We start from the raw sequence: 144,179 nt of genomic DNA, 5'->3' as shown, positions 1-144,179 counted from the left end.
AGGTGGAGTATGCACCCATTGTAGTTTAATTGTGTCATGACATAGGTTTCTAAAGCACAAATGTGCAACAAACATTTTTTAACTTAAATGATGTCATTCCTGGTTCACTTCACCATGAACTCTCATAGTCATTTTCATCCTCGCTTCCCAGAGCCACTTGTATGGTGCTCACTGTGCTCACATTCTTGCTGGCCTGTGGCCTCAGCTTGGCCCCTGCTGCTCCTCCTTGTCTCTGGGACAAGGGAGCTTGCCATGCTGCTCCTGCTTGTGCTCTCCTCACTCACAGGCACATCCAGAGCAGCTGTTTGTGCAGTTTGGGCATTTAACAACGCCTCAAGAGCACTGGTCATGCTGCCCATGCCCCTAGTGACCTCATTGCTGTTTTGGGTCATTGCCTCCTGCATGTTACTGCTTCTCCTGCATAGCAGGGATGTGGCAGTGGCCAGGTGGTTCATTGCTTTATTTTGGCCATGAGCACGCTGCCTTTCCTTGCGCCTTGACTCAAAATCAGTGTCTAGTTTGGTGAGTAGCAACTGCACCGATTGGCTCATTTTGCGCATCCCTGCTGTCATCTCTTTGTTCACTTCTACAAGCTTCCTGATGCCCTTTCCTATGTATCCTATGTTATTGTTCAGGGACCTCATTTGGCGTTGGCATGACTGGATGGCTCTTCCCTGCATCCTCTGGATTCTCACCATGGACCCCTTCAGGCCACGGAACACACTTTGACCCTCCAAAGTTGCATCTGCATGCCTTTCTAGGACTCTGCGGCGTCTTCCACCAGTATGGCTCACCTCTACACTGGAGTGCAGTGTGCCAGGACTATCATCCACAGGCAAGTTGTGCGTTTCTTTCCCGCCATGTCAGCTGTTGACTCCAAGGATGATGGTAGGGGGGGAATGCTGTGCATGTGTCTTACTTTTTATGCTTGCAGCTCTGGCAGAGCTGTCTACTTCTCCCAGTCCGCAGACGCTGTCTGGTTCAATGGTTGAGGCCACCATCTCCTCCAGGTCAGTAAGAGGGGGTGCTGGGTTCTTGCCTCCGCCAGTTTTTGTTGCCTGCTTGTGGTGTTCAGCCAATTTTTTCTTAGTTTGGCTCCTGAGGTCGTAGAATCGCTTTTTCAGGTCCTCTGCGTCTCTGGTAGTCACCCCAACTGCATTAACTTTGTCAGGTATGTCCAGCCAGAGTTTCCTTTTGGCAGATTCTGCCACAGTGAGGGACTGCCTGCCAAACAGTTTGTGGTGCACCTTCACCACCTCCTCAACAAGGACCTGCAGCTCCATGCTGCTGAATTTGAGTTTTCTCCTCCTCTCTGTGTGCTCTTTTTCTTTGCTGCTTGCCATTTTGCAGTTTTATAAGTGCTCAAAACCTTTTCTGCTGCTCAGGGACTCAGCTCAGCTCCAACTGCCTTTCCAGAAGCTTCTAATTAGTTGCAGCTGCCTGTGTATTCACTTCCTGGTAGGGAGGGGGAGGGTGATAGCACCTGATTGGCTGCCTACTTATGTTTCACTTTTGTTTGCTTTCTGATTCGGAAATTACCGAATCGGTATTTACTGATTCGGTATTTACCTATTTGGTATTTCCCATTTATTCCTATGGGCCAAAAGGCCCATAGGAATGAATGGGGAATACCGATTCGGTAAATACCGATTCGGTAAATACCGATTCGGTAATTTCCGTATGTCCGATTCAAAATTTTACTGATTCGGTATTTTTTACAGATTTATTTTCTACATACAATTTACCAATTCTAAAATTCCGATTCGGTAAAATTCGGTATTTTAGAATCGATAAAATCGGATTACCTACATCTGGCTCTTGGTGCCTAGCACAGCCCACATGGATGTCTCTAATGCTCACCGGTTATTATGGGGGAGTAGTCTCTAAGCAAGTTGAGCTCAGTTCCAATGGAAATAAATAATGAATTAACTTAAATGGAGGGTTAATGGAGACATTCTCTTCGACTTCCTTTCATCATGTAAACATAAAAGATCCCAGCGGCTCCTAGAACATTCGGACGTGGTTTCCTCACCGCCATCCACAAAGTCTCCTTTGTAAGTCTCCACCTTAATAAACACGGGCTTCCACCGTTACCTCACCGCCGCTCGGAAGGTTTCTATGGTCTAAGTTCAATATTCATTGGGAATTCCGCTGTGTCAAACTGCCACCCTGACATGAAGATGTGAAAACGGAAAGCAATAGGTGAGCACGGTTCAAAACACTGCCCCCGCTCAAGATCAATGTCCTCCTCTCTTGTAAGGCTCACACGGTTACCTTACCCCCTTCCGCCTTCTCCAATATCAGCCATAACTCACCATCGGCTAACTCAGACCTGCCACCAGGAAGAGAACACACGAATCAGGATGTGCTCATCAGAGCACCAGGAACCTCTGCAGAATTCCTCCAGCAGCGGAAACCAGAACTTCCGAACACCAAACAGAATTACGCACGCTTGACGAGCGTGTGTCGCGTCTTCTTGTAGATGCAAGCTCATCCTCTCTTTGCCTTCTGGGATACATAGTTTAAAGAGCTAGGCAGGTGCTTGCGCATCACAAATCCTGACACCTCTGGCATAAGAGGAGAAATTAGGGACAACAACCTGGCTATCGCTGTATCTTGGAGGCTTTGGCTTGTGATAAGTGTGTTTCTTGTAGAAGAAAATGTGTCATATGGCGAGTGTTTGACAAAAGAACAGACAATTGTCAACTGTTGGTAGGGGATGGCTTGCAGCGCAGCAGAGTGCCGTGTGGCAGCGGAGAGCGGAAAGGTGATAAAGGGGGGTGGAATGTTACGCATATTCAAAATCAACTGTGAATACCAAACTACCCAACAACATTCTAGGTAAAGGTTATATAGCTTAACAAGGGGAGAAGCTAGGAGGGGATGACACAACAACCAAGAAGTTACATTCCCGCCTCAAAAAGGAGGAATGTGTGCGAGCTAGCCAGTTGCTTCCCTTGGTCATGTGAGTGGGCTTGGTGGTTTGTTGGAGTTTCATTATGTTATGTTATGTTATGTTAATGAGTATTTGTAAAAGCGCACTATCACCATGAGTTTCCTGGCGCTGGTAGGAACACTGAAACTGAACAGAGGGATTTTAATGGGGGTGTGAAAACAACAGAGTTTGTAGGGGCTTCCTAAATGATAGAAGAGAATGTGAGGATTTGAGTGAGAGCGGGAGGGAATTCCATAATTTGGGGGCCAGATGGGAAAAGCTGCGGCCACCCAATTTGGTGAGTTCGAACCGGGGAGTGACTAAGAGCTGGATATGAGTAGACCTCAGAGTTCGGGAAGGGCAGTATGGAGTAACCAGGGACTTTATAGCATGTCAACTGAAAAGTGGACACTTATAATAAACTTCCCCCGCAAGGGCAAATTGGTTGGGTAATCAACAGTGATTAGCAGTGCGTAAGTGGGTGATTACAAGACAAAATATGAACCAGAACACAACAGGTTAATATTTCAAATAACATCGTCAGCAGTCTGTGGTGTCATTTTGGGAAGAATAAACAATGCGGCAGGTGAAGGAGGATCCATCATTGCTGAGAGATTAAGCAGAATCTTCTTCAGGTTTATTTATTTATTTATTTATTTATAATTACATTTGTTAAGCGCGCAGCTACCCGGAGGTTTCCCGGCGCTAAGGCAAACTGAACGCTATAGAGGGTGGGGAGGAACATCAGAACAGACGTCTAGGTGTTGAAAAGCCAAGTTTTAATTCTTTTACGGAATGTCAAAAAGCACAATTCAGAACGCAAAGATTGGGGTAGGGAGTTCCATAAGGAGGGTGCCAGCAGGGAAAACGAACGTCCTCCCATTTTGGCTCTGTTGACGCGAGGAGTCCTGCACTTGTTCTGAGGTCCTTGTGGCTTCTCGCAGCTTAGCAGCTATCTATAAGGTTCGCAACCTCTCTTGTATGACCTGGTCTAGGTCAGGAGTGGTTTTCAGTTGCGACCAGCTGACGGAGCGAGGCTAGTGTCAGCAGCGGTAACCCATGACAGGATCTCGGGCAATCGTGGTGCGGGTGCGGGATGCGAGCAGATGTGAGGCCTTTGGATTCCAGCAATGTGTGTTTCCTTCTAAGACCACTAGTAAACATTCCGGAAAAAGGAGCAAATAGGGGATGTTAAGGGCATGCAAGTGACTTTTGACTACTAAGAAGGTAGCACACTGACACAATAAAGTCCAGGAAAAACATTATTCGGGCATTTCTACCATCACATCCTTAACTTTTCATTTTTCCCATAGAATGGAGTCCCTGTTTCAATAGTGGAGTAGCCAAAAGAGGAATGGATGGTGACCTGCGCCCGGAGGCGGTCTTCGTGATGGGACTCTAGGGACACCTTCCACAGAGTAAAACTGGGATAGCGCTGTGGAAGGTAGTAAGTCTTGCATAAACTGTTCAGTGAATGTCACTGCGTCCTTGCCTTCAATCCCCGCCAGAAGGCTGGCCACTATAACATTGTTAGTCCATGGGCAGCGTTCAGCATCTTCAACATTGCTCTCCAAGACGCGAACACGAGTTGTTAGTGATTGTATTGAAGAATCCTGTTCATGAGTTTTAGGCTGAAGTTTGACAAGGTATTCCTGACTTTGTCTGCTAGTTTGCGATGATTCGCGTGGAGCAGCGCGTGGTCTGATGCCACATTGTCGATTTTACTCTCTAGGGACCTGCAAGTGTTTGCCAGTTAAGATCCCAGTCTTTCAAATGCTGCCAACACTGAGTCTAGGGGGTACAGATGATTCTGTGTGTCGGAGGCTCCATTTTGGTGAACGGAGGGAGCAGGAGGGTGCACCCTGAGTGCTGGTTCGTGGACAACCCATTGAGTTTTATGGTTTTATGGGTGTCAGGAATATCCCACAAGGCCTGCTTGCCTACACCTGTAGGAGTTATGGTTGCAGCAGCATGGGCATCGCCTAATGGTCGACAGAGGAGAGGCCAAGACACATCCAACTGGGCAAAGCACGACAGGGAGGGGCAGCTGGGGAAATTGCCAAATGCTGTAGCTTCGGGTTGTGTCTTGGTGAGGTGAGCAGATGGCCACACTGCCAAATATAACCAGATAGCTGACTGTGGTGGTTAAAAAATAACTGCAAGCAGGCTGCCTAGGATCACAGGGCATAGATAGGGTTAACTGTCTGTTTGCTGATGCCATCCAAAGAGGGTTGGGTGCAGGTGGCATGATAGGCACAGTTCTACTTTGAAATAGAATGCTACTTGTAGATACTGTGGGTGAGGGAGACAATAACACAGGGGTCTGGTCAATAATAGCCAGCCGTGTATCCTTTCATATGGCAGGGATGCAGGAGTAGGTTCATAGCCTTGCTGCTATTGTTTTGGGAGCCCTGCAAGGATCTCAGTCATCAAATGCCCCTAAGGTATGGCCCAGAACCACAGCTTCTCATGCAGCCGGCAGCAGTCACAGGAGGTGTCATCCAGGAATATGTCCATCAAACAATCTCTCCCCTTGAAAGTGTCAGGGTTAGGAGAGCGCCCCCAGTGCCTCCAGTGAGGCCCCGGTGTCAGCGACGTAGTGGCGGTGCAGCGCGGATAACCTAGGACACAAGCCAAGGGGAGAGGTACAGGGGAGGGTGAGAACAGAGAATAACGGGGGCTGGTGCGTGGTCAACTCGGCACATACCACTGGATGGCCCCCCTCCATGGTCAAACAAGCATCCCTGGCATGGCGCAGGACTCAATCGTAACCAATTTGGCCACCGGTGTCAGCAGGTGTAGTGAATGGAATTCAGCACATCGTTGATTAAAATCAAAAGATTTATTTCTCTCTTACATCACCCACAGCATGAAGCGTCCATCTGGTTCAGAGGTCGAACAGCAAATGACTCTTGCCATTCTAATACTTGCCAGTGTCCACTCCATGCACGAGTCCACATAAAATGTACATGAGAATCATACAAAATACATTACCAACATTACATCCCTTTCCCCATTGAAACAAACAAAAAAAAGAAATCAAACCAAATAAACCTTACTTGTGTGCTATTTAATACCTAATAAAGTCATCTAATTTATTTAGATCCTTCTTGATTCGCAAACTATTCACACTTCCATTACCATTATGCCTAAGGTCACCACAACCAGAACCTGAACCCACACCTGTTTACTACCCATATCTGCACTTCCCGAAACAGTCTTATCATTCACATCAGATTGCAACCAATGCACCCAATCTTGGTCATGCCATGTACACCTCTTCTGCTGCATGATGCTGGCTTGGTCAGATATAACCTTCACTAATTGTCTCTTGGTCCACCAGCCTCTCCCTACAATAAATGCTGCACCTTTGCCAAATTTGTTGACTTGCATCAGCGTTGAAAACTTAAGACTTCCCTTTCCTTACTTTGAGGGGTTTCTCAATTAAAACCCAATCACCACTCGACAAGTCCATGCCACTAAGACCACACTTCATGTCAAAATTATTTTTCGTAGCAATCTGTGTTAAGGCAACCATAGAATATATTTTTCTGTACCGTACATATTACTGTGGTCAAATCTTTCTTCTCAGTCAACCATGTCGGGAATAGAAACATGTGTTCTTCCCTGCCCCTTAACAGAGAAAATGGAGTAACCACCATGGGGCAGTGTAGCGAAGTATTATAATTACACACCTTCTGTTCAATAAAATCACTTATATCCAATCCTGAAGCAGTGGCGGTCTGTATATCGTGTAAATATTTATCAAGGACCCCCTGAGTACACGGAAATAGAGTTCCTAGACCAGGGAAAAGCAAATAATTTGATATGTATCAATCTAGGCAACAGAACGTAATAAGTGGTCGAAATGAACTGAGCTAAAACATTGGTTTTTTGTAAAAAGGGGAAGTTCAATTTTATTCACAAATTTTTTAAAACACATTAAAATAATAATACACATTCACAAATTATAATTAACGTATGTGACTTAATAGATCAAAATTACACAACAACACAGTTAAAAAGGGGGGGGCAAAATGATCCAACAAATAAAGGTTACATGAAATAAACACAATTTTTAAGAGAGAAAAATGTGGCTAAATTAATCTCTATGCGCGTTTCGGCGAGCCAGCGCCTTCTTCTGGAGCAGCCACGATAGTATCTAAAAGAGGAAAATTCCATAAACAAAAATATTATGTACAATAATGCATCACTCTTTATTATGTAACACAGAGACACTTTAAAACAATCCAATGTTATTCTAATAGTCTCAGACTTTCCATTGTATATCTTCATTCATAACTTTGGTACCACGCTCCAGTAGACCATTTGAATTGGACAAGAATAGTGCAACTTTGAGATGTGTTATGTCTTGCGTGAGCATGAATTTACACATTCGTTCAAAAGCAAAATGTGTGCCATTGTCCATGACAGTGACTCTGGGAATTCCTTCAATTAAAAATATTTTACTCGGAAACTCAATGGTCTTATCCGTGTCTGGTGTTTCAACAAGCCTGTAGTACATCCATTTAGAGTAATAGTCACCACCTACAATTAAATACATCGGGCGGATTCACAGAACTAACTTAAGACAAAATCATGAACTTACTACTTTTGGTATTCACAGAAGGCATTTAGTAGTCTTAATTAGGATTTTGTCTTAAAGTAGGATTTTGTCTTAAGTTAGGATTTTGTCTTAAATCAGGATTTTGTCTTAAGTTAGGATTTTGTCTTAAATCAGGATTTTGTCTTAAGTTAAAGTTAAGACAAACTTAAGTTAAATTCCATGCGGAAAACCACATTAAATCATAAAAAACATAGGGGCAGATTTACAAGGAACTGATGATTCTGCAAAGATGCAACAGTTTCCTTGCACCAGTGCCAAATGTCCTTGCGCCACCATGGATGCGCTGTGTTTACAATACAGTGCTCCATGGCGCAAGGAATAACAGATGCGTCAGAAATACTGACGCATCTGTTGGCACAAAAGTGACTCATTGCTGGAGTTGCTCATGAAAGTGTTGCAACTCCAGCAATGCGCCACAACAGATAGGTAAGTCCTATACAAAAATCCCTGTGTTATTCCTTACGCCTGGTCTGAGCAGGCGAAGGGTTTTGACGCAGTGGCGCAGTGAAATCTTGTAGATTTCACGGTGTTATTTCTACAAGGCTTTCCTGCGTGGTAACGCCCACCCTGCATACATTATACCCGGCACAGGTATAATGTGATGCAGGGCTTTTTAGGATGTATGATGTTACAACGCAGGCTATTACAACGCCTGCCTTTACAACGCGATTTTTACATCGCATACCTTTACAACGCTTAGAGGTGCTGGATAGTGAAAAGTTTAATTTTCTATTCCAACTCCAGTCCCTGTGGACTCTAGGGAAGGTGTTGGATAGAAAATTAAACGTATTCCCTATCCTAGAGCGCCCCCAGCGCAATGCGTTGTAATGGTTTGCGTTGTAATGACCGCGTTGTAATGGTAGTGCATTGTAAAAGTTTTGTTGTAAAGGTTGTTCACCGGCTTTTTAACGTGACGCATCTCCCTAGATGCGTCATGTTGTAAATTGCCCACATTATTTGCCCCGCCGTTGCGTAAAAAAATGTGATGCAATGGCGGCGCGAGAGACGCAAGGGGCTTGTAAATCTGCCCCATAGAATACAATTAACAAGCTTAACAGCACATTGAAATGCACGCAAGAAGACTACAAAATAAATTACCAACATTACAGCAGGGCTTCAGGGCTCACAGCAGCACCTAGGTCGCGTGTGTCACCAGTTGCCAGTTCCAGCCCCAGTACCAGCAATAGGGACGAGGCAACGCAGGTCTGGAAAAATGTTCCGGGCAAGTCCTGGGTGCATACGTTTCTCCCAGGTTCCTCGACGGATCTCTCGCAGCTCACATCTAGCCAGCAGACCACACCAGGCCCGATGGGTCTCAATGCTGGGTGGCATGCGAGTAAATTGGAACATATACCTTCAGGTGTGATAAAGGCAGTCAGAAATTTAGAATATTCATGTAAAACCACTTGATGATATGCACTAGCAAGGTCGATCGTGGAGAATACACATGCACCAGAAAGTGTTAAAATTAGCTCATGTATGTGAGGTAAGGGATGTCTATCAATCCATATTTCCTTATTTAAGCTACGAAGATCCACACATAAGCGAAGATCGCCGTTACTTTTAAGGGATAAAACCACTGGAGAAACCCCGGGAGAGGATTCTATAGGCTCAGTGATTTTTTTTAAAACTAGGTCAAACAAAGTTTCCTTCAATTTATCTCGGTACGCTAAAGGTACATTTCTTACCCTATGCCTGACAGGGATAGCCCCATCCTTGAGAATTATTTTATGTTTGAAATTCACAAATTCACCTAGGTCATTTGAAAAAATAGAAGAACATCTGTTTTTTAATTCATTAGCAAGCTCCCCACTGTCAGGAGGAACAACATAAACAGGTGACAGAGCATTGGGGTCTAATTTTATACCCATCTCCTGTTGGTGAGGCCAACCAAGGATTGATACCCCTTTAGTAGCTACATATACCTTCCCTCTAGTTCTTCTGTTTTTAAAGATCTGCCCACATATATCCATCAAGATCAATCTTGTGGCCAGAATAGCCACCTGGTTCAATGTCAGGTGATAGTAATTTTTAGTTTTCCAACATTCGTCAAAGACATCTCTGCCAATGATGCTATACCAAGCACAAGAATATATTAACATGGAAATGTCAATACTATTTACCAAACTTTTACCACTAGGAAAACCTTTGCAATTGGTGTTACCCACGCACAAGAGACTATTGATATCTGGAGTACATTCACCCTCATCATGTGACATGAAATTAATTTTTTGAGATTTGCAAACCTTCCTAAAATGTCCCGATTTCTTACATTTAATACATATCTTGTTCCATGCAGGGCACCCTTTGTAATTCCCAACATGGTCAAAACCACCACATCTATAGCAAACGACTTGAGGTTGTTTTCCCCACAATTTGTTGTCTTTTCCTATAACATCTTTCTTAGGAGGAAAAGGAACACATTTTTTTAAATTAGATTGGTCTTTTACTATAGATACTTCTGGAACAATTTCCTTGATTTTAACAGCTTGACCCCTAATTTCTCAGATTGTCCAATTCCTTTTGCAATGTTCACAACAGCATTAAGAGAAGGTTCAGTGCCCATCCATAAACGTTTTTGAATTTTCTTGCTCTTAGTTTTCATCATTATTTGGTCCCTTAACACTTGTTCAAAATTGATAGTCTCAAAAGCACAAGCACTTGCTAATGTGCATAGAACAGCCACATAGTCTTCTATGAACTCATCTTCTTTTTGGGCACGAGAATACAATTTAAACCTTTCCATAACAGTATTAATTTTCCTACCAAATCTAATGCTCATTTGTTGAATGGTAACTTCAAAAACATTGGTATCCCCAGATCCTTCTATAGGTGGTAAATTTGCTAATTCTTTTAAACCTGCTCCCCCTAAACAGTTCCTCAAAAGCAAGTTTCCTTTTAGGAGAACACCCATCCTCTTCTAATACATCAACATAAGCTAAAAACATGGGGTACCATAAATCCCATTCCTGTTTGAGTTCACCAGCTACTGGTAGAAAATGTGGAGGTACTAAAATATTAGACATATTAAAGCTAGAAGGAAACAAGAATGATACGAGTATACATGTAATGGATGAGAAAGAGACCTGAAAAGAAAAAAAGAATTTGTAAAACAATGTGACTAAAATAATAAAAGTAGTCACCGATGTCGGGATGCAGAGGAATAAAATACTGACGAAGATTTTGTAGTGAAGACATCACTGTATAAAGTACCTTGTAAAACCCTACTGATCGTGATGTGCTGAAAAGTTTTGTAGAAAAACACCTACGATGCTCCGTTTCTTCTTGTTGCTAAGCAACCACAATGACAACAAATTGGCGGCCGTAACCTGAGTTGCGCATTGAATAACGCAATGATGTTACATATGTCAGTGCGTGGTTGGAATCTTAAAAAGACGCAATAACGGAGAATTCAGCGAGTGCGCATAAGAATCCGAGGTGAGAATGCGCGACAAAGCTGGTAAGTGTATTCCACAATTCAGTTTCAAAAAATGCAGAAGCTTAAATAATGCTTGTAACTGACCGGACTGTTGCTCGATTATAGCAACCGATAACTCACACACCACCGCTCGATTCAGCAGTCGAGTAAATCCTTAATTAATACCCAAATGTAAGCTTTCAATACAAGCATATCAGTAACTTTTTCCATGTTCCAGTATACTTCTGCGCATTGATTTCAAACCTGCATGTAAAAATTGAAAACAACGCACTCTTCTGAAGTGTATATCTAAATAAATATGCTCCACTTGTACAGAAAAATAGTACCTTTACAAAAACAAAAGAACAGATCTGCAAGAAATAATTTAAGTAGACTTTTCTTGTCTTTGCCACTAGACTGTAGATAAAATATTCTACTTGCTTAAAGTTATTGTGTTACTCATTTGTCAAAAATATAGACAAATTGAAGATTAGCACGGTACACAAAAGTCCATAAACCAGCCGCTGGTGCTATCAAAACACATTAATTACGAGTCAGCCGCAGGTGCAAGAAAAACACAAAATAAAATGAAACACGGTACCTGAATAGATAAAAGTGAACGCTGTCTGTTCAAAATCCCAAACGTCGCCAAATTATGATGTAGCTTGAAGACACAGGTTCATAGAAGAAATGTAGTTTATTCTTCACAGACAGCTTATACATCCACACTTGGAGAAATCTATCTCTTCAATCCCAACTCCCACTCAAAAGAATGTACAGTGAGGAAAGAATAATAACATTCTAAGAAGGAACATTATTGGTACAGGACTACCACACGGAGGACGTTGGTTCACATAAGTTTTATTTATAATATTTGCCCCAACCATGGATGCCAGCCTGCCACTGAGTCTGACTACTTAGTTTGAGTGGGAAAGAGTTCCAAGCTTCAACTACCTTGTAGGCAAACGTTTTTCAACCTTGGCAAGCTTTATTTATCTTTAGAATTTGTAAAAGAAAGCCGCAAGAGTAAAGTAATATTCTATGAGGGTAGTACCTAAGTAAAACATGAGGAAAAAATAATTGTCTAACATTATGCAGCACTTTGAAACAGATACAGAGGTTTTTGAACAAAATTTGCTTTTTTTATCAGGAGGCAGTGTAAGGCCCAAAAGTGATGTGTAATCAAGGCATCGCATGGCAGCTCAGAAACAACCAAACAGCTTTATTTTAGACCAGTTAAACAGTTCTGTTAAGCAAGAAGGAACCCAAGATAGGGAGCATTATAATAGTTAGGTTGAGCTCCTATCGTGGGTTGTCTTGTGGTATAGTAACTAGACATAAGGAGAAAAGTAAGAGTTTTACTTAAGGTCTTCAATGTAAAAAACAAGAAGATGTAACTTTTCAGGCTGAGTATGGAAACAAAGGCCTTATCAAACACAGCCCCAACATTCTTCACAGACTCAACAGAAAGAGGGTGTTGGCCCTTGGCCTACGGCCACCAAGTTGGAGCTCAGAGGGAGGGGACCCCCCCACCCCCGCAACCACCTTTGCTTTCTCTGAATTTGGCTTTAGACTGTTGACAGACAGTCTGCTACCTACTTAAGCTCAAAACATCCAAACAAACATTGTTACAGGCCGCATTATCTTCACCCATCAAGTCCTAAAAATAATCTTTGTGTCATCAGCATAAAACATGCCAACAAGTTATAATCCTCGATTAAAGGGACTATTGGGGCCACAAAAAGAGTAAATTAACTAGGACTAAGAAATCTCCCCTGAAGTAGTCCAGATTGCAAAGATGGGGCTGTAGATTTAAAAAGGGGCATATAAACCATCTGACTGTGACCCATTAGAAGACATTAAAATCGGTTCACAACTACTGTCTCCAGTCAATTTAGAAAATGCGTCTTTAATGTCTGCTTTGAAAAGGCTCCTTCAATGTTTGCAAACAGTCAAACACTTGACAATTAATTAGCTGTGTGCAAACACAGTGGAGTGGCATTGTACTCCAGGGGTTTGCAGCACTTTGGATAAAATAGCAAGTAAAAGGCAATAAGCTGACTTAACAATTTTTACTGCAGCTGTTAGTCACTGTATGCATTCTTTTATAGGTATTTTATTCTTTGTAAATCATAAGTATGTATTTATATTGGTGTTTTCTGAACAACTTCCCTTAATAAACTGTATATTCATTGATGCATAATGCCACAGAAATAAGGCTAAGTCTGTATGCTATTAAATTTTATAAATGTATTATTTGGTTTACAATAAAATAACATCTAGTCATAGATAGCACTCCATTTACAAGTCATACTGCATACAAAATTAATAAGGAATCATGAAAGACATCAAAAGAATTAGTGAAAGGATCTATTTTGTTTAAAGCAGTTTTAAGAATTTAGAGATATTAGCATGTTTGTCATAATTTTATCCTACTAATATTCAGAATAAAAATATTCTCATTGCGCATGGAATACATGATTGAATTGAGATATTTAAATCTTTCAGTTGTAATTTCATGATCCGTAATCAAACTAAATGTTACTTCAATGGTATCTGGTGCAACTATACAATAAAATGTAAAGGCAGCTGCATCAAACGTAACCACATGAAAGTTCATCTTATGTCTGAACCTGAATCTAAAAGAGAAAAACAGGCATGGGCATATTATCAAGGCAGGCAAAATTAAATTATTGTTGCTTTTGCGGCCGTTTTCGGCCGCAAAGTGGCGATAATTTCATCGCCCTATTAGCAAGCTGTCGCTAACATCAGTTAGCGACAACTTTTAGGTGATAGCGAGCGGTTTGAGGCCCGCTTTGCATGTCAGCGATATTTATCGCTAATGACATGCAACTAGTTAGCGACTGAAAGCAGTCGCTAACGTCGCTATCATCTATTAGCAAGGCAGGCATAGCGATAAAAAAATTTGCGCTAAGCGGGAACATCGCTGAAAACTAACGCCTGCTCAGACCAGTTCTTAACCTGTATATCCAATGAGAGGTGGATATTCAGGTTAAGACCTTATTAGCGATAATGCCTGAATATCGCTGAATTTCCAGCGATATTCACACATTTCCGCCGTTATAGCCGGATATTTTATCGCATTGGAGATAAACGTTGCTAATAGCACGTTATCTCTGTGATAAAATCCGGCGATGCTTGGCGATAAAAAAAATGTCGCTAAGCTTCTTTAGCGATAAATATCGCTAGTTGTTGATAATATGCGCCACAGTTCTTTAAAGTGAAATGTCTCTCGAAAAACTATATATGAGCTCTTTATCATCAGGTATTCTTTGTAACAATTGAGTGACGGTTGGACCTGACCAACTTGGCGTGGGTTCTCCCAACTTTCTGCCTTCCATACCCTTGTTTTTGCTGACTTAGCGTTTGCTGCCTTTAGGACTTTGCACACTTCACCACTGCTAACCAGTGCTAAAGGGTGTGTGTTCTCTCCTTTAAAGACGGAAACCTTAGCTTACGCCCAATTGGTACATTTAATTTACTTGTAAGCAGAAGTGGATCCCCCCTAGTGGGGTTTGGAGCACCGCTATGTCCTTTTCTGCCCGAAATTATAAAAACGTAATAGAGATAAAAAAAGATACATAAACACACACAAACAGTGGACACACACACACATGCACACACAAATGCGTGCACACACGCACGCACACACCCACCCCCCCAAACACACACCCAGCAGCTTTCACCTGCTACTGTCACTAAACTCAGTTGAATTCCGTGGATTACACGCAGGTGCACTTTGCACAGCCTGGCTGCAATCAATGACATTGCCGGGCTGGCAGTCTCACATCCCTGAGGCCTGTGAGATCATCAGCCATGCAGAGCTCCTCGGATGAGTTCCTTCCCTTGTTGACATTTTACTAAAGTTAGTCCCTAGTTTCTTCAACCTGAAGCCTTGCTGCAACAGGGGTTCACGTCAGTCAAGGAGTGAGGACTTGCCACACTCTACCCTGCCCTAAATTGTCAAAGGGCGTGGTGGGGTTAGGGAGCCTGGCGTATCCCACCCCTCTCTGTGACAAAAAAGGAGGAGTGGGTTTAGAGGCTTCAGCTAGGAATCTGAGAACTGGATTCTGCACAGTGCATCAGCTCAAGTTTCATTGGCTAATTGCGCAGAATACAATGCACAACTTCCTGAGCTGATGTTCCAAGTTCTCCAACAGAATTCAGCTGGACAGACTCTGCAAAGCTTTTAGCTTTGCAGAGCAGTTTGCAAAGTTTTTTTGGTTTCCTGTGATCCTTCCCAGGCTATGGGAAAAGAATGAGGAAAGACGTGCTGTATTGAGATGTGTGAGCCATCAAACTGGCACGGAGATCCAAATGTCAGCAATGGCTCTAAATACCAGTGTAAGTCCTGAGTTTTGATGATATTTGTCAAGAAAAGAATCAAACAAATATGATACTGTATTCAGTAAGTGTTTTCAGAATTCAGAAACATGTATTTTTTTAACATGCATAAACATTTCAGCTTACTGCATCCATTATTTGGCATGATTGTGCTGGCATGTATGGGAATCAGGCAGTGGTCTGAAAGATCAGTGGGAGGGCCGTTTTTAGGTCTCGCCTAGGCAGCGCTTGCTTCGAGACATGCTGTATCTAGGATATGGGCTTGAAAAAACACCTTCTTTTTGATTGGTTCCTCCTGCTGTCCTTTTGAAATGATGGCTTTTTATTGATGAATACACTTAGTAGCCCCTCCTTTTGAAATTGTGTACCCTCACATGAAGACTAGCCCTCTTACATGTGTTCTTACTGTTCAGGTTATTTATACTTAGAGAGAACTCTTTTTTTTAATTGGCCTGCATCTTTGCTCGTTAACTGTTCTGTTTACTTGTTTGCGACTGAAGAAATGCCTCCCTCTCACCCCTCCCACAACCCAGCTCACAGGCCCCCACCACACCTCGAGGCCACTGCTGTTTTGCTTGTTGTTTTGTTTGGTTACTTTAGGCATAATTTGTAGTGCAGTGCCCTCTTTTAATATCCCTTTGCCGTCTACCCCCACGCCACCCCCCTGCAAGCCCTGAGATCGCTGCATTAAATTCTTATTCTTATGTTATATTACATTAGTTGCTTTTATTTATGTACCATACCTAGCCATGGGCTTGGGGGAAATTAAACAATCAGCCCATTATCACAGGATTTTGAGCTGACACCAGACTCGAACACTGATTCCCCAGCGCTCCAGTCTGCAGCTCTCACCGCTGTGCTATATTTTATACCTAGCCATATTCCAGGGTGCAGTACCATATATCCCCAAAAGAGGTCCCAAGGAACACTTAGTGATAGTCTGTGGTACTGCACCCTCACAGGGAGAGTTTTCCAAAGCGCCAAACGGACCTTGGGGGCAGCGCTACTCACCGCGAGCCCAGCAGACATCCCTGGGGAGACCACGCTGTTGTTCTCCCCTGCCGCAGTTGTCCATTACATCTGAGGATGCCGCGGGGGAACTACAGATCCCAGGCTGCTCGTCGAGCACTTCCGCCTGCTAGCGCGCCCAGATTCGCTTGAAAAGGAGCAGGCAGCCTCGGTGGAGCGTGGAGAGTTTTCCAAAGCACCAAACGGACCTTGGGGGCAGCGCTACTCACCTCCAGGCCAGCAGACATCCATGGGGAGCCCACGCTGTTGTTCTCCCCTGCCGCAGTTGTCAATTACATCTGAGGACGCCGCGGGGGGAACTACAGCTTCCAGGCTGCTCGGTGAGCACTTGCGCCTGCCAGAAAAGGAGCAGGCAGCCCCCGCGTCGTAGGAGCGCACGGGCAGCGCCGGGCTAAGCCCGGGCAAAGGGCGGGCCCTCTGTGGTCCTCCGTGGTCAACAGTGGTCGGGCGGGCCTCCCCTCTAAACTACAGCTGTCAGTAAAGTGAGCCCAAAATATATCATGGGGAAACGAAATATTAGCACTGTTACACAGGCCTCTAAAGGTCCTACTGTTCTCCCGCCTACCTTTGAAAGTATGCTGGAAAATGCCTTCAATTTGGTCACTACTGAAATTGCCAATACTGAAAGGAGAATGTCAATGGGTCTTACGAGCTCGTACTTAGAGCCCGAGCAAGTTATTCCAAGCAATGCCTTGCCGCTTTTCCCTGTGGTGACAATCATAAAACCCACTTCGTTGGACAACGTACCTGTAGCTCAATCTGGGGGCAGTAGCTCTACAATCATTATTGACTCACAGCAAGATCCTGTCGTTTTAGCTGCTACCCCTTCTTCGACCCCGAGTAATAAGACCGTTGGAGAAAAAAGGAAAAGAGGCCCCTTGAAACAAACATTAAACAAGAGGAAACAACCCCCACGCAATAAGGGTCAACCTACTCCTCAGAGCATGTGGACTAGAGGGAAAACATCATCTGGAGGCGGAACTGATAATGAGTCTCTGCATTTAGCTGATGGTAACATTGCTATAGTCCTCACCAAAGAAGGTCAAAACTCGGCTTGTACACAGACTGAGCCCATAACTGAGAGCGTCACTCACGACAATCGGAATGGGAACTTTATTGAGACTATTGTCGACACAATTTTTAAACAAATAAAAAGTCAAATGGATAAACAGTTTAATTTAATTTTTAAAAGACTTAATAGACTGGAAAACCTGGTAAAAACGGAAGATGTAAAAAGGAAAGGGGTGATTAGTCTCGACCAGTTGAAGGGAGAACGACTCTTGAAAGATATGGAGGCTGTTAATAAGTGTATTATGGAGGGCAGACCCAATATTATTAATAGTACATTAGGAACCAACACTGCACCCAAGGATGTTATTGCTGGAAACACCCAACCTGTTACACTGTTGCAGCCAACTTTGCCCGTAGCAGTTGGACCGCCCTGTCCCACCACCATGATTGTGGGTCCAGAAGAGGGCGGCTCTGGCCCAGTCACCAGGAAGCTAGTGAAACCAGCTGATGTAGAGAATGCTCAAGCTGCTGCTACAAGGCCTTCAAAACAATTAGGGCCAGTTCTCCATTTACCCCCCCCGATGCCTGTCCTTACGTTTTAATTTTAGCAGGTGTACCACCACTTAAAGAGGGACAGTGGGAATCCTGGGTACAGCTGAATAACAAGTGTATTGATTGGCTGACCAAGCACAAAGGGGTTGGGCCAAAAATTTTGAGTGAAATCCTGACAGTACGCCGAGTGAGTTGGGTTGGTCCCTCTTTTAAGAATATCATTGGAGATTGTATCGTAATTAATTTTAGGCACCCCTCAACTGTAAAATTTGTACTAAATAGTAACAACAGTCATTTCAGCCCCTCAACTGTTGTAACTCCATTACCGTTGGGATACTTCTACAGGCCCCCACAGAGACCATTTAGGTCTGCCCCCCCACCCTACCCGCTGTATAATAGGTACAGTGCACTATCCGAGTTGGAGAGCCAGGGCTGACCATTAGCCATCCTTTCGGATACTGCAGATAGTGATCACCTGAACATAAATAATCCTTTGGGAGCATTGTTAACTGATCCCTTTAAAGAGGTGTTGATCGTTAACACTGAGGCAGCATTGCGACCTGACCCTAAGATAACTGTTCACACAACCTCCACCCCTATATCATCTGATAAATTAACAATCTTGAGCTGGAACATTGCTGGTTTAAAGCAACAATGGAATCTAGGGACTGGACCGATTGGGTCAGTAACTTTGATATCCTAATGTTCCAGGAAACATGGTGTATTAGTTCTCTGCTCCTAGAGGGTTTACAGTTGTGAAAATTATATGGTATCTATCCTGGTTGTGGGTCGACCGAGTGGGGGTTTATCTATCTGGGTAAAGATTGTTGCAGGAACCAAAATTGAAACCTTGAAGACCAACGATATGAATTTCCAGGCCTTAATTTATACTAGCAGGTTAAAGCTATGTTTAATTAATTTTTATAATAATGACTTTACATCACACCCAAATACAAATTTTATAAGATTGTTTGATTTTATTGACGGAATTATGGATGGTCAAAAGTATGGTAAACTTGATGGTATTTGTTTAGTAGGAGATTTTTATGCTCACATTTATCCCAGAACGCCACCCTGCAAAAGAGGGAAAGAACTGCTTGATCATTTAGCCACACGGGATCTAATCAATGTTATGGAGAAGGCAAAAATCGCCACAGACAAAGGACCATTGGCCACTTATGTTGGGCACGGATGTTCCACCCCAATAGACTATGTATTTATATCCTCCTTGCTTGGGGACGGTTTATTAGAGGCTGATGTGGTTAGTACCGTATACAGTGACCACAACCTAATCCTGTCCACTTTTAAATCTATTAGAAAATTGGCTAATCGGAAAGAAATTGGGGCAAAAAACTTGGTGGTGTCATCAGACAACCTTAAGGTAGTCTGGAAAGGGATAGATAGTAAGGGGGTTCTAGCACGTGCCATTAAAATGAACCCTTCGCTTGTGTCCACCTGTCTATCTATGACATTCCTGGGCACAACATTATCAAGGCTTTTACAGGGTTATGTTTGGCCATTAAAAAGGAAATTTCTAAACCACCCTTAGGCCACAACAATAAAAATCCCAGATGGTTTGACACTTCCTGTTCCAAAGCAAACCGTGCATTATGGGCTGCTCTCGTGGCGGAACCACAGGACCAGTCTCTGGTTAAGAGACTGAGGTCAAGCTACAAACGCACCCTAAAAACACGAACAGAAGAGTTATTAAAAGATCAGTGGGAATCCCTTGCGCGTACAGCTGCATTGGGAGATGTTGCTGGGTTCTGGGGTGAGGTAAAGAATCTGAGATCAATAGGATCCAACATCACCCCCATAAACTGTAATATAACAGGGGATATGTGGGTGAACCATTTTTCAAATATATTATGCTGCACCACACCTAACAACTGAGACTTCGTACCCCTCTATGGTAATTAACATCTCAATAACGGAGGTGGAAGATGCAATCTCCCAAAGCGCGGGCAATAAAGCTCCAGGAGCCGATGGATTATCCATCGACCAAATTAAATCTGAGCCTGACTTTTGGTCACCATTACTGTGTAACATTTTTAATAATCTATCCCACACCCCGGCCCCAGTGACCTGGTCTGATAGTATAATTGTGCCAATCTTTAAGAAAGGTGACAGACTCCAACCTAGTTGTTATGGTCCTATATCTCTAATAGATAACACTCTGAAGATTCTAGGAAGAGTCATTTTTAACAAGATCAGGATCTGGGCAGAAGAAAATATGATTTACATCCATGCCAGCTTGGTTTTAGAAGTAATGTGGGAACCGTGGAGCAATGCTTGAATCTAAATTTAATATTGGCCAAATACACCATTGCCAAAAAAGCCCCATTGTATTTGGGGTTTATGGATTTAAGCACTGCTTTTGATTTTGTTAATCGTTCCCGTTTATGGACAGTTTTGTTAAATTATGAGTTAGATAATTCACTTGTTTATTTTTTGGCCCACTTACACAGGGACCTGAAAGCCCGTGTGAGAATAAATAATGACGGTGAAGTCTCAGGGGACATTTTAATTGACAGGGGGGTTAGACAAGGTTGTGTCTTGGCCCCCCTGCTTTTTATTTTGTATATAAATGAATTAAGTAATTCCTTGTGTAAATTAACAGGTGATGTCCCCAACATCAATGGTAAATCACTTCCCGCACTTTTCTACGCGGACGATGCGGTTCTTATGGGCCGCACACCCAATGCACTTCGTATTTTAATAACAGGTTTTGTTTCATATATGGCTGACGTGGGGTTATGTACTAATTTTAACAAATCTTTTATAATGTCTTGTGGCCCCAAAAAGCATAACATTAGTCAAATTGTGTCTGGGAATAATGTTTTAAAAAGCACCAGCAGTTTTCCTTATCTAGGTTTGTTGTTCTCTGATTCCGGATCCTGGCAGCCCCATGTGGCCCAGGGAAGGAATAAAATGGGCAAAGCCATTAGTTCTATTATTAGTCCTCGTTAACCCAAACGCGCCGAGGTAATAATGCCATTGCTACAAATATATAGAACTCAATGTTTGCCAACTGGAACCTATGGCGCAGAGGTTTGGGGATACTCAAATAGTACTAATATACAGATCAAAGAGAACAGATTTTGTAGGAAGGCCCTGGGGGCGGTTATTTCAACCCCAACTTACATTTGTCATAGGGAATTGAATCTTCCATATACAGAGGATTTCATAAGATCCAGGCCTGCCCTATTTTGGCTGAAAATATGGCGGAACCCTGCGGCCTCCCTGACCCGAGACATCATCACGGACTGTTTAAAATGTGAGCGGGCTAACCATATACCCTGGCTTAGGGCAGTAGAGAGAAGTTTGGCAAGTGTGGAAAAGGGACATTTATTTTCTTTGCCCCTAACCATTGACTGTACCCACAAGAACTCAGTAAAAAGGGCTCTGTACGACCTATACCGAAAAGATAGAGAAAGGACTGAGCACCTTAAGCCATCTATTATGAAATATATGCCCCTACTGGAACCATGTGGCAGGCCCAATAACACGCCTCAGGGTTACCTTTCGGAAAAAACTGGGCAGATGGAATAGGAGCCTGCTGTTTCGTTTTAGGGATGGAAGCATCAAACATCTACTTTGCTTTCCATTAGGCTTTAACAAAAACCTGGGGAACTTACACTGTCCTTGTAATTTAGGTTGTAAACAAAGCCTTTTACATTTTATGTTTTTTTGTGGCTTTTATGTAAAATATACCAAACTTTATTTAATTCCGTATTTCAGAGAACACGCTCTGATGGATTTTAACTTAGCATTCAGAGATCTATTGATGCTAGGCTCTGATGATGTAATCCTTAGAGTAAGTTGCTTCCTTCAGTCTGCAATTCGCTCCCGTGTTTCAATGAACATGGTCTGAAAAAGGAATTTACTGTTATATCTTTGCAGTTTGCACTCCAGCTTAAAAGTTTACATATTGCACATTTGCACTTTCAATGAACATATCTGACAAAGGGATTTACTGTTACATCTTTGCAGTTGCACTATTGCTTAAAAGTTTACATATTGTACATTCGCTCTAGTAATCTTATTCCACTTTTTAAAGAATTGTTTTATTGATGAATTGCTGTGATGTATATGTACTTTTATGGATGTTTTTATATCCGAATAAAGATCCTTTGACTTGACTGCACCCACACTGCTTGTTATTTCTTCATCGGAACACCCAGTTTCTATTGCGTACGTGATGACACATCATTTAGTTATTCACCGACCATTATTTGTGTTCTAGTTACATCTTGCTGCATGCACTGCAAAATAAAGTGATGGCAATATTCCAATCAGAAAATGTCATACATCTCCCTGGGGGAAGGCACATAAGGCCCTAATGAAGCAAATATTTATGATTTTAATCGGTGTCCATTCTTGCATTGGCATTTATTTGTGTGTATGCGGTGTAGAACCTGACATTCTTAAAGCCTAAACGCATCCCTTTAATATTAAAAGAAAATTTCCATCCTGAAGGTTTACATAAATGTGTGATGAGTAAATGGAAAGGGCGCCAAAAGAGTAGAACGTGTTTCACTTGAAATTGCAATCGCCTTTCCTCAGGGCAAAACTTGTTAATAATTGTAAGTGCTTTTATCCATGTGAACATGTCACTTGAAACGAGGCATAAATCCATAAAGTGCTGCTTCAGTTCTGCTGGTGATCGAGAAGGCTTTAAAAGGTCCGCTGTTTCTGTAGATTGAGAGATACTTGCTTTTATGTCTGGATTTTACTTGGTGCCTTGATGCATGGAGAGTGTCGAGTATTTTGCCACTATCGTGTTTGCGCTTCCTGCCTAACTTATATGTTGCTTCTCAATTGTTGTCTCCAATATGAATTCCCTAATTCTGTGTGTCTTATCTCCTGATTACAAAGCCAAGCGCCACTTACACATAGTGGTAATTGATGGTAAACGTAAAGCAGTGCCTTCCATTTACATTGGTTTCGCATCCACCTGCCCCCAGTTAAAAAGAAATGTGGAATTGGAAATGCATGCTCAGCTGCAATTTTTCTGTTTATAATTGCATGAAGGGTGCAGTACCTAATGTGGCTAATAGAGGTCCCTTTACATCTCCACAGGGACTCCTAGTAACAGCCTATGTTACTACACCCTTTCCTTTCTTCATAGATTTGTATTTATTACTTATGCTACTGCTGAGATATTTAAAAAATAAAATAAATAGCAATCATCATTTGCAACGCCAAAAGCTCTAACTTTCACTAATGCAAGACCTATTGCATTGCAAATGCTTGTTTTAGCAAAGTATGGGTCTGTTTCATTGCCAGATGGGAGGATGTTACTGTTGATTTCCTTGATATTACCACGAGCCTTGACATAGAGTGGCTTTACACGCTCAAAACTGGCCTGATTTACAAATGTGGGCCTCTTTTTTACATATCTGGCTCCCTAATATGGGCCAATTTTATTTTGGTGCCCGGGCCAAATTTGTGTCCCCAGTCTAACTCTCTTGGGAATTATTAAGTAAAAGCGAGTGTTTAAAAGTGAACTGAGAAACATTCCTGCACCTGCCCTGATGGCAAAGCAATTACTGAACTAAGAGGTACCTTAAGTAAGTTGTCATCGCTAGCGACAGGTCAGTCAGTGTAGTAGCTGATCATACTAACTGACATCAGTAAGTCACCGATGGTCAGGTCTGGGAGTAGTAAAAATGTGTTGTTTTTCGCTTTAAAGTCTATTCCAAAAGCACAGCCAAGAAGATGGGGATGCTTTGTCCTATTTCTCAATTGTTCTTGCAGTTTTATATAGCACAAACTCAGCCCCTGGGTAATAGAGCACTTTACATGAGAACCAGACATTTTTCATCATTTAAGTTCAGGGGCTCAAAAACTTGGGATAACAAAATCAGCTGCAGGTATTTTACTCTGTGGTTATGCGCTTGGGAGGTAGAAAGATTTCCCTTTCCACAGCACAAATGCACTTCTGGCTTTCATTAAAAATATGTGCATTACGGTTTTAATGTTATCAGTAGTTTATTGTGAAAAAAGTGAAGCAACTGAAAGGAAATCCATAAACCATTTTACATTTTCAGACACAAACACTGTATATGTAAGCGTTCAGCCATTAGAGGGCCACCCTAAGCACACAGGTTAACGCCGTCCCAAAAGTTTATAGGCAGACTGTAAAGTACTCCTCCTGAATGTAACTCCCTACTTCCCACACTTGACTTAATTATTTTAATATGTCACTCCTTGTCCCAGAGCACCAGTACTCTCCCATTCAGAGCCCTGGAGCACTGCTGAGAAGTACAAGAACGATCCCTTCCAAATAATGCTTGCTACGTAAAATTCATCCCCGACTTTTATGCCACTCGACTTTTGAATATTACCAGCTGTCACTGCTGGTATGTCCCTATTATAGTAAAGACATCCAACCAAGGCCAGTAAATTAAATTCTACTAGTAGCCTGCAACCCTTATTTGCCACCCTCTTAAGTAGCCCTTTTAAACATGTCTCAGCCCTGCCTGAGACATGTGCCTATGTGCACAGTCTAATACTGCCATTTCAACACGGCAAGATACAATTCTTGCCAGATCCAAACCTCCCTTTTTTATGCATATAAGTTAGGGTCGGCCCTAGACAGCCCTGAGGGCAGGGTGCAGTGTATTTATAAAGTTCGACATGTACATTTTAGTTTTACATTTCCTGGTAGTGAAAACCTCCTACATTAGTTTTTCACTAATATAAAGCCTACCTCTCACCATAGGATAACATTGGGTTAATTTATTACATTTAATAGGTCCTAACTTTCAACTGGGAGCAGATGGCAATGTCGAGTTTGGTGTCTAATGAATTGTAATTTAAAACTCTCTTTAATGGTAAAGTCTTTTAGAAAGTTGGCATTTTATTGTCCTAATCATTTGGTGCCTGTATCTTGGGTCACATAACTAGGTGTAGCTGGCAGTTGGTCTTTGAGAATTGCTTTCAGAAAGTGAGACAAAAGGGGAATGGGTGTTGGCAGGATGGGCCATCTCTGACTTGATGCGGGAGAGGGGCTGTCACCTACCACACTTGCACATCACAAGGCCTCTGCCTGAGCACATCACAAAGGGTTTGACACTAGTCTTTAGAGACTCTAGAGTAGCTGAGATCATAAAATTTCGAGCAACTCTGGGGTGGAAACCTCCAGAATCTTCTCCTACTTCAAAGTGGGCACTAGGTATAAATAATGGAGCCTCAGACCCAAATCTGGATCTGTGGAAGACTCAGAAGGACCCCGATGCTCCTCTGCAAGAAGGACTGCTAGTCTGCTTCCCTGCTACCTGACTGTAAAGGACTGGACTTACATTTTCAACCCAGAACACATAGAGTGACTCTAAGTGCTAATAGGCTGGACTCCTGATCATAGTCTCATGGACAGAAAAAGCTCCAACCACTTTGAACACAGCAGCTGGACTATGCCTATCCCACCCTTCCCCAAGTGGGCCTGAAGGTGCTCTGCCAATTCAGCTGTGATCCTGTGGACAGAACAGACTCAGAGGGACGCATCTCCTCACAGCTCTGCTTCGTAACCACCGCTGGGTGACACAAGATCTCTCATTGCAAACCACAGCCTCCTAGGAACCACCGCACGGTGACGTATCTTTGATGCATGACTTCACATCGCAAGCCCCTTATTGACGGCATCCTTGAAGATGACACAGTACTTCAAACCACAGTCTCCTCTGAACCACAGCTGTGCGACACATCTTTGACGCGGGATCTCACAACCAGGATTTAAGGTATTTTGTTCGTCAGGCCTAACTTAGTTCCTATATCTGGCCCCACACTCCACCCCATTTTAGCTTTTTGCCCCCTGTGGTTGGAACCAAAGCCCCTACCATGGTGGTTTTCACATAATTGTGCGGCGACAATTAACTAAGCCTGAAGGATAAACATGCGGTCTGTGTGAGGTGGCAAATCTATCCACTGGCAAAGCATCCATGATGGCTATAAAAAATGCAAATTGCAAAGATACAAGGACCCATGCAGTATTAGTCATTAGTCAAAGTCCGTAGTATGTTTCATAAAAAAGGACTTTGCGCTTGTCGTGCAAAAATTGAAGGCTTCAGTGGGAGCTCGATGACAGTGTTTCTGCTTTGAGGGACCCTCACTGGCTTCAGCACCCTGCCTTGTCTTGCTGGAACAAGAAGTGAAAAAGTCCTAAGGTGAAATCTTTGACCAAAGTAAACAGCTTGCCTTACCAAATCCTTACTCTCTTGAGCTCAATCAGAAAACATGCATTTTTTCCTGGTCTACCAAAAACATTGCCAGCTGCTCCGCTGTTTGCGTGCACTCCGCCTCTGTTCTCCTGATGTGTTGTGCACCTCCACCTCAGAGATTCGAGGCTGCCCAATTCTGATTTTGTGCCCCCTTTGCACTTGCTTCTGGTGTGTTTTTTCCTGTTTGGTCATTTAATTCTTGTCTTGGAATTTTTGTCTAATCTAGTTTTCCTGTTGGTGTATTGTAATTGTTTTGCCGTATTGCAATTGTTTTGTCTCATGTTTTCGCCCGCCGCTGCTTCCCCTGTGGCTCCTCCCCCTTGCCAGTTCCGACTCCTGACTCCCTGCTGCACGTCCCGCCCCCTTCCCCATCTAATGGCGGCCGCTGCATGGCAAGCCCACCTGTGCCAGTCTGCGCCCTGACCACAACCAGTGCCAGGGACCTTGGATCTTCGACCATCCTCTGCTACAACTCAGCTGCCCTCCTCGCACTCAACCCCGGAAGAAACAATAACTTCCAGATGTCCGCGCCAAACACCACCTGTTAGATTTGGGGGTCTCTAGTTGGCAGAGGTAGGTACCTTTGACAAATAGGGACCCTTGCGTCTAATAATAATAATAATAATAATAGTAGGGACATTAATAGAGCGCCTGGTTACGCACACCGGCGTGTCCCCGCGCTTTAGTGAATATGAGCAACAGAATCACAGCAACCAACCCTGGCATCAGTCTGCCGGCCAAAAAAGTGGGTTTCGAGTTTACCTCTAAATCTAGGCTCTGACGCCTCAAAGCGCAGTTCTAACGGGAGTTTGTTCCAACTTTTGGCTGCCAGGAACCTGAAGGACCTACCCCCCATGCGTACCTTTTTTACTTTGGGGATCTTCAAAAGCCCCGAACCAGAGGATCTCAAGTCTCGAGGTGGCTCATAACGGGTAATCAGGTCTTGAAACGGTAGTGGTGCCTTACCGCCAATGATGCGATGGCACGTGCACAGAGCCTTAAACTCGATTCTGCTCCTGACTGGGAGCCAGTGAAGCGCCTGAAGCGCTGCCTTTGAGGCCGATTTCCTGGGTAGCCTCAAGACCAGGCGTGCCGCGGCGTTTTGTAACACCTGGAGGCGGTCAAGGCTCTTTCCTGTGGCGCCCAGGTAGAGGAGGTTGCCATTAAGCATGTGCGGGAAATCCGTTCCGCTCGCAGATTTCGCGGATTTTCGGTAACTCCGCGATCCGCGAACTCCCGCGAATTTACTGAAAATCCACGAAACCCGCGAGCGGCGGATTTGGGGGGCAAAAGTTCAAGCCTGTTGAACTTTTAACTATGTTAGGATGGCGCCGGCAAGCTCCCAGCGCCATCCTAAAATAGTTACTAAGTTAGCTTCAACAGGAAGCACTAATAGATAAAATAAAGCAGGTGCTCGAGCACCTGCTTTATTTTATCTATTAGTGCTTCCTGATGAAGCTAATTTAGTAACTATTTTAGGATGGCGCTGGCAGCTTGCCGGCGCCATCCTAAAATAGTTACAGCAGCCCGTGCTCTTCGGTGTGATGGCAAAGTTAATCAGCCCCCCCAAAAATGTGAGTTTTGTCGAGGCTGGGCAGGTGTGCGTTCTCCCCATATCTATCGTCGAAAATTACCTATGATGCTTGATGGAGGCCTTTGCATTATTGACTTTCAGGAGCTCAATCCCTGTGCAGTTCCTGTGACCACGAGCTTCTCTGATCCGTGCCTGTCCTTTTATGCACACAAGAGGCATGTGAACTCGAGGGACCCCGGTGCTCTTAGGTGTGATGGTAAAGTTAATCAGCCCCCCCCAAAAATGTGAGTTTTGTCGAGGCTGGGCAGGTGTGCGTTCTCCCCATATCTATCGTCGAAAAATAGCTATGATGCTTGATGGAGGCCTTTGCATTATTGACTTTCACGAGCTCAATCCCTCTGCAGTTCCTGTGACCACGAGCTTCTCTGATCCGTGCCTGTCCTTTTATACACACAAGAGGCATGTGAACTCGCATATAAGCCTCGCCCGTTTGGCCCTGCCCCTCACACTAGCGATGTGCACCGTTTTCCCGCCCGGCCTTTACCCACACAATCCGCAAAATCCGCGAATCCGCAAATTCGTGGATTTTGCGGATCGTGAATTCGCAAATTCGCAAATTCGCAAATTGCGAATTCGCAAAATTCGCCCATGCTTAGTTGCCATAGTCCAGTCGTGCTGTTACGAGGGCATGCACCAGTGTCTTTCGGTCCTCCATGGGAAGATGCTCGAGAACCTTCCGTAGGCTTTTCAGGACACCAAAGCAAACCCCCACCACCCGGCTTATCTGGAGCCCAAATGTTATGTCAGCATCGAGCCATACACCCAAGTTTTTAGCTTCCTGACATGGTATGGGTGCAGACCCCAAACAGGATGGCCACCATGCCGATGACCACACCGACGGGCCCCCCCCACCACGAGCACCTCCGTCTTGCTGCCATTCAGCCTCAGGCAGTTGGTCGACATCCAGGGTAAGGGGGTACACTCCTAAAATAACCCCTGCTCACCCCCTCGGTAGCTTGGCACGAGCAGGCAGGCTTATCTCAGAGGCAGTGTGTAAAGCATTTGTGAACACATACAGTAACCCAGTGACAACACTACAGATGGACACCACACAAGTTGTAGTATAAAAATAAGTATTTTTATAGAGACTTAGCACAAGACCATAAACGACAAAAAGCCACAATACTGTACTTTAAAAATGGCTTACTTCTCTTTAGATGGTAAATGCAACACTTTCAGTTCAATGTACCTTTGGATGCATAACGCTTTACAATGAAAGTGTTGCAGGGAAGGTTATGCGTCGGTTCCTTACAAGCAAGAACGGTGATGCATCGGGTCCCTACTGATGCGTAGTGGATGCGTCGGTTCTTCTCAGCGTGGGGAGGTGATGCGTCGGTTTCCTACTGCGCTTTCGTGGCGATACGACCAGCAGCGTGGTGATGCGATGAAGATCCGGTGCAATAAAACAAAATGGCGTCTTCTTCTTGATGCGACACGATGTGTGCACACCCGACGCCGTGCAGCGACTCAACAATTCTTCTGAGCCGCGACAAGCCCTGCGACATGCTTCTCTGGTGATGCGGTGGCATCTGAATCTACAGCAACACTCTTCTCCGGTGATGCAATGCAACAGCTGCAGCGGCGACACTCTTCTTCAGTGTTGCGATGACAGCGGCGGCGACACGCTTCCTGAAGATGTGACGGCATCTGATGCGACGGCGACACTCTTCTCTGGCGATGCGGGGCACTTCTGCCAGGCAAAGCGACAGCGGCGACACCCTTCTTCAGTGATGCAAGGACAGCGGTGGCGGCACGCATTTTCTTCATGAGTCACGCTTCCAGCTCCTTGTGACACGCAGTCTCTCAGAAAGCCCAACACAACTGCAGACACTTGCAAAGAACTCTTGGGGAACTGGTGAGGAAAGTCTGTTGTTCCTGAGACTTCAGCAGAAGGCGAGCTCTATCTCAAGCCCTTGGAGATCCTTCACAAGTTGAATGAAAGTAGCACAAAGTCCTTTCTCCTTTCTTTGGAAGTCAGGCAACCACTGCAGGCCAATCCCCCATATAGCACTCAGCTTAGGGATAGTCTCTTCTTCAGTTCCTCTGGTACCTCTTCTCAGCAAAGGTTTCTTCTGGTTTCCCAAAAGTGATCTAAAGTTCTTGGGTCTGGGTCCCAATATTTATACTAGTAAATCCTTTGTCTCTGGAGGCAGATATTGTCTGTGCCTAGTTCAAACCAGTTCTGTGCAGTCCTGGAGCACTTTGTTGACAAGAATCCTTCTTTCCTTTGACAGTGTAGGTCAGGGACATCAGACGCACCACAGGAGGTGGAGCCATCATTGTGGAAGGCAGGCACAGCCCCATTCAGGTCCCAGGTGCACCCCTCCCATCCATCTACATATAGATAGCTCTAGTCGGCCCTGTGCTGACTCACCATGTCTCCTGGAATCCCCCAGCCCCTGTCACTCAAACTTCAGGCAAGAAATACACAACCTAGCAAAGGAAGACTTGGCAGTTAGGTAAGAAAATACCTACTTTCTAAAAGTGGTATTTTCAAACATAGAATGTTAAAACCAACTTCACTAAAAGATGCATTTTATCATTTGGAGTTCAGGCATACTAAACTCGAATTTCTACCTAGTTCCCTGAGTCAGTTAGGATTACAAGATGTAATATTCAAATGGCCTATGGGGAACAGGTAGCCTTGCAATAGTGAAAAACAAAAATGGCTGTAATTCACTATCAGGACATGCCACATACATCAGGGCATGTCCTACCTTTTACCTACAATGCACCCTGCTGTTGGGCCTACCATAGGGGTGGCTAATGTACAGAAAACGGAAGGTTTAGAGACTGGCAAGTCGGTGCACATGCCCAGCCAACATGGCAGTACCAGACTGCACACAGGCTCTGCAATGGCAGACCTGAGATACACTTTACAGGCTGCTTCTGTGGGTTTCACAACCGGTGCTGCAAGCCCACCAGCAGCATTTGATTTACAAGCCCTGGTCACACGCAGTGCTCTGTACTAGGGTCTGACAAGTAAACCAAACCAGCCAACCATGGAGTCACTAATGCATACATCAATTTATAATAGGGAGAGCATATGCACTTTAGCACTGATCAGCAGTGGTAATGTGCCCAGAGTCATAAAACCAACAAAAACAGGTCAGGCAAAATACAAGAGGAAGGCAAACAATTCAGGGATGACCCTGCAAAAAGGGCCAAGTCCAACACTTCCCAAGGACAGTTCTCCTGCTGTCACTGCCACCAAAGCTTTCACCACCCTCTGCACCCCCGGGACACTGCCCCAAGCTGGACAACAACACCACAGAAGCCCTGAAGTGCATCCTCCTCAACATACGCTCCTTGCACAGACACTCCATTGAGATCTGGGACCTCCTCGACACCTTCTAACCAGACGTGGTCTTCATCATCGCCACCGCCATCCCCGACAGATACAAGATCCAGAGGAAAGCCCACCCCAACCGCCCACGAGGAGGTCTCTCCATCAAGCACATGAGCTCCCTCCGACTCTCCACCTCCACCACAAATGACCCCCTCTCCACCACTGAACACCTTCACATCCCAGATCCAGACTAGCCCGAGAACGACACTTTGCAGCACCCTCACTTACAGAGCCTCCGGACCTCGCACCTTGTTCGCCACGACCATCGCCTAACTCATCGCAACTCTGGCAGACAGAGCCCCAGGAAGGCCACCTGGTTCACCACCGATCTCCTAGGATCCTGCACCTGCAGGCATCTCGAGAAGAAATGGAGAAACAGAAAACTTCAGATCACACCAACTACAAGAACGTCATGACGGAATACCACCAATGCATCAGAACCACCAAAAGGACCTTCATCCAAAACAAGATCCTCGCCAACTCCAGCAACTCCAAGGAACTCTTCCGTATCATCCAAGAATTCACCAAGCCCCTCAGTGAAACCACGGACATCATCACCCCCTCTGAGGACCTCTGCGACAAGCTCAGATCCTACTTCCATCTGAAAATCAAGGACCTCTACGACCACTTCAGCAAACAGACACCAGACTCCGAAACCACCTCTGCCTCCAGCAATGCCAACCAGCTCACCATCTCCTCCTGAACCTCAATCACCACTTCGACCATGAAAGGCATCCACTCAAGGTCCTCTACGGATCCCTGCCTGCTGCACATCCACCAGAGAGCCGGCACCATCATCACTCCAGAAATATGATGCACCATCAACACCACTTTCAAGACCGGCATCTTTCCTGACAACTGGAAACACACAGAAGTCAGACCCCTGCTCAAGAAGCCCTCAGCACACCTCAAGAATTACCAACTCATCTCCCTCCTCCCCTTCGCAGCAAAAGTCCCCAAGAAAATCTTCAAAACCCAGCTAACAACATTCATCAAAGAGAACTCCATCCTCGACCTCTCCCAATCCGGTTTCCGAGCAACCACAGCACAAAGACCGCTTTACTTGCTGCCATAGACGACATCCGTACCCTCCTCGACCAAGGACACACTGCAGCACTGATCCTACTCAACCTTTGTGCTGCGTTCGACACTGTCTCCCACAACACACTCACGGCCAAACTCAATGACGCCGGTAAACAGGGAACAGCCCTCGACTGGGTCAGCTCCTTCCTCACCAGCAGAACCCAAAGAATCAGGATACCACCCTTCCTCTCCAAACCCATGGTAATCAACAGCGGAGTATCCCAGGGATCCAGTGGCATAGCTAGAGGGTCCGGGGGGGGCGGTCAACCCCAGGCAGCACCATTTTTGAGGCAGCCCCGGCCGCGCGGGCCGGCACTGTTTGGAGGCCCGTTGCGGCCGTGGCGGCCTAGAAGTTCTGTGACGTGATCAGATCGGGTAACCTGCTTTAGCTTCGGTAACTGCAGGCTGCCGCTGCATGCACAGTGCACACAAACGCGGGACTTCGTTTTGGCAATTTAATTGAAAGTCCAGCGTTTGCACTGTGCGGCTGTGCCTGCCTGCTGCAGTTACCGCAGGTCTGGAGTGCAGGCTGCAGTGCAGCGCAGCCTAAGTCCCACCGCGTTAGTGACGTCCTGCTCGGAGTCCAGTCGCTCCGACCGTTGTTGGCCATCCCATCCTCACTCAGACTAGTCCTCCAGTGCTGTCAATCAGTTGTAGCATGCACGGCGCGCACGAGGGCAAGCAATGACGGCCCTATAAGGACATTTTTGGCCAGCCATCGCCTTGCGACGGTAGCAGTGAAGCGTTACGCGCTCACCGCCGCTACGCTCGCCTCTCGTCTTGTCGACTGTCGAGGAGTCCATTCTGGCCTATACACTTGCAGGCACCTTTCACTCAGACTATAATTCATAAAGAGGTGAGAGAGAGAATTTAGAAACCGTCCTACCTGTATTGTATTAGGTGGTTTAGAATGATTGCACGACTGCACCATGAAATATTGATGATGCAGCTTAGTTTTGTTTTTTTATTTATTTACAAAGAGATGCAGTGCCAGCCCAGACTGCAGTGCGTCAAGTTGTACTGAGAGGATCGAGCGTGCAGCATTGATTACAGAAAATATGTATATGCATTGTGACCATACAGCCAGGAATGTAGGTGTTCCAGCACAGCCTGGGGTATATTCCCTCTCAGGTCAGGTGCACTGCACACACTACCTCATGCCAAGCAATGTATTAGTAACAGCACACACTCTTTGCTTTTGCTGTCTGCCGCTTCAGAGTTTGCTTTTTATTTACTATGTAGCCAGCAACAGAAGGAAAGACCCGACGCCCCCCAGGCCCGCAGGGTCCCACTGTCTCAGAGTGTCTCCTCTTCCAGTTCCTTTTGAACCGGCCGAGCCCCGGAGCAGTGCCCAGCTGCCTTCCCATTGGTTGCCCTGACACCGCCTATGGATGCCATGATGCTGCACACAAGGACATCATGACTCCGTAGATTAATACCACAAGACCACAGATAGACACAGTGACACTGCAGATGGTCACTGTGGGTCTTTAAGGGTTTCCATCCTCTTTGCGAATTCATGCATCATTTGTCCTGGACTGGCTGTTGCCTTGCTTGCTTTGCTATGAGTGTACCTTTCATAGTGCATATTGGTTGTCAGATCGAACTTGTTGGGGAGTGCGTCATTTACCATCTAGTATGTGGCAACTCCCTCCTTTGGGAACTTCTTGAATGCCCCTTTGATCCCATCTCCTGCTAGGTATTATAGATATTTGATTATCTTTGTGTCATTTCTTACAGTGCGTCGATGAAGTAATCAAATGTTTGTTTCGATGATCGAGTCGGATTACCTGGTGCTAATGTTTTGCTTCTTTGTCATGCTTAAGGATGGGGAGGATGGCCTTCCTGTCTTGTCATGTAATGTTTGCTGGGGCGGGCCTGTTGGTTTGCATATCTTGATCATCTTTACATGTGTGCTTTTATTCCCCTGGCCTTTCTCAATTTTGCTGCGTGGGGTTTTGTGGTTACTCGCCCTGGCTGTTCTGCCTAGTGTGCCTTTTGTACTGCCAGTCACCGGTGTATTCAACTGTGTAGCCTTTGACCGTGTAATGTATGTGCATGTAACTTGCATGATCGAGGTAACTATTAGCAGCAATACTACGTGTCTCTCAGACATCTTTCAAGGGCTCACCGTCTTTTTTCCCCAGCACCCCCCCCCCACCAAAAGGTGCGGCAATCTGAGGGATAGCCCCGGGCGCCACTAGCTCTAGCTACGCCCCTGCAGGGATCATTACTCTGACCCACGCTCTTCAACATCTAAATGGCCTCCCTGGCTGCTATCATCAGACAGCACAGACTCAGCATAGTGTCCTAGGCCAAGGGCCCCGTCACCACCAGACTCAACTTCCAGGAAGGAATGAAGGACGTCGCTTTCTGGATGAGCAGCAGCTGCCTGAAGCTCAACTTGGAGAAGACAGAGGTCCAGAGGTCCTCATCCTCAGACCCTCGTTCTCTGCTTGGGACAACACCTGGTGGCCTACCGCCCTCAGAAGCCCTCCCACACCCACGGACCACGGCCAAAAAATCTGAATAGTACTCGATTCCTCCCTCTGATGACCCGACAGGTCAACGTCGTCGCCTCCAGCTGTTTTCTCACATTCTGCATCCTCCGAAAGACGTTCAAATGGACCCCCCCTGACTCAAGGAAAACCATCACCTATGCACTCATAACCAGCAGACCAAACTATGGAAACGCCCTCTACGCTGGGATCAACAAATCCCTGCTCCACAAACTCCAGACCATACAGAACACCGCAGCCATTCTCATCCTCTGCATCCCTCTGCATGAACACATCACCCAACACCTGCGCAACCTCCACTGGCCCCCCATCAATCAATCAATCATTTGTAGAGCGGACTACATACCGCGAAGGTCTCAAGGCACTGGGGGGTGTGCTACTGATTGAACAGCCAGGTCTTGAGTATCCTCCTGAAGGTCAGCAGGTCTTGGGTCTGTCGTAGGCTCAGTGGGAGGGTGTTCCATGTCTTGGCGGCGAGGTGGGAGAAGGATCTCGCACCGGTGGTTGTTCTTCGGATGCGCGGGACGGTGGCGAGTGAGAGATCGGCGGAGAGTAGCTGGCAGTTGGGGATGCAGGAGAGCCGTCTGTTGAAGTAGGCTGGGCGGGTCTTGTAGAGATTATTTTGTGTCCGTGGGTGAGGAGCTTGAAGGATATCCTCTTGTTGACGGGGAGCCAATGCAAGTTTCTCAGGTGGGGGGTGATGTGGCCGTGGCGTGGTACGTCGAGGATCAGTCGTGCTGAGGTGTTTTGGATGCGTTGTAGTCGTTTGATGAGCTTGGTTGGGGCTCCCCCGTAGAGGGCGTTTCCATAGTCAAGTCTGCTGCTGACGAGGGACTGGGTGACTGTCTTTATTGTATTTGTCGGGATCCATCTGTAGATCTTGCGGAGCTTGCAGGGTGTGTTGAAGCAGGAGGAGGGGACGGCGTTGACTTGCTTGGTCATTGAGAGCATTGAGTCAAGGATGATTCCCAGGTTGCGTACGATGAGGGCAGTCTCGGTGCTGTGGTTGCTGCGGAACCCTTACTGGGAAGGGTCCAGGATTCTGTTTTCTTCGAGGTATCGGGTTAGCTGTCTGTTGACAGTTTTCTCGATGACCTTGGCCGGGAAGGGGAGCAGAGAGATGGGCCGGAAGTTCTTGAGGTCTCTTGGGTCTGCCTTAGGTTTTTTGAGTAGGGAGTTGATCTCGGTGTGTTTCCAGATCTCTGGGAAGGTGGACGGGCCTTCTACATCACGGCCAAGACTTGGAACAAGCTCCCAATCTACATCAAATGTGACCCCTCCCTGAACATCTTCAGGAAGACGCTAAATACCTGGCTCTTCGACTGTACGGAGCTGCTCTAACCCCTCCCCCACAGCACCTTCAGACCCTCACGGGTGAGTAGCGCACCTACAATCCCCATTGATTGAAAGAAACTTTAAAATAAATACAGTTCAAATCAACACTTTCTAATGGCTCAAAAGGTGGAACTTGAAGAGCCCTGAGAACCAAAGGAAGGTCCCAGAAATTAACCAAAGGACGTGTCAGAGGTATAGACATGGACAGACTCTGAAACGAATGAGAAACAAGAAGATGAGCATCAGTAGAGGCGGTGACAGTCCCTAAAAGTTTTAATAAGAGCCCATTGGCTTTTTAAGGTGGAAAGAGCATACCCCTCCTTAGAACCACCCAAGTAGAAGTGAAGAAATAAAGAAGTAGAATATGTGACAGAAGAGATGTTTGGAGAAACACGCCACTTGTCAAAATTAGCCCAGTAAGGTAGAACGTTTTCTTGTCCCCTGGACCACAGCAACCACTTGGGAGGCCAAAATCTTGCCTCAGTAATGTTCACTGATCAACCTCCAGACCACTAGGATTAGCGGAACTAGTAAAGGAAGACACTGCGCCTTCAAAGGAAACAGCACCTTTCGCAATATCCAAGGAGGACGTTTCACCGGCTTCTTCAACAGAAGAAACCATGGCCTCCATGGCAAAAACCGAATGACAGCCACCACTTGTTCCTTCTCCTCTTGAGCCTTCCAGATAAACGCTTGAATCAATGGGAAAAGAGGGAAGGCATACAAAAGCCATGGAGGCAATGACAGGGTACAAGCATCCTCTCCACAGGCACCCACTTCACTCACTCTCGAGCGAATATAGGTCATTACAACGCATGCGATTTGATCGCATTCCATTACAACACAGTTGTTACAACGACTTGCAGTAGGGGGCCCGCTGGATTTAGGAATAGAGGGCCCGATTCACAGAACTAATTTAGGAAAAAATCCTAAAATTACTACCATTTTCGTATTCACAGAAGGCACTTACTCATTTTGGTATTTCAGAAGACACTTACTCATTTCGGTATACATAGAAGTTAGGAATCCTAACTTTAGGACTCCTAAATGCCTTCTGTGAATACCGAAAGTCCTTAAGTTAGGATTTTTCTCAGTTTAGGAGTAGTAAGGTTAGAACTCCTAACTTTAGGACTCCTAAATGCCTTCTTTGAATACCGAAAGTCTTAAAATTAGGATTTTTCTCAATTTAGTAGTAGTAAAGTTAGGACTCCTAACTTTAGGACTCCTAAATGCCTTCTGTGAATACCGAACGTCTTAAAATTTGGATTTTTCTCAGTTTAGTAGTAGTAAAGTTGAGAAAAATCCTAATTTTAAGACTTTCGGTATTCACAGAAGGCATTTAGGAGTCCGAAAGTTAGGAGTCCTAACTTTACTACTACTAAATTGAGAAAAATCCTAATTTTAAGACTTTCGTTATTCACAGAAGGCATTTAGGAGTTCTAAAGTTAGTAGTCCTAACTTTACTACTACTAAACTGAGAAAAAATCCTAATTTTAAGACTTTTGATATTCACAGAAGGCATTTAGGAGTCCTAAAGTTAGGAGTTCTAACCTTACTACTCCTAAACTGAGAAAAATCCTAACTTAAGGACTCCTAAATGCCTTCTTTGAATACCGAAAGTCTTAAAATTAGGATTTTTCTCAATTTAGTAGTAGTAAAGTTAGGACTCCTAACTTTAGGACTCCTAAATGCCTTCTGTGAATACCGAACGTCTTAAAATTTGGATTTTTCTCAGTTTAGTAGTAGTAAAGTTGAGAAAAATCCTAATTTTAAGACTTTCGTTATTCACAGAAGGCATTTAGGAGTTCTAAAGTTAGTAGTCCTAACTTTACTACTACTAAATTGAGAAAAATCCTAATTTTAAGACTTTCGGTATTCACAGAAGGCATTTAGGAGTTCTAACGTTAGGAGTCCTAACTTTACTACTACAAAATTGAGAAAAATCCTAATTTTAAGACTTTCGGTATTCACAGAAGGCATTTAGGAGTCCTAAAGTTAGGACTCCTAACTTCTGTGAATACCGAAATGAGTAGGTGCCTTCTGTGAATACCAAAATGAGTAAGTGCCTTCTGTGAATACCGAAATGGTAGTAAGTTTAGGATTTTGTCTTAAGTTAGTTCTGTGAATCGGGCCCAGTATTATTTACTATTCCCACTCCAATTTGCGCAACAGCAGGGAAGGTGTTGGATTATAAATCAAATACCAATCCACGCCCTACTGCAAGTCGCTGTAATTGCTTGCGATGTAATGGTATTGTGTACTAACAATGCAGTTGTTGTAACGACTGCGTTGTAATTGCATTGCGTTGTGGAGACAGCGTTGTAAATACTGTTTCCCTTTCGAGTAGAACAGCGGGAGTAGATCATACTCCCTAGATGGAAAGAAGTGCATGAGTAGAAGACCGAACCTCCTGCAGAGTAAAATAAATGTTCTCTTCTACATCTGGAGATAGAGAGATGAGGTGAACCTGCGGTTGGCGGTGTCCACTCCCCTAATGTGAACTTCAGAAAGTGAAAGGAGATGCATCCCATGAACTGAGTCGAACATTGCTCCGATGAATTGAATTGGGTGGAAGGAAAAAGTTGACACTGTGGAAATGTAGAATAAATCCATGGTCATTTAGCGCAGATATGCCACACCCTGGATCGATGGAGTCTGAAGCAACCAATCATCCGGGTATGGAAACAGGAACGCACCTTGAAGATGGCGATAGTAAACCAATATCGCCACTACTTTGGTAAATACTTGTGGTGAGGATCGGAGGCCCAAGGGAAGCGAGCAGTACTGCCAGTGGTGACCCTCCACATAAAACCGCAGACAATGCAGTGACCTGGATGCCGTGGGGATGTGGAGATAGATGGCCCAATGGAATCATTGAGAACTCAATCTGGTACCTGTTTCCAATTATCACAGGGGCCCATCTGTTGGCTGTCGTGCATTGCCACAAATCGCTGACTTGAAACATTAGGTTCCTGCCTCAGCTTCTTCTGGAATCTACACAGGAAGGGGTTTCCCCGAAACTTCTGACCCCCTTCCATATTCTGCTGTCATCTGGATGGTTGCCGAATTGGCTTGAATGGAAAGAAGGAAGGCTGCTGCTTCCAGAAAGAAAAATAATGTTTCCGTTCTTTAAGGATCTTATGTAAATCATTCTCTAGTTATTTACCTAAAAATTGGGTTCCTAGAAGAGGCATCTTGAGGGCCGCTGGCCGTAGGGCTACATCAGAATTCCATCCTTTTATATATAAATTCCTGCAAGCTGCAACAAAAGCACCACAAGATAAGGCTGAAGCATTAAGAGTCAGAAGAAATGTCGGTTAAAAACTCTGCTTGTTTCTCCATAAATTCCAGGAGGTCGGGGCACTGACCACCCTCTTGCATTGTGCGAAAGTGGTCTTTAAAATCTGTGAGGAAGGACTGAGCCACATATGCAAAGTATATACCACATCTAAAAGCCAAATAAGAAATAGAATATACTTATTTTTTAAGAGGTATGATTCTTTTTCTCAGCGGCATCCTTCAGGATATTATCCTTGGTAATAGATGAACTTGCGACCACCGAATCCACGTAAACAGTCAGCCATCAACTCCCCATTTTATCTAGTGGACATCATTTTCTCATAAAACGTAGTATAGAAATCCTCTCTGGATATTTCCATTCATTCAGAATAACCTGTTGAACATACTGATGAATGGGTAGACAAGCACAACAAGGTTGTTTAAATTGAGGCACTTCAGCGTCTTGGGAAGATGAAGGAACATTATCTGGAAGAAACCCCATATTCTGCCTAACATGGGTCAAAATTTCAGGCAGAATGTCTTTTACAATATATTTACCTTTATGTTCCACTTTCCCATGTGCTGAAACATCTGAACCTTCACAATCAAAAATGTTGGAGGGAAGGTTCTCTTGGTCAGCTGCAGGAAGAGAGCTAGCTTTCTTTTTCTTTAAAGAACTCTAAGGGGCATATGTACAAGGAGTTAACGCCCCATTAGTGGCACTTTTACAACGGTTTTGATGCGAGATTTTTATCGCCTTATGTGCAAGCTGCCACAAATCTCTGTTAGCTGTAGTTTTCCGGCAAAAACGTCCATTATAAAGATCACCACTTCTGTTAGCAATAATGACATGCAAGGCAGGCGTTCCCATGCAAAAACGGCCGCTAACCACACTTTGCGATATTTACAAGGGGATTCCTTAAGTTTGGAGGACCAAAAAGACTGCCTCTAACTGCAGTTAGAGGCAGTTTTTTAAGACCAGAAAATAGCTGGTCTTAAAAATGGAGATAACACTTTGGGCCTAATTTCAGTAGGTTTTGTTGCTGGATCGCGCTGCAAGCAATGTTGCTGCGCTGCCCTGCAACAAAACTACTGGGCAGGACTGCGCACCATCAATAAGAGAGTGCGCATTCCTGGGCCTCACTCATGGAAAGTGTTGCAGTGCTGCGACAAGACAGTGTTGCAACACTTTTCAGTACCCCCTTCTTGCAACACCACCGATGCACTGTATTCACTGGACAGCCTCCATGACGCAAGTAATGACAGATACATCTGGAATCCTGATGTATCTGTCTGCGCTAAAGTCACACATTGCTACAGTCGTGTCCAACCATGACGTAACCCCAGCAATGCATGGAGCCAACCTATCCCTGTGGCACTGCTTTACCCTTACGCCTGCCATCATGCAGGTGTATGGTACTGGCAATATTGAAAGCACAGAGAGGCAACATAACAATTATTCAGAGCATAAATGCACAGTATAATAATCAGATCCAGATTTTTCCTTTGTTTCACAGTGATGAATATTGTAGTCTTGTCTTTTTGTCACACAGAGTGCCAAGTGATGTTTCAAAAAACAGCCAAAACAGCCAACGCGTTTCGCCCCACAGGGGGCTTCCTCAGGGCAAAATTCAATATGTTCGTGCTCAGAAAGTAGACGTCTTCGCAACTGATTATCGTGAGGGAACCTTAATACAGTGTAGCTGGCTGTACATGCCCCTTGGTAGTCAACCATCGCATAGACCCACTTTCCTACATTGGAGCTTTGGAATAATTATATCTAGTCTGAATTACTAGCGCCATGTTTGAAGAATATAATATATGAGAATTAAATTACATTAATTGAATGCTGGCAGCATTCCACAGCAACTGTTATATTAGCATGGACTGCTGTGTCGTGATTTATTGAGCTCTGATACATGCATTATCGGGGATCAAAAGTCATTTACTTTCTCAGCACGAACATCTTGAATTTTGCTCTGAGGAAGCCCCCTGTGGGGCGAAACGTGTTGGCTGTTTTTTGAAACATCACTTGGCACTCTGTGTGACGAAAAGACAAGATTAAAAGATTCATCACTGTGAAACAAAGGAAGAATCTGGATCTGATTATTACTCTGTGCATTTATGCTCTGAATAATTGTTTTGTTGCCTCTCTGTGCTTTCAATATTGTTTAATAATTTTAGAGTCCTATGGCAGTGGACTAATGAGCTGGGCAACATTGAATTTGTATTCATTCATGACAAGTTTGTATAGCTAGGTGGTGCGGCTCTTTAGTATCCTTTACTGCCGTTTCCTGTTGTTGAGCTGTATGGTACTAACGCAGTGCTGTTCTTGAGGGGTGCCCGGGTGTCGGCGCAGTTGGAGATCAATTTGTGGCGGTTCCGCGCTGCTGTGTCATCGTATTTTTAATTTTTAGGGTGGGTATGATTTTCCGGTGTCGGAAGATGAAATGTGGTGTGTATTATTGGGTGAAATTAGAAATTCAGGGTGTTTTGGGGTCAATCATGAAAATTGGGGTGTGCATTTGTGTCAAATATGGAAATGGGGGTGTGAATTTGGGTAAAATATGATTTTTAGGGTGTATTTTGGGGGCTCAAAAATTAATTTTAGGGTTCAGGGTGTGCTTTGGGGAGCAAGGGCTAGTTTTAGGGTTGCACTCACTGAAGTGGGAATAGTAATGTTTACATCTCTGCAATCCAACACCTTCCCTACTGTTGCAATATGCCTATTATTAGTATACATTGTAATGAAATGAGATATAATGGTATGTGTCGTAACTCCATACATGCCTTTGGCACACCAGTGGCACACCCGCTGTGCATGGCCGCACAGCGGCCACCATTGGGGAGTGCTGCGGTGGTACTGGACACCTGGGAGGTAGGAAACGCCGGAAACAACACTGAATGGGGCGTGGATGTGGGGTGTGTGTGTGAGCGAGTGTTGTAAATATTTAAATGTGAGAAATTTTAACTCTAGGGCAGGTCCCGTGTCTCGTTCCTGCTCTTCTGAGTCTGCTTCCAGGAACAGGAAGTAGGCAGCCAGGCACCCTCCCCTAAGCCAATCACAATGCTGCAATGCAGTGTTGGGATTGGTTATTGGTGCCGGGACAAGGCGTTCAGCCAGGGGCTGGAGGTGTGGGCATGTTCTCGATGCAGGCTGTAATTGCGAACAGGACAGTGTGCATGACTGCTCTGTGCGGCGGGGGCATGGCTTGGTGCCAATTTGAGGGAAAAGCGGACTCCGGAGCTCTGTCCTTGGCTTCCCCTCGCCTGTAACTATCCTGGCTGTGTGAGGGGGCCCTCATCCCGAGAAAGGTGTCCGAACAACTGGTGCCACTGCCAAACGTCCGCAGGGCGATGGAGGTGTCCCTATGATGGAGAAAAAGTTGAAACATCTCCGGATCGGCTCCGGGCACGGAGCTCTCAAGATGGCGACCGGACACTGGTGAGCTCGATCTCTCCGGGCAGTGCGCTGTACCACTGCTTCCTGTCGTACCAGGGCGGCGGTGCGGAAGACGGACTGCAGAACCATTGCCAAGATGAGGAGACCTCTGGGAAATAGGGGTGCAACACGTATTGACCGGCTCAGCTCCAAACAGGGAGCTCACAAGATGGCGGCCGCGAGGTGGTGCAGGGAGATGGCCGAAAGAGGTCCCTGAGCCTGCTTGATCAGGTGTGTGTGATCGGGCTGCTGCGCCGCTCACCGACGCAAGTACGAGGCGCAGCGGGAGAAGGACTGGAGACCAGAGTGGGATCGACCCTTTTTTGGGCCTGGAGAGTGTCTGCAAGCCGGAAAGGGACGGTGACTGGGAGGATCCCAGGAGGATCCCATTCATCAGGTCGTAGCCCACCTTAAGTAAGGAGACGACTGCGGCTGGACTGCTGCTCCCTCCGCTGCCTGCCTCCCCGTCCTGGGGGCCTTCGAGAATACCTTGGTGACGCTGTGGAGCGGGGGGTCTATCACAAACGGGGCTCTAATGTGATGGAAGTGAGCAGAGGAGAGTGACGCAGAGCGAGAGAGGACAGAACTGTGACAACCACCGCTGCACTATCTGAGAGGTGCGGGGAATGTATTGTGTTGTTCACAAGGGTTGGAGGGCCTCAGGAGTGTGTATTGGGACGCTGGAGGAGCGTAGCGACTGCCCTATTGCCCTTCAGAGCTGGTGCTGCTGCGTACCCCTTTTTCCCTGTTGGAGGAACAGCCAGCAGCGTTGGAGTGCCTTACCTAAACTTTCCTGTGCGCCCTGCCTTTATCAACATTTGCTGCACTTCTCAGTACTCCCTGCCTGGAGGATCTGCGCAGCCCCTTGCAACCTGCCAAGATGGGGAGAATATCCCGTCAGAAGGGGTTTCTCTGCCCTGCAAGTGGATGCCACGGGGCAACAGTCTGAAGATGAGGAGGAAGTTGTAGGCCAGCGGTGGGGCGAGGCTGCGGGGGCACCCACTCTTATGGACATAAGGCAGGCCATTACTTCCTTGAAGGAGGCCTTGGAGACCAAGATGGATGCCATAGGGGTTGATCCCAACCTATTTAAGGACGACCACCGCAAGCTCAAAGACAGGGTGAAAGTCAATGAGGTGATCCCGGAAGCAGCCTCAATGTTGCAGCGCTCTCTCAAGTTGGTGGAGGACAGGGTCAAGATCTTGGAGGCGAGGGCGGAGGACAGCGAAGGGGGTTCTCGCAGGAACAACCTCCGCATAGTGGGAGTCCTGGAACGGGAGGAAGAAGAAGATGCCATTCAGTACATGGGGCACTGGCTCAGGACCGTGGTGGCCCTGGATGGGCTCTCTCCCTTCTTCGCCCTTGAACGATGGTTGTGCGTTGGCTCCATTATTGCAACAGAGACCACATCTTGCAGCAGGCGAGGGGGGGCTGGACCTTCAGATCGCAAACTCCTGGGTCATGATCTTCCCGGACTTCACCAGAGAGGTGCAGAGGCAACAGGCATCCTTCCTTGCACTAAAGCGGAAACTCCGGCAACTGCAGTTACCGTACGCCATGCTGTTCCCAGCATGGCTAAGGGTAGTGGACAGGGCTGCTACATACTTCTTCACTACCCCGCAAGAAGCATGGCAGTGGCTAGAGGCCCGCACACCGAGAACATGGAATGCTTCTCCTTAGAGTACTGCAGGGCGAGGATCACCTGCTCCTTTGGGGTTGCAGAGGTCTGTAACGCCGCCGGGACTCCAGCTTGAGAGGGACAGGGCTATGCAGGCGATTGTAGAGATCAGCCAGTCCGAGGCTAGCCTGAACTCCACTATCACTAACCATAGCATGGAAAGGCCTGCGGCTTCTCCTACCAGCAGCACGACTTGGCCCGAGCTTCCCGAAGTCACACCCCAGATGGCGGATTTACTTATGTGAGATGGGAGTATGCAGCAGGCTGGGGAAAAGGCTATGGTGGCGCCAGGGGCTGGCTCCTGAATGCACTGTATTCTGGGGACTGTGAGACGATTGCACAAGATATGAGCTGTAATCAGGGGCTCCCCTGCTTACTGCGGGGGGGGGTGGCCAGGAGGGATCCGGGTCCTACTGGGTCAGCACACGCCTCATTGTATTTTGTGACTAGTTGATTGTTGCACTAGTTTGGATGGGAACTAGTTTGTTTGTACCTGTCCTGAGGAGTGGGAGTTTGGGGATTCAGGGGGTTGACAGGGTTTCTTTTGGGAGCAGGCATGCCACTGGGGGGGGGGTTCAAGATGGGAAGATGCTGAAGAACGAACTATGGGATCCACCTTAGGTATGACATTTATGACCTGGAACATCGGGGCAATGCACACTATGTCACGTCACCATAAGATACATGAATACCTTGTGAGGAGAGGGGTGCAGATTGCACTATTACAGGAGACACATCTCACGAAACAGGAGGGGGTGGCTCTGCAGCGCAGATGGGGGGGGGGGGCAGGTGTTCTCCACGACCACTGCCTTTGCATGGGGCACGTTAATATGGATTCAGGCAGGGGTTCCCTTTCAGTACACTGGACAGCTGGTTGACCCGCACAGACGGTATGTAATGGTCGCGGGGCGCCTTGACGGCAGGGGCATTGTGTTAGGCAGCATTTACACCCCAAGATAGACCAGGCTGCATTTCTTGCGCATTTATCAAGACAGCTGGCGCCTATGCTCATGGGGTTGGTGCTACTAGGGGGAGACTTTAATTGTACTGCAGACGTTGACCTGGACCGATCGTATCCTCCCCTAGCGGTTGCCCCGGCGACCAGACTGGCGGTGGGGAGAAGGCATGGCAGCAGCAGTGGGGGCTTCTCATCTGAGAGATAGAGATTACTCTTATTTTTCCTTGTTGCATGACTTACATGTTCATCTGGATTCGATTCTCCATTCACCAGACGTACATGGGGCTATCCCCATAGTGAATATTTCACTAGGACGATATCGAATCACAACCTGCTGTTGGTATCAATAAATTGGTAGCGGGGTCACCCTGCCATTCCCATCTGTAGACTGAGGCCAGAGGCATTAGAGGATCCAGTGTTCAGGGCCACAATAGGTACAGCAATAGAAGACTATTTTGGGGTCAACAATGGGTCAGCGACGAACCCACTAATAGAATGGGACACCTTTGAGGCAGTGACCAGGGGGCGCTGAATAGGGGAAGTGGTGGGAGTGTTAAGGGTGCTGTAGCAGGATGTTCACAGCGCAGAGCGTAACCTTATAGAGGTAGAGAAAGAGAGGCCGGAACGACCTGGTAAACAGGTAGATCTCCCTGCAGCTCACGAGGCCCTGGCTGCACAAATAGAACGCTTGCAATCCTTTGACTATAAGGCCTACACTGCTCGGGCGCACACCGACCGGGACAAATCTGGAGCTCTGCTGGCATGGCTGGACAATCCGGCGAGGAGGGGGACATCGATATTGGAATTGAGGGATCCAGGGTGTAACGCAGTGTATGCCCAGTGTGCCATTAATGAGCAATTTCTGCAGTACTACATGGGACTATATCAGAGTAAGCTTGCCTCAGGACTTCCCAGTGATGGGGACTTTCTGGCTGCAGTGGAGCTCCCAGGATAGAGGAGGAGGTGGCAGAAGAGCTTGGCAGGGATATAAGCGTGGGCGGAAAATCCGTTCCGCTCGCGGATTTTGCGGATTTTCGGGAAATCCGCAATCCGCGAGATTTGCGGATTTCCCGCAAAATCCGCAAATTCGCACGCAGCGGATTTTTTTGGCGGCGCGCGGCGTTGGTGATACAATTTTTGCGGCGCGCGGCGTTTATCATCGTTTGCCGAGTTGTTTTTTTCGATAGTTTGCGAGTGCTGCGCCATTTTGGATCTTGCTGTGTGATCCCGCGGGAATTGGCGAGCGCGATTACGTCATCGCGGCTTGCCAGCGATAGTTTGTCAACGCGAGTACGGCGAGATCACGTCTCGCGGTACTTCGCAATTGCGAGATTTGAGATGCGGCGAGCGAAAATATAAATTTGCAGTTCTGCACAAGAAATCCACCAGCAAGCAGCATAAACCTTCTAGAAATGATGATTTTTATGTGAATAACTCCTTAGTTTGACATTTGCCTGCACTTTTTTAGCGAGGAGTCCATTTTGGGGAGGGGGGCAGGGGGGTGGGAGGAAGGAAGTGCCCCATAGTCTTCAACTTCCTGTTCCTGTTCAGCAGGCTCCTCCCAGTGCTTTGTCCATCTCCTGGTCACTTTTCATTTGGATGTGGACCTGGAAGGATTACTTTTTGTGGATGCTGCTGGATCTTTGGATTTGAGGCCTTTTTGACTTTCTTTGGATCACTGTTGGATTAGAAATTTTACAAGTAAGTTTGTTTGGGGCATTACAGTTGCTGCAACTAAAATTTTGGGATTTTCGATTTTTGGGCTGTTTTGGGGCCTTTTGCCCAGGGGTACTCAGTGGTGGGTGGACTGATTCTTTCTGTGGGTTGTCTTGAACTTAAACATCATGGAGGCCATAGATGAATTGGGATTGTGCTGATTTTTCTGTGTTTTTCGAATTTTTTTTTTTTTTAAATTTTGTGTTTTTCGATTTTTGACCTGTTGTTGGGGCCTTGACCAGGGGTAGTGAGTGGTGCATGGGCCTAGTCTTTCTGTGGGCTGTCTTGAATTTAAACATCATGGAGGCCATGGATGGAATGGGATTGTGCTGATTTTGCAGTGTTTTTCGATTTTTGGGCCTGTACTTGTGGCCTTTTCACCAGGGGTATTTGAGTCTAGCATGGGCCTAGTCTTTCTGTGGGCTGTCTTGAATTTAAACATCATGGAGGCCATGGATGGAATGGGATTGTGCTGATTTTGCAGTGTTTTTCGATTTTTGGGGGTGTTCATGGGGAGGGACATGCCATGTGGCTGGTGGCCATTTTGAGTGCAGCTACAGGCACTGGCCATGTGCTGGCAGGCAAGTGGCCATTTTGAATGCAGGCTTTGTTGTTAGGCCTCCAACCATTTTGCCTACTTTTCAACCTTTATTTATGCCCAGGGGTAGTGAGTCTTGCATGGGCCTAGTATTTCTGTGGGTTGTCTTGAATTTAAACATCATGGAGGCCATGGATTGAATGGGATTGTGCTGATTTTGCAGTGTTTTTCGATTTTTGGGCCTGTACTTGTGGCCTTTTCACCAGGGGTATTTGAGTCTAGCATGGGCCTAGTCTTTCTGTGGGCTGTCTTGAATTTAAACATCATGGAGGCCATGGATGGAATGGGATTGTACTGATTTTTCTGTGTTTTTCGATTTTTTTTTTTGTAAAATTTTGTGTTTTTCGATTTTTGACCTGTTGTTGGGGCCTTGACCAGGGGTAGTGAGTGGTGCATGGGCCTAGTCTTTCTGTGGGCTGTCTTGAATTTAAACATCATGGAGGCCATGGATGGAATGGGATTGTGCTGTTTTTGCAGTGTTTTTCGATTTTTGGGCCTGTACTTGTGGCCTTTTCACCAGGGGTATTTGAGTCTAGCATGGGCCTAGTCTTTCTGTGGGCTGTCTTGAATCTAAACATCATGGAGGCCATGGATGGAATGGGATTGTGCTGATTTTGCAGTGTTTTTCGATTTTTGGGGGTGTTCATGGGGAGGGACATGCCATGTGGCTGGTGGCCATTTTGAGTGCAGCTACAGGCACTGGCCATGTGCTGGCAGGCAAGTGGCCATTTTGAATGCAGGCTTTGTTGTTAGGCCTCCAACCATTTTGCCTACTTTTCAACCTTTATTTATGCCCAGGGGTAGTGAGTCTTGCATGGGCCTAGTATTTCTGTGGGTTGTCTTGAATTTAAACATCATGGAGGCCATGGATTGAATGGGATTGTGCTGATTTTGCAGTGTTTTTCGATTTTTGGGCCTGTACTTGTGGCCTTTTCACCAGGGGTATTTGAGTCTAGCATGGGCCTAGTCTTTCTGTGGGCTGTCTTGAATTTAAACATCATGGAGGCCATGGATGGAATGGGATTGTGCTGATTTTTCTGTGTTTTTCGATTTTTTTTTTTTGTAAAATTTTGTGTTTTTCGATTTTTGACCTGTTGTTGGGGCCTTGACCAGGGGTAGTGAGTGGTGCATGGGCCTAGTCTTTCTGTGGGCTGTCTTGAATTTAAACATCATGGAGGCCATGGATGGAATGGGATTGTGCTGATTTTGCAGTGTTTTTCGATTTTTGGGGGTGTTCATGGGGAGGGACATGCCATGTGGCTGGTGGCCATTTTGAGTGCAGCTACAGGCACTGGCCATGTGCTGGCAGGCAAGTGGCCATTTTGAATGCAGGCTTTGTTGTTAGGCCTCCAACCATTTTGCCTACTTTTCAACCTTTATTTATGCCCAGGGGTAGTGAGTCTTGCATGGGCCTAGTATTTCTGTGGGTTGTCTTGAATTTAAACATCATGGAGGCCATGGATTGAATGGGATTGTGCTGATTTTGCAGTGTTTTTCGATTTTTGGGCCTGTACTTGTGGCCTTTTCACCAGGGGTATTTGAGTCTAGCATGGGCCTAGTCTTTCTGTGGGCTGTCTTGAATTTAAACATCATGGAGGCCATGGATGGAATGGGATTGTGCTGATTTTTCTGTGTTTTTCGATTTTTTTTTTTGGTAAAATTTTGTGTTTTTCGATTTTTGACCTGTTGTTGGGGCCTTGACCAGGGGTAGTGAGTGGTGCATGGGCCTAGTCTTTCTGTGGGCTGTCTTGAATTTAAACATCAGGGAGGCCATGGATGGAATGGGATTGTGCTGATTTTGCAGTGTTTTTCGATTTTTGGGTGTGTTCATGGGGAGGGACATGCCATGTGGCTGGTGGCCATTTTGAGTGCAGCTACAGGCACTGGCCATGTGCTGGCAGGCAAGTGGCCATTTTAAATGCAGGCTTTGTTGTTAGGCCTCCAACCATTTTGCCTACTTTTCAACCTTTATTTATGCCCAGGGGTAGTGAGTCTTGCATGGGCCTAGTATTTCTGTGGGTTGTCTTGAATTTAAACATTATGGAGGGCATGGATGGATTGGGATTGTGCTGATTTTGCAGTGTTTTTCGATTTTTTTGTGCTCTATAACTGAACTGATGTTCCTCTGTCTTCCATTTTTTTTAGGTGCACAAGACTCAAGAGAACCACCAGTGCCAGGAAGAAGTCCTGCAGCGGTGTGTGTGTGCAGCATAACGTCACGCGACGTCACGTCTGGCCTCAGACAACTCTACAATTCGTGCAACTGCGGCCTGCTGTCTGACCTGCTCTGAAGAAGATGGCCCCAAAGAAAGTTCTCCGTAGCTCCTCTAGCAAGAAAGTTGCTAGTAAGGAGCAGAAGAAGCAAGTTACCAAGGAGGCTGGTGTGCCACCCGCCACTTTTTTTGGGAGCAAAAAAAAAAGTACGCCTGCAGCAGCAGGATCTGCTGGGGACCAAGCTGAGAGCAGCACCCCTGCTCCATTGGGTTCAGTGCCTCCACCACCACGCCAACTTAAGTCAAAGCCCTTGAGTGCTTCAGAGGCAGTCAGTGTACTTCTCCAATCACCATCGACCAGTGATGTTGGCTCATCGCAAGAAAGTAGCAGCAATGTCCCTGAATCAACACAGGTTGTTGTAACTCATCTGACAAGTGTTGAACAACCACAGCCGCAACAACAACACCATGTGCAAGTACACGCCCAAGTACATGTGGAAGGAGAGGCAGCAAAAGGAGATGCGCAAGCAAAGGTGCATGGAGGTTCACAAGTGCCCACAATAGTTGTTCCTCCCGAAGTAGGGGCACATTTGGAAATCGACAATGAAGCTGAGGTATCATTGGAAGCCACTCCTCCTGATGATCATTCATTGTCTTCCACATCCCTAGCAAGGAAAAGATCAAGGGGGGTGTCTACATCTTCTTCAAGCCCACCTCGTTCTGATGCAAGTGATCTGTCTTGGGAAACACAACTGCGGTCTGACAGTGAGGCACACCATGATCTGACACCGGTACCTAAGCGTAAAAGGAAGGTCGTCCAAAAACTCAAACCTATGGAGTGTGATGAGGCTCAACAAGAAGTGACAGATACTGCTGGTGATGAAGCCTCTCACGATGACGACGAGCCAGTCATCACAAAGGTCACTGCAGCCCCACCGGGCATGCAGCAAAGAGACATTTTGACCCTATCCCGAGAAGCTGCTGAGCGTGATGATGATGTCGGCGAGGAGGCAATGGAAATGGAATCATTAGATTTGGAGTTAAGTAGTACACCAAAACCTACCGCTTCCATATTTCTCCGCAAGAAGGTACCCACCTCGTCCTCGACCTCAATTCGTGGTGGTGAAAGTGCAAAACGTACTGAAGTTCGGCAATCCACATCCTCCACTTCATCTGTCATTAGCAGCAGGACCACCACCACCAGTATCGCCGCCTCCTCCGGCCCCCGAAGACATTTCAAGTCTCCAGTTTGGGACTTCTTTAGTGTTTGCCCAAAAAAGGAAAACGTAGCCATTTGTAGCCTTTGTAAGCTTCGATTTAGTCGTGGTAAGCTTGGTTCTAACTATGGTACCGGAGGCCAGAGAGGTCATCTTGAGAGAAGGCACGCTGTCCAATGGTTTCCGCACCTAGAGGCGGTCAAGCAAGCCGGAATTGCACGTAATGAAAACGTTGATTTGTCATCTGCTGATGACGAGGAGGTAGAAGAAGACGATTCAAACACTTCACTTACACCCAGTTCCCATGTCAGCAGCACACCCCATGGGAGCCACACTAAGAGTGTGGGAGAGAGTGAGACATCAATGCGGAAAAGTTCATCAGCGAGCGTAACTGGGTCGAAGAGATCATCATCATCCCGTAAATCATTGGTCCAGGGCAACATTAAAAAGATGTTGTTTACAGAAGCGCAATATGAACGCAACCACCCAATGACCCGTCTGTATAACACTAAGCTGGCTAAAATGCTAGCTCTGGACCTTCTCCCTTTTTCTTTTGTAGAAGGGGTTGGTTTTCTAGAATTAGTGACAGCGCTCTGCCCTAAATGGAAGGTTCCTAGCCGGTTCTATTTTGCCCGAGTTGCGGTTCCAGCACTACATGAAGATGTTCTGAAGGTGATTGGGGCAGCTTTGCAGAAGAGTGCTGTTCACACTATACATCTGACAACAGACATGTGGACCAGTGGCGCAGGCGCTGATTACATGTGCATCACTGCACACTGGGTCTCTTTTTCAGGGGCTAAAGCAAAGCTAAACTCAGGTGTTGACACTAACATTGTTTTTAAAGGTGCTCGGAAACATGCAACACTAGCCATGTTTGGTTTGGAGAAACGTCACACAGCAGAAAACATTTTGGATGTCTTTAACACAAAGGTCCTTAACTGTCTGTCCCCACTAAAACGCAAGGTTGGTTATGTTTCCACGGACAATGGCTCCAATATAGTTAAGGCCATGAGGGACGGTTACTATTTCAGAGTGCCGTGTTTGGCGCACTGTATAAACCTGGTTGTCCAAAAATTCTTGGGTAATAAACGCAGTGCAGCGTACAGTGTATTGGAGAACTGCCGAAAAATTTGCAAGCATTTCAGGCATTCTTTTAAGGCCCGGAAGCAGCTGAGGAGCATGCTATATCAATGTCAAATGCCAGTGAAAGCACTCATCCAGGAGGTGGTAACACGTTGGAACTCAACCTTCTACATGCTTGAGCGTCTGTATGAGCAGTATACGCAACTCGATCAATATTTCTTGAAAGAGGGTATAGAGGAGCTGAGGATGGGTGGGCCGCAATGGAACATAGTTGAAAGCCTAACACGCATGCTTCGTCCTTTTGAGGTCTTCACGCGTGCAGTCAGCAAGGAGGACTCTAATTTGGGAAAAGCTATCCCATTGTTGTACATGCTGGAGGACCAACTGAAGGAGGTGTGTTCTGTGTTTGGAAAAGATGACAAAAAGAAAGACTCTTTGCTTCTGGCTGAGCAATTATTAGAGCTCCTACAAGGTGATGAACGTCTTAAAAAGATCCACTCAGAACAGCATTACATTTGTGCTACTATTCTGGATCCACGCTACAAAAAGGCGCTGGCAGGCAGAGCATTCTTTGCTTTTGGTGATGAAGATGTTACAAAGTACAAACGTTGGCTAGCCTTGTCAGCCAAGAAGTTTGAAACAGAACGGCTGGAAATTGAAGGAAATGGCAGTACATCAGCAGGCCATCCCCAGTCAAAACAATCCACTTCTGCACCTGTGGCTGTGGCACAAGTGACCTCTCAGCCGTTAAAGACACCGGCAACCGGATCATCTGCACGAAAGACAACAGAAACATTGGAGGCTGAAGAGGATTGGCTAGCTCTGCGTGGGTTTGGTTCTCAAAAGGTCAGAGGCACAGCAAGAGCTACGCAAAGTGGAGGAACCTTGGAGGAGGACCTTGAGTCGATGGTGAAGGACTATCTGAATGACTCCACAGAGGTCTATGTTAATTCTGACCCATTGGCGTATTGGCATGGGAAAAAAGAATTGTGGCCACAGCTCACCAACCTGGCTTTAAACTACTTGTCTTGCCCACTCGCAAGTGTGTCTTCTGAACGGGTTTTCAGTGCGGCTGGTGGGATTGTAACTCCCAAACGGAGCCGCCTCTCGCCCAAAAATGTGGAGAGGTTAACAATGATCAAGATGAATCAGCACCTCATACCACCAGATATAAGAGTACGAGAGAGCGTGCCGGATGAAGAGGAGGTGGCCAGCAACATAGATGAGGGAATTTCTACTCTGTCAGGTGGCACTGACCTCACCCTGGCTGAATTCGCAGAGTATGATGACGAAGCCTTATTCTTATTCCTGGACCGTGATACCGACTTCGAGCCCTGAAAATGAGACAACGAATCAATAACTTTCTTTTTCATCCTTATTCACTTTTATTCCTGTGTGTCTGTCTTTCTTTGTTGTGCACAGTTAATATAATTCAAACTTTAATCAGATAATCACAAAAACAAGCCCATCAGCAGAACTGTCTTCACTTGTTTGCTAATTTATTTGAAGGTGCCGCAGTCTGCATTCCTCAGGTTCACAAGTTCAGAAGAACATGCTCCTCTATCCTCCTCCTCCAGACTCCTATTTCCATCAAAGCAGAGGGCTGGTTTACGCCCAATGAAGAAAGACTCAGCACTTGTGGGGGTGTTGTTCTACCTCTTTGCAGGTGAGTTGACGGGTCTGGGGCCATTGCTGGGAAGCACTAAAAGTGGTTTGGACCAAATCCGAGGCGGAAAATTTTTTGTGTTTTTGATGACTTGCTTGCCTTTGAGGTGCTCTTAGGGGGGGTTCCGTCTGTTTGTGGGTGAGTTTCGTGGTCTGAGAGCACTGCTGGGACACTCTAATCTTGATTGCATTTGCTTTTCAGGAAATCCGTCGTGCCAACCCTGACTTATGGCCTAGCTACGCAGCGCGTTTGGACCGAAGGCCCAGAAATATTGCAAGTATGAGATTTTGCTTTTGGCCTGTTTGGGGGTGTTATGCTTCTTGGCGGGTGGGTTGACGGGTCTTGGGGCATTCCTGGGAAGGTCTAATACCGGTTAGAAGTGGTTGGGACAAAATCCAGGCCGATTTTTTTTTGGGCTATTTCTGACATTTTGCTCTATGTAGCGTTTTCGGGGGCCTGTTTGGGGGGCTTCCTGGTGTTTGTGGGTGAGTTTCGTGGTCTGGGAGCACTGCTGGGACACTCTAATCTTGATTGCATTTGCTTTTCAGGAAATCCGTCGTGCCAACCCCGACTTATGGCCTAGCTACGCAGCGCGTTTGGACCGAAGGCCCAGAAATATTGCAAGTATGAGATTTTGCTTTTGGCCTGTTTGGGGGTGTTATGCTTCTTGGCGGGTGGGTTGACGGGTCTTGGGGCATTCCTGGGAAGGTCTAATACCGGGTAGAAGTGGTTGGGACAAAATCCAGGCCGATTTTTTTTGGGCTATTTCTGACATTTTGCTCTATGTAGCGTTTTCGGGGGCCTGTTTGGGGGGCTTCCTGGTGTTTGTGGGTGAGTTTCGTGGTCTGGGAGCACTGCTGGGACACTCTAATCTTGATTGCATTTGCTTTTCAGGAAATCCGTCGTGCCAACCCCGACTTATGGCCTAGCTACGCAGCGCGTTTGGACCGAAGGCCCAGAAATATTGCAAGTATGAGATTTTGCTTTTGGCCTGTTTGGGGGTGTTATGCTTCTTGGCGGGTGGGTTGACGGGTCTTGGGGCATTCCTGGGAAGGTCTAATACCGGGTAGAAGTGGTTGGGACAAAATCCAGGCCGATTTTTTTTGGGCTATTTCTGACATTTTGCTCTATGTAGCGTTTTCGGGGGCCTGTTTGGGGGGCTTCCTGGTGTTTGTGGGTGAGTTTCGTGGTCTGGGAGCACTGCTGGGACACTCTAATCTTGATTGCATTTGCTTTTCAGGAAATCCGTCGTGCCAACCCCGACTTATGGCCTAGCTACGCAGCGCGTTTGGACCGAAGGCCCAGAAATATTGCAAGTATGAGATTTTGCTTTTGGCCTGTTTGGGGGTGTTATGCTTCTTGGCGGGTGGGTTGACGGGTCTTGGGGCATTCCTGGGAAGGTCTAATACCGGGTAGAAGTGGTTGGGACAAAATCCAGGCCGATTTTTTTTGGGCTATTTCTGACATTTTGCTCTATGTAGCGTTTTCGGGGGCCTGTTTGGGGGGCTTCCTGGTGGTTGTGGGTGAGTTTCGTGGTCTGGGAGCACTGCTGGGACACTCTAATCTTGATTGCATTTGCTTTTCAGGAAATCCGTCGTGCCAACCCCGACTTATGGCCTAGCTACGCAGCGCGTTTGGACCGAAGGCCCAGAAATATTGCAAGTATGAGATTTTGCTTTTGGCCTGTTTGGGGGTGTTATGCTTCTTGGCGGGTGGGTTGACGGGTCTTGGGGCATTCCTGGGAAGGTCTAATACCGGGTAGAAGTGGTTGGGACAAAATCCAGGCCGATTTCTTTTGGGCTATTTCTGACATTTTGCTCTATGTAGCGTTTTCGGGGGCCTGTTTGGGGGGCTTCCTGGTGTTTGTGGGTGAGTTTCGTGGTCTGGGAGCACTGCTGGGACACTCTAATCTTGATTGCATTTGCTTTTCAGGAAATCCGTCGTGCCAACCCCGACTTATGGCCTAGCTACGCAGCGCGTTTGGACCGAAGGCCCAGAAATATTGCAAGTATGAGATTTTGCTTTTGGCCTGTTTGGGGGTGTTATGCTTCTTGGCGGGTGGGTTGACGGGTCTTGGGGCATTCCTGGGAAGGTCTAATACCGGGTAGAAGTGGTTGGGACAAAATCCAGGCCGATTTTTTTTTGGGCTATTTCTGACATTTTGCTCTATGTAGCGTTTTCGGGGGCCTGTTTGGGGGGCTTCCTGGTGTTTGTGGGTGAATTTCGTGGTCTGGGAGCACTGCTGGGACACTCTAATCTTGATTGCATTTGCTTTTCAGGAAATCTGTCGTGCCAACCCCGACTTATGGCCTAGCTACGCAGCGCGTTTGGACAGAAGGCCCAGAAATATTGCAAGTATGAGATTTTGCTTTTGGCCTGTTTGGGGGTGTTACGCTTCTTGGCGGGTGGGTTGCCGGGTCTTGGGGCATTCCTGGGAAGGTCTAATACCGGGTAGAAGTGGTTGGGACAAAATCCGCGCGGAAAAGCCTTTAGTTTTGGCACTTTTTGTAACTTAGGGTTCGTTAGGGTTAGCCCTAGCAGCAGGATTGCATGTGTATCGGGGTGTTCTAGATTTTTCAAACTGAGTTCTGGGGTCTTAGAGCACTCGTGAGAATGTGTAATTTTGGTTGCAAGTCATTTGAAGAAAATCCATGGTGGGAAAGGGGGGATTTGGCATAGTTAAAGAAAGCCTTTGCCACTATTCTTAACTTAGGGTTCGTTAGGGTTAGCAGTATTTCTATTGCATGTGTTTGAGTGGGGGGGATTTCGAGTCTTGGAGCGATGCTGGCTATGGCTACTTTTGCTTGGTTGCTTGCAAGTGGTTTGAATGCAATCCACGGTGGGTAATGGGTAATTAGGGTACTTCGGCCTACTTTTACTTTCAAAGTAAGTTTTGTCACCAGTTTTCTGCTAGGCCTCGTTTTTTGAGATTTGATTGGGGGTCTTCTACATTTTTGCGACTGGCTTTAGTAAGGGTCTGGGTGGGAGCACTGCTAGGAAGATCTATTTTTGTTCTAAAACACAGTTTACAGTACACCTAGCTTGAGGGGCAAGATCCGCTACATTAATTTGCCCATACTTATTTATCCTTCAAAAGGTGACTCAGAGTACGCACTTTCAAAAACATTGTACTGTCTACTAGGAAAAACAAATTGTGACTTTTTGCACTCCACAGCCTACATACCTTATATTTATTTATCAGTGGTGTTGTAATATTATATCACTTCCTGTTTTTCGTTGAATAATTACAGGCCGGGTTTCAGTCTCTGCAATGGGGAAAAAAGGATGGAGTCAGGCTTCACAGTAGCGAGCCACAATTCAGCATCAGGCAGGCAGTGGACAGGGTGTCTTCTGGTGACCAACATCGGTGGACGAAGCGTCGGCTGCAATGGAGGAGTGCCGCTAATAGGAGGATTTTTTTTCTGCGGGCAACTTACTTACCACTTCCAACAGGACCACTACAACCACATAGATACAGTATCCCTTGCCTTTTTCTCTGACTGTGACTGCATTTCTTGGCTCTCTCTCGGCTTCTACATTGATCCCTTAACACATCACTTAGTCCACTCCACTATCTGCACCACACATAGTCATTTGTAAGTGCTCCTACGTAATTCGCAAGTCGCAGCACGCCCCAGGCCGTAGAGGACTGGGATGGCCCCAATGATGAAGCATGTCACCAAGGGGCAACCCTGGTGAGTGAGGGGACACCTAGAAAAAAAGCAATTTCTCCTTTTCTATCTACTATACCTTCTGTCAGGTTACGCAGCCCCTAAGCGCCTACCGTACTATGAAACTACATTTCCCATGAGTAGGCGGGAGACTTGCAGACTATTTAGTGAGACTATATGAGAGTACCCTTGTATGTTAGGACATCACTTCACTGATGCCTGTCTTGTCTTCTCTTACAGGTATCCTTTCCCTGCTGACCCTACCTTTACCCATCCCACATTTTTTATTTTAGTTTGTTATTTTTCTCCCCCGCCTAATGCCTCGAACACCCTGTGTTTACACTTCTGGGTGTTGGTGACATTTGGAGGTGGAACCATATTTGCATCGACTGGATCACGGGGAGTAAACCTGACACCTTCCAGACCAACCCCATTGAGTGTTGTTGTGAATGGATTTATAGTGACCAGCAAGGCTCTCGGGTATCTGGCTACAGAGACCTTATGTTGAATATCGTTATCAATAATTCCACACAGACCCTGTACTGTCGCATTCTTTCTTTCCACAGTTGTCGATGATATATTCTTACTCTGCTTGACAAAGAACCATTGCTAATGTGAAAGAACTTCAACCGAATTAGTAGTTATACTTTACCATTTGTTAGGCTACAATGTGGCACTGCTCTACTGTACTTCTGTCACCTGCTATATTCTCAGTTGTACCGTTGAATTGCTCAGGAGGACAAACCAGATTTCATTTTCTTTTTTTTCATAGGCATGCAACTGCCACTGTGTCACACCACTAGTACCACCGCTATGAGGAAATTTTATCCGACCAAGATTGCCAACGTTATTCGGTGTTTCCCGTGGAGCCAGCCCTGGGCCTAGCCCTACTTTCAAACACAAATTACAGGTAAGATAAGCGTTTGGTGGTTTGGGGGTATAATGGAGTATTAGTACGAGAGACGAGAGACTGAAGGTAGTACTACTAAAGTCCTAGGACTCTTGGATTCACTTCACTTAGTCTGTGAGAGGCACTTAGTGTTGAAAACATTTGGGCATTTACACTTAAAGGAAGAAAATGGAACTAAACTTTCAGGAAAACAGTCAACGTTAAACCCCCACCCACCAGGCAAGCAGTAAAAAACAGGTATGCTCAGATAAAGTTTGAAAAAGTATATTTATATCCCTAACAAAATAATCTCCCGCAAGACCCTCCCTAACCCCAACAATTGTCCTTCAAAAGTCCCCAAAAACCCAACTCCCAATTCCCACCCCCCAAAAGTCTCTAAAAAAGGGGCAAGGGACACTATGGGTGGATGCTGTTAACTTTTTGGGCCAGGGCATCATGCTCCTCGCGGAGCAAGGCGAGCTCCTGCTGAAGGCGGGACACCATCAGGGTAGTGCGGCGCAGGCGTGCCTTCACTGCCTTGCAGGTGCAAGGCCTGTGAGAAGCAGCTGTTGGCCTTGCTGCTCGGCGGTGGCGTTTGCCTTTGGCAGCCCGGCTCAGTCTCGGTGGACCACTGTGCTGGGTGGCAGCCCGTGGGGCCACGGAGGCCGATGCAGACGACGTTGTCGTAGTTGTCGACTGCACACTTTCCACGTCCTCCAGGGCCACCAGCCGCCGATATTCCACAACAGTGGCCTCGATCCTCCGTTGCCGGGCCGCTCTAGCCAGCTCCTTCCTCCTTGTTCGTTTGGAAGGAGAACCTATATGAAGAAAGAAAGACATAGTCTGTAACCAATGCTCTTTAAGATTAACTCAATCATTCAGCAGAAATTTGTGCTGCAGTACAACTAGCAACTTGCAAGCGCATTACATAACTATTGAGGCCAGTATCTATCTAACCTCACACTTCTTCATCCTTGCTCTAACATTAGTGGGAGTTTAAGGAACAAATTCTATGAGCACTGTGGACTTCCATTGGAGTCGACTATGAAAGTACACCAGTCTTATTCTTCTTCTTATCTCTTGTTTTGGAAAATTGGTACGTTATTTTCTGCAAGCCGGCATAATGCCAGCGCGGTAAACTTGCACCCGAGAAAAAGAGACGCACGCCATGAGGAGTGACCTAGACTTGCGTTGCCGTTGCGTTACTGTACCCGTCCAGTACATGCAGGTGGTGAATCTCTTACTTTTCTATTACGGGTGGCACTGAGAATACTCTGTTACAACTCAAGGGCTACTGCTTAATTAATTTAACTTTCACCCTACAGTGGAAATGAGTACTAGAAATGGAAAATTGAAGAAGATAAATAATCTGATTATCTATCACTTCACATGGGATGTTTTTGCTTATATATGGGATGACTTTAGGTGCTTTGCTTTTTATTGAGTGACCAGTGATACATCCACACATGAATGACTGAGTACTACTAAACTTATTAAGAGAGGTAGGGAGTGGCCACCATAATAACCGGATCTATGCAGTGCTTGCAATACAAACTACTGCTACTATTTATGGTAGTATTTGGACAAAATTAAAAGTTCTTTTCCTTGCCTTTCCTACACTGGAACGGACGTGCGGGTGCAGTGTTACATGCTCTTCAAAGTTACACTTAGTTCATCCACTGACCATCTACTCTCTCTAGATCATGGGTACTCACAAACTTTCTCTCAGGGGCTACATTTACAGTGTAGTTTGGGGCCGAGGGCCGCACTGGTGGGGGCGGAGTCAGAGGGGGCGGGGCTAAAGCAAAACGATAACTTGTGACCATGAGGTTGCACACAGGTCCCTGCAGCAGATGCCCTCATCCACTGAGCCACCAGACCCAGCATTTACATACATCTCTCTCCCTCCTGCTCTCCCTCCTGCCCTCCCTCCATCTCTCTCTCCCTCCTGCCCTCCCTCTCCCTCCCCCTCTGTCATCTCACTGTGTGTGTGTCTATCTGTGTCAGCCTTCAGCCCGGGTTGAGACCGCTTCCTCAACGCGCACACACAGACAACAACACCAAAGTACTTAACAGGTCTTTAAAAGACCATTAACATATTATTGAGGCTTTGTTTGTTTTAGCGCCCCTGCTTCTCCACCCTGACAATCACTGCTTGCCCGGCCCCACAGAGCAGAGGCTTTGTTCTATTTCACCTCTTTGTGGCCTTGCATCTCCACTCTGCTCTGTGGGGGCCGGGGGAGCAGTGATTGTCAGAGTGGAGATGCAGGGGCGCTAACAGGTGAAATACAAAAAAGCCTCTGCTCTGTGGGGGCCGGGGGAGCAGTGATTGTCTGCAAGGTCTGCGCACCGCCAACAAAGGCTTGCCGGGCCACCACCGGCCCGCGGGCCGTACTAGGAGTACCCCTGCTCTAGATACACATATGCTATCTAAGAGTCAGATAGTAGCATGATCCAGGTATATGGACACATACAGTTTCTGTGTCACCCACCCAGGCTGTTGTCCTTCCACCCATCATTGCTTCATCATTCACCCAGCCATGCATCTCATATTCTTGCCTTCCCAGCTAGTCTTCAATCTCAATAAGTAAGGAATATATAAGAGCTTACCTCTGGCCGCCACCACCACCGTCTCAACTCTCACAGCTGCCGCCGCCGCCTCCTCCCCTGAAGAATCGCCCTCCGCCTCCGTGTCGAGCACCACCACCTCCACATTGGCCCCGCCACCAGATGTTCCACCTACAAAGTACATTTAGGAATGTTAGAATAAAGCACTCACTAGTCACTAGTATTTGGTCTAGGAATGAAGACATGTGAAAACAATGTAATTTGTGACTGTCTACGTTAAACTTAAAAAAAATGTCCCTTTTTCCAGGGAAGGTTGTCTTGCTGCACTTTTAGGCACAACTGATGAAATCTGTTTTTTTAACACGCACCATTTTTCTCCACACAGACAGAAGATGGACTTCTAACAACAAGATCAAGTTGAAACCAGGTGAGAGCTCGGCTCGACCACAAGAAATGTCTTCAATGAATCGTCAGCACTAACCACTTTTCCATTATCAGTTAAACGTTTAGTTTTATTATGACTTCATTTTAATAAATGTGTTTACTTTTAATAAAGCTTTTAAACTTAAATACAATCTGTGTTTTTTGGTCCAGACTAGAGTGACTGAGCGAAAGGTTTTGCAATTTTTGCAAGCATGAGTCCAGATAGAACAGTTCAAAAGACATTATGGACAATCCCAGAGGACTGCACTAAGTTGATAGAGCTATTGCTGACTAGAATCATGGGAGTTTCGCCAACCGTGCAATCTTAGTTAGCTACACAGACAGACTAATAAGAATAATCTAGTAATACCACAGGGAGTCATAGTAGAGGCAGGATAAGAATTTAGATACAGTCTACAAGAAGAGCAAAGACAATTTTGAAAAAAGTCAAATGAGGAACGCTAGGAAAAATGGGTACTAGTCTAAAATGAAAACTTACTGGGGCCAGCAGAGGAGCCCTCGCCTGCCCGATCCTGGCCCTGTTGATGAACAGCATCCGCCGCCTGCTGCTCCTGTGTCCTCCTCTCGCCCCTGGGGGGAGCTGACGTACAACATGAAAGAAAGAACAGAAAACATGGATGATTGTTGCTTGTCAATGTCAACCAAATCAAACATTTCAAAAGAACAATAACAAAATATTTCTGCGAAATTATATTGATTATGGTTACTTTTCATTTATTTGCAGACCTGTGACTTCGAAAGTCACGTAACTCACTAAACAAAGTACTGAAACGTTCACCTAGGACTGGCAGGCAGCAGTCCGCAGGCAAGACGCAAAGTGACAGACAAACTCCATTGTGATTTCAGTCAGATCAGTGACAACACTAACAGTTGCCTGCTACATTACCAGTCATTTAAATAGTCAAACTATCAATCCACCGCCACTATTTTTCTTATTGTCAGGGTTACAAAGGAAGGGGCAGATTTAAGCCCTTGCGGCTCTTTTGCGCCGTTCTTGCGTGACTTTTGTGACGCAGCAGCTAAACAAAAAAGGGCGCCATGGTGCGGCGTATAATATTATAACAACGTGACGCGTTTGGGAGATGCATCCCGTTATAAAGCCCTACGCCATCAGGGGGCGTTCCGGCGCAAGGGAGGGCATTCCTGCGCTGGAACACATCCTAATAGTGGCTGAGGGAAATCTACAAAATATCAATCAGTCACCTTTAGGACAATGATGCGTCACACAAACCCTGCACCTGCTTGAAGCAGACGTACGGCTTGACCCAGCATTGGGGAGATAGGGTACCCCAGAGCATTGATGGAGCTGCGCCATCGTTGCGACGCAACTCCAGCAGTAAAGCTTCGGTGACGTTTTGGGCCCATGGTGCGCCGCATTGCAAATACGGCGCACCATGTTTGGTGGTGGTAGCGGGCCGCACAATTAATGGCGCATCCCTGCTACTTTGCAGGGATGCGACGGTAATTGCAATTCTGCCCCTTAGGGGCATACTTACTTACGCGTTCTGGCGCATCTCCAGAGATGCGCCAGATCAAATGCGTCACGCAAAACTACCCTTGCGACACGGCAGATGTGCCTCATTTACAATGCGGCGCGCCCTGGCGCAAGGGTAGGCACTTGCGTGAGGCATCTCGTCACGTAAGAGCGGCGCATCGCTGGAGTCACGTCGCCAACGCAATGCAACTCCAGTAATGCTCAGGGCCACCCAATACTTAACATGCTGTGTCAGTCCTTTCGCCTGCTTCGAGCAGACATAAGGAATTGAATTGACGTAGCAGCGTCGCAGAAGTGCCTGCGTTAAATCTTGTACATTTCACGCAGGCAATTTTGCGAGGCGCACAGCCCCTGGACCGCGGCGCCCACCCTGCGTACTAGGAACGCACCCATTGTGGTGCAGGCCCATGGCTTTATAACATGACGCATCTCCCTAGATGCGTCATGCTGTAAATGACTCGCAGGGATGCGGCACGTTTACGCCGCTGTTGCGTCACGCAAGGCAACGTAAACGTGGCGCAAGGGGCTTGTAAATGTAATCTGCCCCCTAGTGTCTAGCATTACGCAGTTCTGTAAAGTACACTCATACATAATAGTTACTCAGGCCAATGAGACCACGAAATAGAAAACAAATAAGCATAGTAGCAACGCCACTGAGAAGGAGAGCAGTGCACCTGAAATGCACAGAAGATTTTGAAATATAATTTAACTACAATGTAATCGTCATCAGCGGCATTATTGGCTTGCTCCATGTAAAAAACAAATATTTGCAATACAACAACACAGAGCAGGAGAAAACATCATAGTAGTGAGTGATTAAATGGCTACTACTACTCACCAAGCCCGGGGATCTCCAAGCCGAGCTGGTCCAGCAGGTCGCGCTCGCGGTCCAGGAGGTCCGTCCAGCGATGGGTGACCTGGCTGTAGGTGCGCTGGACCCCGTAGAGGTGGGATATGGCCCAGCACACCTTCTCCCACCGCTTCCGGCGCTCCCGCATGTTGTAGCCGCCGGCCGCGATCCTGCCGCCTCCCGCGATGGTCCTGGGCAGGCGGCGCTGGACGAAGTAGACCAGCGCGCCCACTTCCTCCGGGCTGAAGATCTCCCGTCGCGTCACCTGCTCCCCCCTCAATCTCCCGCATGCTGTCCTGCCACTGGGTCCAGCACTACTCCCCGCCGCCGCTGCGGCCCTCAAGTGCCTGGGCAGCTTCACGGCGCCTGGCTTGACCATGGTCTGGGCAGGTAAGGTAGGAAGAAGTAGAAAATTAAGAAAGAATAGGATAGGGAAGAAGAAAAGAAAAGAGTTTAAAAAAGTAGTTTAAAAGTAAAGAAAAATAGCAGAAAAGACAAAAATATACAGCTAGGAAAAGAGAGGGATAGATAAGAAGCAAAATCGTAAAAAAAAAACTGAAAACAAGCAAAGGATGGCAAAGATACCAAGAGGATTAAACACCATGCCCAGACACAGGAAATGAATGAAAAACAAGATGGCCGGCGCCCGTTCACGAGCGCGAAAGAAAGTTCGCGCGAGATTTTCCTCGCGATCTCGTGCGAACCTGTAGATTTCCCGCGCGATCTCGTGCGAACCTCTACTCGCAATGCGCTTAGTGCGCGAGATTATACATAGCGGGCGGAAACGGAAATACGTCACGGAAACAAAATGGCCGCGCCCGTACTCGACCTTGGGGTAAATTCGCGTGTTGCGCTGCAAGCGGCTCGCGAATACTGCAAAAAAACTCGCGAAACAACAAGCCGCAAAAAAATAAAATGCTCATTCGCACGAATTGGCGGCTTCCGCGGTCGGTTTCGCACGACGCCGCGCCCCGCGAATAGCGCGAAAAAAACCGAAAAACGATTTCAGCAAAAGCAAAAGCAATGAGCAGGTGCAAAAGGTCAACCTCATGATTTGTAACGATTCTTTGTAGTGCTTCCTGAGGGGGCCCTCCAGAATTCGGTTGCCTGCTTGCAACTATTTTGTGTGACCCTGCTCTGACCTTAACTGTATGCCACAAAGGTCCTGATTTACAGCTAAAGGAGCAGACAAGCAGGTGCCAGGCTGGAACTTTAAATTCTTTCAGTGACACATTAATTAGCCCCTAATTCATTATTGTCAGTTGGGGCAGGGCAGGTGTTGTAACTAATTTTGCAACAATGAAAGCACTTAGCAAGTGCAAAAGATCACTAATCAGGGCGCACTAAGGAAGCAGGTGCCAGCTAAAAAAATATTCTGTGACACATTAATCAGCCCCAAATTAATTCAGGTCACTTGAGGCAGGGAAGGTGTGCTTTGCTTTGCCGAAAATAATGTACACTGGACAACCAGAGGGTGTGGTGATGAAACAGAGGGTGGCATGGGTGGGCCAGAGGGTGGCATGAGTAGTCAGAGAGTGGCAGTGGTGACAGAGAGTGGCAGTGATGAAGAAGAGTGTCCCAAACAGGCTGGACATGTAGAAACAACAAGTTCGCAAAACTTGCGACCCGACAGGTAAGTTCGCAAATTGCGAAATTGTAAAAACCCTCGCGAACTGGCAGAAACACGGGCGAACACAAAAAAAAAAAAAATCCGCAAATTCGCGGGACTTCGCGGATTTTGCGGATTGCGAATCCGCAAATCCGCAAAATTCGCGAACGCGAGATCCGCAAAATTCGCCCATGCTTACAGGGATATAGAGGTGGGGGAAGTGCTTAGAGCCATCAAGCACATGGCTAGGAACAAGACACTGTGGACGGATGGGCTTCCGGAGGAATTTTATTCCACATACGTAGACTCCCTGTCCCCTTGCTTAGTAGTCCTGTATAATAGAGCGAGACAGGAGGGTTTCTTCCCGGCAACTACGCGAGAGGCAATAATTATCCCCCTCCTGAAACCAGGGAAACCGGCCTGGGATAAGACCTCCTGTAGGCCACTGGCTATGCTTAACCTGGACGACAAGATATTGAGTCATGTTTTGACGAGTAGATTGCTGGCTCATATTACGACCCTAATTCACGTGGATCAATTGGGTTTTATTCCATCTCGGAACACAGCGATTAATGTTCAAAACTCCTGCGCATTCTAGGGGCGGACACTTATTGTAAGGAGGATGCCTGTGTTTTCACGGTCGATATTGAGAAGGATTTTGATAGTCTCGAATGGTCGTACCTTTTGAATGTCTTGAGGGCGTTTGGACTGGGAGACCGATTAGTTGAATGTCCGGCGATCCTGTACAATAACTCCACTGCCAGGGTCCGAACAGGAGGACTGATTTCTGCTACCTGTAGAAAAGGTAGGGATACGAGGCAGGGGTGCCCGCTGTCCTCTCTGCTATCTGCTCTGGAAATGGAGACCATGGCTGTCCATGCCAGGACGGGTCGTCTCTATCAGGGGCTGTTAGTGGAAGGACAGGTGCAGCATATAGCGCTCTATGCAGATGATTTGCTTTTATTTCTGTCCCACTTGGGTAATGCCCTACGGGAAGCTAAAGAATTATTAAACACACTGGGGAGGATTGCGGGGCTCCTCGTCAACTGGACCAAATCGTGTCTGTTTCCTGCCGACCCAGGCAGAGTCGGGGTGCAAAGTGCCAAAGTTGTTTCAGGGGAAACCAGTTGTTTGCAATATCTGGGGACCCGGATCTATCACAACTCTGTGGACCTCCTGTAGGGTAATGTAGGACAAGCGGTGCGCAGCGTTAAGAGCTGCTTCGAATTCTGGAGCACACTCCCGCTGTCTGTGGCAGGTAGGATCACACTTGTGAAGATGATTACCTTACCCAGGCTTCTTTATCTCTTTGGGATGCTCCCCATTTGGATCCCGCGTAAAATCTTTGTGCAGCTTAAGACCTTGCTCACTGGGTTTCTGTGGGGCAGCGGGAGGTGGAGAGTGGCACTTGTCACAATGCAACAGCCTAGAGCGGAGGGGGGATTGCCTTACCGGACCTTGAGGCCTATTACCATGCGGCGCAGCTTCAATGGTTTACCGAATGGGTGGCGAGGAGAATCCGTGACGCTGAAGATTTGGAAGGCCAGGACCCAAGCTTATCTCAACTTTCCCGGGTGCTGTTGCGGTTGCCTGTGAGAGATAGCACCATTCCCCCTGATTTGCGAACGGTGAGACATTGTTGGAATCTCCTGGCTAGAAGGGCGGGATACGTGTTCCGCATGCGCCTGAGATCCTATTAGGGGTGTGTGAATTGCTGCCACATGGGGGTGATTGGAGCAGGTTGTGCCAGTGGGAAGACGAGGGGGTCATCACTATTGGTGACTTGTTTGAAGATGGTAATCTCCTTCCCTTTGACGGCCTCTTGCAGAGCCATGATCTCCCACGGGGGGACTTTCTATTCCATGCGGCTTTGACAACAGCCATTCGAAAGCCCTGGCGGGACGGGGTTGGTGGATCACAAGACGTTCCTGGTGTGCCAATATGTATTAATGGCTATGGGGAGCGTTCAGGCGGTGACATGTCTATGAGCGGATCACGCATGACTTCCGACAGCCCCTGGTAGCTTTACGCCTTAAATGGGAAGCGGATTTCGGGGAGGCCATTGGGGAGAAGCAATGGGGAGAGATCCTAGAACGGGCTTGGAAGGGCACTAAGAATGCGCGCTTTCAATGAATCCACTTCTTTACATTGCATAGGACCTACTTCACACAGGGGAAAATCAGTGAGTATTTTGGGGTATCATCCACCTGCCCAAGGTGTAATTTGGAGGGAGCGGGGTTCCTTCACATGTTTTGGGACTGCTCACACTTGGGAGACTACTGGAGAGGGGTGACAGCTGAACTGACTATAGTCACAGAGAGGGAGGTAGCATTGATGCCTGATAGTTGCCTGTTTTATTGGTTCCCGCATACTGCCAAGACGAAAGTTACTAGTAAATTCATTGACCTGGGGTTAATATTAGCAAAGAGGGAGCTTACTACTCACTGGAAGTCAAAAAACGCCCCCCATCCTACTGAAATGGAATAGGGAGCTAGTGGAATGGATGGAGAGTGACGGGACCTGCAGACTGCGAATGGCTACGAGCACTGGGAATGAAAAGACGATGCAAATGGCATGGCGTGGGTGGCACTGGTGGACTTGGTGAAGCACCCGCTTGAGGATGCAGGAGACACACTGGATGAGGGAAGCGCAGCACCGGGCAATTGAACCCTGAGGTCCCTTGCAGACTCGACCGTAGAGGGGGGCCTGAGAAGGACTAGTTGAGGGCTTCCTACCACTTTTTCCCTGATACTGTTCCCCTAGGGTTCAAGAGGTAGGGGACATGGATCACTGTGGATGAAATAGGTGACTATGTTCGAACGTTTTACTGACAGAGCAGCATGCCTGAGGGGGTGGAGTGGGTGGGGGTAGTTCTGTTGTTTAACTTCATCGATGCTGACGGCTCTCAGCAGTCATGAGTCACGGTGGGCGTGTGCTGATGACGTCCGGGAGCGGTCATGACCCCGCCCGTGATAGGAATGTTCAGCACTGCGGCGGAATTTGCGCAGCAGTGATGAGGTTAAGGAGTTGGGGGTGAAGGATGGGGGGTAAACAGGACGTTGTGGCATCCACTGAGGACTCCTGCTAGGATGCCAATTATGAGGAGACGCTTGGAGACATCTACAAGGGTTTGGGCGTGGGGAGGGACGGTGGAATAAAGGGGGGTAGCACCTATTGTCTGCCTGATGAGAGGACTGATATTGGGAGGGGGAGGGGGACCTTATGATAATAAGAGGGGGGACAACTCCACTGAACTTTACCTGCACTGTTTGTAATATGATGTGCCCTCTGGGTGCTTTTTCCTATGATGATGCCACCTTGAAAACCCAATAAAAATCTGTTTACAAAAGGAAAAGACTGCTTTGTGTGGCCTGAGCGGGCCGACCAAACAGTCACTGCGCACTTGAGTGAGCATGCCACTCCGCCCCTGCCCTGCTCCGTGAGTGGAGCTGCCCTCCTCACCCTCCCGCCCACAAAGGGAACATGGCATGATTACATCAGGAAGTTATCATCATGTGATGACACGTAGCAGAGGAGGCCCGGGGGTCGAGTCGCCCAGGCCTAGTACCTGTAGATGACGCACCCCCAGTGTCGACTCATCAAGAGCTTTTCAAGCAGTGCAAGAAGAGGAGCAATCGCCTTGTTAGCGACATTTGTACAGCGGTACACGTGGTAAGAAAACTGCCACTAACTAGCGTTAGCTGTAGTTTTCGCCAGATCTTGTACATATGGCCCTAAGTTTCCAAAATCAATTTCTGTAATCTTGCCTCATCACCCCCAACTACCTTCTTAGGGGGGAGTGGAGGATGACAAAAATCGGCTTCCGGAAGAAGAGGAGGGTGTATAATGCCTCCTTTTAGAGAAATGCTTCCCCTTCATGTCAGTACAACAAACTCCACGCTTTTCAAACAGAAATACAGTTGACCTACCTTAAATAATCGAAGCAGTTACTCCTGTCAAAACCACTTCAGGCGTGTCTGAAGAGGGTATTCAAATACTTTTCATTCCATGTATGCCTTCATGAAGTGCATGTGAGAGAAAACCCCCAAATCGTCAACATGAGGCCAAGCGTGCTTGTGCAGTAATGCTACACTCAACAACAATCACAGTCCTTAAAGAAATCATAAAAATGTTACTAGACCCACAGGTAACGTGAATAATCTACTCAACCTAACTGTAATGTACTCAACCCATAAGCTGGTCTCATTATGTCATCCTAGGCAAATATTTTTAAATGCCACCGTTATTTTCATTATTAAATATGAGAGTACCTTCCAATATGTGAGTTCACAATTACTGCTGTAAAAAAAACGGTTAATTTTGATTTAATACACTAAACGTTTGCTCCATGCATAATGAAAATCTAGCCAACATACAGTGTACACATGACTTCTGACTTGCCTCTTAGTTAACTTATAGAATTGCCATCAGGGGCAGCAATGTTTCTCAGTTCATTTAAAAAAAATCATTTTTAATACAAATATTACTAAAGCATGAGGTGGCAGTGCACCATCATTTACAGACAACAGATTTTCCTTTGAAATGGCCAAAAACGTTCCCACCAACATGCAGTTCTACTTATAAAACAATATAGTGTATAAACAACAATCTGAGGAAATTGGATTTCAGCAAACATATTTATCATTTTTCCTTCTCCAAGTAAGGTGTTCTGATTTGTTTTCATCCTATTAAAAAACAAATTTCATCACACAGGATTACAAAAAGGGGCTTTCATAACTACTGAAATTTATTTTGAAAAGTTCGTACAGTTCACTTTCGAGCTATTTAAATGCATGCTAGAATAAAACTTGGCATCGTACAGCCTTTAATTTCACACTATTTGTACAGCACATTTGTCAGACAGTTCACTTTACAAACCTTTCCAACTTTGCAGTCAGAGAAAAAAAAGTAATTGTAGATGTAAACTGACTTTTGGCCTGTGTCTCTGAACACAGAATAAATGTGACAAGATAAAAACACGATGTAAAGGAATACTTAATGCTCTTTCACTTTGTGAGTGAACAGAACACCTGTTTGTCAGCTCGCCAGAAGGGGCCAGTAGGCTCTAAAAATAGCTCGCCTGATGAAAATGACTTGCCATAGCGAGTGGGTAAGTAGATTTTTTGAGGCCTGAATCACTTCAAAGAATCAGCCTTGTTGTCTCCCTCGCATATGCTACGGCGTCAGCCCGCCCACACAGAGAGACGATGTATTGCTGACAAGCGGTTTAAGCACCTAGGGCCTCATTTATGAAGGCCTTGCGTCAGTTTTGCGCCACCGGTGCGTCACTTTTTGTGACGCACCAGCGGTGTAAAAAATCCGCCTCCTTGCGCCATATTTAAAAAGTGACGCATCTAGGTAGATGTGTCACTTTTTAAACCCCTGCGCCACATTATACCTGCGTCAGGTATAATGTATGCAGAGGGGGCGTTCCCCCGCAAAAAGTCTCGTAATAGTGACACAGTGAAATCTATGAGATTTCACTGCGTCACTTTTAGGACCCTGTTGCGTCAAAATCTTGCGCCTGCCTCACAGCAGGCGTAAGACTGACGCAAGCCCTTTCACATGGGGCTTTCCCCATGTGAAAGGACGCATTGCTGGAGTTGCGTCACTTTTGTGACACACTCCAGCAATGCGTCACTTTTGCGCTTACAGATACGTCAGAAATACTGTCGTATCTGTAACTCCTTGCGACATGATGCGTCATACATTAAATATGACGCATCAGGAATGTCGTAAGGAGTGCGCAGTGAAAAGTGACGCATCGTTGTTTTCACGCAGCGATGCGTCACTTTTCATAAATGAGGCCCCTAGAAGCTAAGGCCGTATGTACACGTTCTGTAAGGTGTACAGACAGAATATTGAGGTGGAAATGTTGAACTACCGAGATATCGAGTCCTAAATATCATGAGCATGAATATCGTGGTCAAGAATATTGATTTTAAAGTAAGAAATACTGTTTAAAAAAATATAGAAGTCATTAATATCGTTTGTAAAAATATAGTTATTTAAATTTCGATTTTTATATTAGTGGTTTGTATTTTAGTATATATTTTAAAAGTATGTGATCAATTTTTTTTGTATAAGAATTGCTTATGGTTTTTAATATATATGTGCGATTTTTAGTAGTTTTCAATTTTATTTTGATTACATTTTGCTTTTTTTTAGTTCTGTAACGGGTTGTGGGTTTATAAGGGAATAGGGTGGGAAGTAATTTAATTATAATAAATTAATGATTCTTTTTTATTCATTATTTATTTACTTAATTGAGCTTTTATAGTGTTAGCTGTGGGAAGTAATTTAGTATGAATTAATTATTAATTGGTTGTTAATTGATATTAATTAGTTAATTGCTAATTAATTACGGTAATTGTGTAATTTTTTTAGGTGCAGGCTGTGGGGTTTATAAGGGTAACGGGTAGGAAGTAATTTATTTTTAATTAATTAATAAGTTGTTCATTAGTATTAATTAATGAATTGACAATTAAATATGGAAATTGTGTTACTAGTTTTAGGTGCGGGTTGTGATGTTTATAGGGGTATTGGGTGGTAAGTAATTTATTTCAGATGAATTAATAATTAGTTGTTAATTCATATTAATTATTTATTGAAAACTAATTATGGAAATTGTGCAAATAATTTTAGGTGCGGGTTGTGGGGATTATGGGGGTAAAGGTTGGGAAGTAATTTATGTTTAATTAATTAATTAATAATTAGTTGTTAATAAATATTAATTAATTATTAGTAAATTAATTATGGAAATTGTGTAATAATTTTAGGTGAGGGTTGTGGGGTTTAGAGGAGTGAAGGGCGGGAAGTAATTTATGTTTAAATAATGAATTAGTTGACTCAATTCGTAAGGGCCACTCCCCTTACGAATTGAGTGGGTAACGACAAAGCTACATGTCCAAGCTCAAAACCGCTGCCTGCGGTAATATGTCTGCATTCGATGTACACAGCACAATGTAATGTCGTAGGGCCCAGGGCCCACATGCATACTTCAACACCACAGGGACACACACAGATATCATGTTGAACTGGCTATGGGCACATGCGTCCGGCCCCTTTATTGGCAGGGCCACACGTACAGTGACGCCTGTGCTGGATGTGTATGGCGTGAGTGTAAGCCATTCCGAACTGAATGTCTGATGCTGGCAACCACTGGAACATTGGACACCAGTGCAACGGAAACAGAAAAAACACATACAATACAGAGTCAACTTCTGAGCAACAAGGAGTGAGCCGGAGAAAGTCCAGAGGACAGCCAACATGCAAACAGTTGTGTCTGTGAGTTGCAGTGCACTGGGGTTTGGACACTAGAGATGAGCGCGCTCATGTGAAGAAAAAGTCTTGGATTGTGTCCTGTCGATATATTCCTGATGCAGATGGAGTGGGGTGTGTTAGACCCGCATCATCTTCCCCATCAATGTCTCAGGGCCCACATACTGTTTGAGGTGACATACCTGCGCAACCGCTCCACAGCACGAAACACAATCAACAGGGGACAATGGCCTGCGGTGCACTGAGTCACTGGCACCTGGAGTGCTGAGCAGAGCATCAGGCTGATGATGGCATCCACGACAGGCCTGAGCAACGCCGTACATCTGTCAGGACCACTGTTTCAACTCTGGCAGATGGGGGTTGGAGGTGGTCCTTGCGGTGGTGGCGACTGCCTCCTGCGGTGATGCGTCACCCTGGCCGGTCTAGACTCGCTTTGTTTGGTGGGACTCATTCGGGCCTGGAGTCTGTGTACAGCGCAAGGCCACAGAGAACTGGTGTTGATGACCCCAAGGCCTATGCTTCAGGGCCCATCCAATGTCTCCAGAGAAGGCGTCCCGGACTTGACTAGCACAGAGTTAGTTGCCTCGAATGCACTGCGGCCGGCACAAGCACCCAGCCACAGGACGGTGACTTGCAGTGCAGTCAGACGGGCCATGCGACCTGAGCGGGTCACCATCAATGTCCGAGGTGTATGTTGCGGAGGGTTTTGTGGGACAGTGGAACGTGTCCTCTGGTGCAAGACGCTGAAAAGTTTGATTTTATCCGGAAGCAGCAAATGGAGGAGTGGAATGCAACAGCCTCGTTGCCACCACCAATTCGGTATCAGCTACATGAGGATGAAAACTGACCCCTAGTCTATAAATTCAGATGCCACCAAAGTTCGACCAGAGAGTAGCCATGAATGTCGGGGAACAGACTTAATGGCACCGGGGCTGAGTGGGGATGCAGTCTGCGATGATGCCAGTACACTGATATGAACTCTGCCATTGCTGAATTATAACTCTGTGACCTACTGGACCACAGTGCAGGCTGGAGGCAGCGAGCACCCACAGCCACGTGTCGTTGGCTCGCAATGCACAAAAGTAGTGACATCAGGGCAGTTGTGGGTAGTGTACAAACACCTCTGTAACGATGATCCTTTTCTCTCCACTAAGATGCAAGGCATCAACCTCTTACTCCTCTTCTTGTGTGCAATGATATGTAATCTGCCTTTGCATACTTGTGGTTCATTTCCAAATCTGTGACCTACTTGAGCGCAGCCTAGGCCAAGAGCAGTGTAGGCTGGAGGCAGCGGTCAGCATGGGTCATTTACCGAGTGTCGCCGGCATAGGTTGGTGGCCCCACCGGCCTGCGTAGTACAGTGGAACCACATGTTCGGTCACCTCCGTGACTGTGACCTGGCTTTCGTCCGGACTGAGCCGCATCTTCATCTTACTCCTCTCCATGCGAACACTGGTGTTGACTCTGCCATACGTGAATCGCGACTAGGTGCTGGATGTGAGACCTACTGGTCCGCAGGATAGTCCCGGTCCCTCATCCACGTGTCGCCGGATGGCATTGAACAGGGTTTGTTAGATTCGATAGAGCCACCCAATTATCCCATGAGGACTGGGTATAGTTAATAACAGCAATACACAGGCGTCCCCCTAGGAATTATTTTATGATTATTTTTAACTTGTAAGAAGTCACAAATCAGTGATCCAACGTTAATCAATGCATGGAATTATTATATTGTACCATTATTTATTGTAGTTATTTAAAAACAACCTGGCAACAACAATACTACTATAATCATAGACCTATTTCCAAGTAGTATATAACACCTTTTGTTTGTAGTATGGAAAATCAAAGTACCATACATGAATGAACTTTCAACACATAATACAAATGGTTTCAAAATGATACAAAGATTCATATGTGAATAAAACGGTGTTGAGCGTCGACGTTTCGATCCACTGTAGGTTTACACAATCCACAATCCATAGGACCATCATCAGATCGTAGGACCCAGGTGGATACTAACGCCGGTTTTTGCTGAATCCAAGTAATTAAGATGCTTGAGAAGATTTATTACTATGAATAGAGGAAATTGGTCTGATTTATGCGATGCAAATGAGAGCATTGTGTCAGCTTAATTATTTTGGGATATCTAGGCCCTGTGTACCTTATCAACTTCCGGCTGGAAGTCATTGATATAAATGTGCAACATTTTCGTCCTGATGATGGTCCTGTGGATTGTGTAAACCTACAGTGGATCGAAACGTCGACGCTCAACACCGTTTTATTCACATATGAATCTGTGTATCATTTTGAAACCATTTGTATTATGTGTTGAAACTTTATTCATGAACAGGGTTTGTGGCAGCACGTGCCGCTGGATGGCGTTGAACAGTTTTTGTGGCAGCACGTGTCACTGGATGGCATTGAACAGGGTTTGTGGCAGCACGTGTCTCTGGATGGCATTGGACAGGGTTAGTGGCAACACATGTTGCAAGATGCCCATATGGAACTATGCCTCACTGATCTGGGGGAATCTGGTGCAGTGGCCGCTGGTCCAGATTTGGGCTCACTGGCATTAAATAGCCAGGACACAGTTTCACATATGGGACCCACTGGGCCGCAGAGGACACCGGTAGAATATGTAAATGAGAAAGGAGTAATGTGGGCCAACGTCTGGGGGACAGCGGTGGTCTGAAAGGCTGGCCGGATCGTGGGCCTCGGGCTTGGAGGTTACACTGGCACGTGGTGGGCCCTCCTTGACACACAACGGTGTCTGCTGCTGATCGGTGTGACCTGGCTGCGCAGGATCATCCCTGACGGGTTCATGCTCCAGTGGGCTGGTGTACGGCAGGCGAACAGGATCTGAGGCAACTCCGCTAATGAGGACGGCATCAGCCTCGTGGGGGGTGGGAGGCACTGCCCTGGCAGAGACGTTGGGCTTTCCGGAAGAGGACCACACCCAGGGCGACGTGCTTTTTATTCACACCCCTACGCTGGCCTGGCGTACGCCGGGCCATCCCACTCTGTTCACGCTTACGGGGGGTAACAGGCATCATTTCCGTAAGGACACCCACTGGCTGGGGTGACGTGGTTGCGTCCACTGTCCTCTCCACTCCATACACCAGAGGTGTGTTTCGCCATGGATATGGGAGTGTTCTGCATACTGCATTCTGTCCAGCACTTTGCCGCCACACTTGGCATTGTGTACTTTCCCAATCATGGTTCTACTGCACCCTTCACACATGTCTACTTGCCTCCTCTCCCCACATTCGTCTATTGTGTGACTGAGGTGCCATGCCGTTGATTGGTCACAGCTTGCCCAGGTTACCATTGTGAGTTGTTCTAACGTGTATGGTGGATGTGCATGTTGTTTTGCATGTTGGTTCTGAACTTGAGACATGTGCATTGCCAGAGTTGTGGATTTATTGCGTTTGTTGTTGCCCAAGCCTCTAGCTCTTTTAGGAATACAGCTGCATAGATCTAAGCCTCAATATTCCAATAAGGCTATCAGCCGATAATTACAGGGATTCTGTCTGTTGCCCTTTTTAAAAATTGGGTGCAATATTGAACCTCTCCAGCTGTCGGCACTTGATGGAGTTTAGTGCAGGTTGTGAACAGTGAGAAAAGTATTGCAGACCATAGTGAAAAGTCTTCTTTGAACAGTTGGGCCGGGTGGCCATTCGGACCAGGAGCACCTGAAGATCTTATTTTGCTTTGTACTTTTTGAATACTATTAGTCGTAAATATGGGGGCACGGTTCTTTGAATCATCAGAAGGATCTGAGTATTCAAGCTGAGAGACTCCTGGTTGATCAACTATATAGAGGTTATTTACATGCAAAGACCACATTGCTTTGGTGATGGAGTTGCTCCTTATAAGTTCTTGGCTTGCTTTGTTTTTGATTTATCTCCATAGGTCTGCCTGATTATGTTTGCTCACGATTGAGTGAACATATTGCCAATCCTTTTCCCTCTGCTGATTTTTTTCCTGCCATATCAATTGCCTATGCTGTTTTCTTGCACCTTGGAGTTCCAATGACAGGTCGACTTTGGCTTGTTCGTTTCAAGTTTTCTTACGCGCCATTGTCAACTTATGAATGTGCCGTGAGCTCGCCTAAATAGTTTGATTTTTGTTAATTGGTTTTAACTGATGTCGCCTGGGGCCTGTTTGAGGATTAAGTAATTCATGGATGCCCCTAGTAATGAGAGTCCAGTGGGATAGTAGGTATTCGCGACTTTGGGCTTGCAGGGACTGTCCTGTAGCAGCTTCCGAAGATGCTAAATTCCGTAAGTTGACATGGCCCCATTTTATCCTCCGAATTAAATGTAATCTTTCATCGTTGCAGGAAGTACCCAACACCTTGTGGCCTATGCATTTTGGGAGATTAATGTTAAATGTTGTGCGAAGTGGAAGATGGTCACTATCATTAGAAGAATGCACTTTGAAGCTCGCAAGTTGATTAGTAAGGTTCGCCAAGGCAAAAACATAGTCAATGGTACTTATTCCCTTGAAGGTCTTCAGGGGTTGAGATGAAGATTCTTGGCTGTTTGCTAAGAGCTGTAAAGATTGTAATCCATGTTTACTTAGGATGTTATTTATTTGGGTACTTAAAGGATTTGGAGGTAAGGAGGTGGTGTTAAATAATCCTAATTGTCGCAGGTTAAAATCTCCGCAGAATATTGTGTCCTGGTTAACATGATCACAGAGGATTTGGTCCAAATTGTCGCACAGCTGGCGAAGTCGTCTTGCTTGATCTGAGCCAAAGCTGTTAAAATAGATGTTAATTAGGAGGATTTTAAGGCAGGGTGCCAACGGCTTGGTGCTCTCCAGTACAAGCGCTTGAAGCATCTCATCTTGAATTGAAATTGAGTGTGTTTTTAATTTCATATTCAGGTTTAGGTATATTGACAGGCCTCCCAAAGATGTTTTTTTTCTTGGCTGCGTGATGGATCCCTTGGAAGGCAACAACTGTTAAAGGTGTTAGAGCCCAGGTTTCTTGGAAACAGAGAACATCTGATGCCAATAGCAGTGGTTTTGCTGTATTTGAGCTAAGAAGTCTTGATAGTCCAGGTAAATTCCATGACAGAAAGGTTATCAGTTGTTGTGGCAATAAGGCACGCTTCTCACTGTTAGGAGTGGGCCAAGACTTTGCTCAGTCAAATGTGGGGAACTCATTTCCGGTCAGGTTGGTGGGCGCCCCCTGGTTGTCCTGTTACTATTTTCCTGGCTGGGGTATTTTTAAATTCCACACTCAGTATGTCATCTTAGGTTAGCTTTGACTGAATAGGAGTAGCTTGAAGTAACCTTAGTATTTTGGATCGATTCAATACGTTGTGCCTCCTTTCCGACGGATAGTATTGGAAGAGGGCCAGCTTGGCCGGTTGCTCCTCTCCTGGGCGTCTTTCAGTATGGCCTTTATTATTAGGGTGAACTAGGGGATAGTGATTATTGATCACTGGTCTAATCAATTTGCGCACTAGCGATGATCTCAGTGGGACTCCACTTTCTGTCACAGATAGGAAAACGTCTTGCGGGACTGAAGTCACCACCCATCCTGGAGATTGCTGCGCCCTGAGTAAGTTGAGGGCTCTAAGGTTCGAAGTGTGGGGCTTTGATCAGTGATGGAGCCTAGGTCTTTCTTGGTTGCAGAATGAGCTAGTCTCTCAGTGCGTTCAGATGGAAATGCCGGCCGTTGTCCTACTTCTGGATCTTTTGTTGTGTTACCACTGTTGCTGGGCGGAGGTTCCTTCTGGTTTCGCGTGCTTGAGGGTGGGTACCCCGGTAGGTATGTTCCTGATGTAATGGACTGTGATGTTATACTTTGTACCATGGTGGGGGCTGTATTTAGCATAGGCAGTGTCATTGTCGAATCCAAAGGTGCCTGGGGTGAGAAAGCAAGTGGCTGTGCAGTTCCTAATGGAGTTTTCAAGTCTTACTGGGGAGGCAGAAGATTTATAGTGGGAGCTACCACGCTTTGGAACTCTCTCCCGTTTTACATCAGAAATCTTCCCTCTCTGTCGCTGTTCAGGAAAGCCATTTAAACCTGGCTGTTCACTGATTAATCCCCTATGCCTGCTTCACGTTTTTGCTAGCACCAAGACACCTTATGGTAATCGTGCGCTGTATAAATTTATAACATAACATAACATATGTGTTATACTTATTCCTGCTGCTCAGCATAGAATGTATGATGTAAGAGCCTGTTAGAATGTTCTGTGTGGATGTCTGGCAGTTGGATGAGGGCTGAGTGGCAGGAGGCTGCTCCTGGTGGGGTTTCTCCGTCTTATACTTGACTTACCATCTTACTTGAATAAAGGAGCTTCAAGAAACTACATGGACTACGCTACATTTATTTACAACATTTTGGCGACATTTTGGAGAACCTACAGCATGCAGAAAAGAGCCTATCTACAAGAGAAATAAGGAACCTACAAGGAGAAAAGAACAAACAAAGGATAACTAGTTGATGTCTTCGTGAAGTTTGCCAAAATAAACAGGGCGAGTGAGACGTATTTCATATTGGTCAAGGGAGGCCTGAACTGGATACAATGAAAAGCTGCTGTGGCCCATTGTGTAGAGAAGCTGGTGAGGTGTTTCCTGTTCTCACTACATTCGAGACTGCAGGCACTCTTGTTCCTGATGTCTTTCATTTTCGGAAGACATGTTGTAAAAATGTCTTTCATTTTTGGAAGACATGTAAATATGAGAAAATAATATTTTGTTTCTTGTTTTTACAGCAGCATATGTTCTTTTGACTTATTGCTAGGGTTTGTCATTTGCTCAATAGTCTATTTGGGGCATTTCACTAATTGTGGTGTGTAAGGTATACAGTCATGTGTAGATTTGGGAGAAATTATCTAGCATTAAGATGTAAGATGTTGTAGCATTACTTGTAGATTATGTTATATGAGATGACTGCTTAGTTCTATGTCACCAATTATTTCATGGTTGTATATGAGATGACTGTTTGGTTTTAAGTCACTCAATATTTTTGTTTTTATATATAGTTGTGTATTCTACTGTTCATGAGATGACTGATAAGTAGTTTAAGCCACTCATTGCTTGTATAGTGTATGAGAGTTGACCCATGTAAATCTTACTTTATCGGAGTGCCCCGGTTATGGAACATGGGGAATATCGTTCCCCATTACGTGGTTATTCTAGGAGCTAAGTGCCCCAATTACATAGTTAAGTGGTTTTAGGACCTTAGTGTCCGTGCTTGCTCATAGGTACATGTGTATCCTATTACATGGAGTTCGCTCCATATTCGAGATTTTTAGTGGTTTTGGGACCTAAATGTCCCAGTGTTGATCATAGGAACTTGTGTATCCTATTACATGGAGTTTCCTCCATATTCGAGATTATAGTGGTTTTGGGACCTAAATGTCCCAGTGTTGATCATACGAACTTGTGTATCCTATTACATAGAGTTTGCTCCATATTCGAGATTTTAGTGGTTTTGGGACCTAAATGTCCCAGTGTTGATCATAGGAACTTGTGTATCCTATTACATGGAGTTTCCTCCATATTCGAGATTATAGTGGTTTTGGGACCTAAATGTCCCAGTGTTGATCATAGGAACTTGTGTATCCTATTACATAGAGTTTGCTCCATATTCGAGATTTTAGTGGTTTTGGGACCTAAATGTCCCAGTGTTGATCATAGGAACTTATGTGTCCTATTACATGGAGTTTGAGGGAGCTTAGTGCTCCATTTCTGGATGTTTACCAGACTTTCTATTTGACCTAAGTGATGTGAAGGATTGTCACGCCATGAGTTGGGACCCTTTTGCCTCCTACTGACCTGGCCAGTCGGTTTGTTTGGTTTCTAGGGTTGAGTATGTGATGCGTTGGCGTGATAGTGTGTTGGTTATTTCGTTGTGGGAGTAATGTTTTGTTTAAGGAAGAGAGAAGGTGGTGTGAATGTTATTTGCTGGTTTGCGTGATTTGTTTGAGTGAATGTTAAATTGCTGATCTTATCTGATTTTATATTTATTTTGAAATTGCGTGATCTGACTTGTGATCTGACTTATTCTCCGCAATTTCTATTCCTACATATTGTTCTTCAAATTAAAGAAGGGAGGTGTGTAATACTTATTCCTGCTGCTCAGCATAGAATGTATGATGTAAGAGCCTGTTAGAATGTTCTGTGTGGATGTCTGGCAGTTGGATGAGGGCTGAGTGGCAGGAGGCTGCTCCTGGTGTTTTTTTTTTCTTATACTTGACTTACCATCTTACTTGAATAAAGGAGCTTCAAGAAACTACATGGACTACGCTACATTTATTTACAACATTAACATGCATGTCCGGGGCAGTCATAGGCATCAAAGATGGGTGTCTAACATTTATATAGTTAATTATTCTGCACCCCGTCTCTTAATGAGTCCCAAGGGATTAAGGCCAGTACTGTGGGCTCCAGAGTCGTGGAGTCTTGTCAGGATCATGACCTCAGTCATATCACCTTGAGCTTGAAAGTTATTGTTCATCCAAGTGATGATTTGACTCAAGCCCAGGATAAGATTGGACGTTCTGTGATCCTGTGCAGATGACAGAGAAGAAATAATTTAGTTGTCTTCTCAGTAAGAGAATAAGGTCAAACTACAACTCTCCTCTCCACAGAACAAGTTATACTAGATCTCGACTATGGCACATGGGTGTTATTGGCTCCTCCTTGTGCCTTCGCTGTGGGGTTAAGGAGGGCACCTTACTCCATATTGTCAGGAGTTGTGTGACTTTGAAGCCCTTTTGGCGGGGGTGACATCCTACCTTTGAGAGGTCCTTTCCTGAGAAATCCGATTAGACCCAAATTTGCTCTTGCTTTATAGCACTGAGGGAATAGGAGTCAACAAATACAAAAGACATTTATTATTTTTTGGTCTCACACTAGTAAAAATGGATAGCACCAGATTATGGAAGGCCACTATATCGCCCTCAGTAAAAGTCTGGAGGAGGGGGATGGATTACTGCATGGGACTGGAGGTCAAAGTGTTTCGGGCGTGAGGATGCCCACAAAAACATTCAACGAGTTGGCAACCGTCGGCCAATTACAGAGGCATATCTCTGGTGCTGGTTCCCTAGAGTCCTAACTTAAAGCTGAAATACAACATTTTAATGCAAGGCCATTGAAATTTGCAGAAGAGTCCTGTACTGGATATGATAGATGACTTCATTGCTGAATTGTGGGGTATGTGGGGTTGGTTGGGTACCAATTGTGCATGTTGTACTGTTTCCATTGTTTGAGGATTTGCTGTATGATTTCTTATTTCTGTATAAAGGCTGTTCCGGCCTGGATATTCTACTAAAATCCAATAAAATCTGTTATGGAAAAAAAAACAGACAACTCTCTGCTATGTCTGCTGGTGGGCATATGCAAATGTTGAATAACATTGCACTAAGCAATGAGACCGGAGGGATTCCTAAAGTAAAAGCCTGCATCTCTTATCTGTCGTTGACCGAAAAAACTTGAATAGTCCAATGCTTTAGAAAGTATGTTATTCAGACCTTGGCTGTTCGTTCGAGACCCCATGTTGCCAGTCTTTCAAGCAAGACTGGATGGGACACAATAGCAAAGGCTGCCCTGAGATCTAATAAAATGAGCGCAGCAGTTCCACCCCCATCCAGGAGTCGTCTAAGATGATCAGTGACTCCTAGGAGGGCGGATTCAGTACTGTGCCCGACCCTAAAACCCAACTGCGAGGTATGTAAAAAATTTTGGACCTCCACGTATTTTCTGAGAAGTGCATTCACATTTCTCCAAAATGTTAGCACAATCACTAGCAGGTAGTGGCTGCTTTTGTCCAAAGACTAAATGATTTTTGGAAAACTAAGTCCAAATGGAGTCACTGTTCTTTGACACAAAGACAGCCTGCTTCCACCTCTCCAAAAGAAAGTCAAAAACTTTTTTTTCCAGAAATCCACTTCAAAACTACTGTTCAAGCCCTTGAACTCTCACATCTGGATGGTGGTAATGCCTTACTCCATAGCCTCCCAGACTCTACTCTGGCACCCCTTATGGGCATCCTACACACTGCAGTACATCTCATCAAGGCCGAAAGAAATATGATCACATCACACCCAAGCTGATGGAAGTCCATTCGCTCCCCTTGCTGGTCCACTTTGTCTTCAAAACCAGCTGCATCATTAAAAAAACATCACACTTATCTTAGAGAAGAGCTCCTCATCTTTGGTGTGAAAAATGAAAAAAACAAGACGTAAGGCCATTTTCATCCATGCACCCAGAATCAGGAAGAACATCCCCATATCACATATCATCGGAACCGACCAAATGCTGCTCCAATTTAGGAAAGAGTTGAGCACTCACCTCTTTACATAACACTATATAGTAAGTGTTGTATATTCTTACTTTGTTCAATATGGCTACTTGGTGTCTGTAGTCCTTTCTTAGTGTTCCTGCCTTCTCTACCTCCCATACTACCTAAGAGTGTTCTATCTTGTGTGTGAATATTCCAGCCTTGGCAGTTGATGGTCTGGTCAGCTGTGAGATTTACTGCTCTGCTGTCCTATCTTGTGTAACTTAATAAATATATCTTAATTACCTGAAGACGTGTCCTGCTACTTACTTAATTCTATTTACAACAGTAAGGCATCAACCTTACAATATAGGCATCAACCCTCTGCAACTCAGCTTCCTCTCCTATTACCTACTTACAAACATACAGAGGGCCTTTAACAAGCAGTACAGCCCGACTCAGAAGGGCTATGATGCTATTAGAACTTTTCATACACTGAGGAGAGAATGTTTTAAATTACACACGGAGAAAGATCAAAACAAACAGCAGAAGGTTAGAGCAGAAGGTCTATGGCAGCTGTTATTATCGGTCAGCTCCTTCGGAGTCTTCAATACAGATCCTACTTTTCCAGTGCTCTATTGAATACTCAACATCATTGCTAACACTTGCCCCAAAACCATCTATTCAATTCATGACTACAATTAGAACAGTACACCCCTTAGACTAGTAGGGGACCAGTGGAAACAACATAACCAAAAAACAAAGGTTTTTTGCAGGGTTTCTGCACAAAGAACTATGCGTAGGATTATAGGACCTTAGTGCATAGGAAATGAGTCAGCCTACCACCCTAGTACCCAAGAGCCCAGGACCGACTAGCTATATTGTCTCACTTGTTCTCCTACTCACTCACAGAAAGGCGAATGATTACATACCCCAGAACATAACACTCCTGATTCTCACCCTTTCGCTCGCACTCTTGTACTTATCCACAGTAAGATCTGAAAGAGACATGAACCAGTTAAAAATATTTATTTTAAGTAACTGGCTTTAAAATGCAGTATACGCGCCACAATAAGCAGGAAAATGCATAACACAGATATGGTAAGCATAGCAATTAGTCCTTAAATCATGAAAGAAGCTGTCATTATAAAAAGACAGTGTAGACTAATCTCCATCCCCTTGTATAGAAGCAGAATAATTATGTATCATAAGATCTCTGGGCCTGTACCTCAGTCTATAGATGGTAGATCTACATCATAGGTGCTGTCTTGCTCTTCTCCCTGCAAAGGTCCCTCTTCAAGTGTCTGCTCCGTATTTGTCTATCCAATAAGGCTAAAGTACTTATTCCCAAACAGCAGCTGCATCAGTATGTGTTGTCTAGGTGCTAGGGCCTGACCAGAACAGAATAACAAGGGGCAATGTTGATCGACCTTGCTCACAATGTTCAGACTAAATCCCAGGAACCTGCAGAGTGTGAACACAGCGATGGGTTCTCATGTGAAAATGGCAAAAGATGCATTTGCAAAATAAACTTGCGTAGTAACATGAGCAAAGCAGCAAACAATCTGCAGTGTGCTCACGCTAATTTAGAGTAGACTACAATGTTCCCAAAGGCATATGACAGGTTCACCTGGTTCATTTTAGGATATACAATTATCAACCAACAAAATTGTATTCAGAGCACTCATTAAATGCAATATTTATTTTTATAGGCTTTATATTTTACCATAGATATGTGTAATCCCTAAGGAAACAGGATACATAAATAAATAGACAGTATATAAATAAAAGGTGAACAACAAATAAAAGAAACAACATACATGGATATGAATATTTGAAAGATACTTCTCTTTAATAGCTTGATCTACTTACTTCAAGTATTTTCTCTAACTTGGACATTGTGCACTTTAACTTGTTTTTCTTTTATTTGTGCACTGACTGTATATGTATGTATCCAGTTTCCTTAGGGATTGCACATATCTACAGTAACTGATAAAATCTATGAAAAATAATCTTGATAGGACACATTTTGCACACCCATTGACACAATAAATGTTAGACATGTCATTTTACACACCCATAATATATTGTGTAGAGACAAGGCCTATGTTACTGGGAAGGCGGGATTTTCGATCTCTTATCTGATCACTCTAGATCTAAATCCCCACCTAGGTCGACTGAATCTTTGTTGCCTGTCATAGAGTAAAAAGCAATCCACTACTAGGTTAATCAAACCAATAATTGGCACGACTCTGAAGAACCACTTACCACGAATAAGTTTTAAAGTTTTATTATAAAGCCAAAGATAACTGGAGATACAAACATCTCAATATAAGGTTCAAAAGGTATACTGGCACTAAGACAAACATGAATTCTCTAAACGATCTTAGGCGACAGAAAAATACCACCAAAACCAATTCAAATATCAGCAAGTTTGCAAGAATAGACACAAGTTGTAACTTAAGCGTCATTTACAAAAAGAGAAAAATCAGGTTAGACTGTCCCTACACTAGACTAGGTGACATCCCTACTTAGCAGAATCTTAACCTCAAAAGGTGTAAGTTCACTCACTTTCCCTTAGTCTTTGGTGTAAATCTGTGCATTGCAGTCATGCCCTCTCTGCCTACCCATCCGCTCTCTAAGGGTCCTCAGGCCATCTGCTCTGACTCCACCCCAGGGTGCTGTCCCTAATACAAAATCACAATTACAGTTGAAACGCCCCTCAGAGACGCCCCTCACGTACACCTCTCACGTGGTGTCGGTTCTGGCTTTTTCCATACTGATACTCCTCTGGGCTTCTTGTTAGCGTTGACCTTGCTTCCCAGGCTTCTTCTTCAGGCACGCCGGTACCCCCCAGGAAATTCCTGAAGCCTCCTCCAGGCCCGTGCCTGTCTCCCAGGACAGAGCTCTATTCATCACTCTCTTGATTGGAACCCCCCTCACACCTGCAAACGGACACCCATGAATTGGGCCCCAAATTCCGACCTCCAGTTTATCTCTCAAGTCGTAAAACTTCGAACATGGTCGGCAATTTATGCTTAACGAGACCCGAATTTAACTAGCACATGCAGATCAAAGAAGCGACTTTATCTTTCCAGGCCTGCTAAATTACTTGCAACAGGCCTGCACTCCGTGAACCTTTTATTTCTTAGCTTAAAACACTATTCTAACCTATTACACTCTGATTATATGAAACACTTCTATAAAACATAACTTTAACATATGATCAATAATATTCTGAATAATAGCAAATCCATCTTATGTGAACCTGCAAAGGCACGTTTTCGTTCTTCATACATTGCCATGAGGCCTGCACATTTCTACGTTTGGCAGCATTACATTTTCTGCAACAGTCACATAACATGGAGTCTTAACAGCGTTCTAGCATCTCTAAACATTACTACATTAGCTTCACACTCTAAAATATGCATTCTACATTGATTAAACACTCGTGTGTTTATGCATTTCTATATATTTTCGACACTCTTAGGTGCTTTGACTAAATTCGTGCATCTTACACGTAAATATGGTGCACTTATACATTTTACTCAAATTGCGCTCTCTCAGTTCCCCCCTTTGATGACCTCTAGGGGTCATCACCATCACAACACCAACATTGAATTGAATCAAACAGAACTTGTTGCAATGCTCCCTCGCTTTATCATTTCTAGAGCCCTCAGACTCCTGTATTGGTTATCCTGCATCGCAGCTAATCTCTGCTCCTGCTCTCTCATGGATCTTTGCAACCTATTTGACCTATACCATTGGTACAGCCTCACTAATCCCCACAATATGATTACGCAGATCACTATTATGATGATAGGCTTCAGTATGTACCATATGAAACTTTTTCCTAGATTGGCGAACCAACCTCCAACTTTACCTATTCCGTGACCCACTTTTTCCCACACATTCACTTTTGACAGATCCTCAATTTCCTGATGGATTTCAGTTATGTTCCATATGTATTTCTCAAGAGGTTTTGAATTGTCTGGAATGTAAGTGCAACATTCCTGGACCTTCAAAGCCTTACAGACTCCGCCCTCTTTGGCTAACAGAACGTCTAGAGCAAGTCGGTTCTGAAGAACCATTGCCCTTATCGATTGCATCTCTCCTTCCACCAACATTAAAGATCGAGCAGTACTGGCGGATAATCTATCTACAACTGTTGCCAATCTCCTGATCTTGACATCATTCAGTATTAACCCTAGAAGAGGGAACATAGCACCAAATACGTCTCCAACTACCTCAGCATCACCTACATCTCGTCTCCCTCTGACTTGAGTTTTTCCCTCTATGATTTCTAAATCCTTAGCGGGATATATTTTGGGGAAGACAATTGCCAAATAACATGATCCGTACCAATTGTCTGGCAGTTTCACGTAGGTATTTCTTCCACATACAAAATATACATTTGGAATCACTTGCATTCTCTTTAAGAAATCTTTCGTGTAGTATTCTAATTGGAAGGCATGTTCACAACTTACTTCTCCCACAAACACATTTTCATAGTAGGTCTTACCCCTATATATACATAGCTTCCCTTTTTGTGTTCGATCTAAAGCTATTGGACCGTTACTACCCTTTCTTTTGGGTGACTTTTCCTCCTCGGTCCAATCTGTTTTCCATTGGCCTGAAGCCTTTAGAATCTTCTGCCTCCTGTACCGATCATCCACCTGCCCTTTAAACTTTTTATCAATTTCTGATACCTTGCAGGTCAGATTATTTCTTCGGGCATGTGAAGTATCTAAAGTTTTCCAAGGAATGAAAAATTTCCCTAATCGGTCCTCACTCTTATAGTAGTCCCATTTATTCATGTGCTTGTAAGCCGGGACTTCTGGTAACACAGCATCAAAATTTGAAAAATAGTATTCAAAGCTATCTCGTCCATAAAATATACTAAGCAATAAACTACATGTAATCCCATAAGTCAATGGAAGATGATGATACCTAATACCTTCGTCTACAGAGGCTGGCAATTGCATACAAACGTAGCAGTCCTTCGCCTCCATAGCGTCAATGTATTCATACAGTAACTTGGCATAAGCATTTGACTTAAAGTTTCCCTCTGACTCATCTACGTGCAACCTACGAGCTTCTGCTGCTAGCAAAGCTTTATCCTTCACTGCATTGCCCACCTCTTTACCAGCAGTAGTAGGTTTCGATGTTACCACAACCTTTGCTTCTGTTGCTTTTGCTTCGTTTTCATGTCCCACTATATATGATACAGTAACTACTAAAACTATAAGAAAAATTACTCCCGCTAAAAGTGTACCTATTATGCATTTCGCTTTGCGGTTCGGGTTGCCGGCCTCCATGTTCTCAAGACAGTGTAGTTTTAGTTTCTTTTCCAATACAAAGTCTTTTCTCTTTATTCCTTCAACAGTCTTTCTTTGCTCATTCAGTCTTTCTCGAACTACACCCCAGGAAGCTGGCAATCCCCTTTGCGATTAGTCCTTTGAATTTATAAAAACAGGCAACCCTAGCCCTTCTCCGTCAACTAAATGGAAAAGTCCCTAAATTTTTTCTTCTTCCACTTGGCGCTAGGTTATCTTCTCAATCTTGCTTATTTACAAAAAAGTCTTTAGGTGTCTACAATCACCCGCGTTCCAGCAGCTCTAATCACGTATTCTAACAGTTCTAAGCGAAGAATGGTCTCCTCGAGTACTGATACTGTTGTGCCAAAAGTCGGAAATTCTACTCTGTTTAAAACCAGTTCTCTTATTCTGCTTAGGTAAGGAGGATTGGGAATAGTGAGTGTCAGCAACCCTTCAGCTTCAACTCCAGGCACCAACAACGCCACTTCCAACTTTATGATGGGATCAGTGCTGGTCACTGTCACTTCCCTCACCCTCCCGGATCTCTGTGCACACGACATCTGCTGCCAGGTAGGTCCACTCAGGAGTGGCGTATCTTCTGCAGGGCACACGCACCCTCCTTGATCTTCTTTGACCCTCCGCTTCTGGATTCTGTGCACCTTTGTCCAGGTCTGAGTCTTCGGATAGAGGAGCAAGGGTTCTGTCTGGAGTTGACTTCAAGCTCGGCCTCTTCCTTCTTTGAGGCCAACTAGTCTCTCCACGCCTTGTTCTCCTGTTTCTTGTCCTCACACTCGACTCTTGATCACTTGCAGCTTGATCAGTGTCTGATTCGTACTCACAGCTACTTTCTCCTTCTGTGGCAACGTCAGTTTCACTGTCATCCTGTCCTTCTTCCACTTGATCTGACACGCTCCCAGCTTCCTCCGACACCCCTACAGCTTGACTGGTCCCCTCTCCTGATTCTTCGTCCACAGCTGGATTTTCATCCGAGAGAGGAGCTGTTTCTTCCAGGGGTGCTGGAACTCTTCGCGTATGGGAGGCGTGTATCCAGTTGGGCAGCCCTCCACATTTAACAGCAGTATTCGTTGACAAAATAATCTGGTAGGGTCCGCGCCAGCGCACGTCTAAGCAATTCTTCCTGACGTGCTTCTTCACCACGACCCAATCACCAGGGCACAGGTCGTGGCACAGGTCTTTGGACGATGGAATTTCAGCAGCCTGCACCTGAAGAGACACAGAATGAATGGCATCAGAAAGTCCCTTGCAATAATCCAGGATCAGATCATCTGTGATATTCAACAACGCTGCAGTTGGAACTGATGGCAGTCTCATTGCCCTCCCCATTAAAACTTCATGTGGAGAGAGGCCTGTTCTCCTGTCTGGTGTGCTACGTATACTCATGAGTACTAATGGCAGTGCATCAGGCCAGCTTAAGGATGTCGATGAACACACTTTGGCAATTCGGGACTTTATCGTCCCATTGATCTGCTCCACAATTCCTGAAGCTTCTGGTCGATAGCTACAGTGCAATTTCTGATCAATATTCAATGCAGAGCAGAGCATCTTCACAACTTCGCCGTTGAAATGTGTTCCCCTATCTGATTCCAAAGAGGCCGGCACCCCGAACCGTGGTATTAACTCTCTAAGCAACAACTTTGCTACTGTGAGTGTGTCACACCTGCATGTAGGGTATGCCTCGACCCATCTGGAAAATATGCAGACAACCACCAGTACATACCTGAGGCAGTTGCATTTTGGCATCTCAATAAAATCTATCTGCGTCCGGTTGAAAGGGCCACCAGACCTCCCAATGTGACTCAATGTAACTGGTGTCCTTTTTCCTACGTTCAATTGTTGACAGGTTACACATCGTTGACACATTGCTTCTGCGGCTACTCTAAACTTAGGATTATACCAAGTCTGTCTAAATACCCGCAGCATAGCATCTCTGCCTAGATGTACCGGGCCACGTATCTGTCTTGCCATTGGACTCACTAACTCATTTGGTAACACTGCTCTTCCATCTGCTGAAACCCAAAAATCCATTTCACTTTTTACACAACCTGCAGTTTCCCATGTCTTTTTCTCAAAGTCTGTTGCGTTTTCTTGTATGCCTTTTAAATCATCCCAGGTATCTACAGTTTCTAACATCATAGATAACTCTGTCTTTTCCTGTGTCCCACCCACTTCTACCTCTGTGAAAGAGTATCCCTGTTCTACACAGTATCGTGCGACCTCATCAGCGTATCTGTTTCCCTGGGATACAAAATCTGTGTTTTTCGTATGGGCTACACATTTGACAACGGCAATTGCTGCCGGACCTTGTAATGCTTCTAACAACAGTCGTACAAATTCCCCATTTCGAATAGGTGAACCTGAAGAGGTCATGTAACCTCTTTGAGACCACAATTGCCCATAGTCATGAACTACCCCAAAACCATATTGGCTATCGGTGTAAATGGTGACTCGAATTTTGCTACCTGCTAAACAGGCACGTGTCAATGCAATGATTTCAGCTACCTGAGCGGAGTGTACTCCTTCCAGGCAAGCGGCTTCCACAACTCCAGTAATGGTGCAAACAGCATAAGCTGCTCTCAACTGACCAATATTGTCTCTTACACATGAGCCATCAACAAAGAAAATTTCATCAGGGTCAGTCAACGGCTCATCCACAATATCTGGTCTCGGTTTGGTGCATAGTTCAGTCACATCAAGGCAATCATGATCTTCACATTCTTCATCTTCTATATCATTAGGGAGTGGCATCAAAGTAGCAGGATTCAAAACAGAGCACCTCTTAAGGGTCACGTTCTCCGCAGCAAGGATAACTTGCTCGTAGCGCGTGAGCCTATTATTGGTCAAGTGCTGTGGCTTGGTCCTGGTCATTAACAATTCCACAGCATGAGGTACATACACCACTAACTGGTGTCCCATGACTATGCTCTCACACCTCTCAATGCTGACACCCGTTGCAGCAACGAATTTGAGACATCCGGGCAACGCTGCGGCTACTGAGTCTAAAGTAGCCGAGAAATATGCAACTGGTCCACTCCCTGAGGCGTGCAGTATATTGTGCAATTTAATTTGCACAATAAATCTCTTCCTAACAGACACACAGGGCTAGAATCGCATACTACAAACTGATGCTCATCACTGTATTTTCCTATCCTCACTAGTACTGGTTCTGTTAAAGGGCTAGTCGTTCTCCTATTTGCGACTCCTACCACTTGAATAGTTTCCCCTGACATTGGCAGATCCGGAACCACTGCTGATCTCAGAGTAGATCGAGTGGCCCCCGTGTCCACCAAGAAGGTTGTAGGACACCCTGCCACTTCGGCCTCCACATACGGTCCCCTTTGGTCCACCTCTAGAACTGCCCCGAGGGTACAGTCTTCCTCTCTACTCACCCGCTGTCCAGTTAAAGGATCAACATAGTAACACTCTTCTCCTCCTACCCAAAGAGGCATCTGTCTATAGGTCTTTCCCCCTGTCGCAATTCTGGGTGGTTGAGGGAACTGGGCTCAAGGAGCCGAGGTCCCCCCTTTGACCACCTTACCCTTGGGTATTGTCGTCCCTTTTACTGGACTGCTCTGAACTTCTTCCTCCTCTATTTCCAGTTCTCCATTTTCAGGGTTATAGGGACACTCGCGTTTCCAATGTCCCACCTGGTGACACTGATGACATTTTGACGTCTTTTTCAAAGTAGCCAGATCTACCCTAGGTCTCAGATTTTCCTCGCTGTCCCTGTTCTGATTATTTTATCTCCTTCCCATGGTCCCTGTTCCCTGTTGCTGCTGTCCACCCTTTCCAGCCGACTGCATCTGAACCAACATCAGCTTTTCCTTAAGTTTTTTTGCTTTAGAATCAATCTCATCGCTACAATACCTTGCATATCTCAAAATTTAATCTAATGGTTTGTTTTGCCAGCAAATTAAATGTTGCTGAATCATCAAACAAATATCAGGTCTCAATCCCAAAACGAATTTCGCTACAAACTGTCCTATGTCTTTGGGATCCATTACATCTAATCCACTGTATTGTTTGAACGTTTTCAGTAGTCTCTCATAATATTCATGGACTGTCTCCTTGGGTTCCTGCCTAGTCCGATCTATTTTGAGCCAATCTATGTCCTGCGGTGGCACCTTATCTTTCAGCCATGTCATTACCCTTTCATATTTCTCCATGACTCTTTCTGACGGTCCATTACTCTGAGCATCCCTCTCCGGTTCAGATGTGGGCATTCAACACTAACCTTGCATGCTGTCCACAAGTCTCCTGGGACTACAATATCAAATAGGGTGTTCAAATCAATCCACAGTACTTTAGAGATTTTTACAAACCTCTCTACCTGTTTGTACCACTCCACGGGATTCTCTCTCAGCTTAGGAAAGGAATTAGTAAATGCAGCTAAATCTCCCCTACTCCAGGGCACATGCACATAGCTCCCATTCGCTATTTCTCGCAAAGGGTATGCTTCCATCCTCTGCAGCCCTCCCTCCGGGGACATCACAATTGTGCTCCGCCTGACAGTCCCTTTCTTGGACCACCTTTCCTCCCATTTATCCAGATCTCTCCATGTTCTTATTCCTGTGATCAGTTCCCTTATGTGTGTTTTTAATCCAATTGTCCTCCTCTCATCAAGGTCCTGATCTGAATAATGCAACCTATGGTTACCCTGTAATGCCTTTGTTCTTGACAGGTCTACCATGTACTTGTCTGCCAATTCAGATAATCTCTCGTGTACTGCTCTCGCCTTCCGAGTAATATCCTTTGCTATAAACAGCACCTCATCTTGCTCGTACATGTCAATCCTCTCCAAAGGCAACGTACCATCTATTATTTCATCCAGATCAGATTTTAAACTGGTTACGTCAAGCCTTCTTGCCTTTATCTCAGCTTTCAGTGTGTCATTCTTAGAGGGTCCATTGACATCTCTCCCATCCCAGCTCCGAGCCCTACGCCTGGGCTCAGGCGAGTTATGGGGAGTCCTCCCATGTTCCCATCTCTCCAGGTCCCACGCAGTTCCATCCCCTCTTGGTATGTGGTGAACGATGCTCTATTTCCCACAGTCCCACTCTGTCTATTCTGCTCGGACTCTCTAAATGCATGATAAGACTCTCCATGGTTCCCCATGCTTTCGCAATTCCCTTGCTGTCTAGTATCACTCAACACATGGTAAGACCCTTCGCAACTCCCCATGTTCCCGCGATCCCAATGTTGCCTACTATCGCCAGGTGTATGGTGAGTGCACTTAAAGCTGTCCCTGTACTCTTGCGTCCTTCTGTCTCCCTCGCTGTGAATGAGACGAGACGCCCTTCCACACTCTGTACTTGTATCCTTTTGTCCCTGTCCATTCCCATCATGTGAATGACGTGTAGCTCCCCTATTTTCCTGACTTTTGCCATCGCACTCCTGACTGCTTTCACTAGCCCCACAGTGAGACAATGTTCCATCGCCTCGACTTCCCCACTCTGCTTCCGCTCCTGACCTGTTACTCTGGGTTCCCGTATTAGCATCCCACTCTCTCAAGTCAGCCCTCAATTCCTTAAAGGACTTCGGCCGTGGTCCCCTTAGATCCATCGGTCCTCTCTGACCCCCCTGATCTATTATGGGATCCACTGCTGAATTCAATGGGATGCTCTGATCTCTTGGTCCTGGCAACTGCCTTCGAGAATTAATCATATTGTTCCTACTTTCCATTTCTGCTCTCTCTCTGTCCAGCTGTACCTGTTCCTCCTCTCGTGCTTTCTCTGGGTCATAAATCGATACTATAGGACCTATGGTAACAGGTACTTGGAGAGCGTCTGGCAATTGATAGGACTTGGCACGCTCTGTTTCTGGCACCTTTTGTACCACGAACCTTCCGACTACTCTCTGTACTGGACTAGGTTGACGTGTTTCCTCACCTTTGGTGTGTTCCCTATCTGTTATAGGAGGTGGTCTATACTCTCCCATGCCAGCCCCATCCCCCTTTGGAGCTCGGCACCTTCCATCCCTCTATTGTACGGAGGCGGTCTGTCTATCAACAACCTATTTATCAGACTGTCCTCTGTCTCGCTCTCATCATCCTCCTCTGGTGGTCTTTTGTCTCCTGCAACTTCTATCACTGGGTACAGTTTATCTACTTCAATAGTCTGCACTCTCCACTTTTTAGCTTCCTCATCCCATTTGGCATCCTGCACTGCTCTTACCGATCGTCTCACTCTTTCTTGACACCTGTTCTGGTTCCTGTCGTGCGCCGCCCTAATCCACGCATTAAGGGCTTCAAACTGTGTTGGTCTGGGCAGAGGTCTCATTGAGGTCATAACTGCTTTTAACTGGTGCAATACTTCTAATCTAAACTTTCCGTATTTCGGAAAAGTCAGTTCCTCGTTCCCCTCTGTAATCTTACTCCAATTAGAAATCCACAGTATAGTATGCAACCCAACATTCGTAGCCATATAATGAGCTGGTGTACCCTCTGGCGGGGCCTCTTCCCCGTCAAAAGATTCTCTCCTTTCTCTCTTAAAGATCGCTCTCAAGCATTTAAAACACTTCATGATCCAATCTACAAGTTTCCTTAATTCCCTGTGTTTGTTTACTTCCTGATGACAATCCACCAACCACAGCGGTTCTTGCTAACCGGCCTATCACAGCGCGGCTCGCGTCAACCGGCCTATCACAGCGCGGCTTCACACCAACCGACCTATCACAGCGCGGCTCTCCCTGACGTCACTCGTCTCCCCTTCGCAGCAGTTCCCCTCCTTTCTCAGCTCGTATCCCGGTCATGCATGCGTCCCATTCATACTCTGAAAAATGATTACTTCCGACCAAGCGATCACTTTTCTTGACTGTACGCCCACAGTCTAACTGTAATTGTCACCTCAACTGACGAAATGTCTTCCGTAAACGTCCAGACAATCGCCTTAACTGATAGGTTACTTACACACAGTAACTTCCGACCAGCGTCCGTTACTCATACACTCACTCTTGCATTCCCCCTATCACGGTCCTGCGGGCGATCAATGGTACCTCATGACCCCCTTCACAATGGTCGACAATTACTCTGGATGTCCGATACACCCGAACCACTTAAGCTCTTCTCTGAACTTAAGATTTTCACCAGGTTGCGCGTGCTCACAACCCTGCCTCAATCACACTACAGGCATTCAACTCCGCATGACATTACAACACAAATACAACACAAAACACCGCAATCTGACAACGCATGACCCTTATTATACTCACTCTCGACCGACTCTGCTGCTTTTCTCTCGCACCGTCAGCACCTTCTTCGGCAGGTGATTCTTCTTCTGGTCATCTCTCGATCTCTAGGGGCCTCGGGGTAATCTTAACCTAGTCTAGATCACTTTCCTCTAGAAGGCAACCATCCTAATCTGCTACCAACTGGGAAGGCGGGATTTTCGATCTCTTATCGGATCACTCTAGATCTAAATCCCCACCTAGGTCGACTGAATCTTTGTTGCCTGTCATAGAGTAAAAAGCAATCTACTACTAGGTTAATCAAACCAATAATTGGCACGACTCTGAAGAACCACTTATCACAAATAAGTTTTAAAGTTTTATTATAAAGCCAAAGATAACTGGAGATACAAACATCTCAATATAAGGTTCAAAAGGTATACTGGCACTAAGACAAACATGAATTCTCTAAACGATCTTAGGCGACAGAAAAATACCACCAAAACCAATTCAAATATCAGCAAGTTTGCAAGAATAGACACAAGTTGTAACTTAAGCGTCATTTACGAAAAGAGAAAAATCAGGTTAGACTGTCCCTACACTAGACTAGGTGACATCCCTACTTAGCAGAATCTTAACCTAAAAAGGTGTCAGCCGTGGTGACTTCCGAAGAAGTTCACTCACTTTCCCTTAGTCTTTGGTGTAAAACTGTGCATTGCAGTCATGCCCTCTCTGCCTACCCATCCGCTCTCTAAGGGTCCTCAGACCATCTGCTCTGATTCCACCCCAGGGTGCTGTCCCTAATACAAAATCACAATTACAGTTGAAACGCCCCTCAGAGACGCCCCTCACGTACACCTCTCACGTGGTGTCGGTTCTGGCTTTTTCCATACTGATACTCCTCTGGGCTTCTTGTTAGCGTTGACCTTGCTTCCCAGGCTTCTTCTCGGCACGCCGGTACCCCCCAGGAAATTCCTGAAGCCTCCTCCAGGCCTGTGCCTGTCTCCCAGAACAGAGCTCTATTCATCACTCTCTTGATTGGAACCCCCTCGCACCTGCAAACAGACACCCATGAATTGGGCCCCAAATTCCGACCTCCAGTTTATCTCTCAAGTCGTAAAACTTCGAACATGGTCGGCAATTTATGCTTAACGAGACCCGAATTTAACTAGCACATGCAGATCAAAGAAGCGACTTTATCTTTCCAGGCCTACTAAATTACTTGCAACAGGCCTGCACTCCGTGAACCTTTTATTTCTTAGCTTAAAACACTATTCTAACCTATTACACTCTGATTATATGAAACACTTCTATAAAACATAACTTTAACATATGATCAATAATATTCTGAATAATAGCAAATCCATCTTATGTGAACCTGCAAAGGCACGTTTTCGTTCTTCATACATTGCCATAAGGCCTGCACATTCCTACGTTTGGCAGCATTACATTTTCTGCAACAGTCACATAACATGGAGTCTTAACAGCGTTCTAGCATCTCTAAACATTACTACATTAACTTCACACTCTAAAATATGCATTCTACAAACACTCGTGTGTATATGCATTTCTATATATTTTCGACACTCTTAGGTGCTTTGACTAGATTTGTGCATCTTACACGTAAATATGGTGCACTTATACATTTTACTCAAATTGCGCTCTCTCATTACTTAGCAGAATATTGAGATACCAGTCTGATTAACACATTAAGCCCTGTATTCTCCTTAAGACAAATAATGTAAGCAATGGGAACCTCTTCTTTGATTTAAGGGCATTCCGTTTGCTTAAAAACGTGAGCTGTATTACAGAAACTGGAAATTTAAGGTATGGCCTCTGCACTGGTGTGGTCTGGTGTTTTGAATAGTCTAAATTGCATGGTCTGCCCCCATGAAACTAGTGAAAGCCCATTTACATTGTAAAGTGTCTGTACTGAGCAGGCTTTAATACATAAGCAGCATTAGCAGCCTCTTGGAAATGGCCCTTTTTAGGGTGTTTTCCCTCGACCGTTTGCTTTTGTCCCTCCTGATTTTCTGCTGATCTATGTGCCACCCTTAGAAGTTTGAGCACTTCTGACATTGCCATTCAGTGCCAAATTGCTGTGCTTGTCATATACATACTGGTGATTGGTGTATTCATGATTGGTGATTTGAGCTAGCTGTCAGTCCCTTGTGCAGTGGTAATATATATATAGGACATGTAACTCAAATGCTATTCTGTGGGCCTGCAGCACTGTTTGTGCCACCCACAGAAGTAGCTCTTCAAACATGCTACAGGTTTGCCATGGCGGGCCTGTGTGGGCAAGTTACGTTACTGTTACTTGGCTTAGCATTTAAAAAGCTACTTGCCAAGGATCTGCATGTTTCTCTCTACATCGGATTACTCTCTGGCGGCGGCGTGGGTATTTTGGAACAGGCAGGTCATGGGCACGGGTGCTCTACATGCACTGGTAGTGAATGGCACCAGAAGGTGTGTTCGGTATGGTGAGGCCCACTTCTCACATCGATTAACATGGGGGACCAGTGGAAAGTGTATTGATCAGTATTTCCTACGTGCAGAAGAGTAGCAGTATAGTGTTTGATATTGATGCGTGAGTAATGGCAAATCCTCTCCGGTCGTGCGAGTGGATTCGAATTACTAATGTGGAAATTCAACTGTGGGTAAGTGGGCATTTCTATGCTTGTGGGTCTGTGTGCCTGTCAGCCTATCTCCAATCCACACCCGGGTGGTGGGGGGGCAGCTACATTTGTGCATTCCTGATAGAAGGCCATTAACTAGGGGCTCAAGGTAAACTACAGACCTCTGACTCTGAAGGGCCTTCCTGGGACTGATACGTGGGGGTGGAATTTGAAACTTGCATTCCAAGGGGCAGGATCTTTGCCCAGACTAAAGCTATTGATCAAGCCTTTCAGGGTAGTGAGACAGGGAGGACCATTTTGAAGGGGCCGGTGCATTTCAAAGGTGGTCTTTTGAACTGATCTCATTTTTAAAGGACATTGTGTGTCTAACTACTGGGGCTCTGCCCTCAGGAGTTAGAGACCCTTTCGGGATTGGAACCATACTAATTTGGCTCAACGATGGGGCATCGAAAGAGGAACTATTGAGGCAGGACGGACTGCAAATGGATTATCCGCAGACTTGTGGTTGCTTGGGGCTTGTTGTGCTCCAGGAAAGAGACTATCACTTGGTGGATTTTGACTGTAGGTTGCTGGCCTGCAGCTAATTGCCAACTGTGGTGGCCCGGGTCTCTAAGCACTCTCTAAGGGCCGGTTGGCTGTCCTCCTGTCCATGAGATCCCAGGGAGAGAAAGGATCTCCCTACAGCCACAAGATTATAGGGACCAAGTAGGGTGTGGTGAAAACTGGTGGGTGTGATAGTCATTTGGGACAAGGACCATCTGATGTATGCCACAATCACACTGTGTAGAGGAGTGTGCTCATAAAGATCAGCGGCCCACCTGGGGAGCTGGAACATGAGGAGTTCGAGGTGTGCTGGGGAAGTTTGCAGAGTCCCAGGGACCAATGCTTGCAAATGGAAACCTGTGCTAGCTATCCCTCTATAGTGTTTGGTACCCAAGGGATACTGGAGGAAGTTTGGCGAGTCTGATGCACCCAAGCAGGAAGCCTAAACTGTCTCTGATCTCCAGATCGGGAGGACGACAGTGCTTGAAATCACTGCATCCTTCCAAGGTCACGGGCTCCCTCTCTCCAAACCCCGCCACAAAGTACTCTGTTGTTGAGAATATTGTTACTGGACCTGAGGGGTCTTATTGTGCCTTGTGTGCACCCACTGTTGGCTGCCTTGAGCTACTGCAGGTTACAACTCTACCTGTGGGGAAACATTTCTCCAATTTGGAATTGCGCCAGGTTCCAGTATCACAGTCTTTTGCCTATGTGGATAGTAATCCCGCACTTATGAAGGTGTGCTCGGTACCTGAAGGCCTAATCTGAGGGATGAAACCAAGTAACTTTCCTTCAGCTTTAGATGGTCTTGACAATCTAATCGAAGTGTTGTCAGCGGGTGCAATGTGCATTGTTGGCTGGTGTAGTTTGAGTGGATGAGGGACTAGAATCTCGCGATTAGATTTCTCCAACTCTATCTACCTGGGCCTTCCCCTCACCATCGCTAAACGCCTGCAGATTGTTCAAAATCAAGCGGCCAGATTAATATTCAAGAGCAATCGCAGGAAGTCAGCCAAACCTTTGTTGGCCTCCCTCCATTGGCTCCCCATAACCCATCGGATTACCTTTAAGACAGGCTGCATAATTTTCAAGGCTCTCCACGGAAAAAGCCCCAGGTTCGTCAATCAACTCATAAACAAATATGAACCGACCCGGGACCTTTGTTCTGCCCATCTGTCCCTCCTCACGGTGCCGACATTTAAAAAGAAACGACTTGGCGGATCTTGCTTCGCATACCTCGCCCCAAAAACCTGGAACTCACTGCCCTTGTCTATCCGGAACTGTACCAAGCTGACAGAGTTCAGGAGAGCGTCGAAGACCTGGCTATTCAAACAAGCGCATGGTTAGAGCACTATTCCATCTGTCTCTTCACTTACCATCTACCATCTGTTTTCTTCAGCGCCATGAAACCCCTGGGTGACCGTGCGCTTAACAAATTCCGCATAAGATAAGATAAGATAAGATGAGACTGGGTCACAAGGCGTAGTCAAAACCTGTTATTTCTTGATGATTACAACTGTACAGGGTAGGCAATATTGGGAATGTTGTGTTCTATGCTAATGTGTTAGCAGGAAAGTGGAATACATCTGAACAGCCTGCATATATTTTTCTGTTGCTTTTGATGTGGGAGGGATTGCTTGGATCGTGAACACCTTGGGGAAGTACGCCCATGGGTTTAAGTTGCTTACGAGGCTGAAGGGATAACGTGGCAAGCAGAGGCGTAACGAAAGTTGAGGGGGACCCCAGCAGGGTACATGAGGGGCCCGCTCTGGATTTAATACGAAGCACTCAGGCCTGAGTGCTGTGCTGAGGGGGCCTCCTGCAGCTCATGGGGGCCCCCCGCACCGCTAGGGCAGTCGGGGCCTGTGTTACGCCCCTAGCGCCAGGTGAATACCCATGATTAGTACATAGTACATATATGTTCATGCTGTACTGCTGCTAAGAGGAGAGTTTGCATGTGATTGAAAAACATATATACAATATGTATGTCGTTTTGTTTTCCATGTGTGTGTAATGCTCCACACTATATCTTATTGGTATTTATTCATATTTTGTTTTTGAGAAAAATGAAATTGTAAAATAGCATATAATCCACATTTATAAAACTGATAAACATGCACTCATATTTTGTTGCCTGTCACATTTTAACAAATTACACAGCCAAATATGACAAAACACTACACCCACAGGTAAATATTACCTACATATATATGTTAACATATGCCTACATTTAAGGAGATATCATCCGGTTTTTAACTCCAGATGCTGTCAAACTGCTCAGCTGTGGGCCTGGGACACATGAAAGACCACATGGAGAGTCGCTAACAAGAAGGCCAATTTTCTGTATTTATCCAGATTTAGAATTAAATATACACACAAAACACATTGTTTCCTTTCTGTATTCGTAAAAATTAGTCAAAACAGAAAACTGGGAGCTTTAATCATCAATACATATTTATCACTGTGGCAATATAAATTTGAAGGGCCAGCCATAAATGTTATTTTTTTATACAGACAACACACTTTTTGTATATCTACACATATACATTAACGGTGAAGACAAAAATCCAAAAGTAAAAGCCACACAAACCACCACTCATCATAAAAAGGCAATGAAATGCAATAGTGCCCAATAGTGCTCTTGGATCTCAACACTATAAAGTTCATGATCACCAAATGATCTAACACTGAACATTCCTGAAAACGAGAAACACAAAACAACCACAAAACAATTACTTTAATAACTGTAGGACCACTATATAATGTTTGCAAGCATGTATCACAACCCTGTTGCAAAACATTTGTTACTTTTTTATTGGTTTGTATACTTTACTCTTCATGATACTTGTGATTACATTAAAACAGCCAAACCTAAAGCAACACAGTAGCAAACCCAACCATAACAGCACAGGAACACTACATAGTAATCAGGGCCGTCCTGGCTACCGGGCAGCTTGGAATGCTGCTGAGCTGGGGGGTGATTTCGTTCATGGAGACCTGCGTGTGCTAAACGAAATTAGTTTTGCATTAATTATTTTGAAGCACACGCAGGTCTTCATGAACAAAATCCGCCCCCACCGCTGTGAAATCAGCCCCCAGCTCGGCAGCATTCCAAACGGCCCGGTAGTCAGTCCAGCCCTGAAAGTAATTCAAGAGAGTCCTGGAGTTAGGGAAAGAGAAGAAGCATGCTTTGGTAGATGTGCCTATCTCCCATTTAGGGTTATTGGGAGTCGGTTCCATGAAAAGGGAATATCTCACAATGTTGCTGCCCTAGATACACCGGGTAAACACACTGCACTCAGGGGCATAGCTCCTCCCACCAGAAACTCCCAAGCAACTTAAAACCCAGCCCTTCCCTCAAGGCCACACCCATACCCCGAGGCATATAACCCTGTGACCTGCCAATCAACAACCTGTACCTAACAAGCACAAGAAGCCGAACAGGGTGGGAGGGATGGGAACCTGGACTGGGATGGGGAGGGCTACGACTCGGAGTAATGAATATTATCGGTGAGTAACCGGTCATTACCTCCTCGTCAGCCCTCCCCGTCCCAGTCCTAACCACATGACCAGATACCAAAGAAATAATCGGCTTCACTCAGTAGCAAAAACAGACTTTATTAAAGCACATAAAAAGTCACACCACCAGAGCAGAACGCAACACAGCATGTCCAAACCCAGCAGAATCATAAACATCCACAGCCCATCACAACCAATGACTGAGGGTAGCCCCAGAAGGCTTCAGACCTTGACCAGCTAGTCCAAAGGTCACTAAAAGGGGTTCTACCTTACGAAATGGCTCAGTAAGCATCAAATAGATCTCCAGAGCCCTCCGAATGTCCGAACAGTGCAGCCGCACTTCAACCTCTGAAAGAGGACCCGAACAGAAAACAGGCAAAACCAGATCCACAGAGCAGTGAAAAGAGGAAGGGACCTTGGGAACAAAGGAAGGATCAGGCCGCAGTACCACCCGATCAGGGAAAAAAAGTAAAAAAGGGACCGAACAAAGCAAGGAGCCCAACTCCCCAATCCGCTGAGCCCACGTAATAGCCACAAGAAACAGCACCTTGATCGTCAGAAACCTCAAAGACACCTCCTGCAGAGGCTCAAAGGGAGCCCCCTGCAAAGCCCCCAAAACCAGAGGCAGATCCCAACTAGGAGCAAAGGATTAAATGACAGGCTTCTGAAGGAAGCAACACCTCAACAATCGGGACGCCAGGGAAACCACTGGGTCACAGACCGAACACAAAAGGCCCGAACAGCAGCCCACTTAGCCCTCGGGGAGGACACAGACAGACCCAAGTCAAACCCGTCCATCACAAACTCCAAGACATGCACCGGATCTACCTCCAACGCAGACCACCCTAGCGCCGTACACCGAGACTGAAAAGAAATCCAATGCCTGGCATAGGACTTGAGAGTCGAAGGGTTCCTGGACCTCTGAATAAATTCTACCACTGAATGAGAACACCTCAATGCCACAAGGTTCATACTCTCAACAGCCACCCCGCCAGTCTCAGGCAGACCAGACACTCCCAAGACAGAGGGGGAAACGACAAGGGACAAGGGACCACCCGCAACCTCCAGCAAGGCCCCACTGCCAACTTCAATAACAGAGGGAACCAAGGCCGTATGGACCAATCCGGAGCCACCAGGATCACCGAAGCCCGATCCAGTTTCACCTTCAGCAGAACACGCGGCAGCAGAGCAATAGAGGGAAAGGCATACATCAGGCCCCCCTCCCACCGGAAGGACAGGGCATCCACCCTCCAAACCGCGGCAGACCGTTTCTGAAGGGAGACAGACTTCAGTCATAACCAAGAGCAATGTTTTGGACCCAAAGGACACAAACCACACTCATTCGATCGCTTTGGCAATTCTCTATCCGGCAAGTGTATGCCAACTGTTTGCTGGACCTGTCCACATAAAGCATGTCAGAGAACATCATTAGCAATGGAAGTCTGTGCAGGAAACAGCTGCTCTTCAGGCAGTCACCACTCATAGTAGGTGCATGTGTAACAATAGATTACTGGAACAGCCCACCACTGATCTCTATCAAGAGATACCGATGGTTTGCAGGCGCTATATGGATGTCTATGGACACTTCTTTCTGGCTAGGGTATTCCACATAGTCAACAGGACAGCAGGATGGCAGGCTTGTCTCTGTCAAAGGGAAGCGTGCAGAACTCAGGTCTCCGTTCTAGAGGCATTATTGTCAGGGTCCACGGTGGTCTGTTTTGAAGTAGGTGTTTAATAGCTCACGGCCATCAGTTTCAGTGAACTTCAAGTGTTTGTAAATCCAGGTAACTCTCCCTCCTCAAAGAAACTTCTCGACAGGGCATGCCTCGCACTCTTCCCAAAACACACTGAAGTGGTGCCTCCTGTCTGCCGCTGCCTCTGTACACACTGGATTCTCTGGTGGGAAATACATGTTTAATTTGAGCCGGTGTTTGCCTGCACTTAGCACCAGCATTTATTTTTAAATAGTTCTACTTGTTTATAAGAGTACACCATCTAGTGGTGCTCTCAGTCTATTTGTTTTTACCACAGCAAGAGTAATATGCAATTCAACATACTACAAAACAACAAAACTCACATTTCCATGCCGTCCCTACAGCTTGGAGTGGCCTGCAATAGTCAAAATGTGACAATTGTGATGTTTAGTAGTTAATACTGGAACTGCCACTGGACAGCAGTTGTATGTGGAGCCAACTGAAATGGAATAACTTGGGCCATGGCACTTAACAAGTACCTAAATCTGCAGCTCTGGCCCTAATGCCACATCCCTGGTAGAGGCAGGGTGTCAGGCAGAAGGCACTTGAAAGCTCGGCTCGTTATGGGCTTGAGGTTCCAACAGGACCTCGAGCTGAGCCAGAGCCAGGCTATAGGCTCGAGCCTCCCTTGAGCTTTCAGTGGCCCCCACACCTCAATGTGAATGGACTCTAAGCTGTGGCTCTGTATTGTTAATTCAAGATTTTACCAACATAAGACAGCTAAAGCATATATTACCTTTTCTGGCTTTTGTAAGCCTTTTGATGACTAATTAGACTAATTTACCTTGATTGCCTGAGTCGGACTATTGCACCACATCTGAAGTGGGTGCAGACCACCCTTATTTATACTTTGCTGATGCTTAGGAAGTATGAGCACATCTCAATAAGTCTTCATGCTTTCCATGTGTAGAATAACTGGCTGGTGGACTCCATGTTTAAGTTCCTTACCCTCCTCCTCTTGAGTCCCGAGGTTCTTCTGGTACCTCTCCCAGCTCTCCTTTGCACTGTCTTTGGCAGACTGCTCTAGTGCATTACTGAAACTAAGTGAGCCCCTTGCTCCAACCCTGGCCAGTGTCAGAACTCAGACCAGCCTCTCATGTGCAATATAGAGATAACGATGATCTCTGGGAATGCATTGGTAATGTGCGTTGTAAGGAGTTCACCTCTTTTGTCGTGTGGTAAGGTTGGTACAGGTGAATCTGATTTTGTGGACTCTCTGCTAGAGCTGCACCTGTACTGCTCTGGGACCATGCTGTTACTCCACCTGCGCAGTATTGGATCATCACAAACTCCCAGCTGCAAGAAGAGGCACTTTAGTCTGGGTGGAACTTATGACCCCGGCTGGTGGCATTCACTAAACACTGTTTGCTTGAAGTTAAAGAAAGAAGAGTCCAACTTTATGCAGTACATGGGGGAAAGGGCCTGTGCTTAATTTGTAAAAATACAAAAATAGTAGGGCCCTTGTCAGTAGGCCACTGTAGTTTGCACCACCCATTGCCCTTGCCTGCACTGACAATAACTAATAATCATGACACTTCTACAAAGGTGCAAATTTGAACTATTCCAGGCAGCTGGTATTAGTAATTTTTAGGGGATATTCTAAAGAACGTGTGATAACCATCGCAAAATTTGCTTAACGCAACTCTTCACATCCCAGTCTATCACGACAAAATAACACTGTGTTAACTTTGTATTCCCAACCCTGCTGCACCATGCAATAGAAGGAGGAGAACGTGCCAAATAACCGTGTAAAAATCAACGTGCAGAAACACAAACGCGAAAAAGTTTTGATACCCCAAATCGTGATACAAAAATCTGTGACAACCAACGACAAGCCTACAATTCCCACGCAGCATGCGGGAAAATGCACAATAAAAGCAACAACAAAAAACACACCAAAACCAAATCAAACTGCTTAGTCCCAGGGATGCACCTGGACAGAGTGAAGAGGAAAACCCAAACCCCGCAAGCCCCACAGATGACCAGCCAGGAACCAAGTGGTCAGGGAAGAGCAAGGAGAAGAGGAAGACGGGATTCAGTCGTCCGCAGGAAGACCGGAGCATCGTCACGGAGGTGATAGGACACTAACAACAACTGTTCGTCTCCTCCACTGCGTCATTGGCAACACAGATGGAAATATGGCAGTCCATCGTGAACAACGTGACTGCAGTCGGAGTGTTGAGGAGGTCAATGGTGCAGGTCAAGAGGCGCTGGCAGGATGTGACAAGCCAAACCAAACAGAAACTCACTGCCAACAGGAAGGCAGCAAAAGCGAATGGAGGTGGGAGTCCTGCACCACAGGAGGAGCTGGATGAGCTGGAGGAATGGTGGCCACAGTCATCAGTGTAGAGACAGTGCAAGGAGTTGGGAGCCCAGAAACAGCTCGACATGACCAGACCCAACATCAACAGGGTGAATAACGACCAGGGACTGGGGGGACGGTGGGATATGGGCACAATGGCACACATGCACAATCATGTGTAACACACTGCACTCACACAATGATTGTGGAACATGTCCGTGATACCCTTGGTACACTGCAACACACATAGAAACACCAAGTAAGCCCTTGTCCACAATGTGCACAAAGTAGCCCCCCTCCCTATCACCAATCCCCCAATCTACCCATGCCGAATCCAGTAAAGCAGTGTCTTTGTGAGCCGCACTGACAATGCAAGTGACACTGGATGACCAATAGCATGGCTGCAGTCAACATTCCTGACATGGTGCACGACACGACATTGAGGTGGCTGAGTGTGGACCACATCCGTAAAGAAGCAGGTCACACTCTGACACATTCACGTGCACCTATAACCCTTGACATCAAAAACACATCTGCAGACAAACTATGCACAAGCGTACAAAATCTGTCCAAGAGCACAAATGACCCAAGTCGCAAACATCCCAGCACCCGAAAAGCACACAAGTCAAAGGTACACCGCCTCTAAGGGATAAGGGCCCGCTAAATCTGAGCTGCAGGGGCGACTCTCCAACAATGCAGCACACACACATAGCAATCACAGCACATCAACATTGATGACAATGTGGTACAAAGTGCAACACGTGCACCACAGGACAGAGGACACAACTGGTGCCGCGTGTGCGTAGAAACTGGCCAATCACATCTGGCATTGCAAGGCACTGTGAGATGATAATGTACGAGTACAACCTCACATCCGTCATGTAGTCGAAATGTCCACTGACTCCCATCAAATGGCCAGCTTCACCAAGACAGTCACAATGTACATTGTCATGCAGTCTGTATGTAAACATTTATAATGCATCAACATACATAAGACACACTGTTAACCTGCATCTCCCCATTACATTGCAGAGGGACAATCAACACATGCTGCAGAGCAGACCACACATCTCTTCAGTGATGATGAAGAGGACACCCTGCACATTTGCTCAGACACACTCCAACGGCTAATGGACAGCCTCAGACCCCACCCCCAGGAACAGGGCAGCCCAGTTGCATCGAGATAAACCCACCCACTGCACAGACCACACAACAGGAAACACACACCTCCACGGCTGTCTCCCAGGACCCCCACGACCAACACATGGAATTGCAACGCCGTGTGTTGGGTTGCCAGGAGAAGATGGCTGATCAGCTGCGGGTGGGGTTTGATCTCATGGCAGCCAAACTCAATGCCATACATGGGTGTCTGAGTCCCATCAGGGACCACTTACAGTCCCTAATGGACACCCACTGTCCGTACCATACTCTCCAACAATCCTTGACTGGCCTCGCTGGAGCCATTACTCAGATACAAGAACTGTCTAGTCAGATAGGCTCCAGCGATGACATAACAGAGTTGCCACAACTGCGGAGGACAATGGCGAACATGGAGCGGATGCAGGCTGGAAGGATGGCTGCCACGGCTGAACACCAGCGAGAAATAGCTGGGATCTTCCAAGCCCTGCCGATCCTCATCTTGCCATTGCTGCCACAATGCCTGTACCAGATAACTACTGCAGGAACCTCAACACACACATCTCCGACCCCTGATGTGTCATTGGCATGCAGTGATGCAGCCCTACCACCTTCGCCCCCTGATGTGTCAGTGGCACACAGTAATGCAGCCATAACACCACCACACACACCGGACAAAGAAGACGTATCAGAGGAGTAAGATGTGGATGGTAATGACTGTGTGAGAAAGGAGGTAGTAGCATCCATCCCTGCCATATGGCCTGTCCCTGCCTGGTTCAGCCCTCTGCATAATGCCCTGCAACAACATCTCCCACTGTCCCCCAAAACACTCTGCGACATTCACCTGGACCCCGATATGGACTTCCATATCTGCTCTGGTTACCAATGACACAGTAATCCGGCTGCAGACTTAACTCTTCCTCTTCAGATTAACTTTTCATTCCCCCAAGGACTCTGGTTGGCCCACCACTGGGCAAACATGTAATGTGGGCTTGGCATGGCCATGTACTGGGCCCGCTCTAACACTCCACAGAATGTGAATAAAACATTCCAAATCACACAGATGCGTCATGTCTATGTTCACTCAAGTATATAAGTATGGATGAATGTAGGGACATTGTTTGCACGAAAAGGTACACCCTGGTAAATGACATCAATGCACATGTTTGACCCTGAGCCACATTGCCAGTTAGATGACTGTGAAGGTGTGAACTATCTGTGGCCTCATTGCACATGAACAACAATCTCGCAACCCCCCAACATAGCCCCACGTCCATGTATTACATAGGGCTGTGTATAACAATGTGAAATTCGGTAGCAGGCCTGAAATGGTGTCCCCATCACATGTGACAACAGAACATCTCTTCGCATACCTAGTCACCAAGGTTGGAGGTTCAGATGTCCTTCCCCATTGTGCATTGAGACAAAGGAGCTTTCATACCTAATGTTAGTCTGACTACTGATTGTATTTTCGAAATTTGATGTGGAATTCGCGTTGCAATTGATGCCAGGCCTTAGACTTAGTGTGCACCAATAGCGATACACAGACAACAGTTGGCATGTATGAGCCAAGAGCCCGTTTGGCCTTGCGCTCCTTGTACAATCTCTCTCTTTCTTTCTCCCTCTCTCTCTATTTCTGTCTCTCTCTCTCTCTCTCCCTCTCTTTCTCTCTATCTATATCTTTCTCTCTCTCTCCCTCTCTTTCTCTCTATCTCTCTATCTTTCTTTCTCTCTCTCTCTCTCTCTCCCTCCCTCTCTTTCTCTCTCTCCCACTCCCACTCACTCTCTCTCTATTTCTCTGTCTCTCTCTCTCTCTCTCTCTCTCTCTCTCTCTTTCTCTCTCTCTCTCGCTCTCTCTCCCTCTTTATTTTTTTTTATTTTTTTTTATTTTTTAAATCTTATATAGCGCGCAGCTACCCTAGGGCATCCCGGCGCTTCAAGACAACATCGGATGGTAAAAGGAACAGCATCGAGGCGTTAAGCTGGAAACAGGAAGGTTTTAAGACCCTTGCGGAAACGTAGTGTGCAGGGCTCAGCTCGGAGTTTTTGGGGAAGCGAGTTCCAGAGCTTTGCCGTGTTAAATGAAAATCTTCTCCCACCAGTGCGGGCCTTTTTGACTCTGGGCACCATCAAGAGATGTTTTGTGTCTGACCGCAGCGTTCTGCCAGCTTTGTAGGGAGTCACTAGATTTTTTAAAATAAGGGGACCTTTGCCTGCAAGAATTTTATGAGCGGTACAGAGTGCTTTAAAAGTCACTCTCTCCCGCACGGGGAGCCAATGCAGTGCCTTCAATGCTGGTTTCGCAGATTGTGTCCTCGGAATGTCCGTGAGCAGCCTTGCCGCTGCATTTTGGACCTGTTGAAGAGTCTTAAAGGTTGATTCAGGGGCGCCTAAGAAGATGGCGTTGCAATAATCGAGTCTAGATGTTATGAGACCCTGAATCAACAGCTTCCTCGATGTTACCGGAAGTAGGGGGAAGATTTTCCGAGCGGACCTGAGCAGGGCATAGCATACTCCTGCTGTTTTCTTGGCTTGGGTGCGGAAAGACAAGTCTGGTTCCAGCCAGACTCCAAGGCTTTTGATCGCATCCTTGGGGGCCGGGGGATCGCCCATACATCCCGGCCAACTAAGCGGCGGGAGAAGGGTAGTTTTACTCCCCAGCAGCAGTATTTCCGTTTTTGAGCCGTTTAACTTAAGGGAGGAATCTCCCATCCAAGTGTGAACATCTGCCAGGCAGGAGTTATCTCTCTATCTCTTTCTCTCTCTCTCGCTCTCTGTCCTTTGATGAGTGCATGACACACCTTCTTATCTAGAATTTTGTCTTGTAGGCTGTGACTTACAGTTTGTCCTGAGAAGACCCTCCATAACTCTTCAAAATAGTTGTTTTGTGTTTATTCTGGATAGAACAACTTATTTGGGAATTCTAAGATGCATGTATGGTTCGCCATTTTCTGACCACACATGTATGTTAGGTGTTGTAATTGGGCGACATCAGGCACATTGTTTTGTTAATGATTTTGTAACGTTGATGTGACACATCTTTGTCCGGGGGTGGGAGGGCCCGGAGTAGGGGCCCGGGAAGGGGGGGTCCTGAGGGTTGTGGTGGTGGGTGTTGTTATCCTCTGGGTCTCCGGGATGCTAGGTCAGTGGCTCCATGGCATCTGTTCTTCAGGTGTGGGCCTGGGCTGGGCTCCCTTTTCTGGTGCAGGTCTGAATTTACACCAGGTCAGAGCAGGTGTTAATTTCCTGCTGCTAACGCGCCTTATTGCCTGTTTTGGTATCTTATTGCCGATCTGGCTGGTCGTTGTGAATGTTGCGGATTGGTGTTGTTGTGGCTTTTGCATGGGAACGCCTACTCTACATCTCATAAGCGATAGTTGCTGGGCTCATCTGTGGCAATGTTTTTTGCTGCTGCGATCACAGGAAAACTGGTGTTATCGGCTTGTGAATGGGGCGATTAATCTATCATCACTTTGCCAGCGATGAAGTGCTGCTAACTCTGCGATAAATCCTTCTAAATATGCCCCTTAGTGTATAACTAATTAATGAACAACTGTTGTTGTGCTCATTTCAAAATTAGATAGGCAGTGCCACCATGCGGCAGCTGTCATAAGTACTGGTACCAACAATTAAGTGCAGGTGTTGAGCATCGGAAACTACCGGCTCAAATTAAGTACTGCGGAGGTCAAAGCAACACGGGGGCAAAGCAACATGAAGGGCAGGGCGCTGAAAGCAACATGGAGGGCGTTGGCATGGAAAGCAGTACAGAAGATGAGGAAGCAACAAATGAGAACATGGAGCACAGGGGAAAAAGAAGCGCACAGGCTAGAAAGAGGAACCTGGATCTGTTGGGGTGGAATCATGAAAGCAATGCAGGGGGAAAAGCACATGGGTTCAGGCACAAAAGAGAGGCGGGGAGAAGCACACAGGCGAGAGAAAGCAACACACAGAGGTGCAGAGAGGAGAAAAGCATTACATGAGGAAGATAGCTGGAAAACACATGCACTCTTGTGAGGTGCTTAGCCCCAAAAAATGTTTAGTACTTCAAAAGTGAGCAGTGGAGGAACACAAGTAATGCATCCATGTTTAAGGGGAGGGACAACCGCAAGAAGAGGAAGTGAAGCCTTCAAATAAAAAGCAAGCTAATGAGAGTGACAATAAAGCTAACTGAAGGTAGGCAACTGGGATGGGCTCTACGCCCACAGTAAGCTGACAATAAGTCTTTTTGGCAAAAGACAGTCCTTTATCTGGTGGGAGAAACCTAAAAAAAATTAAAGAAAAAAAACTTGTCAAGGCTCCACTTATCGGCTTTGTCAATGTTTGTTACTTTTATAAAGGTTGCTCATAAGGAAGTAAAACATATGTTAGTTGAGGGGGTAATGGAAGGACACATGAAATACATAAAATTAAATCATTTCAGTGCCTTTATCTCTCACTCTCTCACTCTCTCTCTCTCAGTCACTATCTCTGTATTGCTCTCTTTGTACCATTCCTTTTCTATGTCCTTATCTCTCTCTCTCCCACACATGCATATGTGACCATATAACCTTAAATACTCTGACTGAGGTTAATAAATATTGCCATTTTCTCTCAACATTATTAAAATTCAGCATTCTAATCCATCTGTGTCCTCTAAATCTACACCTCGCCCAAAGTGTGAACTATTGTTTTGTTGACATGTTTTTGTGAGAATTGGGTATGATCACTCCTACTGCCCTTGTCTTTACCTAAGATGTACTTTGGCATGCATCGCACTCATTTTTCCAAAATGGCTTGATTTTGTAAGAGAAAACCCAAAACAAGCAGATGTTATACAGCAAAAATATTTTTCTGGAGAAAAAAACGACTAAACAGAATGTCCTGATGGGAGATGTGACTCACTACCTTTGTTGGTCTAAACTGAATGCAAAGAGTTCACATCAGGATAACATCATGGCAAGCATGTGTGCAGTTATTTATGTAACTAAGAAAAGAGATGAAAAGGAGACAGGCGCAGTGGGATAAGGTGTTAAAACAGAGACATTTACAAGTATGTTTTTTATTTACTTTATTTTCATGCTTGAGATCAAATCAGTGTCAATAGCCACTGGATGGTTCCAAACAGTGTTTAATTTACAAAAAAAGATAAGCAGTCCGACACAAGCTTTAACGCACAAGCCCGCAGCCAGCTCTATCAAAGGTTGGGGTGCCCTGTACCAAGGCTGCATAGTCTTGATTCCACCTCATGCCTCTGTAGAATGTTTTAGGTCTGTCCTAGATACATCTATAGTTGTATTACCAGCCTCATATTAACCCAAATAAAATTATTATGTATACATACATACATACATATATATTTCTTAGACTCTCCTCGCTTCGACCTTCACAGTAGAAGGCACGGCACAGCAATCAGGTAAGATTTTACAAAAGTTCTTTATTCACGCACCATGTGCAAATTAACGTGCATTGAATCGGACGGCCTACGCGTTTCGGCTACTGCTAGCCTTCCACTGGACCATAGAGTCCCTGGAGTCTAGACCATTTTTAAAATGCTCAGTGCGGTAAGAAAAAAAACCTTTTCCATTTCCATTATATGTCTAGACTGTCAACCTTGCTTGCAGGTAGTGGCATAATGGTGCTCGCCATTTTCTAGGTGTTTTGTAATTCATTAAGTTTATGAAAAACATATACTAAATTCACAGTAAAGTACCCATTGTGAATAGTTTACAGTGTATATAATCTAAACCTATATATTTACATACTATATACATTTTCCGTCAGATGGGAGAGGGTATATTCCCAACTAGAGGTTGTCTTGTTACAGTGAAGTACTCGTAATTCATGACCCTCTGAGGTGTTGATCCCGCCTTTTCTTACCCATTCAGTTTGATGCCTTTTACAAGTACATTTACACTTGCTCTATGCATTATTTACAGTGACTCTAGTGTCCACAGGACTTCCCGTCTTGTATTGTCATTGCAATTGGCCATGGTGAGATTGTACACTTCAAAGTAAGTATTTACAATTCAATATTCCCATATATATATATATATATATTACCTACTGGCGGTTGCCAATAGGTAGTTATAGTTAGGACCTAGTTTCCATAGGAAATCCGCAACATTCTATTTGGAATAACTTTGATGCTGGTTGACGAATACACGCAAACTTCTTCAAGTAAATAGCCTGCTCTGCTCCGCTCCTTCCCTGAAAGTTTTGTGGTGATTTGTGAAGCGGGGGCGAGAAAAAAGGGGGGTCCCAAAACATGGTTTCTCCATGCAATTTTCCATAGGGACCTTTAAGACGGGCTACATCCCGAACTGTTGAACGGAATTATATCAAATTTGGAAAAAGGTAGAGTTTGGTTCGCAGATTACGCTTTTTGTTAAATGGTGTAAATCCGTTCAGTAGTTTCTGAGAAAATCAAAAGTAAAATCATCGATATATCTATAGACGAAGTACCGTACGAGTACTGTCTGAGGATAGTGTGCGTACAATTACGAGCACTAGCTGCATGCTAATTGGCTGTCGACTGTCTGTCAACACTCCAAACCAGGAAGTGTTGGCAGCCATCTTGTACCTCGCAAGAAACGAGGCACAAGAAAGCAGTGAAAGAAACGCAAAAAATACGCAAAGGGGGCAGGGTAGAAACACCCTGACCCCATAGGCCGGCTCGGGGGTCCCACAAGGACCCCTATGCAAAAAACATTTTTTTTTTAAAGGTACGCGTATGCTGTTAAAAAGAAGAAAAAAAACGAAGCCCGCTTTATTGTTAATTAGCCCCCAGGGGGGGGGCAAATCCCGGGGGGAATGTTTTTATTTATAATGGGTGGCCCAGAGGGGGGCCCACTCCTCTGACCAGGCCTTGGCCAAAATCCTCTGTAATGAGATAACCAGACAAGAGGCACACCCTTCTTGTACATCATGGCCAAGACCTGGAAAGAACTCCCCCTCAGCATCAGATGAACCCCCACACTAAAAGCATTCAGGAAGTGCCATAACACCTGCCTTTTCGAATTATGAAAGCTGCACAAATCCCCCCAGATACTCCCCCAGCGCTTGGAAATCGTCACATGTGAATAGTGAGGTCTATACAACCCTAATTGATTCATTCATACACCACCACAGTTTGTGTTTGAGTGTTATGAACAGGCTCTGCCATTGCTTTGGCTGTCTGTAACTCTTAAGGGTAGTGAAATGAGCAGTACTACCTTCTTTAATATACACAGAATCTCTGAGATTGGTTTGGTTTGACTTCACATCTGAGAGCTACTTTTAGGGTGCTGCTGAGCTACCAGTAGTTCCCGAGCTAGCAGTTGGAGACCCCGGGTATATATAGTGAGTGGGGAATTGTAGTCCTGAAGCATATATGTAAAGGTTATTACACCACAAAATGCATAATACATAGCACTTTGAATCAGTGCATTCCCTAAAGCCCCCGTTACTTCATGAGTACATGCTTACTGAGTGAATGATTACATTAATATACGGTAATAAAGAAAATTAAAAAAAGTTTAAAAAAAAGAAGTTACTAGAATAATAAGTCGAAAAAAAGGGGAATGAATGTTAATACTCCTATTAAAAAAATAGTAACCTATAGAAATGCTTTAATAACAAGCATTGGAAATGCAATAGGTCTCGCATTAGGAAAGTTTGAGCTATTGATATTGTAAATGACACTTTTTTATTTATGTGTTGGTTTTGAAAGTAGCAAAATTAATAGCTTTGTCAGTTACAATGTCAATAGTTTTAACTTTTGCAAATGTGACACCTAAAGCATTTGTAATGCAATGTGTGTTGTATTTACGTGACTTAGATGTATTGATATTACATATAACAATGGCTTTTAATTTTGTAAATAATTAATACTTAAATAAAAGTTATTGTAATTTATAATGGCAATAGCTTAAACGTTTGTAAATAACTTTTGTGAAGATTATGTTCAGTGTATTTTATTGTGCCGAAAATCCAAGAACATTGCATTTGCACCTAAACACACACAGAGCCGCACACATACAGATGTGGTGGTGGTGGATCTGGGGGATATGGTGGTGGTGGATGTGGTGGTGGATGTGGTGGTGGTGGTGGTGGTGATGGTGGATGTGGGGGTGGATGTGGTGGTGGTGGAGGTGGTGGATGTGGTGGTGAAGTGGTGGATGTGGTGGTGGTGGATGTGGTGATGTGGATGTGGTGAAAGTGGTGGTGGATGTGGTGGTAGTGGTTGTGGATGTGGTGAAAGCGGGATACATGAGCATACATGAGCTGTCGGTACGCGAGGCCTTACGCGAGGCCTAAAAATGAACGTATGTAGAACTTGGGGAAGAGGTGATATGACTTTGTGCATAATACAGATGATAGCAGAAGAAAGGTAAATGTAATCTAAGTGGATTCCGAGGTGGCAAATTGGTGCTCTTTTAATCATGGATAATGGATGAAATATTTTTTGAAAATGTTCAAGAAAGATGTATTCAGATTTTTTTGAATTATAGAAATGAAGGTGCAAGCATTATGTGTAGAAGGGTGTTGCTCCATTTTCAAGGCGTAATACAGGTTTGCTTCCTTGATATTTTATTTTTCACACTCCACCTATAAGTTAGTGATCTGTTAGCTCATTGTATTGGTTTAGATCAAGGGAGGTGTTTGGATGAAACAAAAAGAAAGTAACATGCATTGGAAATGCAATAGGGCTCGCATTAGGAAAGTTTGAGCTATTGGTCTCATAAATGACATTTTTTTTATTTATGTGTTATTTTTTAAAATAGCTAAATTAATAGCTTTGTCATTTATAATGCCAATAGTTCTAACTTTCGCAAATGTGACACCTATAGCATTTCATAAATCAGTACACTGCCAACGCGGTTTTAGGTTCTTCACTCGGGTCAGGGACGTAGGCATTTGTGTACTGTAAAGACATGCTTAATGCGCCTCCCTTGGTCACGTGACAGTTCGTGGGCAGAGGCCATCACACGGTCAAGGCCAGGTCTAGGCCTCTGCGCACAAGCTAGGTTGGCATACCCCACGGCCAAATAGATCAGGCTACCAGATTAACAAGCCGTCGGGTACTCGGGCCTACATACCATGCAAGGGGCATTGCCGTCCCAAACAACAACTGTCAATAGCTAGGCCTGTGTTCTTTTTATGGGAGGGGGAGGGGGCATCACGCACGAGTCTGCCATGCAGGACGAACTCAGTGAGGGGCGCACATGAAGTGCTCGAGTTCCCATGAGCCGCGTACCGAGGGCAGGGGTGGGGTGTACTTGTGAGGTGGGATCTAAAAGATAGGGAAACAGGCGTATCAAAAAAGTATCACCTTTATTCTCCCTAGAATTGGCTGCAGTGATATAGGTAAGGTAGAACTCCAAAGCATTTCCTACTACCCGATACAAGATCCATATTGAGAGAATGGATAAGGGATGAAGGGTACACCATGCTGACAATTCTGTGCTGCCGGCCACTGGGTGGGCCCGTAGCCCGTGAGGTAATGGGCCGAGAATGCGCGGCCTGCAACAGCAGCACCCCCTCCCCCGCCTCAAAGGGGGCCACTAATTAAAGGCCGAGGGAGGGGGCTCGGGACATCTTCACTGCTCTCGGGCGTTAATGGGGCAGGAATGTGAAGACACTGGGCGGGGAAGGCGAGCACTGCGAGGGGGGCAGGAGGGTGAATGGATGGGGCCGACGGCGGGGTTGGAAGAGAGACCGCAGCAGCCAAGGGACATTGTTCATTCCCCAGGAGCTGGAAAAAGATTGTAAACCTCCTGAACTGCATACTATATGAAACTTTGGAGATTTTTTTTCATTTTGCAATTTAGCATACATTTTAGCTTGCTGGAGACTGTATTTTAAGCAGAATGTCTCGCGAAGAGAGATGTTTTTTGCTCCAATGGTATCCTGTGTAACTTTTTTTACTTTAGATATTCGCGTGCCTTTCTTTTTTATTTGAGATCTTCCTTTGCATGAAAAACGTCACTCAAGATACCAGCAAACAACATTTTGCTCTAAAGGTGTATCTGCGAGATTACCATAAAATGTAATAGAAAAAAAAGAACACTCCGTTTCGCTCATGTCTATAAATGCAAACCAGACTGTGTGCAGAGGCTGGTGAATACCGAGCATCTTACTGGAAGAAAGAAACAACACGTCTTGTAGTTGGTTTTGGAAGTCCGGGGAGCGCAAGGACAGCAGGCCGTGTTTCTTTTGGATGGAGCGTCCTGTGGCGACTGCCAAGACGGTGGGGAAGGTAGTGTGTGAACATGCACGGGACGGACGCTGCTGTCGACGGACCTGGCTGTTGACTGTCCTGTACCGACGCCAGCCACAGTAGGGCGCCAAGTAATTGTAGAGGGGAGGAGAGTAGGAGGAGGAGGGGGGAGGAGAGTAGGAGGAGGAGGGGGGAGGAGAGTAGGGGAAGCACGGCCGCTAGCCGTGCAACCAAGAAGTGAGGGGGCGGAGCTGGTGAAAAACGTCACTCAAGATACCAGCAAACAACATTTTGCTCTAAAGGTGTATCTGCGAGATTACCATAAAATGTAATAGAAAAAAAAGAACACTCCGTTTCGCTCATGTCTATAAATGCAAACCAGACTGTGTGCAGAGGCTGGTGAATACCGAGCATCTTACTGGAAGAAAGAAACAACACGTCTTGTAGTTGGTTTTGGAAGTCCGGGGAGCGCAAGGACAGCAGGCAGTGTTTCTTTTGGATGGAGCGTCCTGTGGCGACTGCCAAGACGGTGGGGAAGGTAGTGTGTGAACATGCACGGGACGGACGCTGCTGTCGACGGACCTGGCTGTTGACTGTCCTGTACCGACGCCAGCCACAGTAGGGCGCCAAGTAATTGTAGAGGGGAGGAGAGTAGGAGGAAGAGGGGGGAGGAGAGTAGGAGGAGGAGGGGGGAGGAGAGTAGGGGAGGCACGGCCGCTAGCCGTGCAACCAAGAAGTGAGGGGGCGGAGCTGGGGGAGGCTGTGAGAGAGAGAGTGGGCAAGGCAGGCGGCTGGGGGCATGTGCACGGGCTTTTAAGCTCAATGCGCATGCGCATTGAGCTTAAATTTCACGGGCACTGCAAGGAATCGCCACGATTCCTTGCAAGTTGGTTAAAGAGTGTTTAAGCCCCCATAGTCTCGCAAGCTCGATGCGCATGCGCATCGACAGGCGAGACCTAATAAAAACGAGTTAAATAAAGCATTTTAGAAATTATACAAAAGTTAACAAGTATGGAAAGAGGCACATTTACATCAACACATGACAAACTAAAACAGTGGAAATGAGAACACCTGTCAACTGAAAAACGTGATTTAATAGTGGGAGGAGCAATAAATGGATCCCATAGACTGTTAAGTAACCAAAAAGTATATAAACCACACCCGTGGGATGATTAGTTTTGTTTCAGAGAATCATTACGGGGGCGAAGAAACTACGAGCAAAGGAATGATTCGGAACTGCGGAAACATCTTCACATTATCTTTCATTTCCTCAGAGAGTACATATTGTTAATGTATATTTCAAAATACATAAAACCGTATGTACTTTCCGGAGGAGTTGGATGAATTTCTACAGAGGATAGAAACAATATCGAAGAGAGGTAAATTATATGAATGGACATATAGGTTATTTAATGAATTTGTAGGTGCAAAGTATTGATTAGGAGCGATGTCATAATCTTCAATTTATCTTTCATTTCCAGACAGGGATCATATTGTTAATGTATATTTTAATTTATATTAAACTGTATGATCCTTCAACTGGAGTTGATTGACTTACAACCAACAATTTTTATTTTTTTAGTATGCAAGTATTTCTTTATGATTGAAAAATGTACTAAAACTCTTTATCTTCTAGAGTGAAATTGGGCTAAAAGTATTTATATTTAGTAGTGCTTTTTGCAAATTTCACTTCATTTCACAGAAGGATTATCTTCGGAAGCACTTTTTTGAAAAAAAGTAATATAATTGTGGTTTAAAATGTCATGATTGTTAAATGTATTAATGACATGAAATGTACATAAAAAAGAAAGATGAAGAAGTGAGGGAGTGTTTGTCGTAGCACTTCTATTCTACTTTATGTGAAAGTAAAAGAAGCCCAAACATTTATAAAAAGATGATGGGGCAACACTTATATAATGTAAACATAAGGAATGAGTGCTTATGATAAAATAGAATAAATGTGGTAGAACGCGTGATACTAATGAATGTTAAACAATTTTCGCATTTCACCCATATGATGAATATAAAAGACTCAATAAAAATATTCTGAAAACATGAGCATTTTTCGTTCAAGGATGATTTGAAAGTTATACATTTTATAAAAGAACATAGTACTGCACGCTAAAGGAGAAAAGTCAGCACAATTATGATAGAATAGAAAATAGAATAATGTTTTTAAATACTTTACAGTCAACAAACTCGTAAGCAGAGTACACAGTTTAAGTTAAAAGCACCCTACCACAACTAGTTTTTGAAACGCATAGTAAAATAAAGTGCGTCACAAAATGGGCTACATACATGGTGACAGTATCGTAACGTCACATAGAAAAAAGAAAGCCAATCAAAATTAGCATGAGGAAGGTAGACGTAAGTACACAACAGCCAATCAAATTTTTTACAAAATCTGCGCAAGGAAAGGGATTGGTCGTTAATACGTTTTCTTACAATGCTTCTCAAGCAATCAAAAAGAGGCGTTGAAAGTTTCTGTTTTTAACATATGAGTAAATGAGATATCTTTGCATGTACACGCAGCAAGAGGGAATTATTAAAGATGACTTGCTTTCGTAAGACCCCGAAAGGCTTCTTCCTGAATAAGTACTCACTTCACTGCCAGACCCCATTTAATGATTATTCAGGCTCTCAAGCCTAAACACGTCAGAAATCATCTCTCATCACTTTCTCTTCTTTTTAGTGTATTGTGTGTGGCAGACTGCGTGACCCTATGCCCAGAGCCCTCGAAGGCCCTGGAGACTGACACGTCAAAGATCAGCTCCTGCAGTGACTCAGAGCCGGGCGGCCTCCCTCCCAACATTTAAAAGGGGGGAGGTGTAAATGAATTGAGACTGAATATGGTAGTACAGCCCACTCCGCTTACACTACCAGGAAAACACAACAACACTACTTGGCCCAGATTTCCATTGTAGTGATTTGTTAGTTCCAGGTCTAGTTGTCAGATCGGCACACACACACACTCCCTCATGGTTGGTATACACCCAGAGCACACCCATCCAGCGCATCCGTCACTACACACGTGACCCTATCTATAAAAAAAGATGCAGCGCACGTGTTGTACGCCAATTTAAAGTTGTTCCCAAACTACCGAACAAGGGGGCCCACTACCACATGCGTGGCCTCTTTGGTCACTGAGTTAGTGGTACCAGAAGCACTGAGCGGGTGAAGAACCTGCGATGATGATGATGGGAGCACAAGTATGTCATTAGCCATAGAGATATCAAGACTCTGCACCATATATGAGACTTCTTTGTTGCAGATTGGGACTACATGATGCAGAAGGTGTCTTTTCCACGAAAAGGTGAGCAGTGAGGCCTGGGTACGCATCGGAGGAAGTCAAAGGGTTGTAGCAGACTAGATACAAAAAGGCGACGCAACGATTTAGACGAACGCACTCCTATATAGTGTATCAATTTACGTGTATGAATTTTTTTCACAATAGCAGGAACGTTTTTATAATCGCTGAAACATCCGGAATATTGCCTATACAAATAGTTTGTATAATTGTGAGAAGGAACGTGTATGAAAGCGCGACGTTATCTAACTGCATATTAGGATGGTAACAATTACCAATCAGAACATCTTCCTTTTACTATCTTTTAGATGTAGAGCATTATGTCCGGCACGTGGTGAAAAACACCATTGACAGAAAGGTGAGCTGCGAATATTGTTTTTAGTCACTCTCTTATTTCCTCTCTCCTTTCATAAAAAAATTACACACAATGTTAACTACCTTTTTATCTTACAGGTTGTGCTTTACAAATTGACAAAACCCCCGCAAAAGAAACCTACAAAGCTCTACGTTTGTGTATTCTGCGATGATGCGTGGCCACTGTAACAACGACTTAGAAGCCTGCTTCTACACATAGTGCATCCTCTTTGAATGACGCCAATGGCTCAAGTTGAGCAAAGAAGCTTGTTTCCGATACAACGACAAGTTATCTGTGAAAGAAGAGAATATGTAGTATGCAGCAGGCGCGCAATACCCATTAGGTTAACGGTGCTTCAGCCCCCCACCCATGGTGTGTGTCTCTTCCACGTTTTAATGTCCTTTTTTCTCTCTCTTTTTTACTATCTCTCACATCGTTGTTTTTTTCTTTTTTGCAGTTATGGACGCTGCTGTGTCCACTGTGCCATATAGAACCTTACCTGAGTTTAAGTGGTGCACTCTGTTGGCTACAGTGAAGCCTGCTTCGAGACGTAGAGCACCCTCTTTTAATCATGCCTATGGCACTAGGTGAGCAAAGAATTTTGTTTACGAAACAACAACAAATTATCTGTGAAAGGAGAGAGTGGGTAGTGTGTAGCAGCTTGACTGTGTAGAAATGTATAATTAACACCAAGCAGTGACAACAGATAGGTTACAACAGTCTGAGGAACAGATCTAAAATCTTATTGCACCAGTTTTGTGTCACTTTTAGCATGGGAAAAGTGTCACAAGGAGCTTGTAAATCTGTGTCTGACTTTTGAAGAAAAACTCTCAACTCCAGGCTGTGCAAGTCAATGGGGTGCATACGTCTAGGTACGGAATATTAAGAACTCACATTAAAATTCACTTTTGTCAGGAGTTTCGCAACTCAGTTTACGGTGATTAATCAAATGTCCTTTTGTTTGCTTCACCAAACATCCTTCAGAAGCAATCACGGCATATCGAGCAACAGCAATGGAATTGTCCCCAATGTATTAAATATGTTATGTTATGTTATGTTATTTGTTTTTTTTTATAGCGCTCGGCTACTCCATAGAGTGCCCGGCGCTTTTATTGACGAACCAGTAAAAGATGAAAACACAACACAGTAAAAAACAGACCAAGGATAAGAAGAACAGGAGCCACCTAAAGGGCAAAAAGCCAAGTTTTAAGTCCCTTCCTAAAGTTTAACAGATTAGAGCTAGAGCGTAATGCAAGGGGCAAAGTATTCCAAAGCTGTGGCGCCAGCAGCCTAAAAGAGCGACCTCCAATCCGGGCCCTCTTAACTCATGGGACCACAGCCAAGAACAATGCTTCGGACCTCAATGAACTGGCCGGATGGTAAAAGGCAATCCTCTTCTGGAGATATTTAGCTCCTGAGGCATGAAGTGCTTTATGGGACAAAGTCAGAGCTTTAAACATTATCCGCTTACGGATATGCAGCCAATGCAGCGACTGCAGCAAGCCAGAGGCCCTGGCACGCCTGTATAGACCAAAAATGGCCCTTGCTGCCGCGTTCTGGACCACCTGCATCCGCTGCAAAAGATATTCCGGCAGGCCAAGATACAGGACGTTGGAGTAGTCCAATCTTGAGCCTATTAAGGCCTGCACCGTCGTCTTCCTGTGCTCCTCAGAGAGCAGCGGTAGGAACTTACGGAGCATCCTGAGAATATACTTTGTGGAAGCAGAGTTAAATTCAAGCTGTAAACTCTGATGGCCTCAGTGTTTATACAAGGTAAGCACAGCGGCCTAGATATACAATGCCTCCAATTAAATGCATTAGAAATAAATCTGCGTATTTACAATCCCGTTGTGCCACTTTTGTGGCAGTAACGCAGTAGGCACTTCCATATAGACACCACTTGAATGCGGGACTATAACAGAAGTGAAATGTACCAGGCACACTGCACACGTAAAATCGTAGTGTTACCTTGACTTGTAATGTTTCACCTCATTTAGTCACATGTACATAATTTTAAACTCTAATTTTCTTTTTTGTTTTGCAGATTACCTATCGTACATCTTTTGGAGTCCACATCACAATTTGTTTATAATATTGTTTTATTAAAGTTATATTTCTAGTTGTTTATTATATTGTTATCTTTAAGTTACGTTTACAGTTATTGTTGTTTTAATAAAAGTTAATAAAAAAACTATATACGTCTTTTTTTTGCGGGGGTGACGGTCCACAATAGAAATAATATTTATAATTTGAAGTACTATGGTAAGACGTTTGAGAGTAACGTTGAAAAGTACTGGCTGTACAATAAGTTATATTTACTCTGGATGCTCTACAAGACAGAAAGGAAATCAAAGTAAAACAAAACAATGTGTACCAGATGTACAAAACCCTTGCGCCACTTTTGCATGCAAAGCCACCCCCCTACAAAATTAAAAGTGTGTGGACCTCAATGACGTCCTTCAAACCACAGAAACATTGTGTGAGGGGGGCTTCGTGGCCCTCCGCCTGGTGCCCTAGAGTCTACCACGCTCAGAACCGGTTCCTGCAGTGTCCTGGGGGGGAAACAGCCATCACAACGCGGTCATAACCACGTGTGACCATCACCACGAAGCCATTAGCACGCATATGGCTTTACCACGCATGCTTTTACGACTAGTATGCATTTACCACGCATGATAAAGGTATAAGCGTGGTAATGGCTTTGTGGTGACGGTCATGCGTTGTAATGGCTGTGGCTTACGTGCTTCAAATAAGTTTTTAGGTATTCGTGTGACCAAGTCTGATAAGATCGGAGGCCAAGGACAAACACCGTGGTGTCTGTGCTAGGAAATCTCATTGCTCACAGAGAAGGTAGGCGGGGGGTAAAATAAAAATGAAAGTGGCAGGTATAATACAAAAAACTGAGGAAAACTGCTAAAATGGTGGAGGACGGAGTACGTAATCAAGGTTTGTCGCCCCAGGCAATACGTTTCAAATAAATATAGATAGAATATGATTATTAATATATTAGAAAAGTGTAGCAGCGGATGAGGCACACGGCCCGGGAGAAGAAAGCGGCAATGTAATACCTGAAATGAGGAGAGGTTTGCTTGGCGAACTTGAAGAAAAAGTAAGAAGTGTGGTCTTGGAAACTAGGCTGCGCATGCATACAGACTACAACTGGTGCAGAAAAAAACAGAAAGTTTTACATACTATCATTGAAATATAGCTATTTTTTTGACCAGTGAAGTTAGTTCTGAAAAGAACTGTTGTTTTTTGTCTTTTTTTTAACATAAAAAATTAATTGGAAACAAAACAGTGTCCAATAGGAACAAATAAACAAAAAAAAAATTTGCGTCGTGAGAAACAGTGCTCCTGTTTGCGCCGTTTAATTGAATTAATTGATCCCAGTAGCAGAGCATCTCATTGCAAAATTTGCAATGGATGATTAAGTCAGCAAAATCCGGTTCGATATTTGGATGCGAAGTCCATGGCTGTGTGGTTGGTGCGCTTGAAGTGCTGGGAACAGCGGGTGATGGATTGTCCCGTAGCCTATCAGAGTAAGCTCTTGCATAATTACGAGGATGGTAGTTTTTCACATAGCGAACCATGCTTGCTGTCCCAAATGAGTACTTCTTGCTCGGATCTCCTTTGACAGTGTGGTGTCACAGATTTTGCAGGTGACCTTTGCAGCATTTACCTTTTTCTGTCCTTCTGGAAAGGTGAAAAATGTCCAGATTACTGCCTCTTTTCTTTTTCCCTGTGACTCCTCAGATATATATTCCTCCTCTGAAGAGTGTTCTGAAGTGTATTCCAGAAATGCAGCCATATTAAAAATGTTTTGTCAAATGACTGGAGCTCCCGACAAGAGATGGTTCTTCTGAGAAAGTCAAAGAAGAATGATTAAAATGGGTGGGGTCTTTCAACAGTTGGAATTGGAAGTGTTATGACCCAATCAAATCTCTTATTTTAAAGTTACATGGCGTATGCGTAGGGTGCAATTATGGTGCGTGAATGGACGACGTACGCCGCCATTGCGTAATTGCTTTTAATAGTAACATACGCTTACTAAAAGTTAATAAATATTATTTTAATAATTATCCTAGATAATGTCTTCCCTTAATATTTACAATAAATACATAGATATATCTTTTTAAACATTAGGAAACTTTCGCAGTATGCATACAGTGCGCCGTACAAACGTACATGACGTCACGCGGAAGCGTCGATGCGACGCTGAACGTGAAAACGTATTTGTAACGTATGCACAGAGGAACGCACAGTACGATTACCCGTACAAAGTATGGTGCGATCACCGTATGCGTAGCGTACGAGTACTGAAAAAAAATACAAAAAGTAAATATATAGAATTTACATTTAATATATTGAAAAAAAAATAATAAAAAAATATTTGAATTTTGTTTTGTATTCTTTTACATAAAAAATGTGTAATGTAACTTAAAAAATAAAATAACATATAATTATTATAAAAATGTTGGAAATTACTATAAAAAGAAATAAATATAATAATTAATACATTTAAAATTTATCATTTACAAAAGCTTCGAAATTTACTGAAAAAAAACATAGGTTGCAGCCATGTTACAGTTAGGAATTATCATTTAAAAAACCTTGTAAATTCACTGAAAAAAAACATAGGTTTCAGCCACGTTATAGTTAGGAATTAGCATTTTAAAAAACCTTAGAAATTCACTGAAAAAACGTAGGTTTCACACATGTTATAGTTAGCTGGACATTTCACTCATACAAAACCATTGAAATTCCCCAGTTATAGTTAGTTCAGCTTACTATAACTCGCGCGCCCGCAATCCACTGCCAATGGCGTCATATATTACATCACTCATGACATGGTCATTGACATCACTCAAATGACATCACTGATGACATCATCCTTGTGAAAGAGTGGCAGACCTCCTCTCAGCATAATATAACCTTTGATACACTCCTTCAAAAATAGAAAGAAAAATTTTCAAAAAAATGGAGATACCAATACCATTTAGAAGAACCTATTCAGTAATATTTTTAGGGTTTAGGGATAGGTTTGGGTTTTGGGGTACAGGGTATATTCATAGGGTTAAGATGGGTTAGTGTTTAAGGGTGTTGGGGTATTTTAAGGAGTAAGGGTGGGTTATCATTATGGGGTGCAGGGGTATTTAAAGGGAGCAGGGTGGGATTAGCACACGATATGAGACATGCCATGAAGGGCTGAACGTACTACACGCCCTCAGCATTTGTCACTCCCCCAGCACATGCCCACAACACAACGCAGACACGCCCACAAGGGACTACTTTGCTGGCACGGTTCTTTTATCTTTTAAATGTATATGGTGGGCGTCTGCATAGCCTATGTCCTTCTGCTGCAACTGCCCTTTCCAACGCTGTATTGGGTGTTGTGATTGGTGCTGTGGTTCCTGTAATTACCCGCCTCAAAGGTTTGGGCTCTCTCTTTATTTTTATTAGTATGGATATTTATTTTTCAGAAAGACACACATTCACTGGATGATGTCATCAGTGATGTCATCAGTGATGTAATTTGAGATGTCATCAGTGATGTCATAAGCGATGTCACTGACCATGTCATGAGTGATGTAATATGTGACGTCATCAGCAGTGGATTGCGGGCGCGCGAGTTATAGTTAGCTAAACTAACTATAACTGGTGAATTTCAATGGTTTTGTATGAGTGAAATGTCCAGCTAACTATAACATGTGTGAAACCTATGGTTTTTTCAGAGAATATATATATATATACATATATATATATATATATATATATATATATATATATATATATATATATATATATATATATATATATATATATATACATATATATATATATATATCAACAGAATGCCCTAAAGCTTTCAGGAGGGCACATGCTTCAGAGTCTAACATCCGGTCAGCATTACTGGCTCCCCACCCTCGCCCACAATTAAATATTGTGCCTGACGCGTTTCGATGCACACAGCATCTCATCAAAGGATTGCTTTACGTTGATTGAGCAGAATCCACCCTCTTTTATTTTCATTGGGTGCATCCATATGTTAATTATTATCCCTAAGTTGTTGTGTGCAATTACTGCACATTGCGTTGCATGTTGGGTTCTGAAGTTCCTTTGTTCCTGAAACTTCAGACCAGATGGTAGACTTGGAAGCGTGTGCCCTCCCGAAAGCTTTAGGGCATTTTGTTGATCAACATATCCAGTGGCGACCTCGTCGTGGGAGGAGCACCGTCTCTTTGATATGGTATGGAGAAGCTGAGCCTCGAACTGTTCAAAGGCATGTCAGCGCTTCGAGTCCTGATCAACGTAACCCTCCACATGAACCCGAATCCTACCAAGGAAGAAGTTAAAGCTTCTAAAGATATGGTTAGTGGAAACCCACTTAGGGGAAATTGTACGCCTCTTTAGAGGACTGAAGTTCCAGTAACAAAGGAACTTCAGATCCCAACATGCAACGCAATGTGCAGTAATAGCACACACACACTTAGGGATAATAATTAACATATGCGTGCACCCAATGAAAATAAAAGAGGGCAGATTCTGCTCAACCAACGTAAAGCAAGCCTCTGATGAGATGCTGTGTGCATCGAAACGCGTCAGGCACAATATTTCATTGAAGGCGAGTGTGGGGAGCCAGTAATGCAGACCGGATGGTAGACTCTGAAGCGTGTGCCCTCCCGAAAGCTTTAGGGTATTTTGTTGATATATATATATATATATACTCTTCATTTCACTCTTGCAGAAACTTTTTCATCCCTGCTTTCTCTCTTTGTCACTGTTTTTCCAACTTTATCCTCCTTCTTTTGGTTTGAATCAAGGTCTCTCGAGGAAAAATGAATGCTTATCACCAAAAATGAAATAACTGTTGGCCCCACTGCAACGACTTGCTCAAACTAAGCACTCATTTAAAGACTTTGAAAAATTCAGAACAAACGGATAAACGTATAAAGGTGTGACTGAACGTAGGAAAAAGCACGAGGTTTGAAAAAACGTCCAGAATGGGCAAATAATGAAAGATAGTGCTAGTCCCATGGGACGTAGTGAATCGGAGTTCCAAAAAGAAGGAAGCCACAGTTGGATGAAACAGGAAGGAGCAGCGACCAGTAACTGAGTACAGGAAGAAAAATAAAAGGTCAGAAATCACAGAGGTAAAAATACTCATGACAGGGTTGATGAACTAAAAAATATTGAAGTGATTATCATACCTCAAAAGACCTGCCGACTCACATACAATATTGGCTTCCTTCGCAAAGTCTCCCAGTGAAGATGAAATCTGCCATGGTGGAGCAAAAGATGAACTGGACACTCTTTCACAGAACAGGGATCCAGCTTGTGTTTGGAGGCCATGTCCATTACGGTTTGTGGAACCTCCCCAAGACTTCAGGGGCAAGCTTTTTTTTAAATGAATTTTATTTATTTTTTGAGTGGAGAACTTAGGGAACCAGTAAAAGGCCGCACGGACTGTGCTCAGCAAGTAGTCCTATCCTCTCTAAAGCCTCACCTCTGCGCACACTGATATTGTTGTTTAGAAGTAAACAAGTGTGCCACAGCACTTGAAATTCCATAAAACAGGACCCAATATCAAACTAACAAATGTGAACTTCCAGACCATATCTGATTTCTTACATGTCATTGGTGACATATTTTGAACACACCAGATGTGTACTAGCTTATAATGCATTAGAATAACTAAACCTAGGATTGATGGTTTCTGAACCCATTTCATGCAACATCTGATGCAAACTACTTTTTCAAAGACAGTTTCCAGGGAGTACCTACAACTCTGCAAACATATGTGCATATCATGCAATCAGTCATAGCAAATGTAAGGTAAGAAGTTGGTTGTTAATCCATTATATCTCTAGGACAGAGGTGAACAAAGGGCATTCTTTGTGGCCATGGCGGATGACACCAGACAGCCATTCTAACTGGCATACTGAATCCAGATTCAGCTGCCTTCACCCATGGTGGTAGACACAAATGGCTATGATATGATTGTGGCCTCTTGCGCTTTATAAAATCAGCTACCAGGTGGATAATCAAACGATGAGTACACAGAAAATGAAGGAGACCATTTGGGCTGGTGAGGTACGCACAGAATTCCCTCCTGACAGTGACTCATAGCAGTGCTAAATTTGTGCCAGTGTTGTCTGGTACTCAGCACAAGCACTTAATTGTCAACACCAACGCTTGTTTCAGTCTACCACAAGGTGGCGTTGTCTGTCTAATTTAGAGATGTAATCAAAAAATCAAAGGAGGGAGTGAAGAGGAAAAAGATAGAATTGTCCTCCTCTTGATACTGTTATCCAACATAGGGATTCTACCATGTATTATGTGAATATATATGCACTCATGTGTGTGCTGCTATTTTTATTTGAAGTGTTTAGTCATAATTTAGAGATGACCATAACAACAGTCTAATATTAACTCAATATACATTAAAAAAATACTATTACCTGACCTCCTGACAAGAGCCCCAGCATTATTATTTTTTTTTTTTTACAAATTAAGCACTGATGGATGGAAGAAGGAAAAGACATGAGATCACACTGGACTTCAGGAATTAGATGTTTACACGCAAGTGCTAAACATGGTTTTACTCTCTGGCTGACCTAACTACTTATGATCCATGCTGATATGGACAAAGTAGCCTCCTGTTAAAGGAGTTTTGCTATGGTACCTCCACCACAGTTGCAGATCACAAGCTTGAATCGCAGTGTGGTGGCCTAACAGGCATTTAACATGCGCTAACAGGTGAAATATATGGGTAAAATTCGGGGACATTAGTAAGGGGAATTCGATGCATAATGAATGATTCCCCTATATTTCACTCTTTAGAGTAACCGAAAGCTCTCACTTACAATCGCCGATTTACTTCGACTCTCTCAGTTTTGACAGTACTCCCTCCATCTAAAACGGGGGATGGGTCTGAGCTGTTTTCTTTTCATTCTGAAACATTATTTTATTTCTTCTCGTCCTCTAATAAATTTAGTGCAGCAAGTAAAATCAAATATGGAATTGAAAAGCCCTCAATACAAGAAACAGAGGGCCTCATTTTCAAGCCCATTGCAAAGTTGCACATCACTTTATTTCGATGCACAGGCAGCGCAATGGGCTTGTTAGTATTTACAAGACTATGCCACCCTGCGTGACTGTTCATGGCCTTGTAAATATGGGCACCTTTCACTCATTTCTCTGATTGAAAGGGGCATTCCATGGGTGTTGCTATGGCTGTTCCCACGCAGCATCCGTGGAACCCGACACATTCCCAAATTTACAATGTTTTCTACATTATTTGTAACACAGTCGAATGCGGATGACAAATCCACAAAAGTTAAAAACATCCGACTACGCTTAGCTTTAGTATACTTCTCTAGGAAAATATGCAAGTTCAGGCCCTGATCAACTGTGCCGAGGCCTTTCCTGAAACCGTATTGGAGGTTACTCATTATGGCATGCTCATTAGCCCATGTTTGTAGCCTATTTAAAATAACTCTACCCAGGATTTTAATGGTTGAGTCTAGTAAAGATATAGGGTGATAGCACACGCAACTAGGTCTATCACCCTTTTTAAAAATAGGTATATTAATAGACTCAAACCAAGTCGATACCAAACCATCTGAGCAAGTAGCATTAAACAGTTGTGTGAGGAGTGGGGCCCATCAGTCCATGTTATTCTTGAAGAGGCAACCGGTACCCCGTCAGGGCCCGGCGCCTTACCTCCCAAGCTAGCTTTGATGCCCAATATCACTTCCTCAATAGTGATATTCATGTTTATTTTATTGTTGTCGGGCATGATCACTTCCTCCTCTACATGCTCGCTAGGCATTTGCCCCACCAGGGATGGTACACTATACAACATTTCAAAAAACCTAACCCATTCGGTCTCAGCGATGGCTATCTCTATCCTCGCCTTAGAGTTAACATTAAAAAACGGGGCGTTTACTGCCTTCCAGAAGGCTGCCGAATCTCGGCTTTGAGAGGCCTCACAAAGTGAGTTCCAAGCTTCCTTTTTCAGGACATCCTTTCTCTTTTTCAGAGCTATCTTGTATACCTTACGTAGGTCTCTAATTAGGGCCCTATCCTTATTGGGTTCTCTTAAGGCATACTTGAGGTTGGAATAAGCCTTAGTACGGGCTGTGTCAAACCAGCTCATTGATTTTTCTTTTGGGTTTTTAATTTCTACCCACAGACTGGCCTTAATTTGTGAGGTAATTAACTTAAAATTTTGTATTATTTCTGAATTTTCAGCTGTCTCATTCAAACAAACGTTAAAGCTATTATTGCATTTCCTAATTAAATGATATAGGAATTCCTCTGAGACTACCTTTAACCATTTTAGTGAATCCCATTTTGAATTTTTAAGGCAATGTTACCCATATACTGCCCGTGTATACGGTCACGCTCCTGATCCAAATGAGGATTAAGTACTTCAACACTTATAGGAAATGGTCACTTAAGGAATTATCCAACGTTTGAAAATGTAGTACATTCTCACTGTAGCCCGAGGATATCAATATAAAATCAATTATTGAAAACACTCCTCTACCATTGAATGTGGGAGAGAATGGAATCTCGGGTTGACACATTCTTTTAGCAAAGCCTAAATCACATGAGAAAATTATATCATTTACAGATCCTCACTAACAGTGTGGTCAAAGTGCAATAGATCAGTTTCCCTATCCAGCGTTAGACCACAAGTCCCCTGTTCTCCTCCTTTGCATAATTGACAGTTGAAATCGCCACCCCAAACAACTACTGTCTCTTTGGCTTTCCCACCTCGCAAAAAATTATTATCTATTTTTAACATTTTCAAAGTTAATTTGATGTTATCCAAAGGAACATTGTTATAAAAAGTCACGATAATCAAACACAACTTTTTGTTAATATGTATCCTAACCATATGATAAAATCAATTATTCTGTGGAATCTCTATTTTCTCACATTTAAAAATGTTAGAAACATAATTACAGAGCCCTCCTTTAGCTCTGCCATGTACAGAGCCTAAAGCAGGTGAAAAAAAGGTTTTAAAGCCGCTCAAATGAAATGCTTCTGGTGCCCAAGTCTCCTGTAGACAGACTACGTCATATTCATTGATTAACTCTACCCATATATGATTGCTTATCTTGGATCTTAGGCCTGCAATATTCCAGAACATAATGGACCAGTTACTCTTTTTCAATTCCTCATCTGGTACGATCTCTGCACCTTTGACTGCTAACTCGGTACATGTATCTGGATTGTAAATACCAATATCTTCATTTGATAGATCACCTAGTATTCCAGGGTTCAGTGACACAACACTTTCCCCGCAAGCCACTGAAAAAGAGGTTGCTCTCAATATATTGTCATTAACCACTGGGATCTCATGTTTTGGGTTCTCCATGCAGTTAACATTACCCTTCTCTTTACACAGTCAGTCAACCCCTTCAAGCCCAGAAAACACTTCAAAACGAGTAACTGTTGGAATATTAAACTAGTTTTCAAACAGAGTCCTAGACCCTCCTCGCCATCTATCATGGGTATGATGCCCGGCGGGACAGGGAAACTAGAAGGATAAAAGTAACTTAAATCAAGAGTATAAATGCCACCTATTCCTCTGTGGTTATGGAAATCACCTATATACTGAACTACCCTACAGTCCCTAAAATTAACGATAATACAGTCCCCATCCATGTCCTTCCTTCTGTGGCCCAGCCAACTGACTCTACGCATGTTTAGGATTTCTCCATGTAGATCTGGTCGGAGTGGTCTATTTTTATTTAACTAGAATGTTACCTTATTTTTTAGTTCAAGGTAGGTTTCTGTTTTGTGATTCCCTAACTTCAGGACCCCAGAAAGAACAACTACATAGGGATATGAGTCCAGAGGAAGATCTATTCTCAAGGAACTACTTTTGTCTGTTCCAATTTGAGCTGTGTCCTTAACTTGCGTTATATTTTCATCCATCTTTTCCGCTACCCCGTTCCATTTCCAACCCCCTTACCATTTCCCTCTACTCGCCCCCCTCTCCCGTGGACCGTTGAACCACCCACTGAGTTACCTTGTATCATGACATTAGATGGCTGTGCTGGATTATTTGGAGTTATAATCAAACTCCCACTTGGCCTACTTACAGATTTGTCTGTGGCTATAACTTCTGTTACACGTTGGGTTAAGCTAGACTCCAGAAGTTTTTTCAATAGCACAGAGTTGGCTTGGGTAACTTGTTCAAGTATCCCCAGCTTCTCACTAATTCTTTTTGTTCTCTCCATCAGTGGTAACATTAGTGATTTGACCAGTTGTTCAATTTTCCCCAACAATCCCTCCGTGCTGTGTTCCAAAAACGTCGAAGGGTCTACCGTTTTAACAGGGGGAACCTTTTGTGAATGAATAGTGATCGGAGATGATGACACATTAGTGGCATCCACTATTGATTTTATCGGTGCACTTGTTGTTTTTGTTACTTTAGTCTTCTTTATGCAACCCCCCTTTTGTATGCCCCCTCCGCGTTTCCTCTTCACTATCGGTTTCGAGATTTGGGGCCATATGTATCAAGCTAATTAGCATTCTCAAAGGCCGAAATTCTGCGAATTACGGCCTTTGCGAATGCTAATTTGACAAATAGTATGTATCAAACATGTTTGATGCAAAATAAGGAATAGCAAAATTTGCAATTCCTTATTTTGCGATTGCACTTAAGGAATCGCAAATTTTGCGATTCCTTAAATGCAATGTATCAAACAAAAAATATTCAAAAAATGCCATTAAGGATTCGCAAATTACCACCAACTTCTAGTTGGTGGTAATTTGCGAATTCTTTTCAAAAAGCTTTTTTCCAAAAAACAAAAGGTGCCATATGACGCCCATACATGCCCTTAGGGCATGTATGTGCGCCATATGTCCCCAAATGTCTTTTTCAGGGGTGCAGCAGGGTGTTCTTGAGACACCCCTGCACCCTTGAAGAAATTCCTAATTTGCGATTAGCTAAATGCTAATCGCAAATTGCACCTTCATTCCTATGGGCCTCCTGGCCCATGGAAATGAATGGGTAATTTGCGATTAGCAATTTGCTAATCGCAAATTAGGAATGGTAAAGAATCGCTATTTAATAGCGATTTTGTACATACATACCGTTTTGCGAATTCCAAATAGCGATTCCTTAAAATTCGCTATTTGGAATTCGCTAAACGGTAGTATGATACATATGGCCCTTGGAGATTAACCTTAAGCAAAGATGTAGACCTAGTGGAAATACACGATCCAGAAATATTCAGTGTATTAGCTGTGGACGAATCACCTAATACAGCAAGAGCACTAGTTTCCTGGATATCTAGCTGGTCTGATTGCTCTTGCAAATGTTGACTATTTCCATCTAACAGAGTAATGTCGGGGTGCAAAGTAGGAACAATCGCTTGATTTGGAGAGGGCGCCCGTGCTATTCCTCGCAGCGATGATCGTCTCAGGTACATAGGTTCCAGGGACAGGCGGCGTTCAGTCAGAGCAATTTCGTGTTCTAAGACCGAAGTTGCTCTAGTTATAAACTGGTCGAGAGTCCCAGTAATGCCCCCTCCTGTCACTCCATTTAATGCTTTTCTACCTCTCTCAACTCTTGATGCCATTGCTCTTCCTTATCACAGAGTTATCCCCCAACAAGGCAAGCAAACAATCAATAAAATATAGTTGCAGAGGGATTGAAATTTTTTAAATAGCTACAATGTTCGGGGGGTGGCCCAGTCCAGTCTCTACCTGTCTCGGACAGGCTCAGATGGGTCCGGGCTTCGCCCGGCGCGCGCCTGCACGCGTCCCGCGAAGCGGGAGGGACGAGGCGCTTTGTAGGCGCTGGAATCAGGCTGAGGTGCGGGCTCTCCTCACGCCCCCTGGGAGTTGTAGTCCCAACGTCTAGGCAAACAGCAGTCAAACAGCGATGTGGCTCCCGCAAAGCGGGAGCGGCGAGGTGCTTCGTAGGCGCTGGAATCAGGCTCAGGTGCGGGCTCTCCTCACGCCCCCTGGGAGTTGTATTCCCGATGTCCAGGCAAACAGCAGTCAAACAGCGATGCGGCTCACGCGAAGCGGGAGCGGCGAGGTGCTTTGTAGGCGCTGGAATCAGTCTCCTCACGCCCCCTGAGAGTTGTAGTCCCGAAGTCCAGGCAAACAGCAACCAAACAGCGATGCAGCTCCGCGAAGGAGGAGCGGCGAGGTGCTTTGTAGGCGCTAGAATCAGGCTCTCCTCACGCCCCCTGGGAGTTGTAGTCCCGACGTCCAGACAAAAAGCAGTCGAACAGCGATGCGGCTTAAACTGCAATAACTTTTTCATGGGCAATTGCTGCTGTCAGTTGTTCCTTAGTGACAAATTCCTGCCTTCCTGGTCGTCTGATCCACCACCTGGTGACTGCACTGTCCTTGACTAACTTTTTATTTAGTTCTACGTTTCATATAAAGTTACCTTTTTAATTATTTCCACTTTCCTTCTGGTGGATGCCACTGCATTTAGCAAGGCTAACATTTTGTGATGCAGCTTTTACTCCGGGTGTAGTTTTGGAACTCGCAATTTGTTCTTGTGTTTGCTGACCTCAGCAATGTGGATTCTCACGCCATCTTATTTAAAGCACATTTGGGCCAACCATAAAGGCATTTAAAAGTAGTACTGCAGAAGGACTCTTTTACATACTTTTGCAGGCCTTTGTAAATCAGCCAAGAAAACTCCCTATTTGTAGAAGAGCAAAGAGGGCATGGTCCTTTCTATTTGTACTAATTGTGCACCAATATTCACTGAGTTTTATGCCAATTTCAGATATTTTGTGGCGAATGGATGAATATATGTAGGGCTATAATTCTATAGTAGTCTTATACAGTAGCCTGTTCTGTTCATGCCATCATTCCCTTCTGGTTCATGGTACCCAGCCTGTGACATGTATGGTCCTCCCCCACATCTCCATGTCACTCATACAACAAGCTGACATCTCCGAAGCTGCTTTGTAGGAGATGTTTGGAACGCTGTGATCTTGATTGCACTTAACACGTGTGCTTTGCCGTGTGTGAGCACAGATGTCACAGTCATGCGACAGTAGGGATGCCTTGAGCTATGCAATGCTATGATATTGATGAAAAAAAACACATTTTGTTTAACACTTCTTCACTCCTTCTAAATCAGATTTGTGGTCCTCAACACAAGAGGTATATCAGTTCTACACATTAGCACATAGAGATAATTTTGTTCGGGTTCAAATTGCTTAGTAAAACCAGAAGACAAGAGGTGGTTGGCAAAACAGGAACAGTTTTGTTTAATTAAACAATTTGGCAGGGAGAACAGTTATAGGTACGAGTTCTGAGGACTGTATCAATTTACATTGGGTTCGCTTTAGTCTAATAAACAAATGTATATCTAGCTATTAAGGTATCTGACATACCATATATGGTGAAGAATGTTGGTTGCTGCCTTAAAGTCATAAATTAATGGTCAAACGTTTACGACATGTGGGTTTCGACCATGGTGGACACAGTGTGGCCAGTGGTGAATGTATCCAGGTGTGCAGCGTGGGGAGCACATGATCACTGTGTGTGCAAGGTCCTGATTGGCTATGTGTTCCTAATGCTGGTGGCATCTGACTTAATGGCGTTTTTTGAAGTACACGTCTCCCCTCGAGACATGTGTGCTTTTTTGGGGGCAATCACCCCTGATCATTGTGATGTCTCTGTACCTATCTGTGCAATTAATCAAGAGTTTCAATCCCGTGTGTTTGCCTGCCAGCTATGCACCCGCCCACCTGTGACCCAACAATCAGTAATCCCGGGCCTGAGTACCAGGCCCTGCCTCACTACATACTGGTGATTCTATTAAAAAATGGACGATAGTTATTTTTGTTGATAAACACATCAATATCCATATTAACAATAACATACACTAGTACTAGGATGTGGTGCTATCTGTGAGCTGAGGTGAAGCACAATTTTTTTTATGGCAGCTAGACTTTGAGCTGTCAGACCTTTAGTGTCTGACATAATATTTTCAAAACAGCTTGTTTCACAGACCATAATGGTCTGTATTAGCTGCGAAACACAGATAAAGTAGTAAATGATCTGTATTAGCTAAACATATCATTAACAGCATTGAACCACAACATTCCCAACATTACATAAAAACATTAACAGCATTAAATAATAATGTGAACATCATTAAGAAAAATAAACCATGAATAAAATGCTCACCGCCTGAAGGATAGTGGGCGGCAGCTGCCAGTCACCCCTAGGCGCACTCCACCATCTGTCTATCCAACACTTTGCTTGCCATCTCTCTTATTGCATACATTTAAAAATAACAATGTGTGAGTTTTTGATAAACATGCAAACATTTGCTGTTCTGTGCACCCTTCATGTTGAATATGCCTAAGGCTGGAGCCCATCATAGGCGTTCATGTTCTTTCGAAAGGACAGCGGGGGTAGACAGGAGCTGGGCATTTAAAAGAGAGAAAGACCGTGTGGGCATCGTGTGACGTGTGCTAGACATAATAGTATCTTTTCCCTACTCAACTTCATATTCAAATGCTATGGAAGAAGCTTCACATCAGGTGCACTGGGCCATCACAAAGGGTCATATCCACAAAATAAATATGGAATGAGATAATGATTCCACCTGGTCACACTTTTCCATGTTTTTGCAATTCAGAAACATTGCCATACACTTGACTGAGAGGTTGAGGCAGGTGCTGGTTTTCTGGCATACTTCTGGGACTGTCATGTGTCTTTTCAAAAAGTCTCCTGTTTCCTCTGTGCAGACGTCTCCGCAGTGAAGAAGTCCACACAGGAGAATGGAGCTCCCTCTGTATACGCACACTTTATTTTCCGCTCCCTGATGCCCTTACCAAACATGGAGGTGCTTCCTTCTCCTTCCTACCTCTGGAAAAGGAGTTACGGTAACCCTGTGCCGGAGTAAATCTCCAAACACTTCTACGGTGGAAACAAGACAGATCAAAGTTTGGGAATGCCTACAAAAGTACATGTTTTTGGCCAGTCCTCGAAATGGCTCCTCCCGTGGACATATGAAGCTAACTTAATGGAAAAACATCTGCCACCATGACGGAACAGTCTAAATACACGCCTGGAGGGGTTAAAATATTTCCTCTTTGGTGTGCATAGTGGCCACCATCTACCTCAGAGGTCTTCAATCTTTTTGATGCCGAGACCCCCCTGTCAAAAAATGTTAGGCATAAGGACCCCCTCCTGACAAAAATTTCTAGAATTTTTGTACTTCTCATTATTGACAACTATCGACAACCATAAACGCCCTCAATTCCCACAACAAATAATTTTTACAGTGGGGAAATAAATGAAACAGTATTTAGCAAACCAAAGGTCAGTGAGCGTGGCGGCGTGCTTAAAGTTGTGGCTAAAAACAAAAGGCCTTGGCGCAGGGCACCGCCAGAAGACTTCTTGCTGCGCTGCCCCACGCCATTGTGAAAGGGCAGGAATACACCTTCTTTATGAAATATGGTGTATTCCTGTTCTTTCCCCCTGCTTTGCCGCACAAATTGCAGCCTAGAGCCAACATAGGCAGGATTGTTTTGTGCAGAAAGGGTCACCTTCCAGAACAAAAACAAGCTTGAGAGGGGTTTTCCTCTTTCTATGTGCGCAGCACACATGGAAAGAGGAAAAAAAGAGGAGAAGTGAAAACATTTCTCCTCGTTATGCCTGCTGTGGGGAGGCTTAAGGATTTGGCGCTGCCCCAGGTTTACATGGATTTGCAAATCTGGGGCAGCAACAAAATCCATGGGTGTTGCCTGGGAAAACCCACCCCACCCTTGACGCAGAGTAAGGCAACGCAGTGACTTGCACTGCCTTACTCCATATCTATGAGGCCAAGTCAAGCCATGCAGGGTGACTTTGCATCGCCTCATAAATATGATTCAGACGCTTGTTCTGCCGGAGCTTCAAAAAAGTGACACTCTGGCAGTGCAAGCCTCTCATAAATCAGCCCCTAAATATTTTGTTTGCTTTTTAAGTATTTCACTATCAGGTAGCTAGATATAAAAGAATGGGTAGCTTAGATGAAAAATAAAAGTTAAAAGTTTTTACTCAGTGGGAAATGCACTGTAGTACATTATGAAGCCCCTATTATTTAATGCACTGCAGAGGTCTGTGTGTTACCACAGAGCTTAAATTTGGTGCAGTAGAGAATAGTGACTTATGTATTTTTAGTGCTACGATGTCACCGCCTGTGACAGGAAGCACTGTGAATGTGTGTAAATTGTAAATGTATACTTGTATAGCGCACTACTCACCCGCAAGGGTCTCAAGGCACTTGTACAAATACCACTGTGGAACCCATCCTGGCTTTCCCTGTGAGGTGTCCACTCCTGGGCACCCCTAAGGTGGAGGCCAGGCATCCTTAGCATTGTGGGGGCCGTTGTGGAGATTAAGCAAGCTATTGCCCAGAGTTGCAGAGTGGGACTCTATGGTTGGAATAGGCACCGAGGCGAGAATTATCAGGTACAACAAATTTTGAGCCTCTAGACCCGCCGAGGCAGGGAATTGAACCCTGGTCCTGGGCCAGACCTCTGCATCAGGGTCTGCCGCTCTAACCATTGAGCCACACTTCTCCAGTGTGAGTAATTATTTTATACTTGCATTACACACATTATAAGAGAGACTACTACAAACAGTGCACATAGTTTTAGGATAAAATGGAACTTCCAAAATGCAGATTTTAGTAATACCAGACCACAAGAAATGCATTTGTTTTGCATAACTTCACAGCCTAGTTGTTAACTCTTTGCACTACTACTAAAAACAAAACTTTAAAAAAAAACAGATCTTTGCCATCACAATGTTTGGAGTGATTCAAGCAATTCAAAGCAGAACCACTCCCAAACACCCTTTACATTTGCAGATTACCTCCTAGCACACCTTTGCATTTCATTCAGGCAAGCAGGCACCCTGGCATGTAGGCTTGTTTGAAGGGTTGTTTTACCTGTCTGCTGGGCCTCTTCGTTTCACAGCACATGGGACTCAATTAACTTCAGCTGAAGCATTTTAACAATTGGAATGAAGAGTCCAGGGTGGTTGCCTTTATCCAAAAGGATGAGCACATGTTTTGGATTCCAAGCAGAAGTAAGCTCTGGAAATGCTCACCCCCTTCCCAGGACTCCCAGGCCCCCCTGGGGGTCACGCCCTACAGAATGAAGATCTCTGATCTACACGCTAAAGCATTCCAGGTCTCATCATGTTTTATTGTTTAAATATACTTAACAAGTAACATTTTGTAAAGCTTTCTGTAACTGTCTTTATAAGAAGAAGCCTAGCAAGATGTCTCATTTTCTACATCCATCTGGACAGTAAGTGACATCACTATATTTCCTATTATCCATCTGCACAGACAGTGACATCACTCCTTCACATTCCCAGGACCTACATAAAGGCACCCACATGCAGTGGCCATGCTGCTGGCGCCCAAAGGAAATCTCTTCTATGCCTGTCCAGAAACCCTGGTTGTCCCTACTCCCCCTACTACCCGGCTGCAACACCCACGACCCCGCCCGTCGCTCCCCATGCTTCTGCCCTGTTGCACCACACAACACTGAGGGAGCATTTTCCTGCACTTCCTGCAAGTTTTCATGCACTAGCCAACACCCAACACTAACCACACTTGCACCAACCGCACCCCCTCTCACACTCACACAGTCCTTCAACCAACCACATAACGGCCCACGCTCACATGTATGCTTCTCAACACCCACTTATTCACCAAACATGCCACGGAGATCTGGGACCTGCTGCACAATAATGCCCTGGACATACTTTTCTTCACAGAAACCTGGCTAAATCCTGCCTCAGCACCTGACATCGCGCCAGTACCCCCTCATCCCCCCGGCTACAAGATCACCCGGCAAAACAGACTTCATAGGCACAGAGGTGGAATTGCCACCGTCCACAAGAACGCCATCAGCTGCACCACCTCCACAGACACGTCATCCACTAATTTAAAATCTGTGTCTTTCTAACTCTATGTCACAGACCACTTCACCCTAAGCAGCACTCTCATCTACAGACCACCTAGACTTCACAGCAACTTCACTCACAGCATCATGGACTTCTTAGTTCCACTTGCCCTTGACGCTAGCCATCACATCCTACTTTGAGACCTGAATTCCACCTAGAAGACCATGCCACCCCAACTCAAAAACACTCACTGAAGACCTTGGAAACCAGGGCCTCACCCAACGAGTAAAGAGACCTACCCATGTTGCTGGATACCTCCTGGCACCTAGTATCACCAGCTTCTGCAACATCCAAGTTGAAGAGCATACACCAGCCTCCAGGACAGACCACACCCTTGTCAAGTTCAGCATCCCCATCATGGTGCAAGGCACATGCAACACGCACACACACAGCCAGAACAGCCCACTGAAATTGGAATAGCATCACTGACAAGGACTGGAACACAGCTCTGAACACCCAGCGGTCACTAAAAGTGCTGCTCTGGTTGACGGCATCAATGTCAACATCAACAGAAGTAAGGACATTTTCACCATTGTAAAGGATTTCACCTCACCTGCATCTGCCTCCAACTCAAACACCCTCACAGGACTTATGCAACAATCTCTCTCAATTCTTCAGCAAGAAAATCACTGCGATTTACAACTTCAACCCTCGGGTGGACTCAACAAACCTCACCCATCACTTCCAGATCTTCCAAATGCTAACCAAAAGGCCCGTCATCCCCTCAAATGAAACCACCGCCACCATGAAGTCAATCTACCAGCAGCCCCATTGGGTGGTTGCCCTCACTGCACCTACTCCAGAGGAATGCAACCCCTCAGAACCAATGTCACACCTATTTTGAAGGCCTCCACTTATTATGTGACCTTACCAGATGCTTGGAAACATGCAACTATCCTACAATTGCTGAAGAAAACCTCTGCTATCCCTTAAAAGGCAGCCAACTACAGACTGATCTCACTGCTACCATTCCCAGTCATGATAGTAGAAATAATCAGTTGCCTCATCGAATAATTCAATGACCAGCACGCCTCAACACCACTCAGTCTGTTTTCAGTCCAGGTCTGGTTTCAGGCCAAAACACAGCAAGGAAACTGCCCGTAAAGTCTCCACAGATGACATTCGCATCCTGCACTACATCAGAATCGACGGACAAATACTTCAATTAATCTGCTCCTTCCTGACTGGAAGGACTCATTCAGTTAAACTCGCATCGTACACCTACCTACCGCAGCTACCCAAGAAGCTCACAACTGGGGTGCCGCAGGGCTCTACATTGAGTCCTTTGCTGTTTAACGTTTATATGGCCCCGTTAATCTATCTGGCTGAGCAGTGGGGAGCAAAAATAATGGCGTATGCTGACGACACGCAGCTGTTGTTCACCTGGCCAAAGGACTGTCTGGATGCCTTAGTGGTCCGTACTTGTCTGTCCCATGTCTTTCGCTGCCTTGCCTTAGCTCAGCTCAAATGTAACGAGGACAAATCTGAGATTTTATTGTACGGTAACTTCCCGGCCAATTTCAGAGATCTCATCTGGCCGACTGATCTTCTGTGTCTCAGTTCTTTCAGGGGCCCGGCAAAAAACCTGGGGGTATGGTTCGGACAGGACCTCAAGTTTGAAGTCCACCTAAAAAAACTTACAGGGACCTGTTTCGTCACCCTCAAGTCACTCAAGAGGTTCTTTCCGCTTCTCCCTAGGGAGGCGAAAGAGACTGTTCTGCGGGCCCTGATTTTGGCAAGGCTTGACTATGCCAATGCACTGTTTAGTGGTCTCCCCGCATACCTCATAAAACGGTTGCAGATTATTCAGAACGCGGCTGTGCGACTCCTATTTCATCTCCCGAGAAGAACCAGTGTGCGTGCCCATCTCCGAGACCTTCATTGGCTCCCAGTGGCCCATCGCATTTCGTTCAAATCGCTGGTCCTGGCCTATCACGCCTTGCACCAACTTGGTCCACAATATCTGCATAAAAGGTTCATTTTGTACACCCCTCGCTGCGCTCTCCGTTCGGCTAATCTGCATTTGATGACAATGCCCAAAGTCAGATACGCAAGATTGGGAGGTCAATCCATTTCTGTTCAAACAGCTCGATCATGGAATTCTCTGCCGCTTTCTTTGAGAGCATCACCCACACTGGCGGGGTTCAAAAAAGGGCTCAAAAAAGGGCTCAAAAAACCCACTTATTCAATCTCAGCATCTAATCTCCCCCCTTGACTGATGTCTCTGGTCAATCTCACATATCGCGCCAGGATACTTTGCAGTAGCAGAGCGCGCAACAAAACATTTTATAACATAACATAACATAACATAACACCTCACACGTCCTCAACCTAATCTGGGTGTCCTGCTAAGATCCACGCTGAGCCCGACCCTCTTTAACATACACATGATCCCTCCAGCCAGCATCATCTGCCCTCATGACATCAACTTCCTCTCCTACTCCGACAACAATCAGCTCATTCTCTCCCTCATGGACATAACATTCAGTACCCACATCAAGGTCAATACCTGCAAGACTGAAATCGCCCACTGGATGAAGACCAATTGTCTGCAGCAGGACACTAAAAAGAGCAAAATCATATTCTTCGGGAAGAGCACACTACCGTGGACTCCTGTTGGCAGCCAACAGACCTAGGACCTACCCTCACCACTCACACCAAGAATCTCTCGATTGTCATTGACAGCAAACTTGACATGACCGCCGAAGTCACCATCACCACCTCATGTTTCCATACTCTGAAGGTGCCGAGAAATATTTTCAGTTGGCTCCCAATCAGCACCCAGACAACTTTGTCACAAGCAAGCTGGACTACAGAATTACCCTGTATGTTGACATCAACAGAAAACTCATCGAAAGGCTTTAGACAATTCAGAAGATGGTGGCCAGAATCATTCAAAACCTGCCATGCGGCACAAACATCACCTCATACCTGAAGGAGCTTCACTGGCTCCCCATAAACAAATGAGCACAATTAAAACTCCTCACCCAAACTATCAAGGCACAACATAACTGGCTAAGTATG

This window comes from Lissotriton vulgaris, chromosome 4_1 (genome assembly GCF_964263255.1).
Source record: "Lissotriton vulgaris chromosome 4_1, aLisVul1.2, whole genome shotgun sequence".
Taxonomy (NCBI): Eukaryota; Metazoa; Chordata; class Amphibia; order Caudata; family Salamandridae; genus Lissotriton; species Lissotriton vulgaris.
The sequence above is the reverse complement of the archived record's forward strand: the minus strand, read 5'-3'. Positions refer to the sequence as shown.